Consider the following 144,179-nt stretch of genomic DNA (forward strand, 5'->3'; position numbering starts at 1 on the left):
CAGATATGTGTAGATATATATTTATATGTATATACATGCACATACCTCATACATCTCATTTTCCTATGATAACATTTTTGCCTTTTTCTTGATGTATGTGCGTTATCTAACCTAAGACATCTTCACCAACAGAAGTTCAGAATCCAGGCTGGGCGCGGTGGCTCACGCCTGTAATCCCAGCACTTTGGGAGGCCGAGACGGGCGGATCACGAGGTCAGGAGATCGAGACCATCCTGGCTAACACGGTGAAACCCCGTCTCTACTAAAAATACAAAAAAACTAACCGGGCGTGGTGGCGGGCGCCTGTAGTCCCAGCTACTCAGGAGACTGAGGCAGGAGAATGGCGAAAACCTGGGAGGCGGAGCTTGCAGTGAGCCGAGATCGTGCCACCGCACTCCAGCCTGGGCAACGGAGCAAGACTCCCTTTCAAAAAAAAAAAAAAAAGAAGTTCAGAATCCAGATGATGTTACTCCCATATGAAATGTGACCATTTGCCTGTTTTACAAACAGGATTTAACCTCCTACCTTGCTCCACGCATAACCCAAGACTCATTACACAGATTTCTTCCATGAAATCTCTCATAAATTTTGAAACCCATTAGACCCACAAACACAATTTCAAACCAGTATGATGAGTACAACCAAAATGCAAATGAGGTGAACAAAGCATAGTGTAGAATGATGAAGGGAGTGATTCCCTTTATTCGACAAGTCAGTGAAGACTCCTCCTTGGGAAGAGGCATCTCTTCTGGGTTTGAAAAGATGGGGGAAAATAGTTTACCAGGCAAGCAACGGGAGGAAAATGACTCGAGGCAAAGGAATGGGCAACTGCAAAGGCACAGAGGACTACAGCACTGTGGTGTGTGCCTTGTTCAGGTAGAAGATAATAGAGAAAGGCATCAAGGGGTGGGAAGCCAGGCTAATAAGGAGACTGAAAATAGCCCGTCGCAATGTGCCCCCTGCTATCAGTTAAGCAGCTTGGCTTTTATTCTAGAAAGCGTTACCCAAAGCGTCTCTGTGGAAACTAGTACTATAGATATTGAATAGGTAAAACTTGAAAAAGAAATTCCGTGATTAAATACATTAAGAGAATTCTGGATTGAACTAGTTTATTCAGGCCATTACTGCTCCAAATGAATGCATTTGAAGCCTCCAGGAGGGGATTTCACTACCCAAAATTTTCTAAATCATATTTTGCCATTTATTAACTTGTTGAAGTTTCTCTCTGATTCCCTGTCCCTTAGGAAACACTGATGTAAGTGCTGGATAGGCAGTGAAATATTTTAAACAGTGGAGCAAGAGAGGCCTTATCAGTCTCCTATTGTGACATTTTTGACATCATTTTCTAATGACAGTAAAGGGACTAATTAAGAGGTTATTAGTAATTAAGAATAAGGTCCTTATCTAAGGCAGAGGGAATGGAAGCAGAAAGGAAAGAATAATTTCAGAAAATAATAGGTTGTAGAATCATCCTTTCCCAGATCGCTGGATGATATATATTTTCTTAGTTATGAATTTTGGATGAAATGAGCTGCAACTTGGAAAACCATAATGTGTTCCTGATGTATCTCAAAGATCAGTGATAAAATCTACTTATTGTTAGTTTGTGCTTTGTCAACTTTTCTCCTGGAGAAATTGGATTTTTGGCCAAGAAAGTCTATCCCATATTCTTTCTCCAAAAGCAAAGCAGGAAGTAGCTAGAAGGTAGATAAAAGTCAGCCCCAGCCATGGTGGAAAGACCAGTGAGCCTAGACTAGAGGAAATTCTGGAGCTGAGTCCACTGAGTTCACAGAATAAGTCAAGGTCACTCTACTCAAGTGGTTAGCTAAGAAATCTTCTACTGCAGATACAGAGTGATCAAAAATTACCAAATTCAGAATGGCGTGTGTTGGGGCTGGGGGTAGTGGTGGAGGGTTCAATGTAAAACCAGAAGTAACCAAGTTGTATACCAAAGAAGAAAAATGGGAGATCAGACGCTCTTCCCTGGGGCAAGAGAGGAAAGGCAGAAAAGGGATTGTATATTTCCTGCACAACATCCTTGAGAAAGTGTGAATCTTCTGTCAGTTCATATAAATTCCAAATATCTCCCTACATCTTTTAGGTTGGTAAGATTCCTCAAATTAACAAGAACAAGGGACGATCTTTGATTGTAAACTTGGAGGAAGCTGTGGGAATAGAGGTGGAAAAAGTAAAATCTACCAGTACACTTTTAGGAATGCCCATAAAATGAACCCAAGCAAATGATGCTTCTTTCTGTAAATAGTGCACACCACATCAAGCCTTTTATTTCTATTTTAACCAAAAATATGGCATAAAACATTCAGAGATCTTAAAGGGAGCTTTCATAAATATATTGCAACTTGATGTGAACCTAGTGTCAGTCAGAAGCCCTGGTCTAGGAGGTACACAGCCCACATCCAGTATTTTGCTATTTTCTTCTGGGATCTCTACACCCTCCCTGCTGCCTAGATGCAACTGTTTGATCTGAGGGCTGTGTGGACACATGAGAGGCATCCAGCTTTCTTTCTCTTCATCTGCCTCTTGCCTGTTAAGATTAGGGGGAATCTGAATTTAAATGAGAATTGTAAAAGTGGCTGAAGCTGGTCCGAGCTGGGGTTTTCCATGGGAATGTCAGTACTGAAGAAGTTGGCCGGATCAAAGCCACAGTCTGTGTTCCACAGGAGCTTTTGAAAACTATTTATAATAAAACAAGTGGAGGAAAAATCCTCCTTGTGCCAGACTGCAGGCTGCTGCTGCTTAAACACACATCAAGGCAAAGCCGTAAAGCTTACAGTTAGCCCAGATACCAGGCCAAGAACTGCAGCCTCTCTTTGAATTTTTTTTATCCATTTCTTCCCAAAGGAATGAGGTTGCCAACCAAAAAGTTGCACCTGATCCTCTCAGCTCTCTTTGAAGATGCTTGCTTGCCCAGTTAACGTTGCTATCGTCTACAGAAGTTGTACCATGGGATGAGGAGAGGTGACTTAGGAATAGGTTTAAACTAGGAGAAAATGCTTCATAACTGAGTTCAGTCTTCCGCTATGAGGAGAGCACCATAAGATGGAGGATGTAAGAGAGATATTTAACCAAAACCTTCTGCTTCTGGCTATTTTGCCCCTTTGCTTTTATTCCTCAAGAGTTTGCAAAGGTTTTCTCCACCATCATAACCTAGATCATCTTCTATTCATCTGGATATCAGAGAATCCAAGAGGGTTAGAGGAAATGTTCCTTCTCAGTGCCTTCCAGATAAGACATAGACTACAAAACCCAGGACATTTCTGTTCTGCTGCAGTGCAAGTGTTGGAAACTAAAATTAGTAATTAGTATGGCAATGTCATGGGGAATGATGTTGGTGAAAGGCAGGAGTCAGGTGGGTGTATATTTGATTTTGATTCCTGGCCTCCTCACTCAGAGGCAAGGAGAGGTGTAAAATAGCAAGAGTAGAATTATCATCTTCAGGAGGAAACACAAAGCTTCCGTTCAGCTGTCTCTTCAATTATGTTGGAAGGAATGTAAGAGCCCAGGCCACCACTGTAGGGCTCGGAACTCCAGGTATCTCACGTTGCTCACTCTTTTGCCCATCTTAAGGGAAGCCTTACAATTGCAGACCTCTCCACATCCACCGATGCTGCTCTAATTAAAGGACTGTCAATATTTTGACTGTATTCACTTTTGCTGATTTTAAATATCCACTGAGGCAGCTTTTAACAATGCTGAGCTGTCTGCCTGGGCCATCTAAATTAACTCTCCAGGTATGCGTCATCATAACATCATAATCATCTTTTTTGTTGTTTGTTTTTTAGTGCTTTCATTACAAGGGTTAATTGGAGTGGTCTCTTTCCCTAAACTCTATTATTTTTTAATGTGCAATTTCTCAGGAAACACATTGCTTTGTGGGAGAAAATGTCTGTATTCTCATTCCATTTAATTTCTCATCACCAGCTTTACATATGTTGCCATTGAAATTATCAATAGCCATAACTTTTGAATGAATGTTGTATGTCAGGTACTACTCTCAGCACAGTATATACATTATTTCATTTAATTCTTGTATATCCATCTCAGGAAGCAACCAGAAATTTTAGGGAATGTTTTCAATATCACAGAGCTTGAGTAAATGGCATAGTCAGGATTTGGAGTAGGCCAGGATGGACTAGGCTATAAATTATCAATGGAAACAGTATCATCTTTAGGTTTGGATAAAAATGAGACACAATAAAACAGACTTTAAACCTGGAAGATACTTGATGGCCACTCAAAATATGATGCAAATCTCCAGCATCAGCCACCTTGGAGCCTGTTCAAATGCAGATTCTCAGGCCCTATGCAGGCCTAGTGAATCATAATTTTATTATCTTGTTCAGTTTTCAATATGGACCCTGGGAACATTTGAGAATACAAAATTATTTCAGAGAGTCGTGAATTCAAAGAAACAGCAGATATTTTCTGAGGAATAAATATGTCTTGAGAATTCTATTTTCGTAAAAGTATAAAGATACATTTGAGTCATTTCAACGCATATTTATATGACAATAGTTCTGGACCCAAATAAAGTGGTTTTTTTACTATTGCTCTATATATTTTCTTATGTAATGGATACTAGAAGTAGTCATATACAGAGACTTGGGTGGTGTTTGTTTGTTTGTTTTTAAGATGGAGTCTTGCTTCTGTTGCCCAGGCTGGAGTGCAATAGCACAATTTCGGCTCGCTGCAACCTCCACCTCCTGGGTTCAAGCGATTCTCCTTCCTCAGCCTCCTGAGTAGCTGGGATTACAGATGGTTGCCACCACACCCAGTTAATTTTTGCATTTTTAGTAGAGATGGGGTATCACCATGTTGGCCAGGCTGGTTTCGAACTCCCCAAGTGCTGGGATTACAGGCGTGAGCTACCACGCCTATCTTTTTTTCTTTTTCTTTTTTTTTTTTTTAATAAAAAGGGATATTCACAGTTTAAAATTTAGGAAAAACAGATGTATTTCAAACTCCTACCTGACGTTGGCACTTTCTTTTCAATATCCCTAACAAGGTGTCACTTAGTTTGTATTTGAGGATTGCTATTGAGAACCATATTTCTCATCAGGCAGCTGATTAATTTCGTTAGAAGATCTATTTTTTTAAAGTTATTTTAATGTTGTGGTTAACTATACCATAATGGAGTTCAGGATACACTATGCCAAAATATGGCACCGTGACATACTGAAAAATGGCAGAAGCAGATGGACTCTCTGACTTCCTATCCTTCTTCCCTGATGTGGGTCATAAAACCTAGGAAGGATTTTCTGCTCTTGCCCTGAGGGAGTTCATAAGACCTTTGTGTGAGAGATGTCTTCCCTACACCCCGAGCAAAGGACCGTAGTCTGATATCTGATCTCTGAAGATGAATGGATGACACAGAAGAATCTGAATGCATGGGCCTCTCCAAGCTTCTCCCAATACGTTACTATTAAACCGTACTCTTTACCCTATCATATTTCTCCACCACTCTCTACTCTCCATCAAACCTACTATAAAATATACTCAGGTTTAACTGTTTCTTTGGGTCTTCATTTCCTTATGAAGGTTCCCATGACATGTAAATATTATGGTAAATAAATCTGTCTGCTTTTATCTTGTTAATCTCTGTTGATATATATATATATCAGATTACATATATCAATATATATAATATATACAAATTATTATTATAGGGATCTCAGCCATGAACCTAGGATGGGTAGAGCAAACGATATTTTTTCTCTCCTAGAACCTCATTGTAGTAGTTTCAGTTTCTAGAGCTAAAGATAATCAGAAACCCAATCCCGTATTATGTCTTCAAATACTCAAAGACATAATATGTCTCTTTTGGCCTAAACATTATAATTAGCTCCTTCAACTTCTAATCATTTGACATGATTTCCAAATACTGAGAGTTTCCTTTCTTTTAGTTTTTGCCCCCTTAAAATACAGTACAAAAAAAGACCACTCAATCCTTAAAATGGGACTTTTGCCAGGAGAGCTACAGATGTTACCTTTCTTGTTTGAGGTGATACATGTCTGTACTAGGTTACAATTTGAGATATCCTCTTGAAACTTACAATTAACTAAATAGCCTAGAACTTTTAACTGTTATAACGCTGGATCCTCAATATCTTCCAACTGGTGTAGTTGATTTGATTCTTTTAAACCTAAGCATAAGATTTTACATTTGGCCCTGTATATTGCAACATGTTGATTTGGGCCTATTATTTCAAAACTGAAATATTTATTTCATTTTGTTCCTATTCCAATTTGTTAGCTTTCCCTAAACTTTTGTTCCCTGAAAAATGAAAATATAAATGAAATGAATTCCTATTAATGTGTTTTTGTTAACTCCTTCTTGTGACTATCTTCTTAACACTAAAAATTGAGTAATCCATTCTAGAATTTGTCAGGAGTCAAGCAGACGATTACCAACCTGTAACCTCCTGATGATTGCATCCTTACCATGTAGACACCAGTCTTCTGGCACTTCACCCATTCATAACTGATATAGTTTGAATATGTGTCCCCACACAAATCTCATGTTGAATTGTAATCCCCAGTATTGGAGGTGGGGCCTGGTGGTAGGTAATTGGATCATAGGGGTGGGTTTCTCATGAATGCTTAAGCATCATCCCCTTGATGCTGTCTTTGCCATAGTGAGTGACTTCTCATGAGATCTGGCTGTTTAAAACTGTGTGGCACCTTGTTCTCTCTCTCTCTCTCGTTCCTGCTTTTGCCACATGACAGCCTGGTCCCCCTTTGCCTTCTGCCATGATTGGAAGCTTCCTGAAGCCTCCCCAGAAACAGATGTCACTATATTTCCTGCACAGCCTGCAGAACCATGAGCCGATTAAGCCTATTTTCTTCATAAATTATCCAGTCTCAGGTGTTTCTTTGTAGCAATGCAATAATGGCCTAATACAATAACTACTCAGAGATTATGGGTAATGATGCTTGTGATAACATCTGGAAATTTTTTTGGTATCCTGGACTCCCTAATCTCAGTCTAAAGACAGGAACACAGTTAAAACAAACAGATGTTATTTAAGTATCTCTCTCTTTGGATCTCGTTGGATCCAATTTCCTCTTTACCATGTTTGTTATACCCATTTTTTAATTTGAGGATCATTCTCTTGAAGAAAGAAGAAAAACCACCACAAATTTCGCTTTCTCAGTTCATTTTAAAATATTATATACAGTCTGCCTTCACCTACCTTCTCTTTGTTCTAAATACACAATACAAAGTGCTTTAGTTATCCTTAACATTTTTGTGCATTCCTTGGCTTTCACCCTCATGACATTATTCATGGTGCTCTGTGCCATGTCTCCTTTCCCATTCTTGTTCATGAACTCCTTCTGTACATGTCATCCCATTCCCAAAGAACCTCTTCATTCAACTGGACTAAGATTACAATTTGGGGGGTTTTCTCTAAGCTTAAAATCAACAAAATAGCCCAGATCTCTTCACTTTCATTGTTGTAAAGATGGATTCTCAACATCCTCCCACAAGCACTTGAAGTCATTATATCCAGGATGAAACAATTTTCTTTTTCTCCATCACTACTTATCCTCTTGTAACTCTTATCCTGGTTAATGCTATTTTGATCTAACTAATTACCCCAGGCAGGAACCAGAAGGGATCCTTGACTCATTTTCCCATTGAGGTTCCATATCCAATCACTCAGCAAATCCTTCAATTGCTCTCAAATCCATCTCTCCCCATCCATCCTCACTGCCACTGACTTAGTTTAGGTCAGTACCATTCTTTTCTTCCCGGAGGATTGCAATCATCTCCTTGGTAAGGTGTCCAATTCCAGATAAGTTTCTCTATAAATTCCCCTCTGCATTGTCAGTGTCATATAAACTTCCTAACACACATACCGCATATGATACCTATGCTGTTCAAAAACCATACATGGTTTCTTATTAAACACAATATAAAAACAATGAACTATCAATCCTTGCTTCTGCTCAACTTTCCAACCTCTGGGCTCCTCATACTACTGTCCTGTACCCTGTAATTTTATCTTTTCCTTGAATCTCCATCCACCAGACATCTTTGCAGAAATTTTATCATTCTTCAAAATTTCAGTAAATTCTCTGGTTTTCTTTTAAATTGTTTACAAGTCAGCAAAGTTAAATTTGGCACTTCTTCCTTTACCAGTGGACCATGTGGATGCTTCTATTATTACTACTTATTAAACTATATGACAGGTATTTGTTTGCATGTCCATTTCCTGAGATAGGCTATGAAATCATTGAAGTTAGGACATGGCTTGATCATATCTGAATCCACCCCTGATACACATATGCCAGAGGGGGCAGGCAGAATAATGCACTTTCTCCTACCTCCAAAAATTTCCATATCCTAATCCCCACAACAAGTGAATATGTTGTACCACATGGCACATGGAAATTGCAGATAGAATGAAGGTTGCTAATAGCCTGATTTCTAAGAATAGGGAGATTATCTCAAATTATCTAGGGGAGACAATGTAATCACTATGTTCCTTAGAAGTGAAAGAGAGAGGCTGAAGAGAAGGTCAGAGTCCCTGAAAGGAACTCAACCGGCTCTTGCTGTCTTCGAAGACAGAGGAAGGGGCCACAAGCCCAGGAATACAGGTGGATCCTAGAAGCTGGGAAGACAAGAGCATGAATTATCCTCTACGGCCTCTAGAAAGGACTGAAGCCCTGCCGACACCTTGAGTTTTGCCAGTGAGACCTGTGCTGAACTTCTGACCTCCAAAGTGATGTCTGAAACAAGAAATGTGTTGTTATTTGAAGCTACTAAGTTTGTGGTAATGTGTTACAGAAGCCGTGGGAAACTACAACATAGATTTCATAAGTTGGTAAATTGGTTTCAGGTGGATTTTCCACCTAATTTGGGTAATTTTCAGGTAAATATCTACTGATAAAATATGTATTTAGTATAATGGGGCAAAAGCATTTTATAGGGGGCTAATGTCCTATTAACATATTGAATATACACACATAACTTATTTAGTTAAATAAGGAAAATCAGAATTTTTTAGGCAGGTAGATTTCACGTTTACTTTATGTCCTTTTATGAATGCTGTTGCTTTTGTTTTCATTCCCTTAGGATTTTTTTTTTTTTAGAATTAAAGAGAAAATTATATTCTGTTGAGTTTACTATAAGAAAAAAATCCTCGATACTGAAGTGCATTTCTGGGAGAAATAGCTTTTGAATTTCCCAAGTATAATGAGAATTCTTGTCTCCTGTTACCCAGATTTTCAGTGTGGATGACTTCTGAACCCCATCACTCCAGTCGGGTGCACTTATTTTCAGAGGAGTGTTAGGTGGGTACCACACTTCCGAAGTTTCTAGGGAGAAAAGTATTTGTTTTCCTTGAGGCTAAAGACTTAATTTGTTACTTAGTTTTTCACTAACTTCATGAATCTAAGACCTAGGGCAGAGAACAGAAAAAGTGAAATGGGCAAATGCACCAGAATAAGAAATAGTGTTAAAATGTTGGATGTGCTCCCCAAAGCAAGCAATGCTATAATTATCATAATAGTCTACCTCTCTCATATTGCTGTGAAGTATAAAACACAGCAATGTACCTACCTTTAATTAGTAGTATTTAGTATTTTTTATGCCCCCTGAACATGGTACTCAGATTACCATATATTAGCATATAATTTCCATATTATATACCTTAAGGTATTTGGTTTCATTGCTGTTACCTTTTGTGGCCCTACTTCAGTAATGACTCTACTGGAATACAAAGATATTTCTGACTCAATACACTTTACAATCTTGGGAGTTTCACAATGGAAAGTTCTATTTAAACATAAAATTCTTCCAAAAACTGTGCATTCTGAATATGATCAATGGGCATAGGTTCTTATCTGGCAAATCTCTAATAGGTGCCCAAGTAAAAGTATTTAATTTCATTCTCAGCTCAATAAAGATATATTTTATAAGTAAAGCTTGAGGTATAAATTGTTTCATGTTTGCTTAAAAGAAAGTTGCACACACAATTTAAGGAATCTTACTGGTCTATCAGCAGCTAAAGGTCCCAAGAAAGAAAAATAACAGCTGCAGCTAGAGAATTTGGAGAAAGGTCAGAGGTCAGTGGCTGCATCTGCATTCACTGGGAGACAGAGAGGAAAAATAAAGGGGCTCTCTTTGTGGCAAGTCAGCACTATTTTAGAAAGTGCAGATACTGACTTAATTATCAATGTTCCCTTTTGCTCTGGGGTGCTGCGGCAGGCTATAAATCAATACCTAAGGTCACATTGTTAAAAGCATGAAAAAACTCACTCTTTCTCGCACTTGGGAGCATTGTTTTCTTCTTCTTTCTCAGCGTTACTAGCGTTCGATATCAGATGGAAACAGAGGGCTGGAGTCATTACAGAGGGAATCAGAACTATGAAAGCTGATATGTGAAGCAGGGCCCTCTGAGCTCCAGACAACTCTCTAACTGTGTCCAATCTCCCGTCATTACTTGTTGTTTGTTGTTGATTAGTTTATTTGTAATCCTTACACCCAATTCTTAAGCCTAATTCCATAAATAAATGTTACCATGAATTCTGTGCTAATTTGAAGCTGAAGCTAAAGCAAACCTTCTCTTTTTTTGTAATTAAAAAATAATTTCAATGTAATGTGTTTGGGACTGCTTATGTATTTTTATTCATTTCTCTGTCCACATGCTATTAAGTTTCCTACAACTGATTTTATAAAGGCAGGAAGTGTTGTAAAAACGGTTGCTACTCCTTTTATTGGCAACTGCCTTTGTAAACCTAGAGAGACTATAATATCCGAATAAGGTAATATACAAAATGAGAAAATAGTCATTGCTAGGTAAAGCATTCTTTTTTTTTTTTTTAATTTATTTATTATTATTATACTTTAAGTTGTAGGGTACATGTGCATAACGTGCAGGTTTGTTACATATGTATACTTGTGCCATGTTGGTGTGCTGCACCCATCAACTCGTCATTTACATCAGGTATAACTCCCAATGCAATCCCTCCCCCCTCCCCCCTCCCCATGACAGGCCCCTGTGTGTGATGTTCCCCTTCCTGAGTCCAAGTGATCTCATTGTTCAGTTCCCACCTATGAGTGAGAACATGCGGTGTTTGGTTTTCTGTTCTTGTGATAGTTTGCTGAGAATGATGGTTTCCAGCTGCATCTATGTCCCTACAAAGGACACAAACTCATCCTTTTTCATGGCTGCATAGTATTCCATGGTGTATATGTGCCACATTTTCTTAATCCAATCTGTCACTGATGGACATTTGGGTTGATTCCAAGTCTTTGCTATTGTGAATAGTGCTGCAATAAACATACGAGTGCATGTGTCTTTATAGCAGCATAATTTATAATCCTTTGGGTATATACCCAGTAATGGGATGGCTGGGTCATATGGTACATCTAGTTCTAGATCCTTGAGGAATCGCCATACTGTTTTCCATAATGGTTGAACTAGTTTACAATCCCACCAACAGTGTAAAAGTGTTCCTATTTCTCCACATCCTCTCCAGCACCTGTTGTTTCCTGACTTTTTAATGATCGCCATTCTAACTGGTGTGAGATGGTATCTTATTGTGGTTTTGATTTGCATTTCTCTGATGGCCAGTGATGATGAACATTTTTTCATGTGTCTGTTGGCTGTATGAATGTCTTCTTTTGAGAAATGTCTGTTCATATCCTTTGCCCACTTTTTGATGGGGTGGTTTGTTTTTTTCTTGTAAATTTGTTTGAGTTCTTTGTAGGTTCTGGATATTAGCCCTTTGTCAGATGAGTAGATTGCAAAAATTTTCTCCCATTCTGTAGGTTGCCTGTTCACTCTGATGGTAGTTTCTTTTGCTGTGCAGAAGCTCTTTAGTTTAATGAGATCCCATTTGTTAATTTTGGCTTTTGCTGCCGTTGCTTTTGGTGTTTTAGACATGAAGTCTTTGCCCATGCCTATGTCCTGAATGGTACTACCTAGGTTTTCCTCTAGGTTTTTATGGTATTAGGTCTAACATTTAAGTCTCTAATCCATCTTGAATTAATTTTCGTATAAGGAGTAAGGAAAGGATCCAGTTTCAGCTTTCTACGTATTGCTAGCCAATTTTCCCAACACCATTTATTAAATAGGGAATCCTTTCCCCATTTCTTGTTTCTCTCAGGTTTGTCAAAGATCAGATGGCTGTAGATGTGTGGTATTATTTCTGAGGACTCTGTTCTGTTCCATTGGTCTATATCTCTGTTTTGGTACCAGTACCATGCTGTTTTGGTTACTGTAGCCTTGTAGTATAGTTTGAAGTCAGGTAGCATGATGCCTCCAGCTTTGTTCTTTTGACTTAGGATTGTCTTGGAGATGCGGGCTCTTTTTTGGTTCCATATGAACTTTAAAGCAGTTTTTTCCAATTCTGTGAAGAAACTCATTGGTAGCTTGATGGGGATGGCATTGAATCTATAAATTACCTTGGGCAGTATGGCCATTTTCACGATATTGATTCTTCCTATCCATGAGCATGCTATGTTCTTCCATTTGTTTGTGTCCTCTTTGATTTCACTGAGCAGTGGTTTGTAGTTCTCCTTGAAGAGGTCCTTTACATCCCTTGTAAGTTGGATTCCTAGGTATTTTATTCTCTTTGAAGCAATTGTGAATGGAAGTTCATTCCTGATTTGGCTCTCTGTTTGTCTGTTACTGGTGTATAAGAATGCTTGTGATTTTTGCACATTAATTTTGTATCCTGAGACTTTGCTGAAGTTGCTTATCAGCTTAAGGAGATTTTGGGCTGAGACAATGGGGTTTTCTAAATATACAATCATGTCATCTGCAAACAGGGACAGTTTGACTTCTTCTTTTCCTAACTGAATACCCTTGATTTCTTTCTCTTGCCTAATTGCCCTAGCCAGAACTTCCAACACTATGTTGAATAGGAGTGGTGAGAGAGGGCATCCCTGTCTTGTGCCAGTTTTCAAAGGGAATTTTTCCAGATTTGCCCATTCAGTATGATATTGGCTGTGGGTTTGTCATAAATAGCTCTTATTATTTTGAGGTACGTTCCATCAATACCGAATTTATTGAGCGTTTTTAGCATGAAGGGCTGTTGAATTTTGTCAAAAGCCTTTTCTGCATCTATTGAGATAATCATGTGGTTCTTGTCTTTGGTTCTGTTTATATGCTGGATTATGTTTATTGATTTGCGAATGTTGAACCAGCCTTGCATCCCAGGGATGAAGCCCACTTGATCATGGTGGATAAGCTTTTTGATGTGTTGCTGAATCCGGTTCGCCAGTATTTTATTGAGGATTTTTGCATCGATGTTCATCAGGGATATTGGTCTAAAATTCTCTTTTTTTGTTGTGTCTCTGCCAGGCTTTGGTATCAGGATGATGTTGGCCTCATAAAATGAGTTAGGGAGGATTCCCTCTTTTTCTATTGATTGGAATAGTTTCAGAAGGAATGGTACCAACTCCTCCTTGTACCTCTGGTAGAATTCAGCTGTGAATCCATCTGGTCCTGGACTTTTTTTGGTTGGTAGGCTATTAATTATTGCCTCAATTTCAGAGCCTGCTATTGGTCTATTCAGGGATTCAACTTCTTCCTGGTTTAGTCTTGGAAGAGTGTAAGTGTCCAGGAAATTATCCATTTCTTCTAGATTTTCCAGTTTATTTGCGTAGAGGTGTTTATAGTATTCTCTGATGGTAGTTTGTATTTCTGTGGGGTCGGTGGTGATATCCCCTTTATCATTTTTAATTGCGTCGATTTGATTCTTCTCTCTTTTCTTCTTTATTAGTCTTGCTAGTGGTCTGTCAATTTTGTTGATCTTTTCAAAAAACCAACTCCTGGATTCATTGACTTTTTGGAGAGTTTTTTGTGTCTCTATCTCCTTCAGTTCTGCTCTGATCTTAGTTATTTCTAGCCTTCTGCTAGCTTTCGAATGTGTTTGCTCTTGCTTCTCTAGTTCTTTTAATTGCGATGTTAGAGTGTCAATTTTAGATCTTTCCTGCTTTCTCTTGTGGGCATTTAGTGCTATAAATTTCCCTCTACACACTGCTTTAAATGTGTCCCAGAGATTCTGGTATGTTGTATCTTTGTTCTCATTGGTTTCAAAGAACATCTTTATTTCTGCCTTCAATTCGTTATGTACCCAGTAGTCATTCAGGAGCAGGTTGTTCAGTTTCCATGTAGTTGAGCTGTTTTGATTGAGTTTCTTAGTCCTGAGTTCTAGTTTGATTGCACTGTGGTCTTAGAGACAGTTTGTTATAATTTCTGTTCTTGTACATTTGCTGAGGAGTGCTTTACTTCCAATTACGTGGTCGATTTTGGAGTAAGTACGATGTGGTGCTGAGAAGAATGTATATTCTGTTGATTTGGGGTGGAGAGTTCTATAGATGTCTATTAGGTCTGCTTGCTGCAGAGATGAGTTCAATTCCTGGATATCCTTGTTAACTTTCTGTCTCGTTGATCTGTCTAATGTTGACAGTGGAGTGTTGAAGTCTCCCATTATTATTGTATGGGAGTCTAAGTCTCTTTGTAAGTCTCTAAGGACTTGCTTTATGAATCTGGGTGCTCCTGTATTGGGTGCATATATATTTAGGATAGTTAGCTCTTCCTGTTGAATTGATCCCTTTACCATTATGTAATGGCCTTCTTTGTCTCTTTTGATCTTTGATAGTTTAAAGTCTGTTTTATCAGAGACTAGTATTGCAACCCCTGCTTTTTTTTGTTCTCCATTTGCTTGGTAAATCTTCCTCCATCCCTTTATTTTGAGCCTATGTATGTCTCTGCATGTGAGATGGGTCTCCTGAATACAGCAGACTGATGGGTCTTGACTCTTTATCCAGTTTGCCAGTCTGTGTCTTTTAATTGGAGCATTTAGTCCATTTACATTTAAGGTTAATATTGTTATGTGTGAACTTGATCCTGCCATTATGATATTAACTGGTTATTTTGCTCATTAGTTGATGCAGTTTCTTCCTAGCCTTGATGGTCTTTACATTTTGGCATGTTTTTGCAATGGCTGGTACCGGTTGTTCCTTTCCATGTTGAGTGCTTCCTTCAGGGTCTCTTGTAAGGCAGGCCTAGTGGTGACAAAATCTCTAAGCATTTGTTTATCTGTAAAGGATTTTATTTCTCCTTCACTTATGAAACTTAGTTTGGCTGCATATGAAATTCTGGGTTTAAAGTTCTTTTCTTTAAGAATGTTGAATATTGGCCCCCACTCTCTTCTGGCTTGGAGAGTTTCTGCCGAGAGATCTGCTGTTAGTCTGATGGGCTTCCCTTTGTGGGTAACCCGACCTTTCTCTCTGGCTGCCCTTAAGATTTTTTCCTTCATTTCAACTTTGGTGAATCTGGCAATTATGTGTCTTGGAGTTGCTCTTCTCGAGGAGTATCTTTGTGGCGTTCTCTGTATTTCCTGGATTTGAATGTTGGCCTGCCCTACCAGGTTGGGGAAGTTCTTCTGCATGATATCCTGAAGAGTGTTTTCCAACTTGGTTCCATTTTCCCCCTCACTTTCAGGCACCCCAATCAGACGTAGATTTGGTCTTTTTACATAATCCCATACTTCTTGCAGGCTTTGTTCATTTCTTTTTCTTCTTTTTTCTTTTGGTTTCTCTTCTCGCTTCATTTCATTCATTTGATCCTCAATCGCTGATACTCTTTCTTCCAGTTGATCGAGTCGGTTACTGAAGCTTGTGCATTTGTCACGTATTTCTCGTGTCATGGTTTTCATCTCTTTCATTTCGTTTATGACCTTCTCTGCATTAATTACTCTAGCCATCAATTCTCCCACTTTTTTTTCAAGATTTTTAGTTTCTTTGCACTGGGTACGTAATTCCTCCTTTAGCTCTGAGAAATTTGATGGACTGAAGCCTTCTTCTCTCATCTCGTCAAAGTCATTCTCCGTCCAGCTTTGATCCATTGCTGGCGATGAGCTGCGCTCCTTTGCCGGAGGAGATGCGCTCTTATTTTTTGAATTTCCAGCTTTTCTGCCCTGCTTTTTCCCCATCTTTGTGGTTTTATCTGCCTCTGGTCTTTCATGATGGTGATGTACTGATGGGGTTTTGGTGTAGGTGTCCTTCCTGTTTGATAGTTTTCCTTCTAACAGTCAGGACCCTCAGCTGTAGGTCTGTTGGAGATTGCTTGAGGTCCACTCCAGACCCTGTTTGCCTGGGTATCAGCAGCAGAGGCTGCAGAAGATAGAATATTTCTGAACAGCGAGTGTACCTGTCTGATTCTTGCTTTGGAAGCTTCCTCTCAGGGGTGTACTCCACCCTGTGAGGTGTGGGGTGTCAGACTGCCCCTAGTGGGGGATGTCTCCCAGTTAGGCTACTCAGGGGTCAGGGACCCACTTGAGCAGGGAGTCTGTCCCTTCTCAGATCTCAACCTCCGTGTTGGGAGATCCACTGCTCTCTTCAAAGCTGTCAGACAGAGTCATTTGCGTCTGCAGAGGTTTCGGCTGTGTTTGTTATTGCCCTGTCCCCAGAGGTGGAGTCTACAGAGACAGGCAGGTTTCCTTGAGCTGCTGTGAGCTCCACCCACTTCGAGCTTCCCAGCAGTTTTGTTTAGGTACTTAAGCCTCAGCAATGGCGGGCGCCCCTCCCCCAGCCTCGCTGCTGCCTTGCCAGTAGATCACAGACTGCTGTGCTAGCAATGAGGGAGGCTCCGTGGGTGTGGGACCCTCCCGGCCAGGTGTGGGATATGATCTCCTGGTGTGCCTGTTTGCTTAAAGCGCAGTATTGGGGTGGGAGTTACCCGATTTTCCAGGTGTTGTGTGTCTCAGTTCCCCTGGCTAGGAAAAGGGATTCCCTTCCCCCTTGCACTTCCCAGGTGAGGCAATGCCTCGCCCTGCTTCAGCTCTTGCTGGTCGGGCTGCAGCAGCTGACCAGCACCGATCGTCCGGCACTCCCCAGTGAGATGAACCCAGTACCTCAGTTGAAAATGCAGAAATCACCGGTCTTCTGTGTCGCTCGCGCTGGGATTTGGAGACTGGAGCTGTTCCTATTCGGCCATCTTTCGGTAAAGCATTCTTAATATAGCTTACCTTGATGATCTGAAGAGTCAGCAAGGATTTCTGTTTTGTATGCATCAAAGGGAATCTATTTGAGATGGCACTGAGCTTTGGTTCACAGGGTACTTTGACAACATCTGCATGGGATAGCCACATCAGAATGTGAACCATTCCAATAATTGATGCTGGAATCTAATCCATCATGGATCAGACCAACCAGGCATCAGAGTAATTTGGTTGTTGAGACAAATGAAATAACTACATTGATTTTGCCAGTGGAGAAATGGACCACATAATAGATGGAACATCTTTAAGTATTGAAGCTTTAGGGCTTGGTCCACACATTTAGTGTATCTTTAATAGTTTACTTTTCAATGTGTATTATATGCTTTTAAATAGTTTTTGGAACTAAAAAGTGAAAATTATGCATATATAAAAATAATGTCAATAATTCCTGCAGAATATCCCTATTTCTCTATGTTTTTCTTCACTTAAAATAAAAAAATACTGATATTTTTTCGGAGCTCTTTAACTTAGTCCAACATTTTGTGTTTCTTGTACCATCTAGGCTGATAGGTATGAAAGGTACTTTCTTCTAAAGATCTCCAATGTAAAGAGTTTTACAATATGTATAAATGTCACTTGATAATTATTTTACTGAATCATATAGTTACAAGAAGTAATATCCCTTAACAGTCTTCTGGTTTTGTGAAAAAAAGACAGAGGACATCATATTTTACTGCAAAGGCTCAGCAGAAGAGAGTACTCCAATTTAGTAACTAATTTGTTTGGAGGGAAAATTTCTAATAATTAAGAGGCACTACTTCCTTAGGGTGGCAAGTGTTTTTTTATCTAATTATCACTGCAAAGTGTTCCACCGATAATTCAAAATCTGCTACCTTTCCCAGAGTCAACAAAAGGAGATTTAACTTAAAATGAAATAATAACATATAGTAGCAACCAATATTTTCCCAGACTTCTTCGGGAAAATGTGAAGTTGAAAGAAGAAATTCATTTGCTATTCTCCAATGAAAATGGGAAATAGAAAATGCTGTTCGTTCTGTTGCCACAATGAGTTCTCCAGAATGAACACACATATTATTATAACTGCCCCAATTATAAAACACAAGTCATAATTGAAGGTAGTGTCTACCCTAAATACTGAGGGCAATCTGCCCTGGCGTCTAGCTCCCCATTCTGCCTTTAGGGAACCATTGAGCATATGCACATTCCATCAGCCAGAGTCTGCCAGCATCTAATGCCTCTCTAGGGCTTCACCATTACCCAATTTGAATGCTGAGAAGATGCTCATAATTGCTTATTATGACATTAGACAAGAGAATTCAAGTCCCATTTGATTGTAATGAGTTTGTGTAGTCTCTGCTTTCTGTGGGTCCAATCACATACAGAAGTGAATGTGAGGCAAGTTTGATGAAACAGAATTATGCTTGAAGAGGTGAGCATGAGGCTCGGACCTTGTTCACTTAATTTTTTTTTTTTTTCGTATTACGTTCAGCATTCTATTGATGAAAATAAAAGCAATACCAATTATAAAATCTTTCAGCAGGAAAACTCAAAATTCTTTCCAAACTAATTTATTTTCCCAGGTTACCACTGAAATAATTCAGACTTACTATCTCCACATTGCAGATAAGCAAATTAAGCGGTAAAGAAATAAAATTATTTATTTAAAAAGATATACATGGTGAGTGGCAGAATCAGTTAGTATTGCATGCAGCATAAAACTCAATAAAAAGGAATAAATGTGTACATCTTACACGGATATGTGAATTGAAGCTACCTACATAGGATTAAGTGAAACATCTCTGTGATTATTTGAGAATGAGAAGTGTTTAAGAAATTACCTCTATCCTATTTTTGCAAGATAGAAAGTCAAAGAAAGTCTGTTAAGATAACATGCGGCATGACTATGAGAAAAGGAGCAAAAAGAGGGAATGGATTGCTTGTGATTTCTAAGTAGAAAAGCTAGGAACCATTTGAGGTGCTTGGGATTTCATCACTCTGTGCTTTGATAAAGCATCCCAATTCCCATTTACTCACAGTAGTAACCAGATGGCTGAAGGAGGGAAACAAAGATGAATTGGATTCTAATGGAAAGCACACTGAGACCCCAGGGCTTTCCATTCAACGCTAAAGCTGAAATTGGCCAAAATGTGAAAGCTCAATGGGTAGGTGTTACAGTGAAACAGCCTTCAAGCACAGGTGCATTCGCTATCTTACAGTATGCAGGCACATATAATATTAATTGCTTGCCCAATCAAGTCTTTTTATCATATAAAATAAAGATTATGTTGCTGTGGCCATTCTAAAGACAGCACTAAATTGCTTTCATCTCAACCTGGCTCTGAGTTATTAAATAAATATCTGATTGCCAGAAAAGAAAAGCAATGAATTGTGATTCTCTTTTTGAAGGAACCCTAACAAGCATTTTAAAAAATAGTACACACTATCGGTTTCTCTATCCTACAAACTTTACTAGGGTGACTTCACTTGTAAATGGAGCATTTAGATGTAAAAGTAAAGTAACTGGACCAGAAATGGAATAAAGTCCTAGTATTTTTGTTTGGTTTTGCTTTTAAATCTGTCACCAGTTAACTGGGTGGCTTTAGGCAAACAGTTCAATCTCTTGATTTGGTTTGATTCAAACATCTATGAAGCACCCTGCTTTCAGGTTCAATGAAATATTTACTGATATGCTATATGCTCCCTGTAGCTAAACTACTTTAGGATGCTCGGTTGAATTCGTCGTGGTTACTTATCTAGTATCTCTTTATTTCTCAAAAGAAAGTAATGATGATTAAAACTAACTGACATCAAGTCAATAGTGTATTAAACACCAACTCTTTGCCAGGCACAGAGCTAAAATGCTAGAATTTTAGCATCAAAGATGAATGAATGGACCTGCCATATAAGAATGCAAAATATGATAAGGGAACAATTCATACCCTGCAACCCCCAACAAATTACATAGTACCCGCAATACCGATTTCACAGGGCTGCTTTGCAGGCAAAGGGCCTGGACTACAATCTGGTCTCTCCACTAAGTAGTCATGTAACTTTACAAGTCAACAAACAACTCTTAATCTCAGTTTTCTCACCAGTGCAATAGGAATAATAGCAGTAGCTGGCTCTTACGGTCACCACGAGGTTTAAATGTCATAATTAATATAAAATCATTATTGTTACACCAGATGGTAAGCTTTAAATATTAACTGCTAGTTATCATTACAATCAAATAAGTAAGTGTAAAATGTTAGAATAATGTAAAGAGGAATATATAAAGTGTCCTTTAATAATAATATTAAAGGATATACATATTCTGTTGTAAATAAGATAATAAAAATTGCTACGGGTTATATTGTGTCCCTTTCAAAGTTTTGTTTCCCCTCCAAATTTATATGTTGAAGCCCTAACCCTTAGAACCTCAGAATGTGGCTACATGTGGACAGACAGACATTAAAGAGGTGAGTCAGGCTAAGCGAGGTTGTTAGAGTGGGCACTAATCCTATCCGATTGATGTCCTTGCAAGAAGAGGAAATTTGGACACACGAACAGCCATCAGGGGGATGTGCATGCACAAAGAAAAGACCACGTGAGGACACAGAGAGATGACAGCTATCTGCAAGCCAAAAAGAGAGGCCTCAGGAGAAACCCAACCTGCCAACACGTTGATCTTGGACATTCGACCTCCAGAACTGTGAGAAATTAACTCTCTATTGTTTAAAAGCTCTCCAGTCTGTGACACTTTATGGCAGCCCTAGAAAATCAAAACAAAAATAAAAGTGTATTATATAATATAAATAAATGTTCACACAATAATAATTTTAAAAGATATACACAGATCTTAAATATGTTAGCTTCTGAAAATACATACTTTTTAAACTTATTTTTTAATATAAATAAATGTACAGAATAAAGAAATATTCACGTAACTAAAGACTATAAAATAAAATGTAGGTCCCTCTTAAGTTCTATTTGAAATGGATAAATAGTATTATCAATACATTTCTGGGCAAAATATAAAGCAGGAATATGTTTTGTTTGATACATGGATGGCCAATGGTTCACATACCTTCAAGTGTGCACAACATTTAATCTAGGGCTCTCATTCATTAACACCTAAGTAAAATATCCACATAGTTCCAGAAATCTAAGCCATTAAAAAGAAGTTATCCACTGTTTTTTTCAGATGGAACATGTGATACAGCATCCAACACAGAGCCTCTTGCACAATATGAGCTCAACAAATATCTGTCTGTTAATTTAATATGCTTGATTAATTATGCCTTGGATAATAAGTTTTATAAACCAGATGCATATGGTTTCACTGAATGTAATGAATTTTAATTTTTGGCCAGGTCTATATGTGTGCAGCTAGAAAGTGAAATAATATTTATGTTAGTTCCAAGCCTTTTGCTAAATACTTCTTAATGTCATCTGATTTAGTTCATTTGACACACATTCATTCCTACACTCAGTGCCAAATAAAAATTTGCATTTAATTTTCTACAAAAGTCAGAGAATCTAAAAATAAGGATTGACCTTATCTGACAGATAAACTCTTTGGGCCAAAGGGTTCATCTAAATCCAATTACAGTTTTCCCTAATATTCTGAAGATTCTCTGAAGCTTCCTAAGATACAGCAGAAAAGGCAAAGAATTACAGAGATTTTGTTTAAAATCATAGTGCCTGCCTGTAGTGATTGTATTATGCTGGGCAAGCCGTCTATGCTGAGCACCTTTTCTACATGTGTACGTGAGAATGATACTGTCTCAGTTTCCAGATAATATACGAGTATTTCTTTCAGTTCTGTCTATTAGCCAATTGATTCTTTTGCTCATCTTGCCTATGCTCTTTCTGGAGGCTACGTTTAGCTGGGGGATCCACTGGGGGTTGGGCACACCTGGGCATACCTGGGCTCACCTGGACCTTATTCTGTGTGTGTGACAGTTGAGTGGGACTTTTGGCCCAGTGACTTGCTTCTCTTCCTTACGACTTCCCAGCTCCAAAACTGTTTTATGAGAGTACAGGCTTTATTTAAAAATATCTTATTTAATTTTGTGATATTCCCTCATTATAATTTATTTGCCTTTTAATTATAATAGATAACCTCAACTTTCTTGGAGAAAAGTCTTCTTTGAAAAGATATGAAAAATCATCATCATTTTTTACATTTACTTTAGCATAAATCTTTAATGAAAATATATCCAAAATTAATTTTGTACATTTTTAGTATTTATAATTTATATCATTGTTGTCACTTGAACAAATTATTAATATGTGAACATTTTGATTAGAATACCTACCACAATTAGTGATTTTGCTAAGATTAATATTACAGAATTAATATCTAACAAGCTATAAATTTTGTATTTTCACTTTCTTAGCCTAAAATCATTGAACTATATCAGAATACTCAGACATGCATGAAGACAACCCACTTCAGCTGTTTGTATTATCCCCCTGACTTCATATAAAAACCTTAGCTTTACATGTATGTTTAGATTTTGTCAACAGGAAGTCATCTTTCTTACAAAATGACTTATTCTGTTTAGAGTTTGTTAAATTGTTGTGCAACTTTTCTATTTTTATCCATATCTATGTGGATTTACGTTTGTTCTTTTGTCCCAAACCCTTGCAAATATTAGGATTGGATCTGGTTACTGAAATATCTAAAGTAAAGGAATAGCATCTCAGTACTATGTTTGAGAAAGATTACTTCAGTGTATTCAATAAAACCACTTAGAAGGCTGGTCTCCTTCTATGTAAGTGGTGTTTCACCCTGTAGCCTAAACTTCTGAGTCAACACTCATATTTTCCCATATTGTATCCCTGGAGCCCTCCCACTATAGCTTTTCCTAACAGAAAGTTCCCAGCCATAGGCCTGTCCCTTTTCAGAACAGATGTTTTTGACAGGTCAGCCACAGGTATGGATGGAGAAGGGCAGAAGCCACGTGGGGTCTCTAGGCCTAAGCTCTAGAACTCATGCAATTTCACTTTCCATACAGTCTGTCAGAGGAAGCCAGCCACAGGTACTTCATATTCAAAGGGTAGATCAATAGACTCCCTCCTGGATGGGTAAGGGAACAAAGTCTAATACATAGGGACACGAGAAGAACAAGAGGCTGTTAGCAAACTATCACAAAGATCTATGTCAGAATATTGTGTCCCTATCATGGTCTAGTCATCAGCATACTAGAGACTCAGCCTCCCCTAACTGCATGCCCCAGTATAGGTACTCTGAGAGGAACCATCAATTGAAAGGAAAATAGACATGCTAGGGGTAGACTCCAACTCTAAAATAATCACCGAGTACCCATACATTCCTTGGCCATAATTTTAACTTAAAATAGCTGAATTACAAACAGCCAATACTTGAAAATTCACCGACAGTAATGTTTTCTGAATTTTCCCCCAGATGTCACTAAATATGCATGCGATTACCAGGTCTCCATGTTAGTATACCACTATCGGAATAATATGCCTGGGACAAGGTGATTCTCCTGTTTGATACAAGTAACAAAAGTTTGGATCTACAGAACTGTTCATAGCAAAAACCTCATAAATGATTATAGCAACTACTAAGTTCAGTTTATTATCTCTGTCCACCAACAAAGGCCTGTGTAGCTCATTTGAAGCACCTGTTACTCAGAGAGTGGGCTGCACTGTATCTCATGTTGACACAGTCCTTTTTTAAGGAAGAAGCATACCTTTCTAGAGAGTTGTTATTTCTCCATGAGATGAGATGGATATTTAAAATGTGAATTCACCCTCTTTTAGGATTTAGAAAAAAAATATTGCCTAAGACACACTTACTCAAACATTTTGTTGTTCATTTGAAATTACATTTAACTGGCTGTTGGATTTTTATTTGGAGCCCTACCCTCTACAAATGTGAAGACAGAAAATTTATTCATCTATTTTTTAATATGTATTTTAGCCTTATGCATAATTGCTGAAACCTGGAAATATCCAAATATCCATCAGCTGGTGAACGGATAAACAAATTGTAGTAAATCCTCATAATGGAAATACTCAGCAATCAAAAGAAATTGACTATTAATATATGTCTATTTATAAATCTTTTCTTTGTTGTTACATAATTGTTGTAGACATTAATGGGGTACATATGATATTTCCTACATGCATACAATGCGATATTTCCTACATGCATACAATGTATAATGATCAAATCAGGGTAATTGGGATATCCCTCACCTCAAATATTTGTTATATTCACCAAATTGGGAAAATTTCAAATCTTCTCTCCTACCTTCTACTTTGAAGCCAGGGGATTTAAAAACAAACATTATCATTTACCTTTTATTATTAATAGTACCCTTGATATAAATCTCTGAAACTTTATTTCCTTTCTATTTGCAACCAGTATTTCAGTTCATCCCTTATCATTTTTCACATAGGTAAACTGACCACCTACTAACTTCTTTATTTCCCCCCAGTCTCTTTCTCCCCTAGTACCCTGTGCAGAAAGCCATAGGAAGGACCTTTCCAAAACTGCTTCTTCCCAGGCTCAGGTTGCTTGAGAATCCAACCCAAAGCTGTAGTAAACCCCACTCAAGGTTAAACATTTACATGAGACCCATAGTGAACAAGCACCTTAAGGGAAGTTAAAAAAAAAAAAAAAAACTTTGAAGAAAGTTTTTTTAGTTTTTAAAACTAAACACTTTCGAGGCTATTTTCCCATTTAAAAACTCAAAACTTCTCGTTACCCATAAGAAAAACTTCAAACTTCTTAGTATGTCCTTCTAACTCCTGTACCCAGTCTATCCCTGCCCTTTCTCCACTCTCATTTCTATGAACTACCCTTCTCCAAGTCTATGACTGAGTCCAGCATTTCCCAAAATAGTGGGTCTAGGAGTTATTTAAAAGTCTTGGGTGAAAAAATTCTATGACAATATAGAGGTTTGGAAAATATTGAGTTAAAAATGTAGACTTCTCAACTGGGAAAAATTAAAGTAACTATAAAAATATGAATATCTTCAATGCTGCCATTGCCACTATGGGCACTTTTAATGCCTTTCATCCTTCCACTCTAATGTACAAAGCAAATACTGTACCTATTCATGTTTTAAGACAGGAGCTCCAATGGGTTTGTACAGTCACATTCATAATCTTTCCTCAGCCCTCCAGACAGAGTTCTTCCATTCCTCATTGTTTCCTAGTTAGGGTGAGCAACTTAGCCCAGTGTTCCCAGGACTTTCTTGGTTTTAGCCCTGAAAGTTCCACATCTAAGGTACTCCCCACAAATGCACTCCCAGCCTCAGACAGATCGGGATGGTTGGCTTCCAATCATCTACTTGATGAACTCTGATGCTTCAAAGACAGTGCCTGTATTTCCATTATCATTATTTTTATTTGTTTATATCCCCAATGTTAGTCCAGTGTCAGATAGTTTTTAAAATACATAATAAATGTTTCTTTTGTTGTTGTTGTTGTTCTCTAGGCCTATTATTATTATTATTATTATTATTTTCACTTTTGGAAATTTTTAAAAAATTATCCTTTAAGTTCTGTGATACATGTGCAGAACGTTACATAGGCATACACGTGCCATGGTGGTTTGCTGTACCCATCAACCCGTCATCTACATTAAGTATTTCTCCTAATGTAGATTCTCTCCCTCCCCTAGTACCACACCCCCCAATAGGCCCCAGTGTGTGATGTTCCCTTCTCTGTGTCCATAGGTTCTCATTGTTCAACTCCCACTTATGAGTGAGAACATGCAGTGTTCGGTTTTCTGTTCTTGCGATAGTTTGCTGAGAATGATGGTTTCCAGCTTCATCCAGGTCCCTGCAAAGGACGTGAACTCATCCTTTTTTATGGCTGCATAGTATTCCATGATGTATATGTGCCACATTTTCTTTATCTAGTCCATCACTGATGGGCTTTTGGGTTGGTTTCAAGTCTTTGCTATTGTGAACAGTGCTGCCATAAACATACCTGTGCATGTAATAAATGTTTCTTGAATGATGATGAAATAGAGCATAAGGGAGGGTTACTGAAAGGAAGAGTGAAGGAAGAGGAGCGAGCATAAGGGGCACCCAAGGGAGAAATACACTGCAGAACATTGAAAGAGCAGTGTAATGTTAGTCACGGCTCAGAGGAGTGACATCAACCCTGCTGCACATCAAAATTCTCTGCAAAGCCTTTTAGATATAGTAATGCTTGGGCTCTACCAATCGGACAAAATCTCTAGACATATGGCCCTGCTACAGCATTTTTTTAAAGCTCTCCCAGGTATGTCTAAAGTGCAACCACAGTATAGAACCACTAGCCTGAGGCCTCCCAAAGGCAGGCAAAAAACCTGCAGTGGAAGGAATCTGAAACAAAAATCAAACAAAACACAAAATTAAAAGATATTCCGAGGAGGTGTGAGTCTAATACACTTCTCTAATAACCTCACTTTGGAGGGTCTCCTATTGCTATGGTTGTTCCTGTTGCTGCTCCTTATGCATAATTATCTTCTCAATTACATGAGTTCCTGGCTAATTTCTACAGTGAAGAAACTGAAAGTCAGAGGAATACTGTGGTTGAGTGTCCCTACGATCTAGGTAGGTATGATGAATCTGTCTTAAAACTCATTGTTTGGAAAAATAAGTAGCATCCAAATGCCGGGTGAAGAAAATAGCTAATGTTAGCAATTTTGTTAACATATCCAGAAAGTAGACTTACTACTGGCAGGCTAAGTAAAGGTGTACTACACATGACCTTCAAAACCATTGATCTTAAAGGTTATAAACAATACCCAACTGACCCATTGGGCTATGTCCTCGGATTAAGAGATCTTTCGATGTCTAGTCCATTTTGTAGTACATTGCAGCCAATAAGGAAGCCTACTTTAAATATATATATATTGAACCAGGTTATATGTGATCATTAATCACAGACTCTCCCCAGGACAACCATCATAAATACTGCATCTGCATAAAATTCCCTGCTGAAATTGCCTTGCCATCTTTTCTGCCTTCTATGAAAAAGCAGATGCATTTGGAGGAAAAAGGAATCAAAAGGGCAGAGAAAGAAAACAAAGAATATGCTGCCTTTTAATATTTATCTTAAATTACTAAAAGAAATTAAATGTTTAAAAATCATTTTTAAAATTATTTTCAGCTATATTTAAAGTTATTTTAAAAGAATTTTAAATGTGCTGGCATTGTCTCATAGCACTGTTTGATGGCAATATTAAGCAAGATACTCTAACTGAATTGTTTATATTTTGGTATTTCTGTGTTACCAACTATGTCTTCATAGGGCAATTACATTTTTTTTGTGGGGCCAGAAGCTTATACAAAATGACAAATCCAAAATTATAAGTACAAGTTCTGGGAAGGGTCTCTGAAGCTTAAGCTTCCTCAGATGTATGAAAATCTGCCCTGGTCCACCAGCATCATAGTTGGAGATGAAAATGATATTTCTTTCCCTCTGTTTATTGTTTCTAAAAGGACATCAAATTATATAGCCTTGTATAGAATGCAGAATTGTGAAAATAAAAATCAAAGATCTTTTTCATGGTCCCTTGTGTTCCTTCTGGAGGTCCTTGCTTTCAGCAGCCAGTAGGCGAAATGTACTCATTTTTTAAAGGTGCTTTCAAAGAGTTACTTAAAATTTATTTTCTTTCTAGGTTCCCAGGTACATATATTTTCAAGTGCTCAGATAGGTATATGTATACTGTCAACTCTTGTTTACCAAAGACTATTGTTTCAACTTGTGGGGACTCCAAGTCCTTCTCATATTGATCTTTTTCTCTAAGTGTGCACTTGATCTGGGGGAGCTTAGATGTATTAATACCACTGACCAATGACTAAACGGGCAACTGTGGAGTCAGACCTGGTTTGACTTCCTGTTCAGCCATTAAATGCATGTATGGTGTCAGGTTGACTACTCAACTATTTTGATGTTCTCCATCTTCAAAATCAGGATACTAATTATAAGCAGCTAAGGAGATTGTTGCAAGGATAAAATGAAATGGGGCATGCAAACAACCCAGCAATGTTCTTGGGTAACATATATGCAAAAAACATGAAAAACCATCACACCACCTTCATGGTCATCATAATGATTACTAGCTTCATTTTCAGTGTCACCAAGTGGCTAAAGGAATGGAGGTTACAAAAATTAAATATTTTTTATTACTTATTAGTAGCTTGGTAGTAGTAGAATTTGAAATTATTGACTACAGCAAAATTTAGGGCATGCTGTGGAAAATGAACTTCCAAGTAAGTGCCAAGTATACCAATATTTAAGCTATCCCAGAGGTCACAGAACAGACAGGCTCACAGAGCAAATTATCACACTGGTTATTAAATTAATTTTAAAAATGCAGTAAGAGTAAGGAGAATAAATAGGGTGTTAATAATCTAGGGGTAACATTCAAGTGAGGTGGGAGGACAACATTACCTGAATCCTGGGGTACACAATATTCATATGTCCCATCTCTGTATCATATCAGAATTCCCTGTGGGTGATGGAGTTGTAAAGGTCAGAGCAGAAATTTGAGCCAGGGGTCTCAGCAGATGGAAGACACCTGGAGTCAACACACAGTTGCACTCTCTGAAACACACAGGGTAAGTCTATCTGGCCAATACCTGTAGCTTGCCAGTTAGTCTAATGAGCAGCTACAGTTTTATCTGTATTTCCAGACAGAGGATATATGGGCCAGAATGGGTGTCACCCTTGAATGGCTCAAGTAAAGCCTAAGGTATATTCATTGCCCGCTTGGCCCTTCTATTCCATCCTATCCATCTTCTGAACACATAGGATCTGCTCACTTTATGCTCAACCTATCTCCCAAGTTACTTTCACCTTTATCTAGTTTTATCTATCCTTCTTACTTTTCTTATTTTCTACAGCAGAATTAAATATTATTAAATCATAGGATTATTTGATTTATGCTTATCGTGATAGAGTGGAGTTGTTATAGCTCTGCTCTCAAACCAGCACACCTAGATTCAAATTCTAGTACCATCACTTCCAAGCTATGTAAACATAGGTATATTATTTAATCTTTCCATGCTTCCGTTTCCTTCTCTGAAAAATGCAGATGATGATGATACTGATATTACCTACCTGGTAAGGTTGTTGTGTTGATTAAATGAGTTATTCAACTGAAGTGTTCAGAACAGTACCTGGCACTTAGTAAGGACTTGATAAGCCACAGCTTTTCTGATTTCTAGCCTTTTCGATAGTGAACTCTTGGCTGGAAGCAGAGGCATCCTGGGAGGAGATGTCAATGTGTTTACAGATAGAAAAATAGGTCTTTGTATTTACAGAGAGCTTACAACTTACAAAGAATTGTAAAGTAAGCAATTATTTTAAAATTTCAACATAACCCTATAAAGTAGGTACATGACAACTATTTTACAGATCATGAACCTGAACCTGAAGCTCAGGGAGTGAAATGACTTACCCAGAGGCATACATTTGTTGTCAATACATGACTTGAATCCAGGCTATTCATCCTTGCTTTGTGCTTCTCCATCTCAATATAGCTGCTGTACCCAAGGGGCTGGGAATAAGCTTCCCTGCCTGAAAAATAAAGGGCTTCTCTTCCAACTACCTCCTTATACTACACACTTAAACTAATGTTATGAAACTCTTTATATAATCAAAGGGAAGACTTAAACATGGCTTCTCCCCAACTCTTAACAGTGATTAATTGACACTATTGCATAAATGCCTTGCAACTGATTATTTCAGATCATTTCCTGGGGTAAAGTGTTCATATAATAGAAACTTTGTTAAGATTGGAAGGGTGGAGCACCTCGAAGGACTGATCCCAGAAAGAGTGGGCAGATTTTATCATTTGGCCTAAGATTGATGCAAAAGGTAATATTTACAAGTACAGATTTACCTTATTTCTAGGTGTAATCTATAGCACTGAATGTTGCTATCTTTAATACTTCATTGTAGTTCAATCTCTTTCATTCAAAATAGAGTTTAACAATGTGAGTAAAATATAGGCACAAAGGAGAAAGTAGTCATGTATTTCATTAATCCATTTGCACGAATCTAAGTGTAGGCCTTGGTGAAAGCTCAAGAGTTCACCTTCTCTCCCTACTTGCCCTCTATGGAGGAATTGTATTGAGTCAATTGTCAGCAACTGCTATTAATGGGAAAAATACATTAATATAAAGATGTTCTGAGCAGGTCAAAGAAAACCAAGTGGAAAGAAAGGAAATGATTCTTAACAGAGAACAGAACATGCTTACTACACACACACACACACACACACACACACACACACACACACATACACAGAGTGTTGAGCAAAATTAAACCAGCTGTCAAACCATAGTTCCACGCTGTCACATTTGTGACCAAGTTGGAAAATCACCCCACATTAGAAGAATCCTCTTTTCTGTAATGGTACAGTGCACTTTTCAACCATCCTGGTGGATTCAAGAATTATTCACTTTTCAAATTCTAAGTAGTCAAGCATACCCTGGCAGACATAGCCCCCATACCAACCATGTTTTATGACCATGCCCCAATCATTAAAAAAAAAAAAAAATCCACTCTGTATGAGAAGATGAGATGGAATTTCTTCTCAAGAATTTCAAATGGCTGGGCATGGGTTCTCATGCCTGTAATCCTAGCACTTCAGGAGGCCGAGGCGGGCGGATCACCTGAGGTCAGGAGGTTGAGACCAGCCTGGCCAACATGAAGAAACTCTGTCTGTACTAAAAATACAAAAATTAGCCAGGCTGGTGGCAGGCACATGTAATCCCAGCTACTTGGGAGGCTGAGGCAGAATTGCTTGAATACGGGAGGTGGAGGTTGTAGTGAGCCAAGATATCACCACTGCACTCCAGCCTGGACAAGAGAACAAGACTCTGTCAAAAACAAACAAACAAACAAACAAAAAAGGCCTTTACAATTAAATCAGGTATGTTAAATAGAAAAAAAAATACACATTTTGTAGTTTGTTGAAAACTATACTACAATTTTTAAAGTCACAAAGATAACTCCTGAGGTCTTGAAAGGAATGATTCATTGTCCCCAGAGTTTCTTCTCGCATGGGAAGGATGGGTCGGGGTGAGAGCAGGACTGACTGAAGGAGGAAGATACCCAACCCTTGGTCTCATGGTGGGATAAGAATTTAGGAACCTGTTCATTGGCTTTCTCAGTAACTAGGAACTAGCTTCCCTTCAAATGTTTTTGTGTGTGCCTTCCTATTCCTGAGCAGACTTTAGGCCTTATCTGCTCTTCTGTTAACCCAGGTAAAGTGCTCACCTAAAATAATCATAATTTTTTTAGTGTTGTATTTTACAGTGCTATATGGGTATATGCATTCAACCAGAGAAGCAAAGAAGACATATAGAGTGAGAGATTTGTTGCAAAGTACTGGCTTATGTAATGGTGGCAAGTTCAAAAATCCGCAGGGCAGGCCATCAGGGAAGGCAAGCTGGAACTCAGCCATGAGCAGAAGTTGCCATCCACTTCTGGTAGAATTTCTTCTGTTTCAGAGACTCTTCAGTTCTGCTTTTAAGGCCTTTCAACTGATCAAATCAAACTCACCAGGTTATCTGGGACTATCTCCCTTACTTAAAAATCAGCTTATTATGGACTTCAATCACATCTACAAAGGCCCTTCACAGCAACATCTAGATTAATGTTTGATGGAACAACTAGAGATTGCAGCTTAGTCAAGTTGACATATCAAAAAAAAAGCAATGCATTGTGTATGTGCCAGGTGCTATTCTAAGGACTCCATGTATTTAAGCCTCTCAACAATGCTATGAGGCAACTGAGGCACAGGATAGTGTAGTAAATTGCTCAAGATTGTGTAACAAATAAATATTGAACAAGCATCCCAGCCCAGTTGGTCTGGTTCCAGAGATTATGTTTCAAACATGATTTTACCGATTTTCTTTGGATTCAAGCCTCTCAAGTGCATTCCAAAATACTTTCTAGAATGTTCATGTTGTTTTTGTCAGTGTAAAATTGCTTTTTAAAATCAAAATTTCTCTTACTCCAGTAGACATTCTGACTCCTTTGTTTGCAATGTTATTTTTATTTAAGGTCATGATGTTTCTGAGAGATAGGATTGTAATTACTCTCATAATTAGTGACAAATAGATAGATAGGTACATAATTTCTATATTTAGTATTAACTTACTTTAACCTTCATCAAAAACAATTGTATTTATAGTCTGTTTTACAGATCTATTTTATAATGAATTCTATAGATGGAACAACTAAGGGTTAATTAATTTGAGGATCTGCCTAAGCTGAGAGACTTGGTGGCAGATTTAGAAATGTTATCTCATGTATTCCCAAAGGAAATGTTCTACAACCCAGCTAAAGTCTCTGTTTGCTGTTTGGGAATAGAAGTGGGCAATGGAAACAAGAACAGTAAGAACAGTTTGGAAGGCAAAAAAGAAAAAAGGAAAAAAAAAAAAAAGGCAACCAGGGCCCAAGTTCACAAAATAGTCTGGAAATTATGTGAGAACTTAATAATTTTATACACAATATTTTGATGAGTAATCACCAAGGAGAAGAAAAAGCTATCATTTGTGTCAGGACTTCGTGGTGGTTTAAAGAACATGTTGACGACCACACTTGGCATGTTTCTACAAGCTGTCAAGGTTGGGAGGAGATGAGTACTCGCCCATCCTGCTGACCTTCACAAGCCCATAAGGAAAAGACCTGAACGGGCAGGTGTGAGCACTCTTGAATATGTTTACCAACCGGAGGGAACTGTTCTTACAAGCCTGCCAAGGTGACTTCTGCTAAAAATGCCAGCAATATCCCAGCTGTCCTGACCTAGGGGTGCAGCCACAACCAAGGAGGCTTGTTTGAGAGATGTCATCTCCCCCTACCCCACCCCAACCTGTCACTTTGAAGACTTGTCGCCTTCCCCCTCCTTCATTGAAATCTCACAGAGAAACATTTTATTATCCAGATTACTGCTTTAGGAGATAGAAGGATAAAATAAAACTGCCATGGGAAAGGTACAGGTTTATTACTTATAAAATTTCTACCAGCAAATTGCCTCTTTCTTTCCTGCTTGCCTGCTTTTTATTTCTTTCTTTTAAAATTGTTAAATATTTTCAATACATAAAAACAAAGTAAAAGATATCTATATACCTACCACTGAGATTAAGCAGATGTTAGCATGGTTTGAATTATTTGCTTTAGATCTTTCTTAAAAGATATAAAACATTACAGAAGTAGCTACAGCCTTACTCCCTGTTTTTCTAATCTCTTGTTCCCTAGACAAACTACTATTTTGAAGTTGCTGTGTATCATTCCCATCCATTTTTCTGTGCTCAGACTCTATCTTTTATTCAGTCAATCAATCATCTATTTATCTATCCGCATGATTCTGAGTGTTGATCATTATACGCATTTGACATCTTACTGTATATCTCTTTTGGCAATTGACTTTTCTTATTCAATTTTGTGTTCTTGAAATTTTTACATGATAATACTCATAGATCTAGTTCATTCATTTCCTTTTAAAAATCTGTTTTGGTTTTTGTTTGTTTGCTATCACACACAACACTGCAATAAGCATTATTGTGTGACTTTCTATGAACATGTGCCAGAGTCTGAACAGAAAGAACACCTACCAGTAAAATAGTACAGTTACGTGATGTGGGTATTGTGAACTTACATGATGTAGCCAGATTGATTTCCAAAAGAAGGGTGCTGATTTCATCTATCTTTGTCAGTGTAGGCTGGACTGCCACCTATCACATGACTGCGAGGTGATACCCTTTCAATGGTACGGTACCACAGTTTGTTTAGCCATTCACCCATGGCAGGACAATTGCGTTGTTTCCAGTTTGGAGTTATTTTGAATAAAGCCACTTCAAACATTTGCATAAAGGTTTTTCGTGGAACATAAGTTTTCATTTATCTGGGAGAACTGCCCAGGAGTGCAATTGCTTGGTCATATGGTGGTTACATATGTAGTTTTGTAAGAAACTTTCATATTCTTTTTAGAGTGACTATGCTATTTGACATTTCTATTAGCCATGCATTAGAGATTCTCTGCATCCTCACCAGCATTGACTATTTTCACTATGTTTCTTAATTTTATCATGTTGATATCTCCTTGTTATATTTCATTGTGGTTTTAGATTGCATTTTTCTAATGGCTAATGATGTTGAATGTCTTCTCATGTGTTTGGTTGCAGATTGTACATCCTCTCAGGCGAAATAATCTATTCATGCCTTTTAAATGTTTTCTAATCACATTTTTTGCTCATTGCTATTTAGATTTGAGAGTTCTTTATATATTCTAGATATTCAGTCATTTGTAGTATATGTGGTTTCCAAGTATTTCCACCCATTCTTTTACTATATCCTCTTCAAAAGGGCTTTCACGATGCAAAAGTTATTTACCTTTTAAAAAAAATTTTTAATGATCTCTAATTTAAAGAAGTTTCCTCTTACGAATCACACTTTTGTTGTCAAGTCTGAAAACTCATTGCTTAGCTCTAAGTCTCAAATGTTCTCTTCTACATTTTTCTCTAAAAGTTTTACACACTTTGGGAGGCCAAGGTGGGAGCATCGCTTGAGCTCAGGATTTCCAGACCAACCTGGGCAACATAGCAAAATTCCACCTCTACAAAAAAAAAAAAATATGAAAAAAAAATAGTTGAGCATGGTGGCAGGCACCTGTAGCCCCAGCTACTCAGGAGGCTGAGCCAGGAGAATTGCTTGAGCCCAGGAGGCGGAGGACACAGTGAGCTGAGATTGTGCCACTGCACTGCAACCCGGGGGACAGAGCCAGACCCTAAAAAAAATTACAGTTTTACATTTTTAATTTAAGCCTATGATCCATTTTGAATTAATTTTTATAAGGTGTGAGTTTAATTTGAAGTCTTTTTTTTCTTTCTTTCTTCTGAACTCCACCTGCTTTAGCACTACTGGTTGATAAAGTAGTCTTTCCTCCATTGAATTTCTTATGCATCTGTGTAAAAAATATCAGGTATATTTCTTGTGGGTCTATTTCTGGGTTCTCTTATGTTAGCATCCAATACCAAGAGCTCTCTCTTTCTCTGTCTCTCTCTCCATACTTGTGAATTGAATAAATTACTGTCACAGGCTTTACACTGTCACTTTGCTCACATGTCTATGCTGTTATTAGAGAGACTGGGCTTCCTAATTACCTCAAATACTGTTGGCAGGTCCCTATGCATTATGGAGTACCCAAAGTAAATCTCAGTTCGTAGCATCCTGTATTGCTTGTGTGGTATCCATTTTATCAGCTCAGATGATTGAGTTCAAGATAAGAAATGGTGTGTTGCTGGAGATTCATTCACAAACTTTAGTCCTTCCATTTCCACTGACACCAAATGCAACACACTCTCCTGGAATATCATCAGGTTTCCTTTCCCAGTGGAATGTCTCAGCAGCACAGCTATAGTCAGGCTTTGCAAAGCCAACCATTGAATTCAGGTTCTACGCTCCTGCCAGCTAAATGCCTCATTGATTCTCCTTTATTGTTTCCAAATACATTGTGTGGATAAATGAGTGGTGGACAGGACTTAAAAGTTTGTGTAAGGCTTTAATGAGGATAAAAATCCAAATGTTTGGGTATTCATACATTGCTTATCCACTGTCTTTGGAAGCTAATGGGAAAACATCCAAAAGGAGCCTTCTATTCTTTCCAATATTTGCTGCTCTAAGTTGAGTGAAAATAGCACTTGGTCCTGTTTGAATACTTATATGTTTTCAATTTGGGTCATAGCCAGAAACTGCCTCACTAAGCAATTCTAGGAACACATAGGTACCTCAAACTCTATTTGGATTTCCAAGAAGTTGGTGTGATGGGTTATAACTATGGGTATGCTCCATTTTGTTCAAAAGGGTCTGTTTGACCAAAGTGATGAGAGTGGGAATTAAAGCAGTAGCTCAAAACTTGTGAGGCTTAGTTTTGCAAAGATTTGTTTTGTAAATCTGTGTGGATACTTTGGTTCCCTGGTTTTTTCATTGGCAAAATTTACAAATTCTAGTTAACAGGTTTCTCAGGAAAAAAAAAAAGTGTATTTCTTTAGAAATACACAAGAACATCACACACTGGGGCCTGTCAGGGGGTGAGGGGGCTATGGGAGGGATAGCATTAGGATAAATACCTAATGTAGATGATGGGTTTACGGGTGCAGCAAACCACCATGGCACGTGTATACCTACGCAACAAACCTGCACGTTCTGCACATGTATCCCGGAACTTAAAGTATAATCTAAAAACAGGAAATAAATACACAAGAAAATTATAAAATGGTTGATAGTTCATGACTTTCCCTGAGACCACACATGGTATGCAGAAGAATCCTAAAGGATTCATACCGTTAATACATGACATCTACAAGAGGGCTATTATCTCTATAAGTCAGTATCACTAAGGATCTAAATTGGCCTAGCCTAAAGGAAAATTAGGTCCATAATATCAGAAAATAAGACTCTATTACTTGTGTAAACTTCTCAATTTGAGATTCTTCTTACCCTCCTAGATTCTGCTGACCATCAAACAACCATCAAGAAAATCTTCCTCAAGCCCCATCTTACACCACTCAATTGATCACACACCTGTAAGGAGGTTCCTAGTATTTATGGCATCAAAATTGCACTTCAAGTCCAACACTAGCAGCATTCCTTCTTCCTCAAAGCCTAATGACACGATTTTATATATAATGGTTAATGTGGTGTTTGGTATGCTTCCCTAAATTTCAGCCTCCTATGATTTTCACACCATTTTCCCAAATGTCAACGGGCTATTATTTATTGGCTAATCCCTCCATAATGAATATGTTGCTATCTAATAATCACAGAAAATCATGTCAAGCCGAACTTTGGACATAGATACCTCTGAATAAGTAAACAGATGCTGTACGTAGCCTACAAAGGGAAATAAAATAGCTATAATGTAATAGTTACCATTTATTGGGTCCTTACTCTACAACTGACACTGAACTAAACATTGATAACTTTATGTTATTCTTACAACAACCCTAAAAGGCAACAACTATTATTCCTGTTTTAAAGGTAAGTAAAATAAGATTCAGAGTGGTTAACAGGCTTATCCAAAGTTACAGAACTGTAAGGAATGGAGTGAGATAAAAGATAGGATTGGGGCTCAAGTTGAGGGTCCTGCTTCCAGAAACATTTTCCACAGGGTTGTGCTATCAGCAATCCCTCTCACTACGTAAAGCCAGGGGTTTGGAGACAGTGGTGTAACTCCTGATTACCCTCATGCCCTGACCACCCTACCTCCTGCTTGTCTTTCTACAAACTCGCTGTGTTCTAAACCCTGACATCCCAGACTGACAACTAGGGCTTTGTGAATCTAGACATACCCACTACAAACACAAGCTACTGACCTGAGGACCTCTGAGTGTCCCCAGCCCTACAGAGGAAACAGGAGAGTGTCGAGATTATTCGAAGATTCCAGAAGGCCATCTTTACTTTTAGGTATCTGTATAAATTTTTTGTTTACTTCTTTCAAGAGCCCAGTTGTATATTCTTTTCACATAATTGCACCAGTAATTCAACGCCTAAGCAGAAAATGGTAATATGAAAAAACATTTGGATAAATTTCTAAGTACGGTAATCAGTAGAATAATTTAAAACAAGTCAGTCGGTGGCTATTTTTTATAAAGTATAAATTTCTGAGAATATGTTACTTTAAATATGTTATTCAAAAAAAAATTAAGCGATTTCTATAATAAAAATGTGTGTTGATTCTACAATATAAATTTGTATTAATTCTTTGAACTTAAGAACATAGAATAATTTATAAAGTATGTATGTGTTTTTGCATTTGTTACAGGGATGGCTTATGGTGGAATCTGCTTATAATTTTTGAAATCTTTACTAATTATGGGCTATGCCATGTTGCTGTCTCAAAATTCAAACAATGAATTAATTTGTTATCTGAAAACAAGTCTGATAGTTGTGCTTAAGACAATAGGTATGAATAAACATATAATATTTATCAATTAATTACTAATAACTACATGATTAAGATCTGCTAGATTCTGGGTATAGCCAGTTTTTCATTATTAACTTACATAAAGTACACAAATGAAGCAAGAAATTTTATTTTATTTACTCATTTTATTCACAGGCATGACTTGGCTTTTGATAAAACAATCTCTCTCCTCTTTAGACCAAATAACTCTTTCTCCTTCTTTAAACTAAAATTTTGAAGTTAGCCAATGATAGAAACGTCACCCAGCAAAAAATGATTGTTGAATATCACTTGTAATTTTGATAGTACACATATGGGTTTTGTGCTTATATATTCATTGGTTATCGGGACTTTCTCTTTACACTGTTTTGTAGGAACCCACTTAACTAGTTTTCATGTTGTTCCTAATTTTAACTAGGACATGCAGAATCACTTAGTGTGAGCTAAGCTGCGTTTAGTTAAAATGCTAAAAATTATCTAGGCGCAAAACTGAAGATTTTTGTGTAGTGAATATTGGTGATGAATTTCATACACTCTATAGCCTTTTATGGAATTTGTGTTGTAGTCTTTCTTTATGCCTGCTTCACCCAGAAATATACGCATTATAAGTGTTGGCCTGTGCAAAGCAGAAAAATGATGACACAGGAAAATGGCTGCATACAAGGACCTTTCTTCAGTTTCATGTTTTTGTTATTTACACACAGCATGTGTACGAGCTGTTCTCTTCCACGAGTCCAAAGAGCACTCTTAGAGGGTGCAAGGTAGGGAACCTATCTCTTCACTGCCTTTCTTCACCTGTTTTTCCTTCAGTGTTCTGTGGCCCATGGTAGTCCTTGGTAGTCTATGTAGGACCATGGTTGCACTGGTCTTTATCCCTGTATCTAATCAGGAGACTAAATGCCAGCTTTCATAGCAATTCACAGATTGTAGCACATAATAGGCCAAATTAGCCGGCCTTACATTTTTAAAAAGTTCTAATAACATCAGAAAATGATTTAAGGTGGAATTATTGTATCTTTGCTCCTTTCCTTCTCATTTCTGCTCATGTGCACTCTTACTAATTTTGTTTTTGAGGAAAAATGTTTATTTTACATATATATTTATTATTTTAAACTGTTATGTATAACTTGAAAAGAAAAATGATTCTTACATATCACTATGCCAAGGATGCTCCAAAAAGAGCTCTGGTTAAAATGTGTAAGGAAATACTTAAACACACTGAAAAAACATAAGGACTTACACATCTTGAAATGGGAATATTGCAGCAATTTACTCATTTCACTCTAGCAAATATGGGAAAAAATCAACTTATTCTCGGGTAATAAAATCTGGTGTACCAAAGTGTTGAAAAAAATGAAATCGATAAAGAAGTCACAAATGTGTAAAGCAAACATGAGAAATAACTGCTCAAACAACTAAATTATATAGAAGAGAACATCAGAAACCAGGGGTTTATTACCTATACCTCACAGCAATTTGAAATGACTAGATTCAAAATACATTTATGTATTATGAATGTTATTATTCAGTTTCTAAAAGATTTTAAGAACACACAAAGGGAATATTGACTTCCTTGTTATGCTCTGTAAAATACAAAATTCAAAACCAAAGGCAGTGAATCAACTTGACAAAATTAAGCAACAATGCGCTTTTCTCAAAAACTTAATTTTTCCTAAAGAATTATTTTAAATTATTTCATTAATGTTTCAAATTCTATCTGATCTGATTCCCCAGAAAATACCTATTTTCAAAAAAAAAAAAAAAATCCACCAATTTAAAGCTAAGATGAACAAATGATTAGCCTGGTATTTTTTTTTTCTTTTTGGTTATTTTTTTTGAATTTTATTATTTGTTGATAAGTACTAACTGTATATATTTATGAGGTACAATGTGATTTTTGATATATGTTTACAATCAGGCTAATTAACAAATCTATCACCTCACATACTTGTCATTTTTGTGTGCATTGAAACATTTAAAATGTACTCTTTTAACAACTCTATTATTATTTATTATAGTCACAATTCTATGTGATAGATCTCTTAAGTTTATTCCTCCTAACTGAAACTTTGTAACCTCTGATCAACAACTACCTTTCCCCAACCACTCCCCTTCATCAGCTTCTGGTAACATCATTCTACTCTCTACTTCTACAATTTCAATGTTTTTAGATTCCTCATACAAGTGAGATGATGCAGCATTTGTCTTTCTGTGCCTGGCTTATTTCACTTAGCATAGTGTCCTCCAGGTTTATCCATGTTGTTAAAAATTAGAGGATTTTCCTTTTTTTTTGAGACAGTCTCTCACTCCGTCGCCCAGGCTGGAGTGCAGTGGTGCAATCTTGGCTCACTGCAAGCTCCAGCTCCCAGGTTCACGTCATTCTCCTGCCTCAGCCTCCCGAGTAGCTGGGACTACAGGCACCCGCCACCACACCTGGCTAATTTTTGGTATTTTTAGTAGAGATGGGGTTTCACCATGTTAGCCAGGGTGGTCTCGATCTGACCTCGTGATCCACCTGCCTCTGCCTCCCAAAGTGCTAGGATTACAGGGATTTCCCCTTTTTTTAAGACTGAATAGTATTTCATTGTGCATATATACCACATTTTCCTGATCCATTCGTTCCTTGATGGACACAGAGTGCTTCCATATCTTACCCATTACGAATAATGCTTCAATAACATGAGAGTGCAGGTATCTTTGGAATAGGCATTGCAATTCCTTTGACCATATACCAGTAGTGGGATTGAAGGATCATATGATAGATATATTTTTAGTTTTCTGAGGAGTCTCCATACCATTTTCTGTAATGGCCATATTAACATTTCCACCAATATTGCATAAGGGTTCCCTTGTCGGCACTCCCTCGCCAACATTTATCTTTTGTCTTTTTTGATGATAGCCATTCTAACAGGTGTGAGGTGATAACTCATTGTGGTATTAATTTGCATTTTCTTGATGATTAGTGATGATGAACATTTTTTAATATATCTGGCAGTCACGTATGTCTTCTTTTGATAAGTGTCTATTGACGTGCTTTACCTAATTTTTATTGGATTATTTGTTTTCTTGCTATTGCATTGAGTTCCTTATATGTTTTGGGTATTAGCCCCTTATATGGTTTGCAAATATTTTCTCCCAAACCATGAACTATCTCTTAGCTTGATTGTTTCCTTTGCTTTGCGGAAGCTGTTTAGTTGATGCAATCCGATCTGTTTATTTTTCTTTGTTGACTTTGGTTTTGTGATCATATCTAAGAAATCTTTGCTCAGATGAATGTAGTAAGTATATCCTCTTTGTTTTCTTTTAGTAGCTTTACAATTCAGGTCTTACATTTAAGTGTTTAATGTGTTTTGTGTTGATATTTGCATATGGTGTTAGACAAGAATCTAATTTCATTTTTCTGCTTGTGGATATCTAGTTTTCCAAAACCATTTATCAAACAAACTGTTCTTTTTTATTGTATGTTTTTGGCATCTTTGTTGAGAATCAATCGACCATACATGCACAGGTTTGTTTCTAGGTTCTCTATCCTATTCCATTGGTTAATGTGTCTATTTTTAGGTCGATATCAGTATGGTATATTTCATACACTGCAAGATGCACCTCCTATGTTATGTATCTATCAGGATGGAGGAAGAATGTGCTTTGATGTCAGTAATGACCAAGACAGGGTGCCACCAAAAAGACAGTTACCAGTTTGCAGGCTCAACTGCAGTGTGTCCTCGAGAGTATCAAAAGATCCAAAATTTGTGTTACAGACAAAAGTAGAACATATTCTAAAACTTCAGGAAAAGTACCAAAACAAGAAAAAAATGAATTTTCCACGAGATAACTCTATTTTTATATGATTGAATGGGTACAGTATTCTTTTGTGTACATAGAGTAAGCTTCAGTTTCCTCTATTCTGTAAATAAATAGCACACTAATTGCAGATAACCAAAAAACAAAACCAAGTAATTCAAATTGGCACAAACAAGAAAGACAATATCAAACTATGGTAGATTAAACACTCCAGAGTGTTCTTCTTTCTCTGTCAAAATATACATATATATTATCTATAATATCTGTAGATAATATAGACATAAATAAATATGAGTCCTATGATATTTGACTGTTTCTTTCCTTGTAAAGAATGTCAGATACCTATAATTTATGACACGCCGCGATTGTTTCATTGGTTGCATTTTCTTTGAAATTGAAGTGAAACTTCTGAAGAGGAAAACTTGATAAATTCACGGTCAGTTTCTACCTCCGGTTAAGCATTGCAATAATAATTCATGGATAAACAACAGCTGCAAAAAACATTAAGATATTATGAGTATATGAGTGTGGGAGTGTGTGTGTTTTAGTAATTGGGAATTGTTGGTCACATTAAAAGCCCATGTTATTACAAACAGGAATTTCACTACAAGGCACCGTAATGCAAAGGTATGAAGAAAATCTATCCAAGAAAAGAGAATCAGACTTGCCCACTTGTTAAATCAGAAATAAATTCTCTAAGAGAATTCCAAGGAAATTTTCTTGGAAAGATAATTCCCCAGGAAAATGTTGTATTTCCTGGAAGAACCAAGAGAACTAAAAAAATTATTGTAAATGCAAGTAGAATCTTGTTACTTAGAACATAAGCCTGCCATCAAAACTCTATTTTTGTTTAAGTAACAGTTAAGAGTGCAATCCGCAACGGGTGCCAGCAGCCAGTGTTGTCTGAGGGGATGGCCATGGGCTTCAGAGCATGGGCCAAGAGAGAACAAAAACACAATGTACAAAGAAAAGGTGTTATCAAGTATCAAGAGGATGGTCCAAACGAAGCATCAGACTAAAAAGGCAGGCACAAAGGCAGACTCCAGTCCCAAGATAGTAGGGTGCAAACTAAAGAAACTAGAGTACAACTATCAGGTTCAGAACATGCTTGCTGATCTGGTGGCTTTCATAGGCTGCTTTTAACATCAAGCCTGGGTGGGGAGGAAGTTATTAAGGCCACTCTGGTTCATCCAACATGATGAACACATCATCTGATCTTATTTTAGTTTTACATATGTGGAAAAACAGAATAAAATAAATAAAAGCTGTGCATGTGTGTGTGTGTATGTGTAGCATGTGCACAAATACACATATGCATGTTTGCAACCATAGCTAAAATCATAGCCCGAGGGCACCTAAGTGCAAACCCCTTCAGGCCAGAGTCTGCAGTGTGTGTTGTTGTTGTTTTTAATCTTTATATTTCTAGCCTTGAACACATTTTATATATTACAGTATATGTTTAACAAATGAATGAGGAAGAACTTTTGTCTCTTTCATTAAAATGTGTTTTGCAATTCTATTTATCAGGGATAAAGAGTTGTACTTAAACACCTGGATGTCAAAATACTATAATTGATTGCAATATTATCAAAAGTCATCATCATCTTTTTAATCTTAAATCTACTTTTATAAATTAAAAAATTCTATACAAGTTATCCTGTGGAATGTGGGAGTGCTTAAGAGAGATAGAGAGAGCCATCTGGGGAGTCAGAAATACTCTACTTCTTGATCTGACAGGTCGTTACATGGGTATCTACATGAGTACAATTCATCAAGTCAAACACCAGATCTGTGCATTTGACTGCATGTAACTCATACTTCCAACAATAACATTGTGTAAACCAAATAGAACGTATCTTTTGGCCAAACCTGGAAAAAAAATCTGCTTTTATCAAAAGAATTCACTGCAGGAATAATTTGAAAGAGTATTGCAGAGGTAGATTCCCAAATAAATATCTGGGGATGGAAAGCAGAAAAAGGCTTTTGGAACTAAAGCTTAATTGAATTCTGCATAAGCATGAACATAATGAACACATCATATAATAGTCACTTTGCAAAAGAGCTATCAGTATGCTTTCTGGAATCTTCACTGAGACATGAGCTCACTCCATGCTCACACTCTCACCTTCTTGAGATTTACCCAGGTCTTCTGTTCACTCCATGGCAGGGAATAATTTCAGAGGTTATTTGGCTGTGGTTGAGCACAAAAGGACTGAGCCTGGCTGTTACAGAGACTGGCCCTCTGCACCTATCTGTTAGCTTCAGTACCTATTCCTTGTTTATTTTTTGTATTTTTCAGAGTGATCTAGAACCAAGGTTTTGAGGACTAGCTCCAAGTTTGTATGAGAGGATACAGCACAGTCCCTAAGACTGAGCAGTCCTGGGGCCAAAACCCTGTTGAGCATCTTTCACTGCCACAGGTAGGAATGGGGAATGATTTGTTTAGCATTCAAATGATCACATAATACCAGCAGCACAGAAAGTTATCACTCTCAGTTCACTTGCATAGCATTAAGAAAAAAATTAAATAAACAAATATGGATTATTTTTATAATGAATGCAATCTTCTTAGACTAATAGCCAGAGAAGAGCTATGATTGTTGTATGTCGAAAAATCCCAAATGGCAAAATGTAATTAAAGTTAGAACTGTTGAACAAATAAACCTGTTAAATACATAATATTACCAGGCAAAATAGCTATGTGTTTATCATTTTGCCACTGTAATTACATTCACTACAACTCTTCATGCATATATTAATATCTCACTGACATTATAGAGGCTAAAATATAAATTGCAGAGCACTGAGCCTAGTTCCATCCAAAAAGTTTGAAATGCATGGTAAAAATGCTTGTCATTAAAAAACAAAAACAAAAAGGCTTTGTATTTAATATTACTACTAATTGCTTTACTCAGAAGTAAAAGATTCTTATAACTACATGTGTACTGGTTTCAAATGAAGAATCACGACGTACCTCTATGTGGGCATCTGGTTTGAAAAATTATGATATTCTTTATCTTGGGTCTCTTGGAGCATAAGGCGCAGAACTTGTTCAATTTGACCTGAAAAAGGAAATACCCGGAAATGAACCTAAGTTGCTATTCCTACATTAATAGTAGACAAATATTTTTAAGTAATCTCAACTAATTTCCAAGATTATGAATAGACTGTAATTGGATAGATGTCAGTTAGAGTGGGTGTGTTAGTTATTAAGAGTCAGGAGAGGTCAGGAAATTAATTCCCATGGGATGAAACTCTGTATCCAAAAATAAGCAAGAAGAGGCTTTGAAATGATTTCCAAAAGTTTGACAAAATCAGTGCCAAAGATTGTCTGGGGGGAAAAAAAGATTACACATAATGAATAGTAAAATAAGAAAGAGGCAGAAAAAGAGGAAGGGAAGGAAAAGGAGAAAGAAAACCAAATAATTTGTGAGTACAGAACATACAATGAATCCTCATTGCTGAGTTAATAAAATACTGTCTTTAGCACCAATAAATTACAGAAACAGGGATTGGAAAGCTTTAATAGAAATCACAAGCCTTTAAAAATAACACTGGCAATAATTAAAAACCTTTCCCTTAAAAGCTTCCTATTGTTAATTGGTTTACTTTCATTTAGATATAAATTAATTTCCACAAATTAATTTTTACCATTAGAATAGCCTAAAAACATGGAAAGCCTAGAAATTGACAGAGCAGGGTCAATATATTGAGCAAAGTAATGTGATGGTGCATAATCTCTATCATGATTAATATCTAATCATAATCATCATCATTTTTGGAGGGCCATTTTTCATCATGATGGCTGCACTTTATTTTGAAATTATTTAAGAGAATTAAATATTTTGTAAAGTGAAAATTAATGTGTCTTTATTCATGACTGAGTGAACCATTACAAATGTTTTTCAAATTCCATTCTTTTAAAATAAATGCCATGAATGGTCATTTAAGTTAGTCACCATACCTATTTTTCCCATGACATAATGACTACAGCTGCCCTAATGAGTCCAATCAAATGGCTATTGTGCTTGTGGTTTGGGAGTGTGAAGTTCTGTTTCCTCACATTTGGATTTTAATCAAATCACTAATTCAAGCCAGGCCACTGAAACACCTACCAATTTTAAGAAATTCAAATTACTCTCCTTTTGTGATGGATTAAAACTTAAATCATCTTGAAGGATATCATCCAACCAGTTAATTTATATATTTGAGAATAGGGAGTACAAATGGATCATCTCAAAATGAAAAATATTGTATGACAATTGGTCCTTACAACTCAGAGGTATGCACACATGCGAGACACAGATTTCATCTCTCCTTAAACAAGTCATTGTTTGTTTAAGCCTTGGATAAAAACCAAGATTTTTAATATCACTGGTCAAGGCCCTGACCACCATTCTAGCCTCATTCCCGGCCCTGTCTCTCTAATACATTGTGCTGCTGCAATGCCAACTGATTTAGGTTCCCAAATACTTAATGCTACGTTATCCATGAGCATTTGTATGCACCATTCTCTTTTAATGGAGCAATTTCTTACTTCTTCAACTTGTTATCTCCTGCATCCTTTCCTTCAAACCTCATTTGAAATATCAACTCATCCAGGAAGACTTGTCTGATGCTAAAAGCTCATTTAGATGCCCTTGTCAGGGTGTTCATAGGCTAATCACTGGTTTGGTAAGTCTCCATGATGGGATTATACGCTATTGAAGAATAAAGAGCTGTGTTATTAATCTTCAATTCCCAGGACTTGCCATATACCTGATGTATAGCTGGATGTCACTAATTCAAGCAAGTTGAATAAAGGGATAAGCCAGCAGAAGTAAAAAGAAGAGGAGGAAAGACAGACTAAATGAAAAGCAATGTCTGTTCTATAACTGTCATATACCACTCTATGTCAAAAACCACTTTATGCTTGTACTAGTTTGCGCTTTAAAATGTTTTTAAACACTCTTACATATATTGCCCACACAGTACACTGGACATCTCCTTGAGCTTGATATGAGGAACCTGCAGTTTAAAGAGATTTTAAAGATTTGCCTAAAGGCAAACAGGGAGTGAAATACAGGATTGGAACTAGGCCTTATCACACCTCATCACAGCTTCCTTCTGACACGTTGCAGTGTTACAGTGTGCTGTGTGCTTCAGAGCAGGCGTGCACTAGGAAGGGGAAGGGGTAGCAGGAAAGTGTGTCCCCAAAACATGTCTTCGGCCACAATACTTTCATCTAATAAATACAGAGAGAAAATATCTCTTCCTACTTTGAGTACATTTAACCTCAGAGCAAAACTAGATGACCTGGCTAAATGAGTTGGGGGACGGATTTTCGGGAAAACGGGCAGAGATGTACAAGCCTTGGTGGTGGTAACCAGGATTCCACGTAGCACCTTCAAATAGTGCAGTACTGAGTCAGAGCTATCCTGAACTTGGGGAATTCCCTGTGGAATGCACAAGGTGCAAAAACAGGCAATCAGAATAGGTTTAACTTTATCAGCAATGAATGAGTTCAGGCATGGAACAAAAATCCGGGCCAGATCACTTGGCTGCTGTCACGGAGAGACCATGTAAATGCAGGTCATTGCTGAAAAGAAGTGGTCTGAAGTCTTTCCAAGGTGCTGGCAGTTTCTGAAGAGCCGTATCCACAGAGGTACCGATAGAGAGGCCTGTGAGATCACCCGGTGGCAGAGTGCAACTATTTTCAATTATTTTTTGAGGATAAGGCCCAAACTCCCAGCTCCCTTTCCTGGAGTACCTGAGCTCGGCAGCCCAGTGGACATGTGCTTCTCTCTGCAAGGGATATGTGGAAATAGGAATTCTCTTCTCCTTTTGGAACAGTGGATTTCTTCCCTTATTTACTTGGGAAAAAAAAATACCTCTGCTTCCCACCCATTTTGGAGGAAAGTCTCCAGTAGGATATGGGGTCACCTAACCCAGAGGAAGCTATTCCAACCTGAACAGCCTTGTGCAATATGCACAAAGTCCTTCAATAGACATTGGATGTCAGCACAAGCCTTACTTGAAACCAAGTCCATGTTCACTCCCTAATGACCACAAGAAGGAAGGAACTGAGAGGGTTCCTTCACTTGCTAACTGCCTATGTGATATTGGCCACCTTGTTTCATTCCCCTATGCCCCGAAAATCTCAGCCTTCAACCCAGAATGATACCCTATAGCAATACAGTGCTGAGACTACAATGCTGTGAATAATTTTGAGGTATTTACTTACAGATCATTCAGAGAAGCAATGGAGGGAACAGGTGAATACAGGCAAATGTGAAAAACAACCAGAAGCTCTCAAGGGGCTAAAGATAAGTCCTGGGAAGTTTCTTCTTATCAGAAAAAAAAGGAAGTAGAATTTTTCTGCTTTTGCTGTGTATGAGTGCATAAACATTTTGTTACCTGAGCATAAACCTACCTTGAAATGTGATCAGCGTCAATTCTACCCAAGGATAGTGTCTCAATGGGCTGTTATATCCAATATTAACATGAATTTAGTATCTTTAGGGACACAGATTGCCATTCATCAGAATATTAATTAGAAATGTTTGAACCATGTCATGCTTTACTCTTTTGGTTTTCTGATTGGAATTCATTCTAATAAATTCAAATTGTTTTATCCCTCCACATGGCCACAATACTGGAAAAAGTAAAAACAATCCCCCACTTACTTGCTGGTTACCAAGGGCCTAATGTTAAATATTGCAAGTGCAGACACAATGTTGTTAGCTATTTAAAGGCTATATGCTAGATACATCCTGCAAATAAGTGAATAAATAATATATTAATGCCCTGGGTCCCTTTTTCACCAGAATTATAAGCACAAAAGTGATACGGAGAACTGACAGTAACTTTAATATATGTAAATATCTCAATTGGATAATTCAGGCACAAAAATATATTGTAGCTTGGTGCTTATTAAGTTTATGTTTTATGCATTTCCATTGCAGGAGTTAATATGTTTCTTGGTTTCTATGTTCTCAGATCTCCTACAATACCCGGTCTTTAAAGTGTTATACAAAATATCAGGTATGCACTAATCTATAAAGTTAAAACGTTGCGTTTGTTTATACCAACCACCCCAAAGCAGAGTTCCTTCTCATAATGAGGTGTTTCCTAACAGTGTGATAGAATATTTTAAAATTGTCTTTGACAAGCACATTCTGAGGCTGATTTCTCACAAATGCATGCTGTCTATATCCACACACACTGTGGACCCCACCATGAGCTCTGGGTGGAATGCTCAAAATCTTCTCTCGTTCGATCTCAATGACCTGAGCTGTGGAAAATGTTCCTTAAGCTTGCTGAGGAGAGTTATTTTTGATTTCTTTGGCCGGCGTGCTCTATTTTCTCACTTAATGGAAAGGGATGAGAAATGAAACATCTTCGTTTAGCTCTACAATGGACAATTTTCCAGCTACTTTAATACGTTCTGTTTAGAAAGAGAGTCCTGGAAATCATTTCTTCCTGAATTTATAACTTGCTCTGTGTTTTCAGAGTTTTTTATTCAATGTAGCTTTAAAATTAAAATGTGTGAGCTCACTCCTTATTTTCCTAAGACAAATATAACAACTTCCATCTTGGTCATTGAATCCTTTGTGCAGGCAATCAACCAGAGGTCAGGTTTACGATCATGTGGCAAGCATTTGACTAATGAAAAACACGGACCCTTTCTAATCACTGAGGTTTGAAGAGTTTGTGCAATTGTCCCAAGACCTATCAGCTCTAATTTACCTGATTCTGTCTTTCTGCCTTTTCTTCTTTGGTTAAGGGATGATCTATTTTAGTTATTGCATCACATCTGGAAATTATAGAGGTAATAGTATTAGCGTGACTCCTCTCTAAAGGGTTCCAGGTTGAGATTATGTCACTGTATACATTTGGGAGAGAAGGTACTAGGTAGTGGTGTTTTTGAGTAAGAATCTTAGGTTCTAAAGAATGGTTTAGAATTACATTTTGAAAGACATTTCTGTGAATAGTTCATTTATTAATTTTCACCTTACTTCTGGCACTGCCTCTGATGATCATTCAGTTTCCTCTCCTCTTCCTTTATACTCAGCCTCCCCTCCACACAGACCTGTCCCAGAAATCTTTAAGAAACTCAGATATTTAAATAGAGTCAGTGGGTAATATCTAGTAGAAGAGTTCTTTTATCCAGAAATGCTATTTCCATTTATTTTATTGAGGCTACTCCTGCAACTCTCTCTGTAGCAAACAATTACTTAGGCTGTGTGTGAACACGTCCAATAATAGCTGTTGCATGAAATGAAGAGTTGAATAAAGAAGAAGTGCTGAAACAAAGAAGATGGAAAGAATTGAATGGCGAATGTGCCAATAATGAAATGCATAAGCAATTCCACAGGTGAAGAATGGTGAAGCAGAAATGGTGGTTTTGTTTTTGTGACTGTGTTTCTAATTTAATTGAATCAAAGTAACATACGGGATATATTCCTTGCCTGAAGCTCACAATTTCAGTTTGTCAGAGAGATAGGATAGTTACACATAAAAAGATGAAAATAAGGTAGGTAGGGGATAGGAGAGAGGGAGGAGATTAAAAAAGGCTCTAATAAAAAGAATCCAAAGGTGAATGGGTCATTGGTGGCAATTGTTAACAGAAGCTTATCTGGAATATTTCACTTGCACCCTGCACCCATTCAGAGTGAATTTTGCAATTCCTATCGTTGAGGTGGATCAAACTGTTGTTTTTCCCTTTATCCTCATATGTTGCTTTCTGCTTTACTTGTAGCTTATTGAGTGTGTATTCTGTATTGATTCATTATGTTTATGTAGAAGGCTGGGAGGGCCCGTCAGGATTCCATTTAGGTTGCTCGTCATGGGCACATCAACACCTGGCAGGTCTGTTCTTCTATCCTCTTGTGTGATCCAGGCAGATCTTTGATGCAGGGAGGCAGGCTCCATGTCAATAACCAGGACCAAAGGTAAACCCAAGGGTGTCATTGTGGTGTGATTTGCAGGTAGCAGGGCAGGGGAAAGGAGAATGCCAATTAAGTACAATACAAGTGTGCTGTGTATACATATTCCTAGTGAGGTTCATAATTCTCAGGGCTTTTAGATTGTGAATAATTGACACCCCTGTAAAGGTGGATCACTATAATTGTCCCCATCACTGAGGAGGAAATTGTCTTGCACTCTGGAAAGGCTCATTTATGCTCTATGTAGCTTTGCTGCATACCCAGTACCTCCCAGGAGTGCTGTGAGGACCAATTACTAATTATCTGGAAGAGCTCTTATGTTCTGATGAGATCCTTTGGAATGCAGGCATCTGTGAAACTGTGATGATACCTTCTCCCTGTTTTCTATCACACTTGGCAAAGGGCTGGGCACTTTTGGTCATCTAATCAACGGTCTCTGAAAAACGAAAGAGAAGGATTCAGGAGAGAGGGCGCTCCACCCAACCATGTTTAGAAAAACAAGACCAAATTAGTTGAGAAGCTAACTTCATGTGACCCTTCCATTTAAATGATTTTTTAAAACCTGAGAATGTTAATGGAAAAAAAAAAGAGAGAGAGAGAAATTTGAGAGAGGCCTTGTGTCCACCAGGTATGCAAACAAGGATAATAAACATTCAGCAGAATATCCACATGAAAAACTGAAAACACTATATAGCAATATCCAACAAAAACAATATATATGATCAAAAGGAAGCACAATGGCATGGTAAACCAAAGCCTTGGTAGTATATGTCCAATGAACATTTGAGACAGATTAAGTGAGAAAATACCTGTCAAAAGGTGAGAAGAGTGTCTGTACATAGTAAATTATCAATAAGTCCATTGTTGCCACAGTTGTTGCTTAGGTCCCAGCATGAAGTAAGTGTTCAGTGAAAAATGAACGATTTCATTCATACCTGGGTGGACAATGATGGACGGAGGGAAGAGTGGTTACTAAGCTCTTCCTCTGATGGTCCCTTGACGACTTAATCCTGTGTATACAAATTCAACATGCATTCTATCACAAGGCCCCAAGTTGTGCAATAAGTTAACAAGGAGAATCCAATAACACCTTCTGATTCTTGTGTCCATTTCTAAAGAGTATCAGATGGGATGGGCATGGGGTGGCTCACACCTGTAATCCCAGTACTTTGGGAGGCCAAGGCAGGTGGATCACCTGAGATCAGGAGCTCGAGACCAGCCTGGCCAACATGGTGAAACCCTGTCTCTACTAAAAATACAAAAAATCAGCTGGGCGTGCTGGCGCACACCTATAGTACCAGGCTGAGGCATGAGAATCACTTGAACCTGGGAGGTCAAGACTGCAGTGAGCCGAGATCACACCACTGCACTCCAGCCTGGGCGACAGAGTGAGACTCTGTCTCCAAAAAAAAAAAAAGGAGTACCAGATGTATCTGTTTTCTGTAACAGAGTTGGAGAGAGAACTGTGGTAATATGAAGTTTAGAGATGTGCTAGTATCCCATAACTAAAAACAAAAATAAAAGAGCAAACAACTCTCACCAATGCTGCAGTGTACTTCTCTTTTTGTAGGAACATCACCTTCATTCACTTCCCAACAGTCAGCTTTCTTTAAAACACCTTCTGTTCTTCAAGCTCCATTTGTTTTTCCACTGCTACGATTTGGTTTCTACCTCTTTTCTCACAACTGTGCTCACCAAGGCCTCAAGGCTGCCTTCATTAATTGATCCCACAGCCACTTTTTAGCCTTTTCAGCCTTGACTTCCTTGCTGTAGTTGACACATTGTTGGCCCTTTTCAAAAAGTGGAGTTTCCCTCTCACTAGTTGCCTTATATATCATTACTCATTTCTGGTTTTTATTCTGCATTTCCGACTGCTCCTTCCCAGGTTCCTTCCAAGATCTCTTGCTTTCTACTGACATCATTAGTGTCCCTGGCTCTGTGTGTCCCTTGCTCCCTTAATCCACCCTGCAGAGAAGCCCCTAGACCTTCTAACTGCATGTCTTTCCTCCCTCACACATGGTCCAAATCTCTCTTAGCTCCATGACTTTCCCTGAGGGCCTCCCCTCTGTACTTTCAAATGTATCATAATTTCTGCCTGGAATACCCACCCACATTCCCATTGGTCTAATTCCTGGTGATCCTTCAGTTTCCAGCTTAGATGTCATTACTTCAAGACATTCCTGATCTTTAAACAACCAAGTCCCTTCACATGAGTTTCCTCCCTTATAACACTGTCATTTGCTTTTAATTACTTGTAAATGTCTGCATTCCCTGACGGGGTAAATTGTGGCATCCTCACTTATGACTTTGTACAATTTGTACCACAAAAAGTTTCAGGGCAGAGAGAGTAAAGAGGCATAGAAATCTCAATCAGGTGCAGTGGTTCATGCCTGTAATCACAGCACATTGGGAGGCCGAGGAGGGTGGATCACAAGGTCAGGAGTTCGAGGCCAGCCTGGCCAACATGGTGAAAACTCACCTCTACTAAAAATACAAAAATTAGGCAGGCGTGGTGGTGGACGCCTGTAATCTCAGCTACTTGGGAGGCTGAGGCAGGAGAACCGATTGAACGGGGAGGCGGAGGTTGCAGTGAGCTGAGATCACGCTACTGCAGACTGGACAACGGAGAGAGACTCCATCTCCAGAAAAACAAACAAACAAACAAAAGAGGCATAGAAATCTCATGTGTGCTCTGTGATCCCTGGTTTGGGACAACTCTGCCCAGTGACTTCACTGTTATTTAATTTGCACAGAAAGAACATCAAGGCCAGCAGAACTGCTATTCCCTAATAACTTGAAAGTTTAGTGAAGGAGAAACTGTGTCTGTGTTATACATCAATGAATTCTCGCTCCTAGCACAGTGCCCGGAATTTTTCAACTGACCATTGCTAAATGTATAAATCCCCCCCATTACCGTGTTCTGGAACTGCACTGTCCCATTTGGTGGTCCCCAAGCCACATATGGCGACCAAGCACCTGACATACGGCTTGAGATGTGCTGAGTATAAAATACACACCAAGTTTAAGACCTGGCAAGAAAACATCTTAGTAATTTCGTATTGATTACAAGATGAAATAACATTTTAGCTATATTGTGTTAAATAAAACATGTAATTAAGATTAATATCACCTGTTTACATTTGTGGACTAAATAATTTGCATTTGAGGGTCACAGTAGGTGTCTATTAGATAGCACTATTCTAGACTTTCTTCTGAGACATTGCTCTATATCCAAACATTCACTGAATACCTCCAGGTGATGTCCCACAGACACTAAACGCAATGAAACTGAATTTATAATATTTCTCAATAACTTGCACTTCTTCTTCAGATGTTGCCTCAGATGTTAATGGTTGCAATTCATCTGGTTACCTAAGGCAAAATATTGGACTATTCCTCCACTCTTATTTTGTTATGAAAAGACTCTTCCAATTTTCCCTGCCACAATGCCATTAATATGGCCACTGGACTCGCCAGCATAAATCCCCATCGGCACATCTAGGAGACCTTTTTTGACAAGGCATAAGACAGCCTCTGGCTGTCATCAGATTACAATATACCTCTTCAGGGTCTCCTCACTCTATTGTCTCACTCACCCCCTCTACTTGATACTCAGAAAAAAAGCTGATATTGACTTCGTATGTTTCAAAAGTATATCCTTACAATACCTTATCATTCTCATATTGCAAATGAAGAAACTAAAGCAGAGAGGTCAAATAATTAGCCCAGCATTTACACCTAAGTGATGGAGCTGGTATTTGAACCTAGACCATCTGACTTTGGTATCTGGGCTCTTAACCAATGCTCTTTATTTCACATCCACAGTAATTTCTATTCTCTGACCATATCAAGATTTCTCACACCTTTGTAGCTTTACAAATGTTGTGTTTTTTCTTTGCATGAGAACTTCCTCTGTCTCCTCATTACTTTATCCACCAGATCAATTCTTTGAAATCTTTTAAGATGTATCTCCAAAGAAGCCTGTGTGTCAATTTATCAGACCTTACTAGAAATATTTAGCAGTTTTTCTGTGTGCTTGCCTAGTATTTAAAACAATATAAATATTACATGTCTTCCTCATTAGAAAATGTATTTTCCATCTTAAATTTTTACCATCAAGCGCAGTGCTTGACAAATAGCTGGTTCCCAATGAACGTCTAGTGGATTTTTGCCTGCGGGGGTAGAGAGAACAGGGTCATATGAACAGGACAACTTTTGGTCAGGAGGTCTTCAGATTGCTGATTGAGCTGAGATTGTCTGGACTCTTAGATTTCCCATTCTAATTTGAGAAACATTGAACTATACAAGAATGAAGTTCATTCTAGTTATTCTAGGTTATCATTCATGGAGCTATTGTTGACAAAAAAGTCATGAGATTTCAGGGCAGTGTTAGAGCTGAGACCATTTAATAGGTAAAGCCCTAGTTGCACAAAGAAGCAAATTGAGATTAGAAAGATTAATAACTTATCCACAATGACACTGCAAGTTAGTATCAGAGCTTTGCTTAAACCTGCATTTTCTGACTTCTAATCTATCCATAGTTTCTGGCTCTTTCCTATGAACATACAAATGCTAAAATGATTTTATGTGTTTATACACATATACACATATATCTTCACTGCTAATGAACTGTTTCAATAAATGCACGTGTTTGCCTCACGTAAAGCCTGGATGTATTTGTGGGAATTATTAGAACTAATATAAATTCAGTGATTTATACATGAGATCATCTTATTTACTTCTGAACTGTACAAAGAAATTCACAACTTCACTTTTCCCCCAGGAGAGGAAAAAAAACTATCCAGTCAACAGTTTTCCAACAAAAAAGGCAGTGCAAAGGAATCAAGTTTATTGAGTTCTGCTGACTTACTTTTCCCAGTTTTCAATGCTTCCATAACTACCATTATGATAGCATAAAAGCGCTAACATTTTTGTAATAATTGTCCTTTACCACGATTTCTGAAAAATGCTTTACATGCTTTATCACATTCAATCTATAAAACAACCTTATGAGATTGATCACAATTACAATTTCCTATTTTATAGTTGGAGATACTAGAGCCCAATTTAATAAATGCCACAGGGTGATAGAACTTTTAAGTGGCAGAAGCTGCACTTATATTTTAAGTGAATCTGACAACAAAGCTTATGCTTGTAACCACTAATCCAGTCCATGTGTTTTTAACTGTATATTTAATTTTTATCCAAAATGATGGACTCATAGAATTAAAGACCTAGAAATGATATTGGATACTGCCTGATCCCAATAAGTCACTTAATAGAAACACAAAGTGAGGTTCTGGAACATAGGTGAATCAACCTCTCCTGGACTTAGTATGCTTACAATTTTTCCATATTTTTCTATATCACACAATAAAGTGCTTTGCATAGTGTACATACTCAATAAATATGGAAGACTGACTCTCATGGATTCTTCCATAACTATATACAGCCACATAAACACATGCATATGCATATATGTGTATCAATGTCTAGCCTATGTGTTTCCAATAATACAGAAAGTTAGAATAACAGCCAGCTTGTCAAAACATAGCAAAAAGGACCACATTTTGGAAAGAATTACAGTATCATTACTGTTGACATGGGTAGAATAGATGAGTGTCCCCTAACTACTGCCTGTCAGGGCCTACTCCTATCTCAGCACTGAGTTTAAATACTACTCAGCCAGCTGCCTGTGGATTTAGCCAACATTGCATGTCAATGCAAAAGTCTGATTGCCCAGATGGTTATTTCTAGGCCCATGACCAAAAATAGTAACTGAGCATGGCTGTAAGGCATATCACCCTACACATAGGCTAGTGGTTTCTTGCTTTCTTCATATATCCCTTTCTGTGCAGAATGGGCATGTAGATGTTAGCTATTTTAATAACTCTCACTAGGAACAAAAAGAGAGAAACAGAAGGATCTGGGCAGCAATCTTCTAAATCTGTGAAAATCTCTGTATTATTTTGCCCCTCATATCTTCAACTGCATTCTTTCTTTCCTCACTGTTATTATTGGATATAGAGTATCCACTCTGTGAACTTCCTTGAGCAAGTTTTTTCCTTCCTTTATGTATCCCTTCTATCATCACCAGCACAGTAACTTTGCACTTGAAAAGCAAAATAAAGAACTGTAACAGACACAAAACAAACAGACCAAACAAACAAACTTCAAATGCTCTGAGGGAAAAAAATGGAAGAAGTTCCAATTTTAAAGTCTGACTAGCCCTTTGCCTGCCCTAAGGTAAGAAAATGCTGGCATAATGCGGAAAATCAGATCTCTGAGGCAGTACTTTTAAACAATTCAACTTGTGACAAGAAATAGAACAACCCTCAAAATTTCATCAGAGCAACTTTGATTAACAATTCTGAATCCCTAAATGGTTAATTAGGAACTCTCTCTGAGGCAAAAACTGGGGAGGCTGTAAAGATCTGGAATACCATCTTTGCCCTGACATGCCCTGGGTTTATGGGGAGCCACTCCTGGTTACATATTTGGAAAGAGATCATTTCATTGCCTTGGAGGGGAGCCTTTCTTCTTATAAATTACATTAATTCAGACCTTTGTCGGTCCTTCCTGGTTCTGTTTCAATAAACAAACATAGGAATGAATTGTTCTGAGCTTGCTTTGTTTATTCTAGTTCTTTCCTCCACCAGCTCCCTTTTCTGATTTTTCTAGTACCCTAGGCAGAGGATTTTTACAGGGTAAAATTGTTCCTTTCAATGTTAGCATTTTTTCTTACATTGGAATAACTTGGTTCAGCTACTCTGACCTTGAAGTCCAATCTCCCTTTCCCCCACTGTAAGAAATCATCAGGAGCTGTAAGGTGAACAGCACCAAGTTTCCATTTCTTTGCAATCCATATTGACATGGTGAAGGTTATGCTGGTTCCAAAGGAAAAGGGACAGCCCATCATCCTAAAAGAATGATAGATAAGGATTAGGGTTAATACTGGAAAACATTTAGAAACTGAAAGAAAGACTGCATTCATGACAGAAATAAAAGGGGCCATTCTTTGGCAAAACATAAAACAGCATCTGTTGAAACAACTCAAGTTCTGAGCTGCTTTGCATGGCATCCTTTGTTGCCCAAGGATGGCAGCTTCTCTCAGGCCTTTGAGGACATGAAATGATGACAGATACGGGTCCTGTGCCAGGAAGCAAGAAAAAATCACATTTTGATGTGCAACTACTTGATTCTTAGCCATTTAAAAATACAGAGAGGAGGCTGTCAATTGCATGTAATGAACTGCCTTGGTAACACTAGGTGATTAATTTCCAGCTTTACCCTGCTCTATCATGTACTGTGGAGAGCATATTACCAGAGCTTTTTGGCTACGAGGGAAAGATCAACCCTATGTGTGTAATCTACTCCAGGTGTACCAAAGTGGGCTCTTTGCCTTTTTTCTTTGGCTCAGTACCCTACCCCAATGACATTCTGGTGTGATGCATTGGCTTTTTCTGTGTGCAATGTTTGTAATCACAAAGTCCAGAAAATTCCCATTCGATTCACGTATTTATAGCAATAACTCATTTTTGTCAGTATTTTTAACATTATACTTTTTAGCTATAAAATGGGGAAAACAAAAACACAATTTTGGTCACGCTTTAAACCACAGAACTAAATAGCTGAGGTCACCTACCACTTTAGATTATTAACAAAGCTTTTAATACACACAACTGATTGTAGGTATTATTAGAAACAGAGAGGATGAATGTTTTAAACTACCAAGGTCATTCTCATTAGTATGGTGTAAAAAATAGAAAACATCAAATACATACACTCTTTGCTATTTCATATTTATTCCTAAAACATTTCAGATATATCTGATTAAAGGACTGGTAACTTTTCTTTCTCCACATATGAGGTAGCTAATAGATACCAGCCTTGTTGGGGGAAAAATGGACTTTGTTTTACTGCAAGTAGATTTTATGACTTTTTCTTTTGATGTCTAAACCATGAAACATGCCAGGGGCACTTTGTTGTCTGTTTATAGTACCTATGTACACTCTTAATGAGTTGCCAATTTTTACTTCCTTTAAGAGACCCTAATGGTAAAACATTTATCTACATATTGAAAAATTCATTTAAGCATGTTCTGTGTTTCCAATGAGGCACCATCTAATGGTCCTTTTAATTAAATGTTGATTCCAAGGATTTCTCTGTTGTTTAAAGTTATCGTTCAGCTTGTTCATCATGGATTGCAGACTGGGAGACATGAAATTTAATTCAAACCATGATTTTTAAGGGAGGATTTGACTTAAATTATTTTAAAGATAACTTAAAAGGGGTGTACGTACTTAACCCTGAGAACTTAGTGATGACAATCTTAATATTAATTCTGTTTTGGCCTCTCCGTTATAATTCCAGACGTGGAAAGACTTACTAAGTAAGCAAATCTTTGCCAACAAGTTGCTTCATGAAAGAAGGTTATTTTTGTTAATTGACCAGAGGCAGCAATTAGGTAACAAGCTGCAGCAGCTGATGCACACCTATAGGTTGGTAGGTGTCACGGGATCTCAGTTCTATGACACTATGGGGTGGTGTCACCCAATTTGAGGCTCAGCTATTCTTAAGAGGAGTCAAATAATTTCCACTAAAGTGGAAATTACTGGTAGTGGGAGAGGACAATGTTGAGACAATGTTAAGCTGGAGTGAAATTTGTAAAAGAAAGCCACAGAATCGATTCAAACCCAAATCTAGTGTCTGGAGTATGTAGGAAGACGTGGGTATTTGCAGTATAAACTCCATTCTCAAATGGCTTCTTCCCTTAATATACTTGGAAGTCCCTATAGCTGCATCTGGGGTTAAAGAAGCAATATTGCCTACCTGAGTGAAGCATGTCCTTTCTCTTCTTTGGTGAGCTTTCTCCATTTCTGAAGGGAAAAACAAACAAAAAGTATTACCTACTTTCTTTCCCTTACTGCTAAGAAAGAATCTGGTCTTTGATTAGGGAAATCTGTTTCCCTACTCAAGAAGAAACAATAAAAGTCCTTTGTTGCAGTATCCAGTGGACCCTAAGCTGACTTTGTATCAGGGCCCATTTTTACTAATTAATCACCTGCACTGCAGTTCCTTAAAAGTGAAAGTTCTACTGAGTTGGTTAAGGATGTCTTTCCTGTCTCCTTCCAGAAGCTTTACATAAATGTTCAACACAATTTTTATTGTTACACTCTCCAAGGGTTATCATAGATGGTCACTTTAGGCATGGTTTTCCAGAAACTCCCCTTTCTGCATGAGCTAAAATATTAAATGTACAAAAACGATTATGTTGGAAATGCTGTACTTCAATGCTTAGATTTACTTACATTAAAACTAAAAGATCACTGGGTTGGAAAGTGAAGAAAACCATCTTGGTCCTGGATGAGACTGTGTCAGAACCTGGAACAATCTTCTCAGGGGCTCATCAACAGAATAAAAACATGTAAAACATCTATCTTTTTTGTTTTTTAGCCTATGAGATGGCTACTGAAAAGTTCCCCCCAATATGTTCCACTTTATATAAGAAATTGTTCTCAATATAAGAAAGATTTACTGAAATATTAATAAAATTTTAGAGAAAAGGAAAAATAAAGAGATAATTATGCAAACAATAGAGCCAGTAAGAGGCAGGGAAGCATCTCTAAAATCCTAGCAAGACCCTTAGGCTAAATTAAATAGTACTAATATTTATTGAGCATTTTGTGCCATGTACTTTACATATTTAATCTCAATTAGCATTCTTAATAATCCTATGAGGTAGATATTATTATTCTCAATTTTAGAGATAAGGGTCTGAGACTCAAAGAGTATAGGAAACTAACCTCAGCAGTTGTTAAATGGTAGAAGGTGACACTGAATCCAAGTCTTCCTAATTCCAGAATCCACATTCTCCTCCCTCCACCACTTGGGCTCCTGGGCAACAGAATTAAGTGAGCAAATGCTCTGTGCAACTATTCCACAAAATTGTTTTTCTCTGACTTGGGATTATTTAAGAGTCAGGTCCCATCCAATATCAATGTTTGGAAAGTCATGGGCAAAGCCAATCTCAGATGCAGTACTTACAAATACTCAAGTTCAGGAGACTGGTGTGTTGCAGGGTTAAAACCGGGATCCTGGTTTACCTTCATCTCCAACTCTCTTCTCCCTCAGGATGAAGGCTCAGATCAGTTTCATCTATATGATATGCCTGCCTGACCTGGAGAACTTGGCGTTAAAGGAAATGTGTTTATCAAATGTGTCATCTTATCCTTGGAAGGCAACTAAGGATCAGAGCACAGCTGCCTTGATTTGTTTCATCGAGTTATTCCGTTGCAGTTACGTGGAACATCAAAAAATGTCAAGAAGCCTAAAACGTGGAAACTTGTTTAATTCTCTCCAGCAATGGCACTAACCAAAGCAAACGAAACTTTGACAGAAGAAAGAAGCAATTGTTTAGCCTTGTCATGTCCTCACAGTTAATAACACAAAGGGTATATTCACAGTGCAAAGATACTTTCCCTTTCTCTCAAAATAGGAGACAACATATTGTAAGATATTTTACAGACGTCCTTCCTCATAGAACTCTGTAAACTCTACTGGCTCAAGAACAAAATCAAAGTTTCAATTCACAGAACCGATTCATCTTGCATTTTAGGTACTCTAATGATATATTTGTACTGTGTGTTGCAACCTATAGAAGAAATGTACTTCTTCATTTTTCCTGTTTGCTGATGACAGATACCAGTGGCTTACCTTTTGGTCTGTGAAACAATGATTTCTTTTCAAATTTGAAGTCTGAATAAATATGCACCACAATAGCTGCCTTTGACCCAGAATTTTTCTCTAATCATTATCTTCCAAAGAATTTTTCTGCAGTTTGTTATCCTCTAAGTTCTGAATCACATCTGAAACCTGTTACAACTTAAACTTCTGGCTCCCACTCTTAAGGACTTGCTGTTTCATCAAATCTTCTCCATTTTTCCATCAGTGAAACCTAAAATAAATTCAAAATCATAAGAATGTAAGAGAAAACCTAATGTTCTGTATCATGGCATAATTTTACTTGGAGAAACCAAAATATCTGAAGGTGAGTTCTTCAAATCTTAGGTGACAACAGTTAACTTACTATAAGCAATAGAAAAATTTAAATATTAGAACAAGTGCTACAAAAGAATGTACATTTTGGGACAGAAACTTCCATATTGGTAAATCTGCCACCCTTCTGAATAATAAATGATTTGATTTTACCTCCTCAAGAATCACTCCACTGTGCTCCTCTTTGGAGACTTCTGGGGCATTGTTACAGTTTTGGTTAGAGTGGAAAGCAATGATATATAAATGTATTCTTTGATTAATAAAAGTATTTTATAATTTTATATGTATGCCCAACTCAGATGTTACATTACAAAACATCATTACTGGCTGAGTGCAGTGGCTCACGCCTGTAATCCCAGCACTTTGGGAGGCCAAGGTGGGTGGATCACCTGAGGTCGAGAGTTTGAGACCAGCCTCACCAACACGGAGAAACCCCGTCTCTACTAAAAACACAAAATTAGCCGGGCATGGTGGCACATGCCTGTAATGCCAGCTACTCCAGAGGCTGAGGCAGGAGAATCGTTTGAACCCAGGAGGCGAAGGTTGCAGTGAGCCGAGATCGCACCATTGCACTCCAGCCTGCGCAACAAGAGTGAAACTCTGCCTCAATTAAAAAAAAAAAAAAAAAAAATCATTAGTTCATAATAAAGTTTCAAAATAAGCAAAAGTATGTATTTGCTTCACTTTGACAGTTCTCATTAGTTTAGGGACTCCTTTTTATATCAGCTTTCAGATATGATTCCTTGTCAGGTTAGAATGTTTGTGTAAAAATCTAACTCCAAAACTCAAGTAGAAACACTATTTTTACAAACTATACTCCGCATCGGGATCTATGTATTGTATCCCAATGCATGGTAGAGTTCCTTATTACTTTTGACTATGTTTATACATATGAAATCAACCGCATCATTGCCTCTTTCTTCATTCTGACCATCCTAACCATTGGTGTGGTCTGCTGTGTGATTGATTTGGTTTCCATAATTGATTGCTATTCATTGGCCAGAATGAATGACTCAAGCTCACATTGTGTTCCAACTCATCAACAGAGAATAGTTAACGTCTACTTTGGAGCACAATTTGACTTAATTAATAAATATTGCATTTTAGCAATTGTCTGGTAAGGGATTTATTTCTACAAGCTCAAACCTACTGCTAATTTCAGAGAAAAACTTCAGACTACAGAAGCTTCAGATCCATGTCTAAACACAGGAAATAGGCCAGGCATGGTGCCTCATGCCTATAATTCCAGCATTTTAGGAGGCCGAGGCAGGTGGACCATTTGAGCTTGGGAGTTTGAGACCACCCTGGGCAACATAGTGAAACCTCATCTCTACCAAAAATACAAAAAATTATCCAGGTGTGGTGGCATGTATCTGCAGTCCCAGCTACTCAGGAGCCTGAGTTGGGAGGATCAGTTGAGCCCGGGAGGTCCAGGCTGCAGTGAGCCGAGATCACGACACTGCACTCCAGCCTGGGTGAGAGAATGAGACCGTGTCTCAAAAGCAAAAGCAAAAGTAATAACAAACAAACAAACAACAAAAACAACAACAACAAAAAAAAAAAACAGGAAAAAATGCACCTGATCAAAAAAAAGAAGAATAAAAGAAAAAATCTAATTAAAATGCATTTATTGACCCTACTTTGTTATAGTTTGCTCTATGTTAATGTATACGTATACACATTTTAAGTCATTCTTCAATATTCACCATCTTTAGGAACATACTTTTGAAAATGGGTAACGAACTCTCTTAAAACTGCTAATGGAAGATGCCAAAGAAGAAGAGGACTCCTCGCCTCCAAATGTGGGAGAAGGCCTTAAAGTCCCCTTCTGTAACTGAGAAGCAGAATACTCCCATTGTGTTAGGTTGCTTGGCAGTTGCAGCTGCCACTCAGACTTCTTATCCACACCAAGCACTTCCAAATACAGGAAAGAAGTTAGACTTTGTTTCTCTACCCTATTTGGGTAATAATTAAATGTTTCAACTAGAAACCTCTTCACTCTGGCATCTGAAGCATCATTTTAGTGTCAGCTTCTCTCGAAAGGGGCACACATGCACACACACACGCACACACATGCATGTACTCATACTTGCTATTTTTTTTGTCAAAATGTTTACTACGTTATGGGAGAAAAACTTTTTCTCTTTTCTTGAAATAAAATTAATTTCTTTTGTTTGTTGTGTTTTCCTTCAAAATGTCAATTTGAACATTTTTCACTACTCTTCTGAAACAATTATTCTCTTTAAATCACAATTTGTACTAAAAAGGCTCTTCGCTTGACAGATGTGGACACTAAAAAGGAAACTAATTACTTCAAAAGCTATGTGTAAATAGAAGGCAATTTGTAAGCATCCCATGTGAAATTAAAAGCCGCCATGCCTATCAGACCTTGGGAAAACTAAAGGACCTTCATATCCCATAATAGAACTTAGAAACAGTAAGTGCCTCTTACTACTTGTGAGCCTGCATTTCAGCCACAATAAAGTAAACTAGTCAAATGAGTATTGATAATTAACACATTTAAAAGCATTGCAAAAAATATAAATATCTACTATTTCAATGGCTATTCCAACCTAGGCACTATTTTCAAAACTGTGCAAGAGTAGTGTTGTCATTACTAATTTGATCAATATACCCACCTCTGCAGATTATTTAAAAAACAAAAACAAACCGAGTCCAGGTAGATAGGTTAATAGAAAAGTATTAACCAGTTAATTTCCATTACAAGACAATACATAAGAAACATTGTGTGTTTTTATTAAGCCAAACATAGATGCCTAGATATAGTTACATATACATCTAACACTTTCTTTCTACCTGCTGGTCTCAATTTATCTGATGCTCAAATCACCTTGTGTGTACTGCATATACCATATTGTAGCTTCTCAAGTGTTGGAGTACTTGAAACTGTCATGTGCTTTCATTTAAATTTTTAAAAATTCATGGACATAACATACATAAAATAAACCACTGCTAGGAAGGAGTCACCTAGTATTTGAAAATCATAATCAACCAGGTGCGGTGGCTCACATCTGTAATCTCAGCACTTTGGGAGGCCAAGGTGGGCAGGTCGCCTGAAGTAAGGAGTTCAATACCAGTTTGGTCAACATGGTGATACCCCGTCTCTACCAAAAATGCAAAAATTAGCCAGGTGTGGTGGTGTGTGCCTATAATCCCAGCTACTGAGGAGGCTGAGGCAGGAGAATCTCTTGAACCCGGGAGGCAGAGGTTGGCAGTGAGCCAAGATCGTGCCGCTGCACTCCAGCCTGGGCAACAAGAGCAAAACTTTGTCTCAAAAAAAGAGAAAATCATAATCAATAACATTGAATTGCTGAAGCTCAAATTCAGATAGTAGTAGATGAAAACAGGCTAAAACATATAGCATAACAAAAGATGAATTTGGCAGTGGATTTATCCTGTGGCAGTGGTTCTCAAAGCATGGCCAGAGAACCACAGGGTTTCCTAAGACTCTTTAAAGGTTCGAGAAGATCCAAACTATTTTTATAATAAACCAAGATGCTAATTTCTCTGTTTCACTCTCATTCTCTCACAAGTGTACAACAGAGTTTTTCAGAGGGGTTTTAACGTGTAACATTAAAACAGAATGTTTAGAGAAGCAAATCTAAGAATCTAGCTTTCTATTAAGCCACACAATAAAGAAATTTGTAAAAATTTAAAACAATGCTGTATTAGTACATTTTGTGTTGCTTACAGCAGAATATCTAAAAATTTATTTTAAAGGAAGTTTATTTAACTCATGGTTCCACAGGCTGAGGAGTTCGAGGGCATGGCCCTGGCTTCTGGACAGGACTTTCATGGCACATCACAACATGGTGGAGAAGGGCAATGGGAAAGTAGACATGTATGAAGTGGAGAAAACCTAAGGGTATCCCGGCTTTATAAAAACCCACTATCACAGGAACTAATTCATTCCCATGAGAACTAATTCAATCTTTCAAGATCGAGAACTCAGCCAGGTGTGGTGGTGTATGCCTGTAATCTGAGCTACTCAAGAGGATGAACCGGAAGGATCCTTTGAGCCCAGGAGTTCAGGGTTGCAGTGAGCTATGATTGTACCCCTATGCTCCAGGTTGGGTGAGAGAGTGAGACCCTGTGTTTAAAAAAAAAAAAAAGACTGAGAACGCACTACCACCAGAAGAGCACAGAGCCATTCATGGGGAATCCACCTCCATAACCCAAATACCTCCCACTAGGCCCCACTTCCCAACACTGGCACATTGAGGATCAAATTTCAACATGAATTTTGGTGGGGACAAACAAATTATATCCAAACCATAGCAAATGTCACTCATTTTTTTGTTGTCTTGAAAAAGATAGTTATTTCCTATTAAAATATACCATTTGTGTCAAGATGCAATGGGATTATTACTGTCACTTTAAAGTGAATTAGTAATTAAATAGTTTTAAATTTTTCTATTTTAATTTCTAATATAAATATTGAGAGATACGACCCACATTAACAAAAGCTTTCTTTTTTGGGGGGAGGGGGTGATTCTCAAAAATTTCCTAGCATGTAAAGAAATCCTGAGACCAAAACATTTGAGAGTGCTATTTTATAGCATTGGAATCTCAATTCATTTCTAAAGCCTCAGTTACTAATGCTGCCAGAATCAAAATGAGAGTGGCACTTCTTATAAAATTCTCCCAAATTATAATTTGGAAAGATTAGATCCATATTTCTTGTATTGATGGTTAATCAACAAAATACAGCTAACAGAGTAATTTTAAATATAGGATTTAATATGGTTAATTCCGCCTGGTCCATTCCTGGACCACCGCTCTTCCTGAGGACCTAGCTTTGCCATTCAACACCAGTCTGCTGGGAGGCATATTGCTTGGTGTATATTACATGCCCAAAAAGTGTTTGCTGACCATTTGTTTTAAACCTACTTCCTCATTAAAGTCTATTTGACTATTATCAAGTTTATTCCTTGTTTTGACTTCATAATTATCATGATGGTCAGCAAATCAAGGTTAACAGGCATTGGTGTAGTGGTCAACCCAGTACCCCCCAGAACTATCCTGGTTAAGCTGAAATCCTTACTCTAACACTTGCTCTTGTGTGAATGTGAACAAGTGCTTAAACTTCTCGGCACCTAAATTACCTCATCTGAAAATTATGAATACAAATAATACCTTCTAACGACTTTGTTATGCAGATTAAATAAACTAACACTTGTAAAAAACCAAAAACTGAGCTTAATAAATAATAAATGCTATATAAGGATCACTAAATAAAACATCACCTAACTTCAACTGCTGTTCAGAGCAAGTGCATGGATAACTGTGATTTGGTTATCAGAGAAGCTTCCCAGAGTTTTGATATTTAAATAGATGCAGATGCCTGAACTCAAAAATTCCCATGACTAAAAGTTAAGAGTAGCAGGTTAAACATGAGCAGCAACCACAAACACACTGAAATACTGAGAAGAGAAAGGCCATAAAACCTCAAAATGTAGACACAAAATCTTATTAGATGCACCACAGAGAAACCCAAACATATTCAACTAACAAAAATGAAATTAAATAACCAATTTCAGCAAAAAAAATAGAAAGTTGGGCCAAGTCTTCTACCTAATTTGAGTTTGTTTTTAATTGATACGAATGCCAGCATAGTTTTTAAATTATCACCTTAATAGTGTCTTTACAATTCTAGCTACTCTTTAGAAAGTGTCCAAAAATAATGAACATATAGAATCATGTAATGCAGTCTAGCTAAAAGCAAAGAAAGAATTAGACAGTTTATAGAACACTCACCCCTCAGCTTCCGCAATTTCATGTGGGTTGATTTTCCAACTTATATTTTCCAACAAGATGAAATCCCTCTTCTACTTGCCAGACTCTAAGTCCCAAAGATGCAGACGTACGCAGAATGGATGGACCGTCCTCACCAACATTGGAGTGTGCTCAATTTCCTGCAGTTTCATTATCATCATGCCAAATATCCCAGCCTCTGAGCTTGTTTATGACGAATGGCAATGAATAACTTCCAATTTTCTTTATAGCTTTGTTTTGTTCTTTTCCTTTAAGTTTATATGAATTCAAATAACTAGATAGGACAAAGCATGTTACCAGAAAAGTTTTGTTCAATGAGCTTTGATACCACATCTCTTCAATTATTCATATTTCACTCAAATGGAATAAGATCTGGAAAATATAAATTAAAAGACATAATTGGAAAAAAAACAGACAGGGGAATTTCCCTTGAAATGGATCACAGACTAAAACTTGCTAAAACTTTGTCACAGAAACATATTCTAGTAACGGGATGGAAAATCCTCTGGTCTGTTCCATCTCAAATGGTCACACTAGAAGGAAAGGTGCATGTATTCCACAGAGCTCACTGCTGAGGAAGCTCATTTAACTTTATAACAATATTCATCTGACGTTATCAGTAGGAAGCAACATATTGGTCTTTAGATAAATAAAATACAATAATAAATAAAGAGCTAAACATTGCTCTTCAGATGTAGTTCTTTAAAGCAATGAATTTTAAAAATCTGAAATGGAAATACAAATATTGAAGTACCTACAAACTTAGAAAAAAAAAATCAAGCTTTGAGATTTGCAAACAAAATGCTTGAAATGAATTATGAAATCCCAACATGTAGCTTTTCCCTGTGGATGTTTAGGCAGGAAAATTCCAAGTAAGGAAAGTCCATTTCTGTGATAACCATCAAATGTCTTTTGGTTTATCTTATTTATGACCGGAGGCCTTGCCATTCAACACTGAGTATCATTCTGTTTAGGTTTCCACAGTGGTGAGCTGCCATGTTTGGGGAGATGCAGCCCATAATAGCTTATGGAGCAATAAAGGGGCATCTTACGGAGAAGTTCCTCATCCCTTGGCTGTGGTACTGGTGCCTGCACAGCATCTGCCTCCTCCTTAGTCTTGTTACCACACTGAAATTGCTTTGCTTTGTTTCCATGCCATACTGGAAAAGCTCTCAATCATTTCTCCTGCCATGTCTATAGGAAAACAGAAGCAGGCTAATCATGCCCTTATGACATTGCATGACAGGCAAGGTCCATCTTACAAAGCAGTACTGTAAAGTGAAAAGCTTTGAACCCTCTTCCGCCCCTTACTCTTACTCTTAAAGCCAAACTAAATTAAACCTGCAGCATCTCTGCATTTTACCCACTTTTATCAATATTATGGAAAACAGGCTTGAACACCAAATATGACCAAAGATGAAAGAAAGCTATCATTTATTGAGGGGAAAAGAAAAACTGTTTAAGTTAACAGTGATGGGCAAATTAAAGGAGGATTTATTTAGCTATAGAATAATTAACCAAAATGTCTTATTAAATATCTGAAATAAAAACACCAAGGGCCAGCCAAGTGCAGTGACCCACACCTGTAATCTCAGCACTTTGGGAGACTGAGGCGGGCCGGATCACCTGAGGTCAGGAGTTTGAGACCATCCTGGCCAACATGGTGAAACCCCGTCTCTACTAAAAATACGAAAATTAGTTGAGCGTGGTGGCGGGCACCTGTAATCCCAGCTACTCTACTCGGGAGGCTGAGGCAGGAGAATCGCTTGAACCTGGGAGGCAGAAGTTGCAGTGAGCCGAGGTCGTGCCACTGCACTCCAGCCTGGGCAAAAAGAGTGGGACTCCATCTCAAAAACAAACACACAAAAAAACAGACACTGAGGGCATAGATACAAACTAACCAAGAAAATTATAAAAAGAGTAGAAATGTTCTCGTATTTCAGTTTAGCAGCAGGGTCACATTCCCTTGTTAAAGAAGCATTTGCACTTTCTGGGCTTGTGAATTAAGTGTGGAGAGGCGAGGATCTGCAGCTGAACATTTTTGGATTGGGCAGGCAATGGGAAAAATAAAGATTTCCCTCAAGCTCAACAATTTCTGTCCTCTGAATAGGGCAAATGTGTCTGAACACATTCAAAAGGTCCCTTTGCCTTAAAACGTGAGAAAATCACATTGTAATAGCTAGAGAGAGGAATCTGGAGCATATTCACACATGGAATAACATCATTTGTTGACGTCAAGTTGTGTCTAAGAGCCTACTACTTAGAATACTTGGAAGAGAACAGTAGAAAGGTAAAGATTATCCAATGGAAAGGATGTTCCTCAAACTATTTATGTATTCATTTCTCTTCTTGGGGAAGGAAAAATCAATAATTTATTACAAATGCAGCGTTCTCAGAGAGGTTTCCCCAGTTTTCTGAAGAAACAGAAATTTTCCAAAGCACTGTAGTTTATTTAAATTCTATTAAATGTCTGATAAAATCATAATATAAATATAAATAATACGCATGTGCAATAATGTCTATATAATGTTTCAATAAAAAAGATTTGTGAGTATTTTCAAAGAAGTCAGGATGGTAACTTAAATTTTGAATATTGTATGTGGGAAGATATAACCAAGTGGACATACACTTTAATTAGCTAATAAAGTCTGTGAAAAAATTACTAGTTGATAAAATGAAGATTTGTTTTTATTGAACTTATAATAGTCAATATATAAACAGTGTAAATTGTGCAATAATACAAACGCCTCTATTTTATATTTTCTTAAATTTTCACAACTGTACTGACACATGATAAAAAAAAAAACAAACTATGCTTTTCATTTTACCAATAAAGAAACTGAATATCCAAGAGAACAAAGTAACTTATTTAGAGTAACAGAGGTCATAAATCACCAAATCAAGAGGAACATTTGGGACTTTAGGTTCTGTTTAGAAGCTCTGCTAAATTATACTTTTGATGTTGCTTCCCTACGTTAAATTTAAAAGATGTTTTGATCAACTTAAGACAATAGTTTGTATGTATATATCTAAGTATTTATATATTCATATATGAAAATTTACATATATTTATATACATAAATATATACATAAAGTTTGTATGTATATAAGTATTTTTATATATAACTGTAGGTTTATAGGTAATGTATTCTTTACATAGAACTATCGATTTACATATAATTTATATTACATATATATAAATCCTAATGGAGTAAGTCACGTGTTGTTTTCTATTGGTCATATGCTAGCACAAGAATAAAACTCTACAAGGGAAAAACAGGAACACAAACTGAACCTTTAAATATAAAGAAACTTCATTACGCAGATTTTTTGGCGTTCCTGAGATGTCTGCAGTGTTAATACCCTCCAGGTCAGGTGTATTTAATGGCCATTTGGATCAAGGGCCCTTGGTCTTGCCTGAGGCCCTCAGTTCTTCACCCAGACATTAACTGACAGACACTGAGCAGCTCAGAAAACCCTCTTACATGATAGAAGTGCTCAGTCAATAGAAGCTTCTCTACTAATAGGCATACAGCACATTAGTGAGATATCCACCTACAGTTTTAATGACCTGAATCCAACCTTCTCACACTGTAAACCTATTTGAACTCTGAAAATAAACATGGGGTCAGATTTTGTTGCATGTATCAACATCAAACTTTAATTTAGCAAAATCGTATTGAATAACTACTTAGTTCTCTATATAAGGCTATATGAGGACCCACAGAATGAGAATGCTTATATTTTGTTGTTCTGTAGAATGTATATCTTACCTTCTGTTATTTTCTCCAAAAACACTTATATCTTGGATTAAAAAAAGAAGGGACATAAAGTGTAACTAGTATTTCTAAAGTAGCTTTTTTTTTTTTTTTTTTTTTTTGAGACGGAGTCTCGCTCTGTCTCCCGGGCTGGAGTTGCAGTGGCCGGATCTCAGCTCACTGCAAGCTCCGCCTCCCGGGTTCACGCCATTCTCCTGCCTCCGCCTCCCGAGTAGCTGGGACTATAGGCGCCGCCACCTCGCCCGGCTAGTTTTTTGTATTTTTTAGTAGAGACGGGGTTTCACCATGTTCACCAGGTTGGTCTCGATCTCCTGACCTCGTGATCCACCCGTCTCGGCCTCCCAAAGTGCTGGGATTACAGGCTTGAGCCACCGCGCCCGGCCTCTAAAGTAGCTTTTAACTCTATTTGTTTATATCAATTTCATCATCCCACCTTAGTGTATAACCATCTTAATATCATACTGTAAGAGTCTCCCCGGGGCCTGAAAGCTTAAGGAGATGAATAACTCCTCCCTTCTCAGGTCCAGTTCCAGGGCGCAACTTGCGCCAGCAGCGTGTGCCAGCAAAATAGCAGTAGCAAGAAGAAAGCCAGCAGAAGACACCTACCCTGGCCGGAAGACAGGTACCCTAAAGATCGAAGAAGGGGCCATCCGGGTACAACGTAGCAGTTACGTCAGACTAAGACACTTCCTGTTTATAGGAGACTATAAAACCTTTGCCCTGTTCTCAGTAGGAGCTGACGCCATTTTAGGCCTCAGCCTGCTTGCACCCAGGCGTTTGCTAAAACAGCATGTTGCTGCACACTGCCTCATGTTGTCTGTTGGCGCGCTTTCGGGGTTCGAACCAACACAAGAACCTTACACATATCATACTGCACCAAATAAAAATAGTCTAAAATAACAACAGCCAATATAGGCACAAACCTGAAAGTGTCTTCATAGAAATAACACTTTGATGTACTTGATAATCTAAAGTGTAGATATTTTATGTGGAATAAAGTTTGAAGAGAGGTATACCAATTGAATGTCAGTCTGTTCTTTGTGAGAAAACAATTATCTCTTCAAAGAGTCAGGAAGGCTTTACTAACAAAATAATATACCAAGGACTGTGTGAATAGTGAAATTCAGAATACTTGAGACCGTGGCCCTGGGAATAAATTGAAATGTGTGCAATTTTGAGCAGATTTGAGAACGGTGTCCGCATTTCTTTTATATCCCTCACATGACCGGATGCACCAGCTGTACCATTTCTGTCACTGGTTTACTCATCTCCCTTTATACTGTCTTTTGCTTCATGCTTTGCAGTGCCTGAGGCTGAAGCTCGTGACTGATCATGCGCCTCTATTCCCTAGGAGTTTTACCAATGAATGTCACCTCTCCTGTTTTAAAGATGAGCAAGTAAAATCAACCAACATAACACCTGAAGATAACAGATTCTCTAAAATGAATATTTTAAAACAAGAGAAGTGACGTGAAGATGGAATGAGGCACGGATGCAGGCACTGTGCTCTGATCCTGTATTTTTATGTATGGAGCAAAGCTACACTGGTTGCTCAACCTAATTTCAAGGTAATGTTGCTTGCAGCATGCTGAATTCAGCAAAACCAAATAAATAGAAACTTTTTCCTGACCCATAGGGAAAGAAATGACACCATTAATATATTCTCAGTGTTAATTATTTTCCACATATATTTACCTTTACTTCCTTGGTATCTGTTACCACTTATCCTCCAGGAAACATTGGTGTTAGTAAAATTCACAGAGCTCATATAAAAATAACAATAGTAAACCCTCATAACATTAATTCTAACTTTTTTTGAGAACTTTCTCTTTTCCATGCTGTACATGCATTAGCTCATCTAGAACACTCATCATCATTGAACATATACAGAAAGTATAAATACATTTATCTTTATTATATCAATGAGAAAAACTGAAGTTTAATGACTACAGTAGTTAAGGCAACACTAGTTGCTAGAACAGATAAGCCCTGAAATCTTAGCAGCTAAAATATACATTTATTTCTTTTTCTTACACATAACAGTTTGATGAGAGTGCTGAGTGGATGGTCTGCCATGTAAGGATTGAAGACTCAAGCTCTTTATTGTCGTAGCTCCACTATCTTCAGCACTTGGCTTCCAAGGTCACTGTGGAAGAAGAAGAAAGAGGAAAGCAGGCACACTTACTTCTTAATCATTGAGAACCAAGAAATAACACACTTTATTCCTGCCCACCTTCGGTTAGTGAGAGCTGGTCACATAGCTCCATAGAGGTGCAAAAATGATTAGGAAATTGAATCCATGACGGGGAAGCCTGTGCTTAGCAACATCTCCACACAATGGGTGATGCTACAAATTTTGATGAACAGTTGGCCATTTCTGCCAGAGAGAGAATGAGCTACTTTCCTAAGAGCCCCCTTTAGTAAGTAGTAAAATTGGAATTTGAACTCACCTCTGAATCCAGATTTGAGCTCTTACTCACAGTGCCATACTTCTGAAAAGATGGCTCATGGTTCATGGGCTCCTCTACTGCCCTGCACATAAGCCTTTGTGATTGTGACTGTGTATAGTACAGTGAAATTACAAACAATGTATATTTCATGGCATTCTACAAAAAGCCTCATTACTTTCTAAAATTCTGATATCCAGAAGTTCTGGAGAACTTATGAGATGGTGGGTAGTTGTATTAGTCAGGGTTCTCTAGAGGGACAGAACTAATAGAATAGAATATATATATATATATATATATATATATGAGGAATTTATTAAGTATTAACTCACATGATCACAAGGTCCCACAGTAGGCCATCTGCAGGCTGAGGGACAAGAAGAGCCAGTCCAAGTTCCAAAACTGAAGAATTTGTCCAGTGTTTGAGGGCAGGAAGCATCCAGCATGGGAGAAAGATGTAGGCTGGGAGGCTTGTCCAGTCTCTCTTTTCACATTTTTCTGCCTGCTTATATTCTAGCCATACTAGCAGCTGATTAGATTTTACCCACCCAAATTAAGTGTGGGTCTGCCTTTCCCAACCCATTGACTCAAATGTTAATCTCCTTTGCGATACCCTCACAGACACACCCAGGATCAATACTTTTTATATTTCAATCCAATCAAGTTGACACTTAGTATTAACCATCAGAGTAGTTATGTGCTAGGATTTGAATGGAGTCACAAAAAGACATAATTTTCGATATTCAAAGGCTACAATTTTCAGTACCTATGGCGTTTTAGTAGAGAAAAGAATCTAAATGTACAACTTGCCAAGTCAAATATTATTTAATTTTACTTTATCTTTTTGTTAGATCAGTCTCATTTGATAGAGTCATGAGTGGCCTGAAACAGAACTGTTTATCTTACTACAAGCTTTTCAAATATAAAATTTCACAGAGGCAAGCTCTTTATAAAATTTTAATATCGGAGATAACTGCCCTCTATGAATACATTTCTATTGGTCATGTCTAAGCTCACCAGAGCCAAAAAAAAATAGATGCACAAAAGAAAAATCACTGGCCTTCTACTGTCCAACAGCAATGGAGAACTGTAGAAGTTCTAAAAAGATAGTAAATGTACAAAAATGAGAAAGATAATAGTAATCCCTTTCCCTTATGTTCTGTATACAAAATACCCTGACAGAATTTTTCTACGTATGTTGCTAAGTAAACTGAACCTCTCTAAAACTGTAAACCAAATAAAATTGTTATTTAGCTCTTAATGCAACAAATCCAATTATATATTTATTCATTCAACAATATATGGGATAGGATGACAGATAGGATGAGCTGACTGACAGCCTCTAAGAGCAGTGTTTTGCTATTTCCAGGCTCTCTTACATGAGAATGTAATTATAAATTTCTAAATCAAATGCATGAATAATCTACACTTATTTTTAATTCACTTGGAAAGGTCAAATGTAAAATCTATAAATAACTCCTCATACTGTTTTCCTAAAATGTGAAAAATGGAGAGAAACACAAAATTATAGGTAGAAAATTAGCCCTTTTGACAACTAACATAGCACAGTTATCTATTATACTCAGCAAATATTTACTGACTACTGCCTAGGTGCCGTACATTGTGTTAGGGTTAAAAATTTTGAATAATATGTCATTTTTCTCTTTAAGGTGCTTATAATGCAGTTGGGGAAAATATATGCGTTGATACTTCAGAAAACAAATTATACAAATAACATCCGCTAATACAACTTTTCTTAGAGTTCACCAGTGGCCAAATTTGGGAAAGAATTGTATATTTCTGTCATCTTTCTAGAGGTCTGAAAGTGAATAATTAAATTTAATCTGCTGAAAAATAGACAATAATCAAAATATTAGGAATTAAGTTGAGGTTCTTTACTGTACTGAGTTACAGCACGTGATTGATTATGGTCCCATCATTCCTACAAGTTCCCATCATTCCTAAGATATGCGATTTCAAAAGGAGCCACACAAACATGAGAGAGTAACAAATCAGAAGTTTAATTACCACGTTATTATAATTATTCAACTGTCCATAACTCCTAATTAAACCCTAAAATAAATCTGGATTGAAGTGATTAATTTAGAGGAAAGGAAATGCCCTTCTTTGGCCTTAAGTTTAAGTTCTCATTTCCCCCCTAACAAGCTGCTGAGCCCAAATTAATGAGAAATCCAATATATGAACGCAGTGGTGTGAAGTCAAGGTAGCTCATCATGCTGCAAAAGTGGCCAACTCTATTTGTTCTTTTTATAATGTAAGTAAGAGATTGAAAGGGACAGAGAGTGGGGCTGTCATGTCAACTTATGACATCGAAGCAAGAAACAAAAACGAGAGAGCTTCATTCACGTATAATACTTTGTGACAATTTAACCACCAACTATAAATTGGGCCTCATTTGTGTCTTTAAATCTGGCCAAAGTAGCAATTCCTAGGTGTGGTGGATAAGCAGAAGCAATGTGACGAGGGTGAAAAATGGTTCCATAGAGAAGAAAGAACTTTCCAAAATTCTGTTATCCTCCTCATTTTAGAAAGTGATGCCAAGTTTCCAGTCAGTCATTTGCTTGTTTAAAAAAATTTTCACCATGATATGGTGACATTATAAAACTGTCTAAAGAAAAGTCCAGATATATTGAACTCAATTAAAATAGCAACTCCTCTTTGAGAGGGTGAAGGGAATGCAGTGAGGTGAGGAGAGTGAGTGAAGTAGGTGATTTTCAAACCACCACATGTAATAGCATGTGATTCTCATGATATATGTTAAATCTTTGTCTATTATAACAAATTTAGTAAACTACTTATAACTACTACAAGTAGTTAATAGATACTGCTAATTTGGGAGAAATGAGTAAGGATATCCAAAACCTAATACATTGTTCATCAATACATTCTGAAAGAAGTCTGGCAATAATGAAAATATTATTATAATATATGAACCATGCTCAAGTGCTAACTAGCACCATTGCTTTCAAAGACAACCATGAAATTATGACACTTCACATAACTTATAAACAATTTCTTATGGGTTAATTTTGCTTTGTTTCTTTCCAGATATATTTTTTACATTTCCTTCTCTATTATCTTATACAGTACTTCCAATTTTTACACCTGTTGCTGCCTGTGAGGCACAATATAGGTAGTAATAAAAATAATTTCAAAGAGCAAGAGCACATTTTCATTCAGAAGATCAAACAATTCATCAGTACCCCTCCTTTCTGAATACTTAACATCCCTCTTACCTCAGGAATTTATCCTATGAAGGATATGAGGATAAGGCTATTTAAGTTTTTTTAATGCATTGAGTTGTTTTTCTCCCACTCTAAACCTCCAAGGCCCTGTCATGACTGGACACATCCAGGACACTGGGGTGACTCACAGCCTGTCTCTGAACTGGCCGGAGTGGCAGCACAGGGTGCAGCTTCAACATGGAGCCTCTTTCCATGCCTCAGGTCTTTGCTCACTTGTCAATATCATCAATAGCATATCCCTAAATGTTACTTATGGCTTAACGAAAAAACAGATTGCTCTACCTGGCATCTAAGGGTTGTTAATATCCTAATGGCATTAACGTATGCAATATTGAGCTGAATTGTAAAGCTGACAAAAGCCTACGTGTGTGGAAATGTAATTACAGTGTGAGTTTAATGATAAACCACAACAGTTTCTTTTTGCTTTAATAAACTGTCAGGGAGGGGGCGGAGCAAGATGGCCGAATAGGAACAGCTCCAGTCTCCAACTCCCAGCGCGAGCGACACAGAAGACCGGTGATTTCTGCATTTTCAACTGAGGTACTGGGTTCATCTCACTGGGGAGTGCCGGACGATCGGTGCTGGTCAGCTGCTGCAGCCCGACCAGCGAGAGCTGAAGCAGGGCGAGGCATTGCCTCACCTGGGAAGCGCAAGGGGGAAGGGAATCCCTTTTCCTAGCCAGGGGAACTGAGACACACAACACCTGGAAAATCGGGTAACTCCCACCCCAATACTGCGCTTTAAGCAAACAGGCACACCAGGAGATCATATCCCACACCTGGCCGGGAGGGTCCCACACCCACGGAGCCTCCCTCATTGCTAGCACAGCAGTCTGTGATCTACTGGCAAGGCAGCAGCGAGGCTGGGGGAGGGGCGCCCGACATTGCTGAGGCTTAAGTAGGTAAACAAAGCCGCTGGGAAGCTCGAACTGGGTGGAGCTCACAGCAGCTCAAGGAAACCTGCCTATCTCTGTAGACTCCACCTCTGGGGACAGGGCACAGTAAACAATAACAAACGCACCCGAAACCTCTGCAGACGCAAACGACTCTGTCTGACAGCTTTGAAGAGAGCAGTGGATCTCCCAACATGGAGGTTGAGATCTGAGAAGGGACAGACTCCCTGCTCAAGTGGGTCCCTGACCCCTGAGTAGCCTAACTGGGAGACATCCCCCACTAGGGGCAGTCTGACACCCCACACATCACAGGGTGGAGTACACCCCTGAGAGGAAGCTTCTAAAGCAAGAATCAGACAGGTACACTCGCTGTTCAGAAATATTCTATCTTCTGCAGCCTCTGCTGCTGATACCCAGGCAAACAGGGTCTGGAGTGGACCTCAAGCAATCTCCAACAGACCTACAGCTGAGGGTCCTGACTGTTAGAAGGAAAACTATCAAACAGGAAGGACACCAACACCAAAACCCCATCAGTACATCACCATCATCAAAGACCAGAGGCAGATAAAACCACAAAGATGGGGAAAAAGCAGGGCAGAAAAGCTAGAAATTCAAAAAATAAGAGCGCATCTCCCCCGGCAAAGGAGCGCAGCTCATCGCCAGCAATGGATCAAAGCTGGACGGAGAATGACTTTGACGAGATGAGAGAAGAAGGCTTCAGTCCATCAAATTTCTCAGAGCTAAAGGAGGAATTACGTACCCAGCGCAAAGAAACTAAAAATCTTGAAAAAAAAGTGGGAGAATTGATGGCTAGAGTAATTAATGCAGAGAAGGTCATAAACGAAATGAAAGAGATGAAAACCATGACACGAGAAATACGTGACAAATGCACAAGCTTCAGTAACCGACTCGATCAACTGGAAGAAAGAGTATCAGCGATTGAGGATCAAATGAATGAAATGAAGCGAGAAGAGAAACCCAAAGAAAAAAGAAGAAAAAGAAATGAACAAAGCCTGCAAGAAGTATGGGATTATGTAAAAAGACCAAATCTACGTCTGATTGGGGTGCCTGAAAGTGAGGGGGAAAATGGAACCAAGTTGGAAAACACTCTTCAGGATATCATCCAGGAGAACTTCCCCAACCTAGTAGGGCAGGCCAACATTCAAATCCAGGAAATACAGAGAACGCCACAAAGATACTCCTCGAGAAGAGCAACTCCAAGACACATAATTGCCAGATTCACCAAAGTTGAAATGAAGGAAAAAATCTTAAGGGCAGCCAGAGAGAAAGGTCGAGTTACCCACAAAGGGAAGCCCATCAGACTAACAGCAGATCTCTCGGCAGAAACTCTCCAAGCCAGAAGAGAGTGGGGGCCAATATTCAACATTCTTAAAGAAAAGAATTTTAAACCCAGAATTTCATATCCAGCCAAACTAAGTTTCATAAGTGAAGGAGAAATAAAATCCTTTAAAGATAAGCAAATGCTTAGAGATTTTGTCACCACTAGGCCTGCCTTACAAGAGACCCTGAAGGAAGCACTAAACATGGAAAGGAACAACCGGTACCAGCCATTGCAAAAACATGCCAACATGTAAAGACCATCGAGGCTAGGAAGAAACTGCATCAATTAACAAGCAAAATAACCAGTTAATATCATAATGGCAGGATCAAGTTCACACATAACAATCTTAACCTTAAATGTAAATGGACTAAATGCTCCAATTAAAAGACACAGACTGACAAACTGGATAAAGAGTCAAGACCCATCAATCTGCTGTATTCAGGAGACCCATCTCACACGCAGAGACATACATAGGCTCAAAATAAAGGGATGGAGGAAGATTTACCAAGCAAATGGAGAACAAAAAAAAGCAGGCGTTGCAATACTAGTCTCTGATAAAACAGACTTTAAACCATCAAGATCAAAAGAGACAAAGAAGGCCATTACATAATGGTAAAGGGATCAATTGAACAGGAAGAGCTAACTATCCTAAATATATATGCACCCAATACAGGAGCACCCAGATTCATAAAGCAAGTCCTTAGAGACTTACAAAGAGACTTAGACTCCCATACAATAATAATGGGAGACTTCAACACTCCACTGTCAACATTAGACAGATCAACGAGACAGAAAGTTAACAAGGATATCCAGGAATTGAACTCATCTCTGCAGCAAGCAGATCTAATAGACATCTATAGAACTCTCCACCCCAAATCAACAGAATATACATTCTTCTCAGCACCACATCGTACTTACTCCAAAATTGACCACGTAATTGGAAGTAAAGCACTCCTCAGCAAATGTACAAGAACAGAAATTATAACAAACTGTCTCTCAGACCACAGTGCAATCAAACTAGAACTCAGGACTAAGAAACTCAATCAAAACCACTCAACTACATGGAAACTGAACAACCTGCTCCTGAATGACTACTGGGTACATCACGAAATGAAGGCAGAAATAAAGATGTTCTTTGAAACCAATGAGAACAAAGATACAACATACCAGAATCTCTGGGACACATTTAAAGCAGTGTGTAGAGGGAAATTTATAGCACTAAATGCCCACAAGAGAAAGCAGGAAAGATCTAAAATTGACACTCTAACATCGCAATTAAAAGAACTAGAGAAGCAAGAGCAAACACATTCGAAAGCTAGCAGAAGGCAAGAAATAACTAAGATCAGAGCAGAACTGAAGGAGATAGAGACACAAAAAACCCTCCAAAAAATCAATGAATCCAGGAGTTGGTTTTTTGAAAAGATCAACAAAATTGACAGACCACTAGCAAGACTAATAAAGAAGAAAAGCGAGAAGAATCAAATCGACACAATTAAAAATGATAAAGGGGATATCACCACCGACCCCACAGAAATACAAACTACCATCAGAGAATACTATAAACACCTCTACGCAAATAAACTGGAAAATCTAGAAGAAATGGATAATTTCCTGGACACTTACACTCTTCCAAGACTAAACCAGGAAGAAGTTGAATCCCTGAATAGACCAATAGCAGGCTCGGAAATTGAGGCAATAATTAATAGCCTACCAACCAAAAAAGTCCAGGACCAGATGGATTCACAGCTGAATTCTACCAGAGGTACAAGGAGGAGTTGGTACCATTCCTTCTGAAACTATTCCAATCAATAGAAAAAGAGGGAATCCTCCCTAACTCATTTTATGAGGCCAACATCATCCTGATACCAAAGCCTGGCAGAGACACAACAAAAAAAGAGAATTTTAGACCAATATCCCTGATGAACATCGATGCAAAAATCCTCAATAAAATACTGGCAAACCGGATTCAGCAACACATCAAAAAGCTTATCCACCATGATCAAGTGGGCTTCATCCCTGGGATGCAAGGCTGGTTCAACATTCGCAAATCAATAAACATAATCCAGCATATAAACAGAACCAAAGACAAGAACCACATGATTATCTCAATAGATGCAGAAAAGACTTTTGACAAAATTCAACAGCCCTTCATGCTAAAAACGCTCAATAAATTCGGTATTGATGGAACGTACCTCAAAATAATAAGAGCTATTTATGACAAACCCACAGCCAATATCATACTGAATGGGCAAAAACTGGAAAAATTCCCTTTGAAAACTGGCACAAGACAGGGATGCCCTCTCTCACCACTCCTATTCAACATAGTGTTGGAAGTTCTGGCTAGGGCAATCAGGCAAGAGAAAGAAATCAAGGGTATTCAGTTAGGAAAAGAAGAAGTCAAATTGTCCCTCTTTGCAGATGACATGATTATATATTTAGAAAATCCCATTGTCTCAGCCCAAAATCTCCTTAAGCTGATAAGCAACTTCAGCAAAGTCTCAGGATACAAAATTAATGTGCAAAAATCACAAGCATTCTTATACACCAGTAACAGACAAACAGAGAGCCAAATCAGGAATGAACTTCCATTCACAATTGCTTCAAAGAGAATAAAATACCTAGGAATCCAACTTACAAGGGATGTAAAGGACCTCTTCAAGGAGAACTACAAACCACTGCTCAGTGAAATCAAAGAGGACACAAACAAATGGAAGAACATACCATGCTCATGGATAGGAAGAATCAATATCGTGAAAATGGCCATACTGCCCAAGGTAATTTATAGATTCAATGCCATCCCCATCAAGCTACCAATGAGTTTTTTCACAGAATTGGAAAAAACTGCTTTAAAGTTCATATGGAACCAAAAAAGAGCCCGCATCTCCAAGACAATCCTAAGTCAAAAGAACAAAGCTGGAGGCATCACGCTACCTGACTTCAAACTATACTACAAGGCTACAGTAACCAAAACAGCATGGTACTGGTACCAAAACAGAGATATAGTCCAATGGAACAGAACAGAGTCCTCAGAAATAATACCAGACATCTACAGCCATCTGATCTTTGACAAACCTGAGAGAAACAAGAAATGGGGAAAGGATTCCCTATTTAATAAATGGTGCTGGGAAAATTGGCTAGCCATAAGTAGAAAGCTGAAACTGGATCCTTTCCTTACTCCTTATACAAAAATTAATTCAAGATGGATTAGAGACTTAAATGTTAGACCTAATACCATAAAAACCCTAGAGGAAAACCTAGGTAGTACCATTCAGGACATAGGCATGGGCAAAGACTTCATGTCTAAAACACCAAAAGCAACGGCAGCAAAAGCCAAAATTGACAAATGGGATCTAATTAAACTAAAGAGCTTCTGCACAGCAAAAGAAACTACCATCAGAGTGAACAGGCAACCTACAGAATGGGAGAAAATTTTTGCAATCTACTCATCTGACAAAGGGCTAATATCCAGAACCTACAAAGAACTCAAAAAAATTTACAAGAAAAAAACAAACAACCCCATCAAAAAGTGGGCAAAGGATATGAACAGACATTTCTCAAAAGAAGACATTCATACAGCCAACAGACACATGAAAAAATGCTCATCATCACTGGCCATCAGAGAAATGCAGATCAAAACCACAATGAGATACCATCTCACACCAGTTAGAATGGCGATCATTGAAAAGTCAGGAAACAACAGGTGTTGGAGAGGATGTGGAGAAATAGGAACACTTTTACACTGTTGGTGGGATTGTAAACTAGTTCAACCATTATGGAAAACAGTATGGCGATTCCTCAAGGATCTAGAACTAGATGTACCATATGACCCAGCCATCCCATTACTGGGGATATACCCAAAGGATTATAAATTATGCTGCTATAAAGACACATGCACACGTATGTTTATTGCGGCACTATTCACAATAGCAAAGACTTGGAATCAACCCAAATGTCCATCAGTGACAGATTGGATTAAGAAAATGTGGCACATATACACCATGGAATACTATGCGGCCATAAAAAAGGATGAGTTTGTGTCCTTTTTAGGGACATGGATGCAGCTGGAAACCATCATTCTTAGCAAACTATCACAAGAACAGAAAACCAAACACCGCATGTTCTCACTCATAGGTGGGAACTGAACAATGAGATCACTTGGACTCAGGAAGGGGAACATCACACACCGGGGCCTATCATGGGGAGGGGGGAGGGGGGAGGGATTGCATTGGGAGTTATACCTGATGTAAATGACGAGTTGATGGGTGCAGCACAGCAACATGGCACAAGTATACATATGTAACAAACCTGCACGTTATGCACATGTACCCTACAACTTAAAGTATAATAATAATAAATAAATTAAAAAAAAAAAAAGAAGTCCTCCTAGACAGCATTAAAAAAAAAAAAAAAAAAAACTGTCAGGTACTACAAAATAAAGCACATGCAATTAAGAGAAGCAACAGGATCTTGGGCTGAGCGACAGGAGTGATGGAAGAAATAGAACCTCCGTACCCCCGGAACAGCTTATACACACTGCTAGTACTAACAGCTGCTGAACTCTGGTCAGCAGGAACGTCAACCTCCTCATTCATTCATCTAGTGTGTGGCATTTTGATTTCTCAATGGAAGGTGCGCTATTTTCAACTATGATAAAGTACCTTAGACATCCAAATGGCTCATTAAATTCCACCTATTACTTCTGGGTTTCCCTCAGTAACTGTTTAAAGAGGTTATTTATAAAACACTTTTTATTTGTTTTATTCAAAGGCAGGAAATCCCCTTATTTCCTGGGACTTTCAGCTATGATTTTTATAACAGATGGGCAACACAATGAATTTGGAATAGTGCACGCATAGGATAGAACTATGCTGCCCAATGGGGAATGGCAAAGGATTTAGAAAGCAACAGATCCGAGTTCATATCCCAGCTCTGCAATTTAACAGCTGGGTGACTTTGGATAGGTTACTTAACCCTTTTTGATATTCCATTTCCCGATTTATAAAATGAGAATATTATTTAATAATACCTACTTCACAAGGTTGTTATGAGGAACAAATAAAATAGTGTATTAAATATTTGGTTTGGTGCAATTCCTGCCACCTATTCTGTACTCAATACATGTAATTATTATTATAGATAATTATCATAGCATTAGCTGCCATGCATATAGGTATTTGTCCTACTCTGTACTCTTGACACATTTAGTAGAACTTATTCCCTGCAGCCAGACGAAATGATAAAGTCATACAGCACCTGCACAGACAGAGCCACTGTGATTATATAGGATCTAACTCTCTTATTGGACATGGGAGGAAACTAAGTTGATCTAAATTCATATATCTAATTACAATTTAGTTAAACATACGCTAAACACCAGGCTCTGAAATAGGAACCCAAGATACAAATATGAGTACAACTGAGTCCCTATTCACCTGGAATTCAACATTTTTACAGAGAAGCAGGCAGGTAGAGTCAAATAAGAAATGGACCACCAAAGGCAAGTTCCTACTGCCACTCTAACACCAACGAGGAAGAGTTTATCTTAGCAGTCTGAAAAGCTGCTACAGAGAAGGTGACATTTGCCCTGTTTTCTAAATCCATGTACAGGAGAGAATCTAAGAAGAAAATCAGAGAAGAATATAGATAAATTAACTAATAAAATTATGTATAATTATTTATACAACATTAGTAGCCATTAAAACCCCTACCAGACACCATTACACAAATATTGGATGGCTAAAATAATAAATAAATAAATAAATAAATAAATAAATAAATAAATAAAATAAATAAATAAATAACAACTATTCCAAGTACTGGCAAGATTATTGAACAACTAGATTTTTCATACATTGCTGGTGAGAATGCAAAATGGCATAGCTTATTTTGAAAAATAGTTTATCAATTTCTCATGAAGTTAAACATGTACTTAACAAATGACACAATCCCAATCCTAGGAATTTTCCCCAGTGAAATGAAAAAGTATGTTCATAAAAAAAATCTTTCCTGAACTTTTATACTAAGTTTATTCATAACGTCCAAAAACTGAAAACAACCCAAATATCCTCATTACATCAACAGATAAGCTGTGATACATACTCACAATGGAATACTAGTAAGCAATAAAAATGAATGAACTATTGATACACAAAATAATGTGAATGAATCTGAAATAGAGTATGCTAAGTGAAAGAAGCTAGACACAATACATTGGTAATGTGTGATCCTATTTATATAGCATACTGGAAAAGGCAAAAACACAGGGAGAGAAAACAAATCACTGGTTTCCATGGGGTGGGAGGAGGCATTGATTCTAAATGAACACAATGGAAGACTCAGAAGGGAGAGGGTGGGAGGAGAGTGAGGGATGAAAATTACCTATTGGATATAATGTACAGTATTTAGGTGATGGGTGCACTGAAAACCCAGACTTCTTCACTACAAAATTCATCCACATAACCAAAAGCCACTTGCAAACCTAAAGCTATTGAAATGTTGAAACTTTTAAAAATAATCACCTCCAATGTGCAAGAGTAGTGATGCTAGTAAATGGGATATGCCAAAGAGAAGCCATAAAGTGTTCCCTTTAAGTGAAAAGGTGAAAGTTTTTGACTTAGGAAAAAACAGAGTGTATTTAGGGTTTATTCTAGGTTTCAGGCAACCACTGGGGGTCTTGAGATATATCCCCTATGGTTAAGAGAGGACTATTCTATGTAGCATACATGAATAGAAGGAAATCACCGTGTAATGAAACTGGAAATAGGAGCCAACTCCAAAAAAAAATCATGAGTAATTGACAAAGTCAGCATTGCTTATACAGTAATCTAATGGATATTACAATCATTTGTATTTTTTAATAAGTACTATCTTAAAGAAGGGGAGAAAATATAGAAAGATGGGATGCATTCTGGCAGTCATACAGACCAACTATTGTGAGAATCGTTTCCCTTAAATTTGTGTAATGCGCAACTGCACAACCACTGATAGCAGGGGCATGTGTTGGCAAAACATTTCTTTTGTCATTTTTTTTTTCAAGACAGAGTCTCGCTCTGTTGCCCAGGCTGGAGTTCAGTGGCATGATCTCAGCTTACTGCAACTTATGCCTCCCAGGTTCAAGCCATTCTCCTGCCTCAGCCTCCCTAGCAGCTGGGATTACAGGCGCACCCCCACGCCTGGCTTTTTTTTCTTTTTTTTTAATTTTTAGTAGAGATGGGGTTTTGCCATGTTGGCCAGGCTGGTCTCGAACTCCTGACCTCAAGTGATCCGCCCACCTCAGCCTCCCAAAGTTCTGAGATTACGGGCATGAGCTGCCACATCCGGCCGGCAAAACATTTCTTAATGTTTGCTTCCCTACATATCTGAGAGACATTCTCTAAGGAGAAATGTAAATCCTGAGAGAAACACAGTATCAAAATGCTGAAAATGGGGACTATATAACTTCACTGGTTTTACAGAATCAGGCCACCATAGTCAAACATTTTTTCAGCAATTATCTCATATAGATATATCCAGCTTATCATGTATATATAATACTCCAGAGTTGTATATTAGAATAAGATAATACAAATTTATTTGCACTGAGTAAAATTTCACACCAAATACAAGTCATAATAAGAAGTCAACAAAATAACTCAGATCTATAGGGAAACAGGTGGCAACAATAGAACTGCATGGAACCTGGTAGTCCCATGCTGAGGATAAGCTGGAATCAATGGAGTGACTATAGACAAGTGAAAAGAGTTGTTCCTTGCAAGTGTACAGAAAAGTTTTCATCACATTTACCATTCTTGGAGCATTGGATATTTTAAATGATTTTCTAGCTCCTATAATTTATTTGCCCCAGAATTCCTGTAATGTAAGTAAATATTAGTATCTCAGAAAAAGGAACTCAGAAAGTTTCAATCAAGCAGAAAGTTTAATGCTGAATAAGAACTCCAAATCTTCTGACCATTTCAACACAGTGCCACTCTATTTTGAAATGATGGTTGTTTGACAACTTGTACTTATACTTATTTTCAGAAGGAGGACAACTTGGTTTTTTTTTTTCCTAAGAATACTTCCAGGTAAAGGGCCAGATGGGATTAAAATGAGGGAACAGAGCCAGAAACAGGAAATTAGGTGTCAGCAGAACAAAGGACAAGTAGAGAAAAGTTTAGGAAGTTACTCTGTGCTTCCACTGAGAATCTACACATTGGGGCTTTATCACAACTGAGTCTTTTGAGATTCATCTGTCACTAGACAGTACTAAGCACACTGTCTTTAAAGAAAATCTTTGTTCTAATTCCCTCCTGACAGGAAAAAGCTTCTGGGTTCACTCAACCCTAGCTTTATCCTTTACAAAGGAAAACTATAGAGAGAAGGGTTTGACTCCCACGGGCTTCACCAACTCTTCTTATTTAACTAGCTCTGTCTAACCAGACAACTGCTTAAAACTCCCCCCATTCACTTGCTACAGCCCTCACACAACAAAAAAAGCCTGCTTTAGATGCTTTTATTTTCTTTCCTTTGGGGTTCCTCAAAGTCTAGGTGTCCCAGAGAGGAATCCTTTGTAACTAGGTCGCCTAAGTGATTGATAAAGGGGCCGGAACATTCCAAAGATAGAGTGGCTATTACTTGCTTCCCTCAATCCTACAATAGTGGAGAATACCTGACCCAGATTCTAATAATCAGAAGAAGATAAGACTTTCGATCCAATAATAAGACAAAAAAAAAAAAAGCAGTAATTCTCATATTAAGCGTTATTGTTAAGAGCCTCTAACACACGTTATGTATGAAAGATTGCAAACAGGAGCTTTGGCTTCAAAGGAGGATTGCGTCCACCTTACTTTAGAAAAAAAAAATGAGCATTCATTTAATTTTAAGAAGCTCTAGAAAAGTATATTTACTCTTACAACTCAAAAGCCCCATCAACTTTTTACAGTACCCTACAGTTGAGTCTTCTAATATTTATCTCCAATCTCATGTTTATGCTCCAGATGATAATTCCACATACATTGTAAAACTGCAGAAATTTTCCCAAGGAATATTCCCAAGCTTGGAATTAAAATGATCACTTCTCATTCTAATGACCATACTCTTCCCATCTCATATGTATCAGACAGGATCCTTGGTCACAGGCAGCAGAAAGTGATTCCGGCTAATTTAAATAGAAAAATATTTACTGGAAAGATAATGGGGCACACAGAATCTACAGCAGGCTGGACAATCAGACTTAGGAAATAGATGGAAAGAATGAGAACTTGGTAGCAAAAGAAGCAAGAACAACAACTGCTTTTTAGCAGAGATACCCTGCTGAGCTGTCACTTCAGCAGTCATGGAACACTGATGCTGCTGGGTGCTGCACCCTCACTGGACACCTTGAGAGCTATAAACACATTTTAAATCTGTCTCTCTGTCTCTGTCTCTGTCTCTGTCTCTGTCTCTGTCTCTCTCTCTCTCTCTCTCTCTCTCTCTCTCTCTCTCTCTCTCTCTCTCTGTCTCTCCCTCTCTGCATCACTGGCTCCAGATAAAAATTCCCAGGCTGAAACATCTAATTGGCCAAACCTAGGTCATGTCCTAGTGTCCAGTCTGCTGCTGACTCCTCATACAAACCCTTTCCACAAGTCACTGTTATTAAAGGTGGTGCAAAAGTCGTTGTGGTTTTTTTCATTGAAAGGAGAGGCAAAAACCACAATGACTTTTGCACCAACCTAATACTGCTGGAACATCCTCCCTTAAAAGATTTTCTTAACAAAAAGCTGAAACTCCAAAGGGGAAGAAAAATCCTTTTAAAAAACTATAGCTATGTAACAGGAAGTAGTAACTCAAATATCAAAAGAGATGCAGATGGTATTAAAAACAGAAAAATGAAATCTGGCCATTAGCATGCCTCTGCTCTGCCCTTGGCATTCATTTCAGCTGAAGTTTGCTCAGTTTGGTTGCCCCACAAATTCCTAGGGCACTTATCAGAACCAACAAAGAGGTTCTTCTCTCAAATGCGGTCATTATTTCTTGATTACAGAGAAAGTCGGGTGGCCTAGGAACAGGTGGCTTTCTTCAATCAGCTGAGTTCCTGAGAGATGAGAGGAGAGGCTGGGTTTGCAAGATCTGTTGCTGGCTGGCAGTGGCTCAGTCATTCCAAGACTTCTTGTTCCTTTCTGGAAAGAAGGGAAAATTTCAGAAACTACAAAGCTTCTCTTAGCTTTAATTTGGCCCACAGATCACAACAGCTGTGAAAGTTGAATCTTGTAGCAGGGGTAGGGGGGTAGGGGGGTAGGGGGGTGGGGGGTGGGAATAAATAAGGTCAAGATTTACTGACCTTATTTTGGTTTTGCTTATGTGGTTTTACTAAAGTGTATTGTTATCAGAAGAGGGAAAAGGGAAAAACCACTATGTATGAATATGAAGAGAGTGAAAAAAAAAAAAAAACACATGTTAGTTGTATTTCAAGTTAAAGCAATTAGGCCCACAGTCCCAATTACATATATGCTTCTAGGGGCAGAATGAATGATAGCTACTTGTCTTTGAAATGCTCTAGAATACATTTTAGCTTATAGCTCCAAAAACACCGCTTTTAGTTTTCTTTTTATCTCATGGGCCTGACTAGTAGGAGAAGGGGGCTAAATGTTATATAGGTTAGTGAAACAAACTTACTATTTTTTATTACTATTTTTTAAAGTGACAGATTTTCATTATATGCTACTGATTCTGAAGCAAAATAAAGAGTTTTCCTCCCTGAATTCAACTTATTTCCTTTTATTTATTCCCTGTTGCAAAGATATTTTCTCCCCAATTAATGCAAACATGTCTCTCTTTTCTCTAGAAATTTAAATCAGTCTTTTATTCAAAATAAATGGGCTAGAAGAGAGGAGTTTTGTTCCCAAATGGTTATCAGGTTTTTTATGATTCTGTTATCAATTACCTGGAAGTGTCCACATCACTTTTGATAATCAATAGCAAAAGGAATGTCTATATAAATATTTAGGAGAGCCGTTCTCAGCCCTAGATGTATATGGAAATCACTGGAAAGCTTAAAGTAAATGGGTATCCGGGCCTTATTCCAGGCCTCCCAAATCAGAATCTCTAGACATAGAACCTAAGCATTGCTATTTTGTTTTTCAACTTTCAATTGAATTTCACAGGAAAATCGGCTGCAAATTTCTTCTCACAGGGAGTTGCCACTTCTTTGTGGTTGAGGATCAACACTTATACAAAAGGATTTCCATCAGGACCCGAACTAAACTTTTACTGACTCTCACCTTTGGAGGAATGGACTCCACCAACATAGTGTGTAAGTACCCGTGGAATATAACAGCAGCAATAACAATAAAAATCACTTTGCCAAACTCCACATCTCTAGCTCTCTTTCTCCCTAATTAGTCTTTTTGACCCACAAATGGCCCCTTAAACTTGTAACTTCAGTATCTTAGACTCTCAGAGATCCTGGCTCTCACTACATTGCTTGCTATAAATTATATTATCCATCAGAGAATACAGGAATCCCAAGGCATATGCCCTTGCCAATTTCTGGAAACATTTTCAAAGTACAGTACTTTTGAGATTCTAAGGGTAAGTTCCCCACTGGTATTCACTTGATGGGCAGAGAAATCTCAGTTAAAAGAAGAACAGAGCGGGTTGACACTGAGCCCAGCTGGGGCCCAACTCCAACAGCAGAGAGCAATGACTCTCCAGTCTGACAGTCTGATTCAGTACATCTGAGGTGAAACCTACAGGTCGGCATTTTTTAATAGGAACCTCAGAATATTCTGCAACAGATGGCCTGCAGACCACCCAGAGAAACATGGTCATAGACTGTTATACGAAAACCTTTCAGAAAAACCAGGAGTGTTTAGGTAGAGAAAGCTAAACTGTGTTCAAATATTTAAAGGGCTTTCCTGTTTGGGGGAAAAAAAAGTAAATAGATTTTTTTAAAACCCTCTTTTTTAAGACCCAAAGAAGAAGAAAAATGGAAACTGGGTTAAAATTGCAGGAAAAAAATAGACTTGGCTTCAAATTTGGAGGATAATTTTCCAGCAGTCAGACTGGACAGCATTATAAAGCAGTAGTTCTAAATTCATCCTAGAATGATTGCCACTTAGCATAGATAAGATCGATGGGATTCAAGCATGTGGTGAATAGATGGTTCAATTTGTTATGTCCATGGACACACAGAATCGGAACACAGATTCATTCAGAATAATGAACCCCACCATAGGTCTCTATCTTTATCTCTACAGCAGGATGAAAAACATGTAATTGAACATTTATGCATCATATTTGACTAACTCAATTTCCTAAACCTCCCCATTAAACCTTTAATACCTTGTATTTACTAATTCTGAAGCTAGCAACTCACAGATTTATACTCTAGCACCTAAGTCAGTTGGATATATGGATGGGTAGATAGATTAGATAGATAGATAGACAGATAGATAGATAATAAATATGTATGAAATTAGAAAGTGAGAGAAATGGAAAGATACAGGTAAATATAAATGCAGATATAGATACAAGAAAGAAAGAAAGATTTATTTCTGGCAAAGATGGATAAAGCATACTCCACTTCAATCATCTCTTTCACTGAAGGTAGCTATAAAACAATGTACCTAGAAAGAATGTGGATGAAGCAGATGACTCTGAAAAGAAAACAGGGGCAGGTGAAAGATTTATATGATATGAAGAGAAACTACTAAAGAAAATGCAGTACATATACACCCTGGAATACTATGCAGCCATAACAAAGAATGGGATCATGTCCTTTGCAGGGACATGGATGGAGCTGGAGGTCATTATCCTTAGCAAACTATTTCAGGAACAGAAAACCAAATACTGCATGTTCTCACTTATAAATGGAAGCCAAATGATGAGAACAAATGGACAGATAAAGGGGAACAACACGCATTGGGACCTATCAGAGGATGGAGAATGGGAGGAGGGAGAGGATCAGGAAAAATAACTAATGGGTACTAGCCTTAATACCCGGGTGATGAAATAATCTGTACAAAAACCTCCGTCACACAAGTTTACCTCTGTAACAAATCTGCACTTGTACACCTGAACTTAAAAGTTAAGAAAAGAGAAAAGAATAAAGCAAATAGGGGCAGATGGATTGAATCAGAAGACCAGAAGTCAAGAACCATCAAAAACTACAGTGAATTCACCAAGTTTTTTCCTCTCTGGAATTCCATTGCCTGAACTCAAGATAGCCTGAGGACCAGAAGGAATCACTGACACAGACAGAAATTCAGGAAAATCACTCTGGTTCTGGCTCAAGGAAAGCTAAAAGGACCTCCTAATGCTCAGAGAAAGTGTGGAAATCCATGTTTGTTTTGTTTTTTTGCTTTGTTTTGTTTTCTTTGCTCTGTTTTCTGCTGCCTCAGCCATCACAGAATCTTAGAGCAACGGTGTTACTTCCCCTATCCAGTTCCCACTGCCCGCACTTGTTTCTGACGTGGCTACAGTCAAGTACAGCGTGAAGCAGAGCGAAACAGGATGCTTTAGATTTCTGGCCAGATGACTGAAAAAAGGACCCTAAGGAAACCACAAAGTACAAAGATTTCAAAGAGGTAAGAGCTTCAGAAAACAGCTCCTTTTAGTTGTACATGAACTCCTGTACTAACCCGGAGCTGTGTGTGCACGGACGTAAACCAGAATAGAACGCATAGACTTTGAGAACTGAACTAGGGGATAGACCACTGCCCAAGTCCTGGACTGGCTGCATGCAGGACTTGGAGGACAGATTGGAATCACACTGCAAAGACCTTGAAAGCCAAATTGGCCAAAGAAGCCTGGTCATAACTTATGACCTGACCCAATTAGGTTACTTGCTATTAAAGCAAAAATATTCACATTCTTTGTAGAATTTCAACAAAACCCAGAGACTCTATCCTGGCCAACATGGTGAAACCCCACCTCTACTAAACATACAAAAATTAGCTGGGTGTGGTGGCGCATGTCTGTAGTCCCAGTTACTTGGGAGGCTGAAGCAGGAGAATCGCTTGAACCCGGGAGGTGGAGGTTGCAGTGAACCGAGATCACACCACTGCACTCCAGCCTGGGCTACAAAGCAATACTCCATCTAAAAAAAAGAAAAAAAAAAAAAACCCAGAGACTCGAAACCCAAGTTTCGAGTGGGTCCCCACTTAGATGTCACAGATGTTGGAATTATCTCATAGAAATTTTAAAGTGGTTTTAACACTTCTCCAATAAAAAAGGATGACAGAAACATACTTCCAACAAATGAAAAGACAGAAAAATCTCAGCAAAGAAACAGAAGACAAAGAAGATACAAATGGAAATTTTAGAACTGAAAAGTACACTGTGAGAAATAAAAATTTCATAGGGTGGTATTAATAATAAAGTGGAGATGGCAGAGGAAAGAGTCAGTAAACGTGACAATTGATAAGTAGATACAATTCAATCTGTACAACCGAGAAAAACCGCATAAAGAAAACAACTAATGAACATCACACACTTGCAGAGCAATACCAAAAGGTTGAAGATTTATATTGTTAGAGTGTCAGAAGGGGCGGGGAAAAAAAGAGTGAGGCTGAGAAAATATTTGAAGGAATCATGGCTGAAAACACCCTAATTTGGTGAAAAGTGTCTACAGAAGATTGTGCCTCCAACCTGGGCCAAGCAACAGGAGGAGCAGAGAGAGAAAACAAGTGATGGGAATTAGCCCCATCTTCTTGGAATTGCAGCTGCTGGGAGGGCGCAGAAAGGCTCTCCTTGCTTGGAGTGAGTTTGTCTCTTCTGGGTTTCCGTACTATAATTGCCAGGGCTGCCATGGGATAGCCTGGGCTAGAATGTCCAATCTTTTGGCTTCCCTGGGCCACATTAAAAGTAGAATTATCCTGAGCCACACATAAAATACACTAACACTAATGATAGCCTATGAGCTAGGGGGGAAAAAAGCCCCCCCACCAAAAAAAAATTCCATAATGTTTTAAGAAAGTTTACAAATTTGTGTTGGGTCACATTCAAAGACATCCTTGGCCGTATGCAGTCCATAGGCCACAGGTTGGACAAGGTTGGCCAAGGGCCTGGCACAGGAAAGGGAGGGTGGGGGCTGGACATCTCTCTCAGGGGTGATAGGGTCCCCTTTTATGGCTCCTCCTGGAATTTTCTGTCTCTATAGGAGTACTCACTTCCAAGTTTCTGGTTGTGTTAAATCCAAGACAAGGGATGTCAGAGGGGAAAAAAGAAAAATTTCACTGCTGGTTTGGGTTTGATGAGTTTGGAATTCTGAACTCCAATCCTCTTGCTAGTATTTACAGTTCACAAATAGCTGGTCCATGCATTCTCCCCAGGGTTTCTAGTTGGTTTCAATACGAGAGAGGAGGAATGCTTACTCCCTGTTACCCAGAACCAACCAAGGTTAAGAAAAAATTTTGGAATAATTACTAAATATTACAGAATGTTGCTTGTTGAATCTCTGAATACTATTGTCATAGACGAATGCTAAATAAGTTACATTTGGTTTTCTGTTTATAGGTTATTCAAAGGAATCTTATTTCTTTAGTTATATTCCTAGTCACTGTTTCCCATAATGCTGCCTATGTGTAGAACTAGAAAGATATTTTATGTCCAAAAGAATCATCATTTAGAAAGTTAAAGCATTTTTCTCTAAACATATAAACTTTCCAAATTTCATCATGATATTGGGCTATCAATGCCACTGATTGCCAACAAATAATTAAAAGTTGGCTATATTTTGGGAAAACATACACAGTCTTACTTAACATGTTGTTTTATGTTTTCTTTATTATATTCATTCTGCAAATATTGAGTGTTTATTTGCCAAGTTCTAGCCTTGACAGTCTGGTAGTGAATACATTGGGTAAAGTCCTGTGTTCATCCTATTAAGACATTTGAACAGAATATTCTAGGCATTCTGATAAGCATAACTATTCTATATTATTGCTTTTAATATGGAAATGTTTTTCCTTAAATATTCTCTAAGTTGACTTTGTCTCTGGTGATCTTTACAAAAGGATGGGAACCTAGACAAATATATACTTCACATGGGGAAGTTTGGGCTATTGCAAACTTCATTTTCAACTAAGTGACATTAAACATACCAACGTGGTTTAGGTATGAATATCCCTGCTCATTGAGCATAACACTCACTGTGAAATTCTTGCTTAGAAATACTTTGCAAATTTCCTAAATTTGGGATATGTCAGCTTTAGAAAAGAAATAAAAGCCACGTGTTGAATGTGCTCTCATGGCTGACATTAGTAATTATTATACCTTTTATTTTCTTAAAGCAACTTTTTAATTTTAAGAGATTAAATGGCTTGATTAAAAATTAAATGGCTTGATTAGTTTATTGGATGTCACAACATCTCATGGCTGAAAAAGCTAAATTGTTAAAGAAAAATTAGTTTTGTTCATCCATTTATATATCATTTTTTGGGTCCAGTAGCAAGAGAAGGGCACTTGATACATATTAGTTCAAAAACTTGGGCAGTTTTATTGTTATTTTGTACTTTATTTTGTGATAGAGGTCATCATAATTATAAGTTAGACATTAGGTTTCTTTTCATTATTCCATTTTTTCTTTCTCTTTCATCCTTCATTCCCACCCTCCATTCTTTCCCTCCATCATATACCCTTTCTAATCTTCTACTTTAGCACCCCTGTTCAATAAACAGCTTCTCAAAATGTTCTCACCTGGTACTGAGAATGTGACCGTGTCATCACTTCTCAAATACATCCAGGGGCAGTTTACAGAAAATTTTAACAGAGACTAAGGCAATTCTGTCATTATTCACATGTGGGGTGTGCATATATACATCTATATGGTCCAAGAATGTGAATAACCTTCATTTGGTAGAAACACATTCAACTAATTAAAGCTGGTGGAAACTGTAATAATTTCCCTAAGTTCCATAAATCATATACCCTCCGAGTTTGTTTTGAGGCATTTTTCTCTAGCATTGGTTAAATAGTTATCATTTTTAACATTTGCATTCCTCCCAATCTCCAAGGGAGGATAGTACTATTGTAATTATACTACATTCTTCTGAGGTTCCATAATGAGCTATTATTTTGCTAATGGAATATTCAAGTAGTCTGTAGTAATTTATCAAATAGTCCCAAGTCCCATTTTCTCAGTGTGAGTCTTTTTGTTCACAGGTAAATTGATGTGTGGGGGGTTATCAAGTCTTTTTTGTAATTCAAATTATCCATTCCACCTCCCTTCACACACACAAAAATGCTATCTTAGAAGAGTTTTTAGAAATGTTTAGAATTAAAATTGTACAGACACCGTGCAAGTAGTAATTTCTGCATTTCAAATTTATTTTATGATGTTTTTGCATTTTGATGCCTAATTTTGAAAATGCTCCTACATTGAAGGTGGGGGGAGGCAAAGATGTAATTCAACTTCTTTCACAGTGTAGTCAATTCTTTTGTCAGTTCAAACTACTAGTAGGAGAGCACTATACTAAATTAGAGATTCAGGAACAGGAAATCATCTCAAGCTCTCCTATTTTCCTTCACTTAAAAAAAATCAGAATTTAAACCGGGTAAAGTTCTTATTGACCACTTTTTGGAACAGAACACTTTTAAAGTTATAATGGGGTGTGCATATACCAGTGAGTTTATTAGAGCCCTTGAGCAGAAAACTATGCAAATTGACTCAGGTTGGGAGAAGGGCTTTTGAACTACAGAAAGAAAATGAAACAAAAGCAAACTATCTGTAAATTTTTTTTTTTTTTTTGAGACGGAGTTTCGCTCTGTCACCCAGGCTGTAGTGCAGTGATTCAATCCCTGCTCACTGCAAGCTCCGCCTCACGGGTTCAAGCAGTTCTCATGCCTCAGCCTCCCGAGTAGCTAGGATTACAGGCACCTGCCATCACACCCAGCTAATTTTTGTACTTTTAATAGAGATGGGGTTTCATCATGCTGGTCAGGCTGGTCTGGAACTCCTGACCTCAAGTGATCCACCCGCCTCGGCCTCCCAAAGTGCTGGGATTACAGGTATGAGCCACCACGCCTGGCCTACCTGTAAAATTAACAAAGGACAGACTGGAGAGTTCTAGTCCCTGGTAGAATTGTGAACTGACTTGTGCTAGATTCAGCTTCCTCAACTTAACCTTTAAGTTTACTTTATAATATTGTCATTACAGGAAAACATCTTTGAGAAACTAACCAAAGCAACCAACAGAAGACCTTGAGAAGATCGAAAATTGTAATTGCTGGGTGTGGAAAGTATAGGAATTCGCATTTTCCTATGGAAGTACTCCACAGATGGCCTTGATAAGATAAAGCAGAGAAGAGCCTTTTCAATTTTGCACTTGCCTTTCCCCTACATAGTCTTTGGACAATTACTCCTTCCCATTTACCCAAAAATCTGTTACAGCAGCTTAGATCGCTTGTGTAGTGTCTCTGAAGTAATATTTAGGTAGCAGAAAGGCCCTCTTTGGGTGACAAATTTTTAAAAATAAGAGAAGACTGACCAGCTGCCCTTGGGCATTGACCCTTCCTCCTCCTTTCCCTCCAAATACCCATTCACTGATAAATAATAATCTCAGGAAACTGCCCTCCCCCACCACCACCCCTACTGCTGTATTACCATTAAACATGAGACATGAATTACTGACCAGATGAACCTCTTGGAGGACTGACTGTTACAGCCTGGAATCCACACAGGTTCTGCAGTGCCTGGGACTCTGACTCTCTGCCTAGGGGCTTATCCTTGTCTCTATTTTTAACCTCGCCGAAATTCATATAAATTGCAGCCTGGCTTTTGGCCCTTACCCAAAACACATTTTCAGAAATGCAGACATCTTTTCTATTCAGAGATCCTGCTGAAACAGAGTAGCTGATAGACCAGGGGAGCATGAACTCACTCACCAAAATAACTAGATGCAAAGGCTATAATTACCAAAAGAAAAAGCACCAACTGGACAACTATCTTAAGTGTAAATACTAGAACTGACAGATTAAGAATTATAAGTAGAATAATAAATATAGTTATGAAGATATTAGCAAGTTTAACCATATAAAAGAAAAACAATGAATTATTAAGTTCCACATGGGAATATTATACATAAAAATTTACGTATATTTCACATAATTAAAGATTAAAGATCTTGGATTTAGAAAGATCATCGAATGTCAAATATTATTGATAATAAAAAATTCACACTTAGACTATAAGTAAACTTAAATTATCAAAAACAGAAATATTTGAATACTGCTAAATAGAAAGCAAAGAAAATAACAAATACCCCAGTTGAATATAATTTTAGAAGAAATCAAATTAGAAAAGTACAATGCCAGAAAATGATGGAAGAGATATAAGTGAAATGATCAACTATGTGGCAACATATTTGATCATAGTTTGGCAAAGACTGAGAATGAGGTGGGTGGAGGGAAAGAGAAGGAAAGGGGAAAAAATTTAGAGCAAATGGAGAAGTATATTTACAATAGCCAGAACTAAAATTCAACATGATTCAATTTGATAAGGTAGGGAACATGAGGAATGAGAGTGAATTAAGTTATTTGTCTCATCAAGAAAAATGTCCTCTTGGGAAAATTATATTACTTATGTTGTTAGCAGGAACATATATAAAATTCTTAAATGCATACACATATATGTGTGTATGTGTATGTTTACATATATAAGTTTAAGAATTGATTACAAGAAAATAATCATGATTATGGGTCTTTGGAGAAAGACACCTGCCATAATGAGAAAAAATGCCATCAATAAATTTTTAGCAGCGAACGAATCACTCTCAAATAGAAAGCACAGGTAGGGAAAAAGGAAAAACAAAATGTGAAATTTACATGAAAAATACTTACCAATATAACCGTTGTTAACTACAAAAGTTGATTAAACATATGAGTTAAAAGGTGGAGACTCTAATGATGCATTTTTTAAATTCAACAGTAAGTTGTCTAAAGAAAAAAACGTAAGATATATTAGGCAAATATAAACCAAAAGAGAAGTGACATAGTAATCTTATGATATGAAAAATATAATTTAATGCCAGGAAGAATCTTATCTGCCGGTAAAAGAAACATTAGGACAAAAAGGTATATTTATCATAATTCATGTCTCACATAGATATTGTCTATGGCTGCTTTCTATGCCACTACACTGGCAGAGTTGAGTACTTACTAAAGTACTTACTATCTTGCATTTTACAGAAAAAGTTTAGCAACTCCTAACATATACAACTGAGTCTTAGGAGGAAAGAAAGAGGAAATGAAATGAGCAAAACTAATATTTGAAGAGAGTCAGAATAACACAAATGATAATAGGCAGGGATATTAAAACAGTTAGGTTGGTGCAAAAGTAATTGTGGTTTTTTTTGCCATTGAAAGTAATGGTGGCTGGGCAGGGTGGCCCATGCTTGTAATCCCAGCATTTTGGTAGGCCGAGGCAGGCGGATCACGAGGTCAGGAGTCAAGACCAGCCTGGCCCACATGGTGAAACTCTGTCTCTACTAAAAATACAAAAATCAGCTGGGTATGGTGGCAGGTGCCTGTAATCCCCACTACTCAGGAGACTGAGACAGGAGATTTGCTTGAACCTGGGAGGCAGAGGTGATAGTGAGCCGAGATCGTGCCATTGCACTCCAGCCTGGGTGACAGAGCTAGACGCCATCTCAAAAAAAAAAAAAAAAAAAAAAAAAGAAAAGAAAAAAAGAAAAGAAAAAAGAGAAAAAGAAAGTCATGCCAAAAACTGAAATTACTTTGGTACCAACCTTAATATCCTATCTGTATTCTATATATTCAAATATCCAGAGGAAAACTAAAACTTGTTAAGTAGAAACACAAGATATAAAAAGACCTACATTGAGCTTGTACCAATAAAACCTATAATATCTGAGATTAAAAAATTCACTGAGTGGGATTCATGGCTGATTAGACATTGTGGAAGAAGATGTATCAATGGAAACCATCTGAAATTTAAAAATATAAAAGATAAAGACTTTTAAAAATTGAACAGAGCATCAGTGAGCTCTGGAACAAAAAAACATATTAAATATATATATATATATAATTATATATATGTATATGATTGGAGTTCCTGAAACACAAGAAATCAGGATATACACAGAATATTTGAAGAAATAATGGGCACTATTTTTTCAAATTTGCTGAAAATCACAGATCTCCTGATTCAAGAAACTCAACAAACCTCAAGAGCAAGTGCCAGGAAAAAGAAAACACACAAAACTTTAGCAAGTCACATCTCATTCAAATTACTTAAAGTTGACGATAAAGAAAAAAACATTATAACATCAGCCAGGGGCAGTAGGCAGGGGTGTGGAGATACACATATATATTTTTAAAAATTTAAGTATTTTAGCAGAATTCAAATAATGCAAACTACACTAAAAAAAAAAAAAGCAAGTAACAAGCTGAAATTATTTACCTATTGAAAATATCTTTAGAAAACAAAGATTAAATGAAGGCTTTTCAAACATAAATATCTGAAACCAATGAAGAACTTTAGGAATGATACCTATGTAGCACATATAAAGCTTTCTTTAAAAATTATTTAAATATTCTTCAAAGATAATCTACTGTAAAAAAATGAGTAACAATGTATATTATGAGTTATAACAGATATCAAAGCAAAATATTTGATTACATTGCATAAAGGCTGGGAGGGAAGAAACGGAAATATAATTTTTAAGTGTCTTATAGTACACATTAATTTATATACCATCACTTGAAGATTGATAAGTTAAAGATGTGTACTTTAAACACTAAAGTAGACACTAAAATAACACAATGATCAGTTATTACTAATTGTCCAACTAAAGAAATAGTATGGAATCATAAAAAATAATCCAAAAGAAGGCAGAAAAGGTAAAAAAGGAACAAAAAAAGAGACTAATGAAAAATAAATGGCAAAATAATAGATTTATACCCAACCATGCCAATAATCACACCAAATATAAATAGACTAAATCCCAATTAAAAGGCAAAGATCATATGATTATATTTTTTTAAAGCAAGATACACTCCCTAGAAGAAACCCATTATATAAATATAGAGAAATAGATAAGTTAGAAGCAAAAGGATGGGAAAGGATGTGCCATGCTAACACTAATCAAAGGGTGGCTCTATTAATATCACATAAATATTTGGTAAATACATGTTTAGGGTCATTATGTCTTTTTGATGAATTGATCCCTTTATCATTTTAAGATGACCCTTTTTATTCCTGGACTTTGTATATTATTTTTCTACTTTGTGCAATATTATTGAACTTTTGTGTAACATCAATGCATAATACTTACACTAGAATTATTCCCTACAAAGAGAAGAGATGAAGGAGGCTGTAAAAATCAAAGGAAATAAATTTAAAAATTCAAAATTATCATGAAACTAAGCAATGTAAACAAAAAATTGCAGGCATTACAATGTTTATATAATTTGTAATATTTCACTATGACAAATGAGAGACGTAAAAATTATGACCTTGTTGACACGTTCAACTTTCAGTGCAAATAATTCCTAGTTGTAGAATAATTTAAAAAATCAGTTTAATATAGGTTATATTGGAAACAACTTGATTGTGGCATAATAATTTATTTATTAAAGGACAGTAATGTATTAATTTCAGATTTATTAACTTGGAGGATTTATATCTCTAATGCTATGCCTCTGTACACAAGGAAAGCAATAAGCCACAGAATAATGACATGCATATTGTAAATTGGGGATCAGCAAACTTTCTATGTGAAGGACCAGAAAGTAAATATTTTCAGTGCCACGGGCAATATGCTCTCTGTCACGAACACACAACTCTACCATAGATAATACATCATTTATTGATGTATTGTCCAATAAAACTTTATTTACAAAACAGGAAATAGGCAGTATTTGGCTCACAACTCTAGTTTTCAGGCTTTTCTTATGGAGCATTAACTTTACTCCTAAATTAGGCAGAGTAAACAACTGCCACTATATCATTTCTGCTTTTCTAATATAACTTCATCCCAAATTTTACTTTTAAAATGTTTTTTGACTTTTGATATGTGTCCTTCATATGTAATTTGATATTATGGACCTATTTGAGACTCTGCATTTTAACATTGCTTATGTTTTCTGGTTTTCCATTTTCTATGTCTTTTGCATTATCACTGTCTTTCCCATTAAGGATAATGTCTCCTTTTACGAGAAATTTGGAAGCTGATTTGGATATCACACATTCTGAGCTAATTTGACTGTTGGTCAATTTTAAAATCAAAATGCTTTAAATTTCTCCAATTTAAAAATGTTTATAAATTTATTTTCCATATAAATTCATATTTATTTGTTTTCCTTAATGTATACATGTTTAACATATATAATTTACAAGCATTATTTTGACTTCTTTCCATAATTTATAATTTTTGTCATTATTACCCATGTTTTTCACCAGCAGCTTTATCTTATTGCTTTTTCATTTTGAATTATTTATTGTGTTTGATTGATTTGTCAGCCATAGTATACATTGTGGTTTTTATTTTTAACAAAGGATGGATATATAAAATGTATACTCAGTTTAAACATATGGAAATATATTTTTCTTTTACATAGGAACAGAAACTTGACTAGAAACGGAGCTCTTATATTTAGGTTATAACCTTGTTCTTTATAAACTATGGACAAGGTATTGCTTACAGACCATATTGTGTGTTGATCTGTTTTGCTTGGCCTGCAGAGCACTAACTGAAAATGTGAATTGGTTGATGACTTTAAACAAATCTGAAGATTTCACATAAAAATCCCTACTTGTAGGCTTTGCTCACAAGGTAGAGCAGTTGGCAGCACTGGAGCATTCTCACATAGCAATTCAGAATTAGAATTGAGTCGCAACTTCTGCCCTTAAGTTGGACCTGCAATCTCCAATTTGCCATAGTACTTACCTGCCCTACCTCATTATTTTGCATTGCCTATCTGACTTGTGACGGCAATTGAGATTGTGAGATCTGACGTTGTTCAATGAGGTTCTAGAATTTTGTAAATTCAAAAAAATGTGGAACAATTCTGGCTTTTGTTGTTTGGTTTGGTGTTGTGACTTTTAAAAATTATTGTTAATGCTTTGCCTGGATGGAATTAAAGAACTTTCTTTAAAAGTTGAAACTAAAAATACATGAAAAAGTAAACAAAATTTTACAAACCTCTGTCTGTTTTTTTCTATTTATTGGACTGGTTTTTCTTTTCATTTATTTATTTGGTTTTTCTTCTGAAAAACTGAAGTATTTAGTATAGAAACTTTGGCTTCTATTATAATTTGTTTATGACTTTAAATTCCTTATTAAGCCACCAGTTAAGATATGTTGAAGATTTTTCTCTGCCCTCCATATCTATCATCTTTTCTCAAATTGTTTTCATTTTCTTACTTATTTCTTCTGTGTTCTATGAGAATCACTCAAGTTTTTATTCATTATTAATAGTTCAATCTTTGTAAAGTTGATATAGGTCTTTATTATTTATAATATTGATTTTAATTATGTGATTACATTTTGGGTTTTGAATAACTTAACAATAATTAATATTTATTGAGCACTTAACTATATGCCAAACACCATTCACTTTGAATGCATTATCTCAATGAATATTTACCAGAAATCCTATGAAGAATGTGCTATTATTACGCTTTCTAAAGTGAAGATAATAAGGCTTTCAGAGACTAAGGAAATTTTCCAAAATAAAAGAGTTGGAAAATAGTGGAACTGTAATATGTAATAAGACAATTTTTAATGCAAATCCTGTGCTCATATCCACTAAGTTACACAGAGACCTTTCTTTTCCTCTGACATATTTAGCTTGCCTCTCATTCAAGTTACTTTTGTTTTTTACATTAGTTATTATCTTTCTTTCTAATTTAATAATTGCAAAATGTATATAATATGAAATTTACCATCTTAACTCTTTTAAGTGACAGTTCAGTAGTGTTAAATACAAACTGCTGTGTAACCAATCCCCAAAACTCTTCTCATTTTGCAAACTTGAAACTCTGTACTCATTAAACAATTCTCTCTTCCTTCCTTTTCTCGGCCTCTAGAAATTATCATGCTACTTTCTGTCCTTCCAATTCAAATGTCAGTGTGTAATTTTAATAAATTTACCATTATTGGCTTATTGTGTAGAAGCCTTGTTTCCTTACATTTTTTACAGCAAGAAACAAATACAGTAATTTATAAGCTTTTAAAATTACAAATGATTTCAAAAAATATCCTTCTGCTCCTTCTCTAGTTCTAGTGTCTGTGTTTTGTGTTATACAATCACTTCATACAGTACTTACTTGTTTTGAAAAGAGATTGCCTCATCCTTGAAACAAATGGATTATTCTGTTTTAGTATTACTCAGTTTTATCTGAATCTAGTTAGAATCATCCTTTCAAATCTTAAGATATAGGAGGTATCACTGTTCACACCAGTCAACTTTCTGGTACCGTGTTGTCTTTAATTTAGTATCTGTTGGTCTGAGAAACAATCTCATGGTGTTATGACTAGATTACCTTGTCTAGACACAAGGGAAGAATCTTATTCTGTCTAGTCTGAAGTTCTCTGTATTTCTTGCATTGCAGAAAACTCCCAAATAGTGAAGAAAATCTAAAATATTACTCACATTCATTTTGACCTCATTAGCATTTCATTCCTGAGGAATATTGGGGTGGAGAGATGCATTAGAGCTTGAAGCAGGGCCAAGGGGTGGAACAGTGTATTTGGATTAAATAGAGTGGAGCTTTTACAAAGCAGAAAGGTGGGTTTGTGCCTCTATGAGTCTGTATAGATGGAAATCCCCTACCTCATTAACCCATGTGCCTTTCTCACTCTGCCTCCAGGCTAAGTTTTCCTTAGTTGACTCTCCAACTTTTGCATGACACATTTTTGACCCACATTTCTAGTTTCCACTGTTGAAACTGCATCTCTTTCCCTATTTTCGTGAGCATTATAATGGAAAAATTGCAGAGGCTGAGTCAGACACTGCTGATCACCAACAATGTAGCCAGAATATCCTCTTTCATATTTAAAGAAGAGGATGCTGGTAATAGCTTTCCCCCTCAACCCCACATGCTCCAGTCTGACCTAAAACTCAGTGTAGGCTACCAGTCCTTTTTAAACTGCACACATAGACAAAGTATCTTTTGCCGATAACTGCAGCTGGTCTTCGGAGAGCCAGTTCCTGTTTCCTACTACCATTGTCTTTACCATTGTCTTTTCTTAGAAGTATCTTGGCAGGAGAAAGTATACGTAAATTGTGCAAATTGCCTACATTATATTGAGATGCTATTTGCAAGGATTTCTTTCTCAAGTATATTCATTTTTTAACATCTTTAAATCAAATTTAATTCTGATATGGTAACTTTAAATTATGGAATTATTTTTTATGATCAGGGTTGAATGACTTTCAACTTTTCAAATTCTGTTTCATGTCCATAATACATGTTAGTATAATGAATGGCCTTTGTGGAAGTCACAATAGCTAAATTATAAAATCTGTCAAAAATCCATTTTACCATGGTCTAGTTTTTTACTATTTGATACAGGGAGGAAAGAACAAGAAGACATAGGGAAGCATCGAGTGTGAAATTTAGGCAGAAGTCATGGGCTAAAGCTTGAAATTAAAATCTCAACTACAGCTTAACTGAAGAAAACAAAAACAATCTGCACCTAGAATGGGAGTGTGGGGAGTGTGTGTGTGTGTGTGTGTGTGTGTGTTCACTATGGCACATGGACATTCTATGAATTAACTCATTGGCTATGACTGCTGTATTTCTTATGGAAAGAATGGATGACTTGTTAGCATGATCTCATCCATCCTCCGGGAGCTGGAGGTTGTTTATGTGTAGAGGGAATTAACAATAATAATTCTGAAGAGAGGAAGTGTTTTGGAATGTCTAGAGTCAGCTGCCTAGATTCTATTTTTGGACCCATCAATTTTTTGTTAGGAGGCTTTAGACAGGTCATATTTTCTTAGGACCACTGTTTCTGTATCTGTTTGACTGGCATATGAATAGTTTCCATTTTATTACTTCATGGATATTTTGTGAGTTTTAATAACTTTAGGTAACATAACCTGCAAAATGGCTTTGAAGTCTTTGGAGAACCTCCAGAACAAAGGAGGAAGTGTTACTTCTCTGGAGAGAATGTAATATTTTTTCATAGCAAGTGTTGTGTGGTCTTTTTTTTAAATGAAAATTCTCAAGATTGCCAAGTATATTCTATAAACTTTCTCTTCAGAATTGCCACTTTGCAGCTTTTCACCAGGACATTACCTCAGGATTAGATATGTTGTTTGACACATTTTCTTATTATTTTTCAAAAGAGAAAAATCACAGCAAATTTAGGAGTCACTAGGTGACAGAAATTTCAGAACTGTTTTTGGAGCAACAGTTGTTCTTCATATTAAAGATGCATTTGTTGAGAATGATGGTGCACATGTACCCTAGAACATAAAGTATAATAAAAATTTTAAAAAATGCATTTGTGAGGACAAGTCCATTCCTCCTGGAGGGATGCCCTGGGCAGGTAAGTGTGTAGAAGCAGATCATAACATTGTTTATCTGATTGGGACCAGAGAGACAGCACATTGGTGTTTGAGATTCAGCTCTAGAGAAAATGACTAAACAAACGGGTTTGCAAGAATCTCGAGACCAAGTAAGTACATTCATCTCTGCCAATTAATAAGGAAAACTTAAATCTTCAGCACACTTCACAGTCTAAAACAGCACATTCACGTATGTAGTTTCACAAAAACTGTGCAGAACAACGTATTGTTTCAAGATGAGAAAAATGAAAATTGGAGTTATTAATACTAATAGATTTGTCCAAGGTTGCACAGCTAGAGAACTAGTACTCTAAGCCCAATATTTTGATTTTTTACCTGGTGATTGATGCTGTACTCTTGATTGTATACAAAGGAGGGAAAGGGGAACTCTTACACATTTCATCCTTCCTAACTGCTTTCCTGCAAACTTTGATTCTCTACTTATTGCCAGTTGAGAGTCACTGACATAGTGAGCCATCATTACTGAGGAATGGGTTTCCTTGAGATGTGTGAGGGCAGAAAACAGCTTGGCAATCACAGAATATAACTTTTTGGGGAGTGTTTTTCTTTGCTTTTTATGTAAATGATGACACTATATCATGAACATGAAATACATTTCTTCATTTTCTCAAGCAATTACTTTATAGTATACTCAGAAACTTGTGACCTTGTTTATCCTTACTCAGAATAGAAGTTTGGCTGCTGTTTTTATGCCCTGATAATAGCACTAGCCACCTCCACTCCCGCTATCTACAACTAACATTTCCCAGGCCTAATTCCCTTCACCGCTAGTGCTCTAGGTTTTTTTACTAATGTACATTCTAACTGAAAACACATGACACTGGAGAGATTAAAACCCCTCCAATACATAACCGACGAAACATTTCATAACCTGACTTTTCTCTGGACTATATTCCAATGAGATTTTCATGTGGTGCAGATGTTGAGCTTCACATTGGCATCTATGTTTTGGCATAAACTTGGAGAGAGAAATAAAACGAGCTTGTTTTCTTGGGAAAATCTCATATCAGCCCTCGGAGAAAGGAACGGGGAACTGTTTCAAGAAAGACATACCTTAATTTTGTTGCAAATCCTTTTCTGCCTTCCAGCCTTCAATATCAATATGTCACACTAAATTATTTCATTAAGTACTTCATCTCCTTTGTAACCTGCTTGTCTTTGAGGACAAACTTTAGAGCAGCCATGTACACATCTGCAATATTTTGACACAAAGGACACCTGCTGACTCTTAACTGGAAAGCGATGTGCATTTTTTTTCCTCTTCCCTTCATAAATATATATTGCAATTGCCACTGTTATTAAAAAAATTATCCTTTGGTCCTTAGTGATCTACCAAGCTCTACTCTCCCTTCATTCTTAAGCTGACCTTGCTCTCTCAAAAAGACAAGAAGACAACCTTAAGTGACAACGAGACAAATTTCATTTTGTTGGGAACTGCCTTTTCAATTATTTCTCTCTTCTCAATTTCTCCTTGCTGACCTGGTCCAAGCTGTTACTTTGACAGGGGTCCCTAACCTCCAAATTAAAATATGCAAATTGTTATGCTTCCTGCACTAGGGCCAGTATAGTCTATGCATTGTAATTGCAAAAGATTGTTCTGTTCCATTTTACACCAGAAGAATATAGTTACCTACGTCTGCCATTTCCTATTATGAGAAAAATAATACCCTGCAGACTGATACATTATAAGCAATACATTTATGCATTAGTATATTTCTACTTTGAAAATGAAAGATTATTATTTTTCATGACCCACATTCTGCCACAAGAAAAATATATCCAGGTGTATCCAAATAGTCTCAAAGACTTGTGTATATATTTTAAATGTTTCTGTATTGGGACCTAGTCTAATTTAATCTGAAACATCACTGAATTTTTAAGTACTTAATTTTTATGTAATAGACTTGAAATACAGAACATTTACTGGTCAATTAACTTTTCTTCCTATCTCTCCTCTAGTACATTTTTGGAGATTGGATGCTTTCCCTAGTCACCTGATCAATCCGCACTGTTCCAGGCTGATAAGCACGTCATTTTCAAGATCATCCTACATACTCTTTATCTCTGTGTACACATAGAATATATTCCCATTATTTTTAAAAGTTATCTTTCTCAACCCCATAACAAAATTGACTTTATAAATACTCATTGTGTTCGGCCGGCCGCATGGCTCACATCTGTAGTCCCAACACTTTGGGAGGCTGAAGTGGGTGGATCCCTTGAGGCCAGGAGTTCCTGACCAGCCTACGAATATGGAGAAACCCCGTCTCTACTAAAATTACAAAAATTAGCCGGGTGCAGTGGCACACACCTGTAATCCCAGCTACTCGGGAGGCTGGGGCACGAGAATCACTTGAGCCCAGGAAGCAGAGTTTGCGGTGAGCCAAGATCGCACCACTGCACTCCAGCCTGAGTGACAGAGTGAGATTCTATCTCAAAAAAAAAAACAAAAACAAACAAACAAAAAACACCATTGTGATGATAAATAAACTGAAATGTATGATATTTAGAAATTGCTTAAAGCTTATCTCTGTGCTTCTATCATACTTGCCATGGTTCTCAGAAATTCCGAGTGATCATGAATCATCTGCTGAGCGTCATTATTTCCTCCAGATTCTTTCAGAAGACCTGGGAAGAAAGCCCATTTGGCAATCACTGCATGGGAATCACCTACAGGAGAAAAAGCAATAACAAATAAAACTACTAGAAAATCAAAAGGTTATTTGTTGCTTTGAGATATATTTGATATTTCCTAATTACTTTTTTGTCAAAATTTGATTGTGTTACACTGATTTATGTTAAATGTTTTATTCCTAGACATTTATTAATTGAAGCAAAACATATGATGTAATAAGAAGAAAGCCACCCTGAATTCAAAATTTTATACAACGTAAATCACAGGTAAAGAGATGAAAGCTGAACTCAATGCTAAGCAACTGAATATCAAATTGTACGTCTGTTGGTAATGAGCAGTGTGGACACCAGGTATGTAAACTACCTGGTCTTTATTTTCCATATAAATTAAATTCCATATTCCAAGTCAGTGAACTTTAGAGCTGAATCAGCTCATGTAGTTAACTCTCTCGTTTTAAACAGGCTACGAGAAGATACATTATTTGACATTAGCAATCACTCGATCATCTACTAAGGCAGGTCTAGACTCTATGTCATTAATTCTTTCCTTTAATGGACACTACGCTAAGGACTGATAGGGTAGGAGAAACCATTTTGAGGCTATGTAAAGATGGTGGGGAGTAGGTGTAGGTGAGAAAATTGATAGTTGACTGTTACTGCAATCCAGGCCATCTGAGAGTGTGCAGAAGTCTCCTCAGTCTTCTCCCTGCTTCAGAGTGCTGTGGAGTTATGGTCTAGAGCCAGTGTGGATTCTTCTCTCTCATTTGATTGGTCTTCCTTTCCTAGAGATTGTAAAAAGTCATCCCTCAATTACCTTGTCAAGTGGTTGTTAGATCTTAACAAAAGGAAACTAAAGCAAAAGGGCCAGGTGTTTTTTATTTTGTCTCCCCAGCAATGTTCTCGAGATGTTTGGATTGGACATGATGTGGCAGATACTCCTGTGTTTCCGCCCTGTGTTGAGAGCATGTGGACATTTGACCATAATACAGGAAGGCAACCAGAAAAGCACTCAGAAGAGGCACAGTCAACCCTCAGTATCCCTGGGGGATTAGATCCAGGATTCCCCACAGATACTGAAATCTGTGGATGCTCAAGTCCCTTATAAAAAATGGCATAGTGCCTGGGTGTGGTGGCTCTTGCCTGTAGTCCCAGCACTTTCAGAGGCCAAGGCGGGCAGATCACCTGAGGTCAGGAGTTCAGGATCAACCTGACCAACATGGTGAAACCCCGTCTCTACTAAAAATACAAAATTAGCCAGGCGTGGTGGCAGGCGCCTGTAATCCCAGCTACTCGGGAGGCTGAGGCAAGAGAATCATTTGAACCCGGGAGGCAGAAGTTGCAGTGAGCCAAGATCATGCTGTTGCACTCCAGCCTGGGCTCCATTTCAAAAAAAAAGCATAGTATTTGCATATAGCTACACACATTCTCCGATATACTTTAAATCACCTCTAGATTACTTATACTACCTAATACAAGGTAAATGCTATTTAAATAGTTGTTATACTGTGTTGTGTTTTTACATGTGTATTTGTTATTGTTGTATTGTTATTTTTATTGTTTTTTTCCTAATATTTTCAATCTGTGGTTGGTTGGATCCATAGATGCAGAACCCATGGATCTGGAGGGCTGACTGTAGTCTGTGTGTGTATGGGTGTGAACATGGATGTGTGCCAAAATCTAAAGTCAGTTTCTGAGGACCTACGTTCTGAACAAGATAAAGGGCAGACATGCTGAAGTTTTAGGTTTTTATTTTTTTCCCTTGTGTGAGTGGTCTAAGGGAAAACTGTAAATTTTTAGAGTCTAAAATAAAAGTGTGGAAGAGAATTTTTCCTGATCTCTTTGAAGAATATCTGTTCTGTAACTGGAAGACACTGATTCTGGGCGTTCTTATCTAATTACTCCTGCTATTCTTCGGGGAATATAAAAAAAGAATAAATTTATCATTACAAAACATACTTTACAAGTAAATGTCTAAGTTATTAAATAGACTCTTCAAAAGAAAGCATTTTTTTCTTCCTAATTCTGTCTTTTCTTTTGCATTAATATATTGGAAGATGTCTCCCTAACACCCTACATCTTTAGAAATTAATCAAGTTCTAATTTCTTCTTGTAGGGGTAATACTATAAATGTGATTATAAATACATCATATATTTAAAAGAAATTCAGGTCACTTCCTTTATCATGTGAAGAACAGTACTTATTGGTAAAGGGGATGTCGAGAGGATAAGATAATTTTGGAGGAAAACAATTTAGATTTCTGGAATCTTGCTAAGGTTAGCCTGAGATGACCTTGCTAAGGTTATATCCTGAGAAGAATAAATATCACTATTATTATGCAGAAAAATGCTGTCAATACTTTGATATAAACTAAGTCTTACTGTACTTTAATGGCCTTATCTAGTCTATTAGAGAGATATTTTCAGACATTATCATAATCACATGTGAACTTATAAAAGCCTGAGAGTTAGCACAAACTTTTGATGATGGCTTTTTTCATGAGTGAGGCACTGTGACTGTAAGCTCAGGTGTCACTAGAAAGAGGATTCCATCAGTAAAGGAGTAGGAGGGAGAGCATGGAATCTGAGCATTGACAGTCCGGAGGTACATTGCTATTGCAATATTAGGATGGTTAGTTTTGAGTGTCATTCTAAAAATATTTTACCAGTAGTATATATATGTATGTAGTAGGAATTTATATGTGTTAATATTATCATCTCAGAGAATGAAGGCAACAAATTTTTTTTAATGCGATTTCACTTTTAGTGTTATACCTGTCAAGAGAGGCTCTATTATTTAATGAACATGCTAAGTTGACATAACTAAGAGACCCCAAAGCACAAGGGTTTTTAATAAGATTGACGTTTATTTCTCTCTAACACTGGCTGGAGGGGAGTGGTATAGTATTGGAGGATTTCTCGCACGGTGGAAAGAAGGGAAGGGTCCCAAGCTTTGAGGATACACCCTGTCACTTCTGCTCATGACTGGAATCTAGTCACATAGCAGTCCATGCTGTAAGGGAAACTAGGTAATAGAGTTCTTCTCTGAGCAGATATGCTTTCAACTGAAACTGAGAAATTTACTTTTTAAGTCAGGAAAAAAGGAAATTGGTAAACAACTGGCAGTTTCTACCATTTGGCATTCAATTAATTTTTTTAAATTGACAAGAAAAATTGTCTATACTTATGATGTACAACATGATGTTTTGATATAAGTATATGTGGTAGAATGGCTCAGTCAAGCTACTTAACATAATAAAGTGATATTTATTAAATGAATAAGTGCCATTTGTTTGACATTTGTTTAAAATCCAGAACCATATGGATTCTCAATTGAGTCAGGACAGTTTTCTAAGACAATGTTATATACTTTAGTATATACTTTTAATAAAAATTTGCATTAAGAATCATTGATAAGAGAATGTTATTCACAAATGTTCTTCCCCCCCCCATTAACAATAAATAATGAATTTTCTTCTTCCTACATGAGTATTTTATGTTGTATTACGAAATACTGCTATAGTTAAAAAGAAAACAAAATAAACAAATGGAAGTTTGTTAGAAATTATTAAGGTAACTTCATATACTTACCCATTCCAACATATATAGTGAGGAAAATAACCAAATATTGTTACCCATTACTGCCCATGGAGGGTGTCTCCAAGTCTCTTTTATCTTTCCAGGCCGATTGCCTTGTTCTTACTTAGGCCAATTGGCCCATGTTTATTTTCCTGGCAGTTTAAGTAGATTGTCAACTGCTGGCCCTGTACCACATCTCTGTCTATTATTTCAGAATGTGTAGCAAGGCTGAGGAAGCTTAATTATTTCAGAGCAATGGTTGTAATAATTAAATAACAGGCACAACCCATTTTAAGAAGAGTGGCGGTAAGTAATTTCTTTCCCTCCACCAGATCTTGTTTAAATTAGCTATGTTCGTTTTCTAGTTTGTTGGCCAGCCTGAATTGAGAATTCAGTCATTACCTACACATTATGCACCACTCTGCCACAGGCTTTCAAATACACTTATTTATATGCAGCCTTTGGGCTTCCCAAAACTATTTTAAAAGCAAGCTGACCTAGAGATGCTCATGTTTTCTCAAAGGGACTGAAATGTCTGGCTTATAAAGGTAATTTTAAGGGCAACGATTTATTTAAGTTTTGAACTGGAGAGCAACAAAATTGCACATAAGATACTGATATCAAAATTCAAAACAAAGAAAATTTTAGAGAATAATGAAGGCAAGTACAGATAATATAAAAGTAAATCAAATTCTAATCTAAAAATACTCTTTATAATTTCAATTAACTTATTTTTCTAATGCTACATAAACATAAAGCTAAATTATTTATAAATGCTTTTTATGTGTTTTAGCAACATTATTAGTTTCTCATGTTTCAATTTCTCCATGTGGATGCTAAATCCATCCCTTTGAAGTAATTAACATAATCACTAACATTATAAGATCATTTTCCTGACTCCAAATAAATGACCATCAATCTGGTGCCTACTCTCTATATTCAGAAATGCTTAAATAGTTCATGATTAGTCAAATGACTATGGAAAAACACTGTGCATAAGATGAAAGGAATAATGACTCATACCCCCCACAAGGAAGATGAAACTCTTCCACATCAGAATTAATTCACTGTAAAATATCTGAGTATCAGGAAGATAACTGAAAGCACTAAAAATAAAATCAAATGCAGTAGGTAATCGAAAGGTCATGAGATTGGTCACTACACTATTATGAGATTTTTTTAAATGTTAGTAAAGCTTATAAATATGACCATAGTTTATATTCTGAATATAGATTACTTTTCAATGAAGTTTTTGTATGTAAATATATCTTATGAAAATATTTTATATACTATAAGCTTTCACTTATCAAATCACACTATCAATGAAAAAAACTAAAGGTTACCAGACATGACAAACCAAAGATTTTTAAAATTTTGGTAAGGATGACTGTAGCTTCTATTCTGAATTCAGAGCAACATTTAAATGATGATTTATCTATCTAAATATTCGTGTAATGAAAATGTTTCTATGTTACATGTCTCACATTTCTCATCTCATTGAATGTAAAATGAATCTGAAACTTTAAATGAGCACCCATTTAATTTCCCCCCCAAAATACTTTCTGTTGACAATAGGTTGTATTGATTTTCAAATGGGAACCTATATTGTCTGAAACAAATCAGAACAAATGAGGAAGATATTATTCCTAATTTAAAGGTATAAGCACATTTGCTTATAAGGAGACATGTTGATCTGTGTATTTTTACACAGTGGATCAGTGATATCGGTTAACAACATAACTTGCTAACCAATTTTTCAATACTGAACTTAGGGCCCAGTTCTAAGCAAAACTATGAAGAAATGTGTTTACTTGTAGCATATCTCTGTGTGTGTGTGTGTGTGTGTGTGTGTATCCCTTTTTTCTTAAATACCTGCTGTCTCCTGTTGGTCCCTATTGTCGTGATACTCACGATCGAAGTACCGTGGCATGCATCCATTGAGCTGTGTCTGTTGTGGTTGGGATTCATATGACTGCTCAGTGACTGTGCTACATGGGTCATAAAATATTTTGAAAATCACCCCTGGTGAATACTCTCTGAGTCAAGCCCCTCCTTTCATGGGAAACTTTCCTGCCAGAACTCAGTGCCAGGGTTATCTTTCAGGGTTATCTGCTCTACTTTAGTTCTTACGGTCCTGGAGAATCATATAAGATCTCTCTTTGCTTTGGTCAACATAAATCTCTGAGGTGAGTTTTTAACATAGCTTGAGTGACTGCTGTCTGATTGTCTATCACAGACTGTTACTCACCCTAGGGATCAGGCTGTGTGTTGATCATGTCTAGGTGTTGTCATGTACCTTAAAGTTATTGTAACTCTGGAAGGCTATTATGACAGTTTTCCGAGCAGATGGCTTCGAAGAATTTTGAGAAATGGAGACCTTTTTCTAATCTGTATAAATAGTTAATAAATATAATTTCAAATTTCCAAATGGTTAATAAGTATATCATAAGATGTTTAACATCATGTGTCATTAAAGCAAAGAAAATTAAAATCAGACATGGTACTACTGAACATCCACCAGAATGGCTAAAATTAAAAGGATAAAGAGGAAATTAGACTCTCACACACTGACAGTGGGAGTACACCTTGAAACAATTACTTTTGATTACTGCTTGGCAGTATCTGATAAATCTGAACACACACACATACCCAGCAATTCCAGCTGTGAGCGTATATCCAACAGGAACGCATATATATGAACTCCAACGGACATATACAAAATGTTCATGGCATCCTGTATAAAAGTCCCAAACTGGAAATAAAAACAATGTCTATTTACAATAGAATAAGTAAAAAAATTTTGATAATGGACAATAAAATACCATATATCAAGGAAAATAGAAGAAACACTGCTACATGCAAAGATGAATAAATACATTGATCAAGAAATCTAAAAGGTACACAGTACATTATTCTACTCATATGAAGTGAAAGAGCCAAAAAAATAAAATAATTAATCTGTTAGGCCTGGCACAGTGACTCACGCTTGTAATCCCAGCACTTTGGGAGGTCAAGGTGGAGGGACTGCTTGAGCCCAAGAGTTCAAGACTAGCCCGGGCAACACAGTGAGATCCCATCTCTACAAAAAATTAAAAAAAAAAATTTAGCTGGGTGTAGTGATGTGTGCCTACAGTCCTAGCTACTCAGGCTACTGAGTTAGGAGGATCACTTGAACCCGGGAGTTCAAGGTTACAGTGAGCTATGATTATGCCACTGTACTCCAGCCTGGGCAATAGAGAGAGAACCTGTCTCTAAAAAAATTAATTAATAAATAAAAATAAAAATCTGTTGTGGCTTTTGGAGGCAAATGACTAAGGATGAGAGGGAAGCTTTTGATCTGAGTGACAGTTAGATATGGTGTTCACCTTGTAAAAGCAGACTGGTGGCCTACTCTAATCCCTCATAAGGTAGCACTAGAATGCCATGGTCAAAAACGACCAATTTTGTCCACATCAAAAACAATCATTCCTCTCTCAAGGACTAATTCATATTATCCAAGGCAAGACAGTAAGATAGGAAAATAGAATGCCAGTTCATCAGTTTAAATTAGCAAATACAACTGTTTCATAGACCATATCTGTGTCAATATGATTGACACATTTACTCCATGAAAACAAACTCACGTGGAGAGCGATATGATACAAATACAAGAAAAATAAATATTGACTAAGAAATGTCCTTCTACTTCACAATGCACAGACTTTATCATGCGAGGTATGAAGGGCAAGTTTGTTAAGTCAAGGGGCATCCAGTTGTATCTAACAACACTTAAAGTTTGCTACTCAAACACACAAACCTTTATCAAGGTCATCTCACAGCTCTCAAATGGTGTCAGACATAATTTTGACATAAAAAGCAGTTTGCGTGTAAGAATTTCAAGATACTTATGGAAAGTGTGACTCTCAGAGAAAGTCAGGAATTGATATTATTTTATAAGTGGTAAGCTAAAGTTTAAAAATACGAAAACTTAATCGAAGTCATGTTTGTTTTGAGGTCATAGGTAAAACCAGAAAAGGACTCAGGATGCCAGGCTTCCATGCAGAGGTACAAGCATTCATTCTTTCAACAGTTACTTATTTAGAAATTGTGTGTGTGTGTGTGTGTGTGTGTGTGTGTGTGTGTGTGTGTGTGTAATTTTTTTCCAGCTGTTGCTCTATGTGTCACAAGGCCATTACCAAACAAGTATTTGCCCTCAAGGTGATTACAATGTACAGGGAAGACAAACAATAAGAATATATTAAACAAATAAAAAAATTAGTTAATGATACCCTGTAAGCTCTGAGGAAAATGCAAATCAAGATCAGGGATCAAGGCTTACTAGAATGGGACACTAGTTTCTATAAGGAGGACTTCAGGGGTACTGTCTGCAGAGGAAACACTTGCACATGCACCTGAATGATCAGATGAAGACAGTCAAATGAAGAGATGAGATGAGAGCCATCCAGGTGGAGCAGACAGAAGGCATAAAGACCTTGAGGCGAGAACGAGGTTGGCATGGAACAACAAGGAGCTCAGTAGAGCTAGAGTATAGTGAGAGGGAATGTGGCACCAAATGATGTGGGAACCAGACCATGCTGGGACTTCTAAACCGCAATGACTGACTTGGGTTTTATTTTAACTGAAATGAGAAAACATGTGTAGGACATTGAACAAAACATAAAGGTAATGCCTATATTTTTGAAAGCCTACTGTGGTACATTATGTAGAAGCATATTTCTACTTGAGAAAATTTGGAAGTGAAATACCTTTAAAGTGTCAACATATGTACTTCCCAATGGATATAACATTCTCTAAAATGTTTTATAGTAACACCCAGTTGGGTACCCATTCCTACTTTTACCAGGCAATTAATTTCTTGGAATTTTGTGGTTGATAGCATCATCATTGCATTCGTAAAAATTTATGAGATATCTGAAATAAAGTATGGGCTCATCTCAAAGTGATCTGAAGAGAAATTTAATTACAAGAAATAGTATGATTTACTGTAGTAATCTGTTCTCATATTGCTATGAAGAAATATCCAAGACTGGGTAATTTATAAAGAAAAAGAGTTGAATGGACTCACATTTCCACATGGCTGGGGAGGCCTCACAATCATGGTGGAAGGTGAAGGAACAAAGTCACGTCTTACATGGCAGCAGGCAAGAGAATGTGTACAAAGGAAATACCCTTTAAAAAAACATCAGATCTCATGCGACTTATTCACTATTATAGGAACAAGTTGGCAAAAACTCATGCCCACGATTCAGTTACCTCCCACTGGCTCCCTCCCCTGACACATGGGGATTACCAGAGCTACAATTCAAGATGAGATTTGGGTGGGGACACAGCCAAACCATATCAACTTAACATTGCCAATATATGATATAGAAAATTCCTTAGATTCTCAGAATTGGTATGACATTTATGGTTCGCTGCCTCCATAGCTCCACATATTTCTAGCTTAAGGAGAAAGGGGATTTATTGGGTAAATTTTCTAGGTTTAGTCAAGATTATCATCTCTAGTGCTCCCAAACTCAGAAATTAGTTTTCTCTGTTAATCCAGATTCCTGCAAATGAAAAATCTTGACTACATGTTACCTCTCAAATTACAGATTTCACATTTCTCTCAATTCATTTGAAAGTATGAACAGCTACTTACCATTTTTTTTTAAGAGACAAGGTCTTACTTTGTCCACTCGGCTGGAATGCAATGATGCAATCATAGCTTAATATAACCTCAAATTCCTAGGGTCAAGCAATCCTCCCTCCTCGGGTTCCCAAATAGCTGGGAGTACAGGCATACACTCCCATGCTTGGCTAATATTTTTATTTTTTATGGAGACAGCATCTCACTATATTGCCCAGGCCGGTCTGGAACTCCTGGCCTCAAGCAATCCTCCTGCCTCAGCCTCCTCAAGTGCTGAGATTACAGAAGTTAGCCACCATGCCCAGCCCCCCATCTTTGCTTTACATGAAATCACAAGTTGCTTAGCTTCTCTTGTAGAACAAATGTCAGAAGTGTGCGTAGGACATTATCTCCAAATTGGCTATCTCTTGAGTTCACCCTCAGGTGAAACACCAAGCACCAGGAAATAGGTCAGGGATGAATCCAATTTCATTAACATCTGAAAGCTTTCATCTGGTGGAATATCCAATCCTCCTCTCAGAGCAAAACCGATCCCTCCCAAGAAAGTTATTAGTCAAAAGGCCAAACTCAAATCCCTGTGGTGATAACTTCTAGTGCCATGAGCACTGGATTAAGTAAGGTAAATAATAGATGGCCTGTTCACAGGGGAATTCATTTCAGCCCTTCTCAAGAAGCAGATGGAATTTTAACCCACTCACATCTGATCTCAGTTTGGAGTCATCCTTCCTTTTTTCTAAAGAGCAGACACTGAATTTGGGGCTCGTTAAATCATTTCCCAGCTATCTTAGCAGTGCCTAAGAAGTTGAAAATTATATGATGAATCACTGTTCTGACCTTTTGTCCTGATATAGTTAACTACCTCAGTTATTTGTCTTCCAAGCCCAAATAATCATGTTATAGCATTTAACCTTACACTGGCAGGGGTGAAGACTCAAGTGTGAGTTACTAGAATAAGCTGCTTTTGACTTTGATTGTGTATATGTGTGAGTGAATACACACACACACACAACTATGCTGGACAACATTTGCTTCCTACTCCAGATTCACTCTGGATGAACCAAGCTTGCTTCTCACTGAGTTCAACTAATGGGAGGACCTGGCAGGAGCTGAGTGAGGCCAGGGTATGCATATCCTGAGTTCTCTCCCTGCTCAATTGCTGGCCAACAGTGGCTGCTTTTCTCCACAGAGGGCCACACCTCCTCTCAGGCTGCCCTGTCTTCTGGCTTTGGGTCTCTCTAGCTCTCTTAACCTTGCCACACCTTTATAAAAAGTCCCTACATTAATTTCCTTTTGTTTGAGTGTGCTATCTCATTTCTGCCTTGCCATACTAGCCTTTACTTACAGAATTTGATTTCAAAAATATTATATGGAGACTAAATGTCCATTGCACACATTATTATTATTTTATTTTACCATAAAAAGTCAAGGGGATGAAGTCATCTAAGGATTTTCATTAGAATTAGTGTTTATTGTAAAAGAGCAGTTTTATTTAGCTCTCAAAACTATCAATTGGTGAAAATTTGCCCTCGCACGTATCAGCCAATAAACTAAGGTTAAACTTTTAGAATAAATAGAAGAAGATGAGAGCTAACATTTATTGTAACTCCTCTGTGTACTGGAGAATTTACATACTGCACTCTTTAATCATTATAACAACTATATGAATTAGAGTAAGAATCAGAGCAAATATTCAAAAGCTAACCTCGCCCTGAGCTATTTCTACTGCATCCATGCTGCTGTCATTCAAACAGGTTAATTTATATATTTTTAAATTTTCATTATTTGCTATCCAAAGAAATGAGAAGGAAGTCAGAATAGGGAGGAATTTATGAAAATTAATCAACCATTGTAATCACTGCTGCCTCACGGTATTCGCTTTGAGGGCAACCATCTCAATCCCAACCACCTCTCTCAAATTTAGCTATCAGCTTTTCAGCTTAGTCCTTCTCAATCATTTGAGACTCTACTTTTATGAGGTGGACGCTCCATAGGCTAGAAGAGTGACTTTCTGTCTACAGTCCTTTGTAACTAGAAAGCAGCATCTCTTTAAGGTAAAGCCACTGGCTCCTCTATATTGGTGAACATTAATATCCTTTTCTTTTCAAAGCAAAATGCAGAGTACATGTAGTATCTCCACAACGCCACAGGTTTTGAACACAATTTCACCTCTGGCATATTAGCTGACATGCAAAAATCTAGCACCAACGCTTTTCCACCTATGTTTCTTTCTTGCTGTTAACAAAGGGTTTGTTCAGCTCAAGGATTCTCAGCTCTCCCCTGGCACATTAGCGAGCAGGCCACAGACCCTCATCTCGCCTCTTTGCTCTGTGATTATGGGACACTGAAAATCTCCTGCAGCTCAGATTCCCATAGCTCTTCTGGCCACTTCCTCTGTCTGGTGTCTGACCTGCCTCTGGGTCTGCTAATTTAAACTCAGTTCACTAGGGCCCCACCCACAACAGGAGAAGTACTCTGTTGCCTTTCCATTCTCTCAGGGCTCCCATCTCCACCTCAGCTCTGTGACATCATTCATCCATCTGCAGACTTCTTCCTGTGCTACTCCCACAGCTTCGATCATGGGAGTGGATGGAGGTGGGGATCCCTGTTACCCGTCAGCTTTTCCCTTAGCTTAACTGCAAATGACCATATCGATTGCAGGAGGGCAGAGTGTCCAGTCAGCATCCCCAGAGAAGACTGTCTGAGGGGGGTTAGCCTTTTCCATTTTCCTTTTAAGGATTCATTTTCCCTTTCGCTTGGGATTTGCCGTTGCAATTAATCTCTCTAAATCTGTGTGTTCTGCCCTCCCTTTTAAGATTCCTACTTCTATTTTCTCTTCCTTGGTTGCTGTCTCATTTCCTTCCACCTTTTCTTCCTTTCTCCCTTCTTCCCTTTTTTCATTTTTCCCTTCCTCTATTCCACTTTTCATTTTTGCTCTCTTCTGAGCAAAACACTAAGCAAAGAACAGCAAGTATGTTTTCAAAGGTAATAATTAATAGGTAAATCCCATATGTTTGGTAGTCTTTAGTGGGAAATATGGCTTTTTCAAGAAAGAATGCACTTAATAGAAAGTGCCATGCCCATGGCAGAGGGAATACCAAATAAAATGCACATTTGTTAATGCTGTAAATTCAATAAATATACTTAACTCTCCACATTTAAGAGGACATTATAAGCTGAGCAGGAGGGTTTGAAAGCTTTCTGAATACCTTCACTATATAATCTTAAGAATTAACCTTATTCATACTACAAAATAAGTTCTACTCATGCATGTTCACATGGCTATTATATTAACACCAAAGATAGCAAATACATGGCATGGTTCCCACACATTTACAGCCCCCCTTCCACCACCCATGGCCGTGTTAACCTTTCCTAATCAATCATTAGTATCTTCCATTTGGGCTGAGAAGCTGGCTCCTGCCTTTCTCAAAACAGTATTCCAAGCAGCTTCCACTGATTGATAGAGGATATCAGTTGAGGAGAGGTCTTATTTTGCATTCCCTTAAAAGAAGTAGAAACATCAGATATTAACCATGATTATTGCCACATATGGCATTATGGGTTGGTTTTTATACTTCAGTAAATTATCAAAAGGTGCTACCTTAACTGTGTATTATATTAATAGTCAGATACAAATATTTTAAGAAATTGACTATCCTGTGTAATTTGAAGACAGACACAGATTTCATCCTGAATACCAAAGTAGAAAGTCATGTAAATTATCTGAGCAATTCTTTTTATCTTACGCCATTTTCTGAGTCATAGAAACACCCTGGGGTAATCATATTTCATTATGTCGCTTTAAAAAACAAGGATTAGAATTGACTTTCAAACATAGTTTAAGATACCTTTTATTATTTGTATGGAGACAAAGAGAGAAGGGGAATGACAAAAAAAAATTTAAAAATCTGCACTATGGTGATTAGTGGAAACTTGTAAGTAGAACACTAGGGGCTACACCAAAAAAATAGTCGTTAAGGGGGAAAGCATTTCGTTTTTACTTCAATTGATAACATTCAAGTTACTTTCAGCATAACACTTGGAAAAATATTACTCAACATTCACAGGCAACAATATTACCCCAGCTTAAAATGTGTGTGTGTGTGTGTGTGTGTGTGTGTGTGTGTTTGTGTAGAGTTCCATCTAATTCAACATTACTTACATTTACCTTGACATTTACCTGGACTTTTGTAATGACATTTATACTTAACAATTTATTCTTAACACATATTCTACAATGTTATTCTCAAAAGAATCTCTTAGTAAATATTGGTCAAGAATAAGGAAAAATGATATGTCAAGGAAACTAATATGGGCTTTGACTTTTAGCAATTTTTTTTCATTTCTATATAAAAAAATGAGGAAAAATTAGCATTCAGGATTTGAGCTGTAGTACATGTCTCATGAACAATTCTAGGAATGATTTCAATGCCATGGGAGAAATTTCAGTAATACAATGATAGGTTGGTGTGAGACAGGTCCCACTAAAATGGCTTAGTTACATTTCATTTACTCAGAAACTCCTACCTTCCAACCCTACAGTTATAGGACACAACCCCTGGCTAGTCAAAGAGGAGCCACAAAGGTTTCACAATAATTTGACAAAAATTTATTGAGTGTCTTTTATCGCTAGAGTAAGTGTTTCTTAGAAAGTGAACAAGACAGATACGTTCCCTGCCTCATAGAGCTCCCAGGTTAGTGGAGAATGCAGACAAATACAGGGACAACTACAATCTAGTGTGTTAGTATTTTCTAAATGATGATTCATGATAGTGCTGCATGGATATCACCTGGAGGGCTCTTTAAAAATACATATTCTCAGGACTCTGCTCCAAGCATCCTGAATCAGAACCATGTGTATTAGAATGCCAGGGAGGCCAAGAGAGACAGCTCATTTCCTAGAGGAAATGAATCTTGAGAAGGGATGGGAAGTTTTCAAGGAGGAGAGGCTTGCGTGAGGTTGCTATCAGGGCAGGGTATGAGCAGGTGCTGGTGGGGGCAGGAGAGGAGAAGTGTGTTATAGTCTGAGGGAGCAGAAGGCATGACACCTTACATAGAGGCAGGCATTTATATGGAAGCATCAGAGCATACAAAATGGAGGGAGGCAGGAGTACAGATGTAGTTGACAGCTATAAAACTACAGAAGGAAGCTCTAGCTCATGAGGAAGGGCTTGTTAAAGAGTTTGAACTATAGTATCCCAATAGCAATTGGTAACCATTAAAATGTTTTAGGCTGAGGAGAGATTTGCTCAGGATCACCATTAAGTCAGTGTTACCAGCTCAGGCAATGCTGGAGATAATGAACGCTGATGTACAGAGCACAGATAAAAATGATAGTTTGGGAGAAAGTGAGAAATTCCATTTGAACACAATTTTTTAATCCCTGTATTTCCATCCTGTAGCAGTTAATGGTTGTGAAGTCCAGAGGAAGGTTATGAATGATAGACAGATCTTGGAATCATTAATCATCCATTCAATAGATATTCTTTGAGCTCCTCCTATGTGCTACACCAGGTGCTAAATTTAGGCATACAACTGTGAATAACAGGCGGCTTGGTTCCCACCATGGTGGATCATGCATGTGGATGTTCATTGAAACTCTAGGAGTACAGGAGATCACCAAGAAGGGTATGCGACTAAAATGCATAAGGATTTAGATGGTGCTTGGTACATGGGATAAACTAGCAAGCAAAAATCTAATAGTGATAATTGCAAAACAGAGAATTAGAATAAGTTGAAATGATGCCAAGTGATCTAATGCACATAAAATATCTCTTTGAAAACTGAATGACATTTTTAAAAAGCCATCAATGTGAATTATGAATATCAAGGGGGAGAGTAGTAAAAGGCAGAGGGAACGGCTAACGTGAAGACCCTGAAATGGGAGACAGCCTGGAAGATGATGAGAGAAATAGAGAGGACACATGAGTATCTCCTGTTGGGCTCTGAAAGCCACTTTAATGCATTGGAGTTTTAGTCCAAATGAGAAGGGAAATCATTAGATGGTTTTAAGCAGGTAAGTGACATGATCTATATTATATATATTTTTACACATTACTCTTGCTGTTGTGTGGATAATTGATTTTGGAAGATTGAAAGCAAGGAGATGCTTTAGGAGCCTATTTCAGTCATCCAGGGAAGAAATGAATGTGTCTTGGTCTAGAAATGATTGGGTTCAGTTTATTTCTCTGAGTGAAAAACAGCAGATTTGCTAATGAATTAAATGTAAAGAAATTAAAGACAGGAACAGAGAGGACTCTTATATTGAAAGAGCAACGTGGACAGTATAGCAATTCATGAAATGCAGAAAGACATAAAAGAACGAGATACTTGAGTTTTTCAGAAACGCTCATATTTGATAATGTTTTGTTCTCCAATTACAACGTTAATTTGATGTTTTCTTTCTCCAACTACAATGGAAGCTACTTGAAGAAAAAGACCACAGCTCCTATCAACAAACATTTTGGTTTTTTCTACCCTATTTTTCTCAGGTTTTTGATATGATAACCTGAAGTAAAGAAGTGTTTATTGAATGACTGGATAAATGAAAGAATATGTTTCTATGTAGAAAATAAGGCACTGTGTTTCTGCTGCTTAATCTTACTATGTTCCCTCAGACCATTAATCTCTACCATGAAGTACTTGGTCTTTATCCATTGAAATGGCAGTAAAGACAAGTTGTAGCTCTTCCCCACACTTTTAGGAAAAGAAATATGAAAAACAAAAGAAAATTTCTTTCAACAGGCTTTTCCAAGAGAGCAAATTTGCCCTAGTAGAGGTTATTGAGCATCCAAGAGCTATTTGACTCCAGGAGAATGGATGTGGAGTCATTTATATTCCACATTCCATAAGTACATTATGCTAGATATCATCTGCATGTAATTTAAACCTCACATCATCCCAAAAGGGAGACGAGATGATAAAGGTGATGATGATGATGATGATGATGATGACGACGACGACGACGATTGCCATTTCATAGATGTGGAAACTGAAGTTTTAGAAGAGGAAGTGACTTGCATAAGGTCATTTAACTAATAAGGGGTATGCATAGTCAGGACTCAAACATGCCATGTCAGTGTTCATAGCTTTTGCTTTTCCACACTAAGGTTTCCAGTGACAGATATTAATAGGACTTTTGTCTGAACAGTCAAACAAGACCTATGAAAGTCCTATCCATGACTTCACTAGCACTCAGTCATTTTTCTCCAGGTTTCACAAATGAGCAGATCAAGGGTTCTGCAGGAAGACCTGGCATGCATAGACACCTCTACATTAGTGCAGTCAAGGATCAGGAAACCCCTTTCTAATTTGGGCAACACACATACGAAGGTAAGGAAGCTGAGTCAAAAGTGCTGTCAGATACTTTTTTCTCCACTAAAATTAAACCCAGAACATTGAGGTGTCTGGCCCAAGGCCTTAAAGTCTGTGGTCCAATAATATAGCTGTATGTCCTTTATCCCAAATGCCTATGTTAGTTCATGAGCCTCTTTGCCCATAAGAGGATATGTACAGGCAGGAGAGAAGTCAGGTTAAGGTACTTAATAAATGGTTCCCCATGAAATTTTCTTCCTCTATCCAACAAACTGGAAAATAAATTTTTTATCCTTTTAATTGATGATGCAGCACGATGTTACAGATAAAAGATTTTTAAGAAAACCTACAACAAATCTACTCCATTATCTTCCTTTCCTGAATCTGCCACACTGGCTGCCCTTATTTTTTAATTTATGACAGTTCAGTCTAACCCATTCTACACACACACACACACACACACACACACACACACACACACACACACACAGATGCACATGATTCACTTCTATGACATCACATAAACAAGGAAACAGTTCAGGCAACATGGATTAATTTGGGGAATGTGATTGGCATTGAAGGAAACTTCTGGGTAAGGGGTTCTTACCCTTTATTGTGCCATGAAGCCCTTTTCAGTCTGGTGATTTCTACTGATCCCCTTCCCCAAATAACATTTTTAAATTCATAAAATACATAGAATGAAGAAGAAAGCCAATTTTGCTGAAATTATATTTCAAAATATAAGAAAAAAGTTAATGGTGTAGTAATTAAGGCAATTTTTTACTGATATATTAAATAAAGAGATTTAGCAGTTGCTTTAATAACTACCATAATTTTCAAGTGGTGATGATCCTAAATAATCTTTAAAGCTATGTATAACAACCATAAGATGTCGTGAAAAACTTCTGTGATTCATATTGGTAAAAAATTATAGGCACCTGTAATATGTAGTTTGTCTACATTCAAAAACGAAGTAAATACCAAATTCTGTTATTGGATCACAAAACTAAAAATGTAATTTTTCCACATCCAGCGTCAATATTTAGGTTAAAAATTCATGTTTTAGTCTCAAAGTATTGGAGTCCTCCTACAACACTAGGAAGACTGTAAATTAACTTATATATATCTGAACTTTGCAGTCTTCAAAGGGAGTAAGTACTGTTATCTAATGCCCAAATAGGAATAATCCGATGCCCTGCTGCAAAGTGTCTTCAGCCAATTTAAACAAGAACAACTCTTAAATTATTTTTGGTGGAGAAAGTTAATCCCTGAATAATTTGAGGTGAATGGAAGTTTGCTATTCCTCTACAACCTTTCACCGGGTTATAATGAAAGTAAGTTTTCAGCCAAATCCTGCTACAAATATTGAATATATTAAACTTTTATATGCAATCAAACCTGAAATAATTGCACAAAATCTCACCTTCTGCCTGTATAGATGCTGCAACCACCACCCTACATGAAAGTTTCACTCAAAATAGATATGAAAACATTCTGGAGGTGAGAAACTGTGACTTTTATCATACCATGCAATTGAGAACCAGCCACAGAGCCTTTAAGGAATCAAGCATCAGGGCCATCCTTGAGAGAGCTGGCTTCGAGTCTCCCCAAATTCCTACATGCTGTCTATGCAAGTGCCTGTAATATCAATAAAAGATTGTAGCCAAGTCACATCTCTGGGACAATTTTCATGTCATCTAATCAGTCAGAGTGCAGTTCTACCAGTCATGCTAAATAACAGGCCACCAAGTACACTGAGCAAATCCATGTCTAACATTCACTATGCTAATTAGCATATCCTCAAGTGCTATTTAAGATATGGAAAAAGGGCTTTTAGCAGCCACCTTTAGAATTAGCCTTCCTCATATGATGCTAGCTACCACTGGTAGAGTGTGGATTCGTGATCAGAGAAAGTGACTAGCCCTAGAACTGAAGCTCAAACTAAGTAGCACATGCTTTATATTGCATAGTATGTGTCAAAGTATTTAGAGATAAATTGTTATAGACACCATAATAGTCTCATTCATAATAGTTTGAATACAGCAAGTGCAACACTTTAATAAATTTCTGATACGGTTCGACTGTGTCCCCACTCAAATCTCACCTTAAATTATAAAAACCCCCACATGTCAAGGGTGAGGCCAGGTACAGATAGTTGAATCATGGGGGGCCGTTTCTCCCATCTGCTCTTGTGGTAGTGAATAAGTCTCACGAGATCTGATGGTTTTATACATGGGAATTCCCCTGCACAAGCTCCCTTGCCTGCCGCCGTGTAAGTCATAACTTTGCTCCTCATTCGCCTTCCACCATGATTGTGAGGCATTCCCAGCCATGTGGAACTGTGAGTCAATTAAACCTCCTGCCTTTATAAATTACCCAGTCTTGGGTATGTCTTTATTAGCAGCATGAGAACAGACTAGTACAGTTCCCTCCTCAGGTGTTTCTGGATGCCTGAATGAATGTTCACATGTCCCCAGATCTGCCATGTTGTCATTTTTACCTCAAATTGACCATCACTGAACCTTGATGTATTTTCTCTTATCTCCCCCCATCATTCCCTCTATCAAATCACCAATGCTTTAAAAACACTGGATTCAATTTCAGTATTGAAATAAAATCCTGCTTTAATAAAGTCTTTAATTTGTATTAATTATCTTAAATTGTCTTGTTTAGTAAGAACTCAATATATTAAAGTGCGAGTTATTTATGTATTAGTTTAGTTGTGTCCTTTTGGTTCCTTACAAGGAAGGAAATTTAAAAGGTAACATTAATTCTAGTTATTATGAAAAAGTCTAAACGTTTTTTATACAGGAAGCAGTAAAATGCATTAATTGTACAGGAACTAGAAAATATATGCTAGTGGCACTCACAAGTTATTACAGTCTAATTGTAGTTAATTTTATTCTCTGGGACAACTAATCTCTCGATAACATTTGCAGCGATTGATTAAAATCCACTCCTTGCTAAAATCAAGGTCTTTAGGTAATTGATGTGCTAATAGACCTGCAATTATTTGAGACTGTGCTTCCTCACAGAGAGCAAGTCAAGGAATGGATAAAGTCCAAATAATGTACCTATTTTGCAACAGAAGCTATGATAATTGCCAGGAGACAGCCTGCTTATCAGTTGTGAGAGGTTTTCATCCTTCATTAATATGTAGTTCAGTTGGACATCAGAGAAACTGGCCCCCATGGGAATATTCTCCGAATCTCCCATTATCTCATTTTCCATACACTTGGCTTGACCCACTTTTTATCTACATTTGCAGAAAGATCTGGCTTTTCACATATGAGCTTTCTAAACAATCAGCTAGCCGTGAACCTGCGTCTCCAAAGCTCCATGTAGTGTCAGCTGCTGTACATTTGGACAAGTGTGTACACCAATCAAATATTAGTTTAAATATTCCAGACTAAATATTTGAAAAGTAGACAAAATAAATATCCCAAAGGGCTAAGCTGTGAGTTTTCTATTCTGTGGCTTGTGCCCCCATGTGCTTACTGTGCTAGGCTCTCAGTCGGGGCCACACATCTTTAATGTCTTCAGGCATCTGGGAGAGCCATACAACAACTCCAGATTTGTTGCACATCAGGCTGAGCTCTCTACTGAGTCTAAACTTACCCACAGAAAAATTGGGAGCAATGCTTTTAAAATTCCATTAGTGAAACAAGAACTGTTTTCTTCTATCCTGACCAGACATGATCCAGGTGGCCAAAAGAATTGTTGCTTGAGACCAATTTTCTTTTGTTCTGGGGCTTGCGAGGCAATGTCTAAGTGGGGCACAATTCTTTGCAACCTCTGCTCTCTTTATCTTTGCTCTCATCAAGAATATTCTTGTCCCTGAGTTTATAATTGAAGTTCACTAAAAATGACTCTTTACAATTATAATAGGAGGGATAAATGGGTTTATCTTTCCACTTCATCCTCACTATGGCTCAAAACAAATATCCAGTGTGGTCAATTGTAGATAAGTAACAAGAAAAACACAGCTGTTCAAGTAAAACACAGTTTCCAGGTACTACAATAATGGTTACTATATATGATGGTGCTCACTATTCCCAGGCTCCATGCTGAGTGCTTCACTCATACCATGCCATTTAATTCTTACAACACGTAAGTATTATTTCACTTAGATGGCATCCTAACAAGTACTGTTATTCTACCCATTTTACAGATGAGTCCACCAAGGAAGGAAAAAGTTAGCTTCACTTCACTAAGTTCCCACATGGATTAAGCAGCAGACCCCAGACCAAGACCAGAATGCAATCCACTCTTTGATGAGAACATACTTGGATATGACCTATGCTATTTTGAATGAAATTTAGCAAGGACGAACTGTCCATCAATCATTTTAACCAAGTTCACCTTTTGTTGCCATTTAAGTTTAATTTTGTCCCAGGAAATTCATAGTGAGTGATTGTGATTACAATTTCCTCATTTTCATGCCTCTGACATTCTTGTTGAAGATGCTAATCTTGTATAAAGCTGTCTTTGGAGTTGATGATGCTGCCACTTCTCACTCCTATGGGAAATGGAGAGATGTGGCGCATAAAATAGAATAAAATGTATTAGAGCAAAATAAAACCGCTAATAAGAGTAATCACTGTAATAGATTTTAAAATCATTTTAAATTTAGTTTTAATTACCTAAATCCATCTCAGAATTACTACTGATGTGATGAGAAATTCATAAATTCTGTGCAAATGGAAAACAGAAATTACATTGTTTATTAAAATACTACTTTACTACTCCATCTCTATATTATCATATATGTAAATTTATGCATGTATACATAAATTACACATTTATACATATAAACTTGAATTTATCAGAACTACTCAATTTCATCTTGGTTAATAATTTGGTATTATTAACCTTCAATATTCACATCAAGATATATTCTCCTCTCAAACATGATAAAACGAAAGCATTCTAAGATTATACAGTGTGTTTTCTAAACAAAATTCGCTTCCTGTTTTAGAAAGTTGATGTCATCAAGGCATCACCATCAAATTTAACTTCTCTATTTTTCTTTAGATAAAAATAGATAAGAAAGCGTTCTAAGTGTGTCAGTCTAAGAAAAACTTTAATTAGAATCTCTGGCTGTTGCTTAGGTTGCATTCTACAACTTATTTCAGCTTGACAGTAGGCAGGAGACTTCCCCTTCAATTTTAGGTCGAAGTCAGAATAAAAAGTGCTTTAGAAAAAAAAAAGATAACTGTTTTCTGTTCTCCTAATTCCCTTCTGCCCATAGAAGGAATCTATGCAGGATATTTGCAATAGCATCTCAAACCCACCTGGCTCTCCTGTATTTCTCACTTGAAGACATCAGATGGCTGATTCCACAGGAGCCTGTGGTTGGATCAGAGTAGAAAACTGCAACCTGAGAGGATTGAGGGAAACCTTGCAGAGCCCCTGGGGTAGTGGTCAGGTTGGAGGTTTCACATCCTCTAAATGAGGGTCGTCTTTATTTTGCTGCTCAAATCTGGTGGGCTTTCTTGACAATGAGTTTGCTATGGGCTCAAAACATTGTTATTTTGCCTGAACAATCTCTGTGGTTAATGGTTGGTGTTAGATACTGCATGAACCTTGGGTTTGAAACTCAAGACATACACCTGTGGATTCTCAATTTGCCTTTTAGTTAAGAGCAGAAGACCTCCAATTTATCCAGACCTGTGGTTGAGCTGTCAAAATGCCTAGTCTGAAAATGGATAGGCCTATGGCCAGGAACTCGCTGACAAGGAAACCTATAGTTGCAGGGCTCAAAACTTCTCAGATGATAGGATATGGGAAGAAGTCAGTGGATTTATTCAGAAGCTCAAGCTACAGATAGAAAATGCTACCCACGAAGAGGTAGATCAACCTCCTAACTGATGTCATTGTCTCCACTGGAGTAATTGTCTTCAAATGCAGTATCAATCACGCTACTCCCTTGCTCAAGATATTCAGTAACCAGACCCACTCTTAACACGTTGCAGGGCCTAGGGCAAGAGTACAGATGGATACCCACAACATGGCGTTAAATCTATACAAACTATAAATCAATATAACAAACTGATGAACAGACTATGTCCCCCTTCTGTGAAAAATATGCCTCCATACTGAAAAAATTTCAACATATATGTAAAGCTATCGTTGTTGAATGAATGTGGCTAGGGACAAAGTAAAAACAACTAAACTGTATTATTGTACATTTCTGAGTATTCTTTGTAGAGTCTGATGATGTTAGAATGAAAAGTCACAAAAATGCATTGATTATTATATATTCTACAATACCCATTTTAGAAAAATTACTAATTATGTCGTGTTGAAGATTTGTATATAATTAATGTTCTAGAGATAATAATGACCTAAAAGACTAAAAGTATTCAAAGTATACAAAAGTGGAATATATTTTCATTGAAGATGTAAATTAAATGTAAAAAAATTATTGTTCATATTTTCAAAGTCTTTTCTTTCAAAATATTCAAAATTGCCTATAAAATTAAAAGGGAAAAGACATATCATTATCAATAAAAATGTTAAATATTTCAAAGTAAAGATTAAATTTTTATAGTGTTTAAGAATTAAATCTTTTGATATAGATAAAGCCATTTTATCATTCAATATAAAATTATGTAGTTTTATATATAAATATTTATGCTTATATAGTGTGTATATGAGTAGGGATATATATAGAGAGAGACAGAAATAAATATTTTGAGTAATTATAAATATTTAACAGTGTAAAATATTTTTTAACCTTCATATGCAAAGTCTGGAAATATCACCCTAATTCTTGTCTCCTTTTTTCTACAAACTAGAACGTGAAGGGAAACAAGTAAGTGGACCTCTTTTTGTCCTGTTTGGAAATTGTTCTTAGTTATGCAAGAATGTACCGCAGGCATGTTATCTGAGAATTGGTGATCAGTTAATATAAATTTTTAAAATTTTAAAATTCTCTCCACTTTTCCCCTCTGAAGTTCTTCCTATCTTCGAAGCAGTGTCCATTTCCAGGGCTGGCAGTGGCATATCCATAGACCTTCACAGCATGCGGTCCTCATTCCCTCTAGACACAGTACCAGAGATGTAGAGAAGTGTTTCCCTGGGGACTAAATGTTAGTCACTAAAGCTGATGTTTGAGATTATGTGTTGAACTGGGCCAGCAATAAGTACTAAAACCTGAGTACAGATAGAAGTGGCCTTGTATTCTTTCATACCATTTTCTCCTCTTGTGACTGTGAAATGCAGGCCTTCTTAAGCATGAATCCCAGAGCAAGGGCCCCTGGAGCATGAGGCTAAGAGCAATTATGTCAATAGCTACCCTAGTCTTTACTATAAAATCCATATATTTTAAACACAAGATGGAAAATAAGACTCTATGGACAAACTCTCTCTCTTTTTTTCCATTTGATGCTTTCCTCATTCTTACACCTTCTCTCTAGCAAAAGGGAAGTGCTTTTATTATTATCCTTGCTTTTTCTTACATTTGGTGCTTTGAAAACATTCGTCTCTTTGCTTTGAAACTCTTACACCTCACCCCTGCCTGATGGATTGGCCATTAAAGACTCAAATCAGACATTACTGTTTCTGGGAAGCTTCCCCTCTGACAAACCTGGATTAGAGGTCCTTCAGGGTACTCCTACAGCACCCTCTGAGCCTCCTTCCACCACAGAATTACAATGAGTTGTAGTGTTCTACCTACTAATAAGAAAATCTCTCCTAATTATGAGCCTGTTAAGGGCAGAAGCTGAATTTTATTTGATGTTTTTCATCCCTCCACCTAGTACATTGCCAACTGATACATCATTGATGGTTCATAATAATCTGATAAAAGAATAAACTATTAAATAAGCAAAGGCACTTAACTCTGTCAGATTATCACCAATATACAGATATTATCAATTCTGTCTATGTTCATCTGTTTGTCGCCAGAGAGCAAAACACACTTGCTATGGAGTAGCACCTATGCCCTGATCAAACCAAACCAAGGCCCTGGGATGTCCCTCTAGAACACACAGAAATCCTCAGACACATATCTTGTTCAAGCTCTTCATGGGCCATCAACAAATACACTCCCCTCAATATACACAGACCTCCTTTCAAATAAAAGCCTAGCTGGATGGCATCAAGTCTTGCATATATTCGACTTACTCCTTATAAGCCTCAATTTCTTCCTTTTGTCACCACATGTGTGAAAAGACAGCTGATGCTGGCATTCCACGCAGAGTTTTCAAAAAGGTCACCTAGCATTCAGATTTCTGCTGGTGAAATTCATTCCTTCTCTTTCAAAAATTTAATGAGAAAGGACAGCTTTGTGAAATGGAGGAGCAAGAACAATATTGCTTAAATAAATTGGAATTTGCACTTTGATTACCCTGCAGTTTCTGCCATACTTTGCTGGAAATGCTCCCTGTGGTGCAGGTTTTCTCTGGAGTGACATCATCATATGAAGCCATCCTCCATATAATTATTTCCATCCACATTTGTAGAGGACATAGCAAGAACGTTCAGCAAAGAATACTTGATACATATAGAAAAATTTAAAACTGTGGAGTCACCAGAAAGCCCCATTAAAAGGCAAATGATATATATTTATGCATGCCTCTGACCCCAAAGGAGGTATTTCACATTCATATTAGAAAAAAGCTCTCTTTCAAACAATGAAACTCTGGTAACAGCAAATATCCTATGCCGTGAAATAACAAACAGCGTGCATAGTTTCCGCTTTTCTTGGACTAACACTTATAAAAGGTGTAGCATAAAGGCAGTAGGCATATTTTAGTCCACATCATCAAACTTAAATCCTTGTGGAACTTAGGCTCTGTCAATGCTAATACCAAGTATTGAGATTTTAAAATTTTATTTTGTCTACCCTGGTTCCCCTTTTAATGAACTTGATTATTCATTTTAGACTATGGATTTATAAATCCATTTTAATAAAAGCAAAACACTAATACATAAAAGTATTAATTTTCTCACATATCAAAATAGCTCACTGAAAGACAGGATTTTTTTTTTTTTGATAATTTAAACAAAATTTAAAATGTGAAAGCTGTGGATGGGCTTTCCTGACAATCTGTGATTTACTCAGGCTGACTTTACCCATGGGGGAGACTGCAGCCTCCCACTGCTGTGAGTTAAAGGGCATGAGCCGGCTCTTTGTCTCTTGGAAAATAAAAGCTTCCACCATCTGCTCACTGAGGCTTTGATTCTGTTTTAAATGTAGAAAAACATACATTTAACACTGCAGTTAGCGATAAGGTTCAAACTCATTCATTCATGCATTCATTCACTCGTTCAACACAACCATTCAGAGAAAGAAAGGAATATTGGATATGAGATTAAATTCCTCACTTAATAAAACAGAGATGTAATTTTTTTCTTTATAACCACTGTTTTCAAATCAGTTCCAAAAAAATCAATCTTGCTTCCTTGTCCATTAATGTGCTCTCAGTCAGATTCCATGATTTTTCAACTATTACCATTTGTGCAAAAGTCCCAGCTGATTTCACTCAGTTTAAAATTTAAGTCTACAAGCTCTATAAGTTTCTTTTGCTTTCCCTTGTCCAACATAATTTTCAGCCTTGACGACCACAACTGGCTTCTCTCTCTCCTCTCTCTCTTCTCTCTTCTGGGCTCTGGCACCTCTGGGTTGCAGCCCAGGAGGATGACTGGGACAGAGGGCAACAAGTCCTCTTATGGTGCCACTATCAGTCATCTTCAAGCTATTGCCAAAATCCCATGTTGCAGGCAAATCAATACCTTTCCTTTTGGGTGAGGGGAGAACACTGTGCCCTTCCAAAGGCCCTGCAGAGGTATTGTCGCCTATGTGGCCCATGGGCATCAGTATCACCTTTTCCCACCACCCTTCCTTGGCTCAGGACCTGCCATAATACACTCTCAGTATCTTAATGCTGTGGTCTCCTCACAGAGCAGGCTGACCACCTGCCTTCGCAGTTCTCCCTGATGTCCCCCAACTCCCAGGGACACACATCAGATTCTCTCAAGCACGAGCTTCAATGACATCTATTTCAGCTGCTTGAAGATCTTATTTTTATACATACATATATATATGTACATTCTTAGATGCAGTTTTACGCTGAATGATAACATATTTAATAAAATCTCAAATGTGAAATGGGGTCAACACTGCATATCTATATAAGCAATAGGGCCTGGCCTGTATTGTATCACATACCCATCTAAACCAAAGGGCAAATACCCACCTACCTCCCCCCAATTTATGTTGTGGAGAAACTGCCATTACAGCCAGATTTGTCTAGATGTGAGACACTCTTGGGGCTGAGCTTTCAGGGTTTATAGTGTGCTTTCATTTTCACATGGCACCAAAGACATTAATCAAGTTGACCTTCTACGATAACGCTGTCAAGAGCTGTCAGATACATATATTTTCACTTTTCTCGCATTTCTCGTTTCCTCGCTTGAAATTTGTAACAGTAAGTGGTAGCAACTGGTTCCAATTCTCAAAATTGGAAACTAAGTTCTGACCTTACTCGTAGGAGAATGAAATATCTCTTTTAAAATATTTTACATTGTCTGTTGTATCTAAAGGGTGACTTGCCCAACTCTGTAAGGAAAGCAAGGTCACTTTGCCCTCATGGTGATGTTTTCTACTCACTAGTATTAAGCCAAAGAGAAACTTGTCACCCTTTAGAGGTCACTGTCAGAAATCAGAAATGCTGACTGTCATGGAAAACTCTATTGCTGGGATTTGGGTAATGGGTTATCCCAGTCGTGAAATAAAACTCTGTTTGCCAGAAAAGAAACCATTACATTAAACGAGACTGCCCTGCTCAATACTTTAAGTACAGAGGGAACATTAGGCTATTGAGGTTAAAGATGTATGTTTTATAACATCACAAGAATAAAAGCCCTTACTGGCTTGTTTGAACAGAAGGGGTTTTAAATAAGTCACTCACACCTTCAGCCTTCATGAATCTTAGGCTTCGTCTGCACATGTTTAAAGAAACTTAACACCTCTTTAATTATACATTGTAAATCAAATTGACCAGAAGGCAAGTAAGACATAGATTGTGGGTTAGTGTTTTCAAATTTGGTTTAAATCACTACACTTTCTTCATTTTTTCAATGGGCATTACAGCCACACTCATAATCCATCCTTAGATCTCACTAAATAGGCCTCTTCACTATTAATGCAAAAATATTTAAATGTTGAGCTTTTAAAATATTTCCTGTGAAGTTATAAAAGTTAATCTACAACTTTCAGAAAATCTCATACATTTCCAATGTAAATTTTTAACTTGCCACCACAAAAAAGAAAACAAAAACTTTTTACCGTTACCATCTTAGAAATGAAGGTAGAAGAATTTATCATAAACCTAGTATTAGCTAAACACTTGCAGTTATGCACGTGTACAGAAATATGTCCTTCTCAAATAATAGGGCATAATTTTACATAAAAATACCTCTGTGGCTGATTCTTTAAGATTCATTAATTACTCAATGAATGTTTCCAGCAAGTTTACCTGAAAATGCTGGTAGAGTCACTTAACAAAGGAGACACAGGGCAGAGAAACAGCTGAGTTGCTCACCATGAGGGAGAACTGGACCTGGTCCAGGGTCAGAATCACTTCCAAACTATACAAATTCTGGTCATTTTCCTCGGTTCCAAAAATACCGTCAACCCTCCATAGTTTTTTCACTTTTTAAAATGATAATTTCACTTTTATTCTATTTATATTTAGCTTCAACTTTTGTTTAACTGGTCATGAACTAAAGGAAAAACAAAAAGATTTCACATGGTTGATAATACATTCTATACGCTAGTAAAAAAACAAAGGTATATTTATGGTTATGATAGTAAAGGCTAATTCAAAAATTTATTGATTATCCTTTCTGTGCATATTTATATTAAACTGCAGTTTGATTCCAGTCCAGCCATACTTAAATTCCAGATACATTATGCTGGTATATCAATGAATAGGTCAAAAAAACTGAATAAAGTTTGATTTTTAGTATAAGAAGAGCTTATAAGATACGTAGACATTTCAAATTAAAGTATAAACAATTCATAAAGGTGTTAGTGATTCTACTTTGTCTATCTTAATCTTCAGCTCTGGAATTCATGGAGTGAAATTACTAATTGAGATGATCACATATTACCTTATCATGTTGTTCAATGTGGGGCATCCATTAATTTGCTGTGGCACCAGTGTTCTGTGGTTACGTTGCTGAAATGATTTTTTTTTTCCTGAAATAGCATCCCTATTTCTGGCAAGCCCACTTTTAAAGCAGAGTCCAGTGACTAATGAGTGTTAATACCTTGTGTAGAGACAATAAAATAACCTCTGAAATGGGATTGTAGGTAAAGTAAAACTGTTTTACATGTCTAGATACTGCCTCCTTGATAAGGAAACCAACACCAAGAAATCATAGAAATGTGCCTCCCTGAGAAGTGTTTCTTGTGTGTGCAAGATTAGGCAATTCTCTGTTGATTAATTTCTTTAGTAAAATAAAGTTACTAACTTTGAAATGCCATAAACAATACCCTTTTTCATTTAATCATTTATTTATTAATTCATTAGGCATTTATTCTGTGCCTACTAAGCACCAGTCCATATACAGCATTAAATGTTAGGAGTTTATTTCAATCTATAGGTATACCAATGTATCTGAAAGAGATCGTTACCAACAGAGGGGAAGACCAGAAGATTCATCTAATATCTGATGCATTTTATCAGGCTTCAGGAGCACAGCAGGAAACCAAGGTATTTGGTGACTGACTGCATGTATAATGAACAGGGCAGCAAGGTTAAAAAGACAGCCACACAGCTACAACGAATTCAGCAAACTACATCTCACTAACACATTTGGTTTAAAAAAATTTTTTTTATGAATTCTGAGCTACCTTGAATCACTACCAGGCTCCTTCTAATTACTAACAATGACAAGTCTGCCCTCTCAGTTGAAGCTGGAGGCCCCAGGCATCTTTGTAGCAAAACCAACAAATGATTGGAATACTGTGATTTAAACTCAAAACCAAAGCACAGTTGGAGATTTTTTACAAGGCTGCTGTCTTATGTCTAGGGTTTGTGAGATCATAGAGGATGCAGAAAGACAACACAAGGTCAAATCTACATCTCATGCACAAAAAACAAACTGGTTCCCTAATCCATTTGCCGTAGCTCACAATCTAGAGAACAATACAGGATGAATAGTAGGGTCGCTTGCACAAAGACCACGCTAGTGACCTCCCATGCCCTGCTATGAATAATGGCCATTATTAGGGGGAGGCAGTGGCGGCAGCAGCAATATACTACTGTCTGTCCCCTGGAGCCGAACGGCGGAAAGTGCCGAGAGAGCAGCCCTGCAGATATATGGTACGCTAATTATTTTTGTGATATAATTCTTGGGGGCATCTATTTATTTTAAGAGCTATAATAGTCCTCCAAGAATAAAGAGGCACCTTGTCACCAACCATCTGTGACGTAGTCTTTCTTTGTTGTTGTTTTTTCAAAATTGATAAATTGGTATCCATCCTGGTCCTACAGGATCAGAAAAAGAGATTCACCAACATGCAGCTTCTTGAAGGAGGTTCCCTTCCACTCTGGGTGGTAACACACATGGCAGGCTACGACTCCATGTGAAGGTCTGGGAATCATTGCAGCCCAGTATTTTTAAGTTGTTCATTATTCTTTATATTTAACCCTGAGGGACTCTCTTTAACAAGTTCATGGGGTGACCACAATCAAAGGGCCAGAGGTTTTTTTCTCTTGTATGGTGTAGTATTTGTAGAGTTGATACAGGTGATGTTTTTTTCTGAGGAGGCAAGGGTGGAACAAGAGAAAGTAGAATGTGTTTTAGTTTTGTGTTTTTCATTCCACACTGAGCCCTTGGAAGGTAAAATATCATTGTAATTATTCTCTCTCTTTTTTAAACCCACAGAGTGAAAAAATATTATAGCATACCTGTACTGAATTCCATCTGCTTGTCATTCAAACATTTACAATAACATGACTAACATAAAATATTAACATGACCTAAATATATTTAAGTTAATCAATAAAAATGAACGATACTTTGTGATGTGCTCTGCTCTGTCAACTATGTAGTCATGTTGACAGTCACAAGAAATATTAGAGGGTGGATACTCAAATACTTTAGTAATTGATATGGTTCGAACAGCTCTGATGTGTGTCCGTTCCTTTTTCTGCCTCACCACGGGACTCTAGTGTAGCTTTTTTTCAAGGCTGTGACATTCAGTCCTAATGGCAATGCCTGCTCACAGATGAGTAGTTGTTAGGAACACTAACAAAATAGAAATAGCAAAACTATGGGTTTTCTCTACATCGTGAAAGAAGGCTTTTAGCTTATCCTACATGAATCTCTTTACACAGTCTGCACTATCATTCCAACCCAGGCTTCAATTATTTATCTAAAATATTGGCATTTCAAGTTATATTTTACAAAAACCCAGGACTTCACAAGGTCTGTACTTGGAAGTCTGGATAGTATATCGAGAACATAGTAGATTTATGTCTATTATACCAACTCTAAACTCTGGCTCCTGTCATCAAACAATTCAGATTCTGGACCAGAAAAAAAAAAAAAAAAATGGAGCAGGCTTCCAAAGCCTAAAATGATTTTAAAATGACAAGAAATGTAATAGAGAAGTATCTCTACATGATTTAAGAAAAATTTGACCTTGAAAGAATTGCAAAATAGAAATTTGTCTTTAGAATATTCCCCACCTGCATACACATACTTCCCTTGCTATGCATACTCCAATGTCAACCACTCAGTTTGCATTTAAAAATAAGTGACATCAGCTATAAAGATGGGGATGGGGTGGGTGTTCAGGCAAATATGCCTACTCTGCAAAGCTTAAACTGTAGCATGCAATAACAACATGCCTCATGAATACTCCATGGCATCCAGCTCATTGGCATCCAGCTACTACTAGGACTCCTGTCTCATGGGAAACTTATCTCACATGCGCACATGCTCTCAGGATGCTGAGGTATGCTGTTAACATGTGACTAAATTGTGACTTCATTACGTTAAGTTAGTCTATAAAAACAGATGATGATTGGTGATGCGCGCTCTGCTAGGTATTGCAGAAGATTTAGAAAAACAAATTTCATGGTCCCTGTGGTTGAGTATTTTCTATTTGAGGAATTAAATGCATGCAAAATGTTAAATAAAATAAAGGTCAAATATTGGTCTATATCACAACGCAAAAGATATCACACAGGTATATATAATAAATGGGTACCAAGCAATGGGTTTGGTTATAGGATTCATGTCTCTCTCTTGGCTGGGAGGTGTGCCACTAGTAATAATTTATAAATGGTAAAGGATTTGAGTTTGTGGATTATTTCTGTTTTACCAATTATAATGATTCAAGGTAATCTTTATAAGGATGCCACTCTGTTTACTTACTTTCTAATGTGATGACTTAAGGAGAAGGGAGAGAGAAAGCCCCAGGTGTTCACATAAACTTGGCCACCATTCTTACTGCTGTATTTGAAATTGCACCATCTTTGCCTACTACTCTCTAGCCCTTGCTTTGTTTCTTCCAACGGTATTTAAATCTTTCTAACATCAATATAATTTCTTTATTTATTAAGTTTATTTCTAATTGCCTTTCTCTACCTGCTAAAATGGAAGTACCAAAAAGCCAGGAACTTTATTTATATTGTTTAGTAATGTATCTCAAACACCTAGAAGAGCATGTGGCACATAGTAAACATTCAGTAAGTGGGTGCTGTTGTTATTGTTGATACTGCACACATAGAGGAATGTTTACTGGCATGAAAGTCTCTGGAATCTTTTTCTATCCATTAAAAAGATGGAGAACCACTAGTACAGGCAATAGAGCTATAAACTCACAGTACTGCAGAAATATTTTGTTCTACCAAAATGGTTGAATTTGAAATGAGCCATACACTTCCTAAGAGCAGTCTAATATACAAAGCTTAATTTTAACATAATTGAAAATATATATTCCTCACTTATTCTCTGTCACACTCTGATATGATCACATTCTGAAATGGTCTCATTTATTCATTGTCTGTTTGTCTTTCCCATGAAATACAGGCTTCAGGAGGGTAGGTAGCTTCTCTGCCTCATTCACTGCTCTATCCCCATGCTCACAGTAGGCCCTCCTGCAATGCAAGCACACCCCCTTCCTTGTGGCAAGAACTCTTTCTCCTCCAGTCTTCACATCTAACAACCTCCAAAATATGTGGAAGCAAAGTTATTAGGTTTCTAATCATTCTGCAGATTTTAACTTTAAAAAGAATGAGATTCATAAAATAGGACATTTATCCTTGTCTTTTCCCATTTCTGCTTTTCTTTTAAAAGGCTTATTGAGACACTATCATCAAAGTATTCATTGACTAAAATCGGTGCGATGTCCTAACATCTAATGGTAAAAAGAAGGACAGAAAACAGGTGGGAAAAAGAATGGCAGCTGATGGGAATGAAGCCTAGACTGAAATACAGACGCTGCTGAGGGAGGATGTGTAGAGAGACTGCACCAAGAAGAGAACTAATGATTGACAAATTCTGAGCACCAGAAGAATCACAAGTGAAAGGGGGAAAGCAGGTCTTGTTGACATGTGAAGGGTAGGAAGAAAGGAGCTGAGCTGAACATATTTTTTAATGAAATGTTAAGTAGATCACCAAGAGAGGTGGATAATGACTGTGATGAAAAGTTGGCCATGGTGTGTAAAAAAAGAGAAAGAAAAATTAAGTGACACTTGGTAAATCACAGGAGGACATGAAACCAGAGAGAACTTCTGGAAAGAATGGTCAAACCCTTGTAATACTCCAGTGCCTTTTAGTAATCGAGTTGGGCATTTCATTAAAATTATGTGTGAAAAGACAGGTACATTAGAAAAAAAGGCCAGGAAGCCAAGAAATAACTAGAGCAAAATAATTACTATTTCTATAGTTGGAAAAAATCAGGAATAATACAAAGTGTTCAAGGAGACGCATTTAAGAAACGCTCCCGGAAAACAATGAATGGATCCTAGGGAAATAACAGGAGGAATAAAACTGGCCGCAGGAGGGATGAGTCATGCCAAGAAAGAGGAATCTTTAAAACCGGATGTGTCTGTATAAAGTAGCTCAGCTACCAGTGAGGGAATTTAAGAAGATATTGAAGAGCAATATGAATAATTGGAAGGATAAGATTTTTAGCTCCTCTCTGTGTATGGGCAGACTAAATATAGAATTAACATATAACCAAACGAGGTAGCTGCTTGCATCCGGCAAAGGCCTCCAGTGTTTTCTGAAAAAGGTGATAAGTTGAGCTGCAATACATGAAATGGTAACATTAGTTCTCTGGATACACATGAAAGGGGATGGAATTAACATGTACATAGTGCCTGTTTTGTGCTGGATACTATGCTTGATATTTTAACATACATGAGCACATTTGCTTCTCACAACAAAGCTATCACATGAAAGTCATTATCACAGCTTTTAGTTGAAGGAAGCCGAGATCACATAGCTCTTAAATGGTGGAGTTCAGGATTTAAATCTAAGATTGGATGACTCCAAAGCCAGAAACCACCAAGATGCTTCCTATATTAAAGGAAGTTGATGATAAAATATCAGAATATTAAAGAGAAAAATCACTAAAGCAGATGAATGTTGTGTTTGACATGCATATTCACAATCAGATTCAGAGGGCAAACTTGGATAATTTGACTTATCCTCCTTAGGCTTCAGTCTTGCTAAGGTCTGCTATTTTGTGATACCAACACCTATTTAAAACAAAATAATCTTGTTTAATCAATGGTACAAACTGAGCAAAAAACCATCTTTGGCTCCCCTTACCATGGTTTACTAGGCATGACAAAATTCCTCAAACTTTCCTCTTAGGGCTGGAGTAAGGGTGGGTGAGCTCCAGGATTTAGCCATGCATTCATTCATTTTCTTATTAGCAACCATTTATTGAGTGTTTAATATATATATGAACCAGGCACTTGGTTTAAATAAGCAAAATGATACAGTCCTGTCCATACACAATGTACAACCTATTACTTCATAAAAACCAATAACTATAGGTGAGTGCAGTAGATACTATAGAGGGAAAACCAAGGTCTTATGGAAACACATTAAAGTGATACCTCATTTTGATATTGTACTTCAGGGAAAGTACTATGACATAGTACTTCTGCATCAAGAGGAAGAAGAGAAGAGAGCCATAAGCTTTCTGAGCAGAAGGAAGAGCCTTCTCAAATTGATTTAAAAAACAAAAAACAAACAAACGAAAAAAACAGAGG

The 144,179-nt window shown here is 37.3% G+C and overlaps 2 long non-coding RNA genes across 4 annotated transcripts; both read right to left on the reverse strand.

The window, feature by feature from the left end:
• Window positions 1–40,999: 40,999 nt before the first annotated feature.
• LOC102131644 (uncharacterized) lies at window positions 41,000–67,645 on the reverse strand. 3 transcript variants are annotated; one of them, XR_012434169.1, is made up of 10 exons: window positions 67,507–67,645; window positions 61,387–61,627; window positions 60,718–60,799; window positions 60,477–60,567; window positions 59,982–60,075; window positions 59,503–59,549; window positions 57,416–57,590; window positions 51,480–51,605; window positions 44,718–44,805; window positions 41,000–42,234 (listed from the first exon to the last, which is right to left on the reverse strand). It is a non-coding gene; the product is annotated as an uncharacterized lncRNA (long non-coding RNA). The 3 variants fall into 3 exon arrangements; XR_012434170.1 differs by lacking the exons at window positions 41,000–42,234; window positions 44,718–44,805 and adding an exon at window positions 48,570–51,106; XR_010586512.2 differs by lacking the exons at window positions 41,000–42,234; window positions 44,718–44,805; window positions 51,480–51,605 and having other exon boundaries at window positions 55,483–57,590.
• A 17,394-nt stretch (window positions 67,646–85,039) lies between these two features.
• On the reverse strand, window positions 85,040–101,548 carry LOC102132526 (uncharacterized). Its single transcript, XR_001490415.3, has 3 exons — window positions 101,504–101,548; window positions 99,048–99,143; window positions 85,040–89,386 (listed from the first exon to the last, which is right to left on the reverse strand). It is a non-coding gene; the product is annotated as an uncharacterized lncRNA (long non-coding RNA).
• Window positions 101,549–144,179: the final 42,631 nt, after the last annotated feature.

This window comes from Macaca fascicularis, chromosome 4 (assembly GCF_037993035.2).
Source record: "Macaca fascicularis isolate 582-1 chromosome 4, T2T-MFA8v1.1".
NCBI classification, from domain to species: domain Eukaryota; kingdom Metazoa; phylum Chordata; class Mammalia; order Primates; family Cercopithecidae; genus Macaca; species Macaca fascicularis.